A 144,179-nucleotide genomic window follows, 5' to 3' on the forward strand; every position below is an offset into this window, starting at 1 on the left:
ACAGGATACTTTCAAATCTTGAGGGAGGGAAGTTTTTGTGTGTGCTGTTAGATTTTGGTGGTTGTTCACTTTGGGGGCTCAGAGGGACCAGACGTGCAACCAGGTTTCTCTCCAATCTCTCTGATACAGGCTCTTATAAGTTCAGAATAGTGAGTACTAGGTAGATAAAGCGAGTTAGGCTTATGCTTGTTTTCTTTATTTGTAAATGTGTATTTGGCTGGAAGGAGTTCAAATTTGTATTTTGCTGAAAGGATTTTAATTTGTACTTGTATACTTAGGCTGGGATGGTATTCCCAGTGTCTATAGCTAAAAGAACCTGTACCTATTCCATCTTAAATTTACAAAGATAATTTTTACTGTTTTTTCTTTCTTGAATTAAAGCTTTTCTTGTTTAAGAACCTGATTGTTTGTTTTATTCTGGTGTGAGACCCCAGGAGACTGGGTCTGGATTCACCAGGGAATTGGTGGGGAAAAAGGAGGGAAGAGGGAGAGAGAGGTTAATTTTCTCTCTTTGTTGGGATTACTTTCTCTCTCAGGGAGAGTCTGGGAGGGAGAGAGAGAAGGAGGGGGGAAGGTGAATTGTCCTCTCTGTTTTAAGATTCAAGGAGTTTGAATCACAGTGATCTTCTAGGGTAACCCAGGGAGGGGAAGCCTGGGAGAGGCAACGGTGGGGGAAAGGGTTTACTTTCCTTGTGTTAAGATCCAGAGGGTCTGGGTCTTGGGGGTCCCCAGGCAAGGTTCTGGGGGGACCAGAGTGTACCAGGCACTGGAATTCCTGGTTGGTGGCAGCGCTACAAGTACTAAGCTTGTAATTGAGCTTAGAGGAATTCATTGTGGTACCCCATCTTTTGGACGGTAAGTTTCAGAGTGGGGAATTATACCATGACAGCAGCTATGCTATTATTGTGAGGGATGGTAGCTCAAAGGAAATACTTTCAAAAGGCGAGCCTGGGAGCAGAAATTCTGAACTTTGCTAGATACAAAAAAAATCATGGACTGAACAGCGACACTGGATATATGGCTTATTACAACAATCTATAACCCAGTAACAACCCCTCAGAAAACCTAGATTTCCATCCTCCCCACCTTCCTTTCCTCTGTATGTCTGGAGGGTTGTTAACTGGCCACTTCACCTTGAATGGTGCCTTCAAATATGTGTTAACTACTTATGCTTAATGATCTGTTCCATCTTGTATTTAGCTGTGACATTATGAGGCCAGGACTACACTACAGACCTATATCAGTGTAACTATCTTGTTCAGGGGTGTGAAACTTCCATATCTACCTAATCCTTATGTATACAGCACTATGTCAACAGGAGCGCATCTCTCACCAATATAGCTGCTGCCTTTTGGGGAGATGGATTGACTGTGCTGATGGGAGAGGCTCTCCTGTTGGCATAGTAGCATCTTTACTCAAGCACTACAGCAGCGCCGCTGCGACATTGTAGTGCTAAACGTGAAGACAAGCCCTAAGTTTCCCAGACCTGAAGAAGAACTTTGCATAAGCTCTCTCTCACCAGTAGTCCAATAAAACCTATCGCCTTACCACCTTGTCTCTTTGTAGAAGTTTAATACATCAAAAGATGAAGTTGGTTGCAAATATAGAGCAGGCTGTTTGTTGATTAGCTATGTGTTTGAGTTTGTTTTAACAGTAAGGATGTTAATGAGGCCATGATCTTGTCTTTTTTTTTTTTAGTGTAGATCACCATGTTAAGTAGGAAATGTCTTAGCATAAAATATCTCTCTGTAAAATTCTAACAGTTACGAAAGTAATCAAGGAAACATCCCATTTAACAATTTAACATATTTAACAATACAAAATGAGAGGAAAATAAAGACCTAGCAACATGTAAATAAAATGAAGGTCAGCTCAAGGATAAAATTGTTGAGGGAATGTTGGATTTTCAATATGGGTACAATTCTTCTGTCCTGGGGACCTTTGTTAGCTCCTGAATAGTTGCAGACCTCTGAACTTCAGTAACACTCAGGTTTCACCACATTCTTTAGTATCAAATTTATATTACATTTTTTTTCTAGGTTTGGATAACTTTAATTTTCATGCATTTCTGTAATTGTTAACTCTGGGTAGAACCGGAAGTGTAGAAATACAGTGAGAGGCTATTGCTGGCTTTCCTGGCACGACCAGAAGCAGGAGTATGGGAAAGTGTGTGAGAAGTTCAATCTACCTGAGATTTCCAGCCCAATTTTGCAAAGTCAAGAAATTCGTATTGGTCAGGTAAGACCCAGAAAGTATGTGGTCATTTTGAATATTTGTCCAAACATTTTGACTATCACATTTATAGACTAAGATCAGAAAGGACTATTATGAACATATAGTCTGATCTCCTGCATAAGTGAGGCCACAGGTTTTCAGGCCTTACATTAAGCCCATAACTTCTGTTTGAGCTATAGCATATTGTTCTGGGAATTTGATGAAACCACATTGAAACTGGTGTGCAAAACATCCACCGTTCAGTCAGGATCAATGTAATTAAGCTCCTTAATAGAATAGATAGCTGAAAGAATAGGAGCCACCACCAAAACATAGGCACATGCAAGGTCAGTTAGGAATCTGAGCTATCTGGGCAGAAGATATCAGGGACAGCCGTGTTAGTCTGGATCTGTAAAAGCAGCAAAGAGTCCTGTGACACCTTATAGACTAACAGACGTATTGGAGCATGCGCTTTCGCGGGCCATCAGGGTAATCTGCTGGTGGGCCAAGATACATTTTGTTTACATTGACCATCCACAGACACGGCCTCCCGCAGCTCCCAGTGGCCATGGTTCACCATTCCCAGCCAGTGGGAGGTGCAGTAAGCGTGCCTGCAGATGGTCAATGTAAACAAAATGTCTCAAGGCCCACCAGCGGATTACCCTGATGGGCCGTGTACCGAAGGCTGCTGATCAAGTTACTACTTAACCTCCTCTTGGGTAAACTTAATAGATTGAGCATCTTTCGTTTTTCTCTGGAAGACCAGTGTCCAGACCTCAAATCACTCCTGTAGCAATTCTGAATCTTTTCCAGTGTCTTTTTTTTCAAGTGTGAGCACCAGAACCAGTGGCAGCATTTAGGGGAGACTGTCTCCCCACGAGGTATTTGCACTTGCTCAAAGTTCCATAGATTTAGAAGCTAGGGGATGTTGGGGAGCTCTGTCTGACCACTTTTAAGCAGTGTTCCCATACTACGTCAATGTGGCTGTTGCCAGAGCAGTCTGGAGCATGGCTCTAGCTGCATGGTTTCAGTGCCATGGCCAGGACAAATTGATATTGCAGACTGGCACACGGGGTGGAGCTCAGGGGAGTCTGCCAAAAATTTGATCCTGGTGGCACTGGCACATGCACTGTGTGGGTAAGAGAGAGGGAAGACTCACCAGTCAAGGGAGACCTGGGATCCCTGGCTGAGGGGAAGAATGAGTGGGGACTGGAACAGGGTCCCTTATGTGGCCTGGGTTGGCTCAGAATTTGTCCTTCCTCCCCCCAAGAAATATTTTAATTGGCACCACTGATGAGAACCAGGCATAGTATACTGATGCTGTATACAGAGATACTACCACCTCTCTAATCTTTCTTGATCCTCCCTAGCTTATACGTCCAAAGATCATGTTAGAGCTTTAGCCACAGCACTGCACAGAGAGCTCATGTTTGGCTGGTTATCCTCCATGACTCCTACCTCATTTCCAGTCACTGATTTCTGAAATAGTGTCCCCATCTGTCAGTGTGACCTACATTTTTTTTGTTCCTATTGTGGTAGCTCTGAAAGGTCCTTGGTATAACTGGGCCCCCCATTATGCACTGTAGGAATAGCATAATTACTCGTAGGGGGATTCTGTGCATCAGCAGACGCGCAGAATTAATCTGTCTTGCATAATTTTGTATTTTCTCCACATAGGAAAGTGCTGCAATTCTGCCTTTTGCCCAGCAGAGACCGCTGTGGTGCCAGAACAGCCAGCTGCATTCATGCCCACTGTTCTAGCACCACAGCGTCCTCTTGTGGGACAAGGCGGAACTGCAGCACTTACCTGGGCAAAATGTACTTTATGCGGGAAAATACAAAATTCCCTGCCCACTGGAGCCAGGTTAGAACAGAGTGGGGCGCACAAGGCTGCTGGGGAGTCAGACTAGGGTTCAGAATGGCTAGTGAGGGGGACAGACTGGAGCATGGGTCAGGAGTTAGTGGGGTGACACTACTGAGCCTGGGGATGGGGGGCTGCAGAGGCCCATGGGGATGAGGGGTGTGGGGACGAGGTAGATGTGCGTGACTGAATGGGAGAGGCTTGGGGTCAGCCAGGGTCTGCATGGGGGAGGCTTCCAAACACCCTAACAATCCCCCTGTTCCCCCCCAAAAAAGAAAAACTTCCCACCCACACTCAACACCCTCCAGGTTCACTCTTAGTCTCCTTCTCTTTCCCTCAGCTCTTCTGTTACCCCTGACTCTCCCAACCCTTTGCACTACTTCTGACTGGTGCAGGAAATACAGATCTGTATTGTAATTTAAATGAATTACACAAAGTTCTATATTAATATGCCTCATAAGGAATCTATTTGTCAAAAAAAATACCAGAATCTTTTTTTTGTCTGTATTATTACAGGCATACTTGCTGAGAGATATTTTGAAATAAATTACAAAAATTGTAACTGGCATGATTATATTGTGTTATTTTGACAAATAAAATATGCAGAATTTTGCAGAATTTTCAAATATTGTGTGCAGAATTTTAAATTTTTGGTGCAGAATTCCCCCAGAAGTACATAATAATATAGTGGACAGATATGCATTGCAACACTTTTTTTCAACGGGGGACTGCAGTACTGTATGTCATTTCTTTCATTCAAGTGAAAAGCATGTGCACTCACTGGCTTTTCATCTTTACACTGATCACTGTGTAAGCTGCAGCTGAGAAGCCAACATGACACATACGTTTCACTGTATTAAGAAGCGTGCCATGAAATTCTCTCACCTGTTCCCCAAGCTTCCTTTCTGTAGAATTCTCCCAATGTGGTATTCTGAAACACTTTTAAAAGGTGACTGATTTTTTATCTGTCACAAACAGAAAAGCGACACTGACTGGATTAGCGTAATACATTTGTGGGCTTTATGCAGGGAGTGTCAAAAATCCAAATCTGTCTATGAATACTGGATATTGTCTTTGGCATGGTGGAAAGATAGTGAAACTCGAAGCCAGACAGCTCCCCCTTGATTATCATGTTGTAGAAGGATTAGGCCTATTTGATAGCACCCTCCTCTTGTTGGGCTAAACCGTGTCTTGCTAGGTCTGTTCACCCTCTCTGAGGTTAATTTGACTGAACTTTCCCAAGGAATCCAGGGAAGCTATTTCTCAGCTGAGGTAGTTTCCTTAATTGAGCCGCCTTAATAAAACATAATCAAACTCTTGCAGATTCTTACTTCCAAGTCTGTGCATACATAGCAGTCCTTTTCCCTCCAAATTAACCTCTCACACCAGTAATTCCACTAACCGGATTTCTTGACTCTTACCTAAGAGCCTCAGTAATACAGATCTCTCACCAATTTCCCTTTTTGACCATTTGGCATTTTTGAAGCAGTTCCTCTCAGCAATAACTCCAGTAGTGGGTCATCAGGGAACCACTTCTGGCCTCTCAGCTTCCTCCAGGATGTTGCAGTTCCTCTCTTCCCCGCTAAACCCCTTCTGGCCTCTTTATATGAGGGTCAGCTAATTAAATTCCAGTTCTTTCTTAGGTGCAGCAGGCTGGGCTAATGGGACAGTCAGGCCAGCTCTGGGCCACTGACCCAAAGAACGGTATCCTTTATTCCTTTACAAGTATTAGAGACAGAAAAGATTTAGTGGATCTTGTAGTTCAGGGGTTTTCAACCTTTTTTTCATTTGCAGACCCCTAAAAAATTTCAAATGGAGGTGCAGACCCCTTTGGAAATCTTACACATAGTCTGCAGACCCCTAGGGGTCTGTGGACCACAGGTTGAAAACCACTGTTCTAGTTCAACTCACTGTCAATACAAGGAAACGTATCTGAGGGGGTTCAAGTTATTCCTGCCAAAATCAATGAGACCTTAAACTTACTAAAGTGACTGCAGATAAACCAATTTTATACGGTAACAGCAATAAATAAAAAGGCAAACAACTAGCTGTAAGAGTGGGAATGTCTGAATGAGAGAGAGAGAGAGCGGTGTGTGCACTTTTAGGTTCTAGTTAAATACATGAGCATGTGCTTAAGTGCTATGCTGAATCAAAGCTGTAGATTTATGTGAAAAATGCAGAGAACATCCATAAATGAAGGTTCAGTTTTTAGAGGATGACAGATTACTGGTAGTGTGTAGAGGCTGCTGTCAGCTGTTCCAGTGATTAACTTGCTACATCTTTACAGATCCACAGTGCAGGTATGATCATTGAAATTGACCCCATAAACATAGGGTTAGAAGGGACCGCAAAGGTCATCTAGTCTAACCCCAGTGATTTTTAGCCCCTTCTGTTGTAATGTACCTATATTATACTCTCCTCTTATTTTTAAATGTTGGCAGAGACTGAGATGTTTATATTAATATGTATAAATAATTTATTGGACAATAACATATGCAAATGAATTAGATATGCTTCTCTATATAAAGACATTAATGACATTTTTTTTTTTTTTGCAATTTACTATACTAACTGTCCATTCCATTAAAATCTAGATATTGTGATGAGGGGCAGGAGAGAGTTCAGAAAGAATGTAATACAGTGGTCTCACTAATCGTACTGTGTAATATTTGGTCTCTATACAGAGTAGTCAATGTAACTCAAATCATTATCATGGGATATAATACAGTCATATGCAGTAATAGTTCATATACTATCAATACTAATGTTTTTTTAAAAATATAGCTTTAAAATAGATATTTCAAATGGGTACATAATCTTAAGTTAAAAAATGAAACAAAAAAACTCCTACAAAATCTTTGCACAACGTAGTAAAAGAATATTCCATCTTTAACTTCTGGTGGCACACTCAAGTTAGACTGTTTAATTCATGTCATCACCAGGACCACTGGATGGAATTATTTCTAGGTATTATATTGTTCATCTGGTGTTTTTAATATAATTTTGGTTTTAAAAGCATGATTACTTTCAGCAGTTAAATGGAACACTGTCAAAGCTAGTGGCCAGTAGGTATTCTTTTTTAAACCTATGCTACTGTGGTATATCCATTTCCCCCGCTGTGGCTGTCTGCTCTGTATTTGATTAGCTCTTATACTTAAGTGAAGAGAATCAATGATGTGAGTACTTGCAGAGAAAAGATGTAACATGTTTTGGCCTTTTTGTTACAAGGCTGCAACCAGAGCATTGTTTCAGAATAGTTGTGCCCCCAAATTCCAAGTGAAATCAACTGGAGTTTTCAGTATGGAAGAATTGGAGGACTTCCTTTTTGCCTCCTTTTTCTCTATATAGGAGACATTTTAAAATGATAATAAATTGGTCACAATTTGAGGATTAAGTTTTTTGGTTTTTTTTCACTTCTAAGGTAGATGATCCTTTTAGCCTTCCAGCTTTGGCTGTGACTGTTCATTAATCTTTGGAAAAGTAAATGTAAACTTAAAAAGGTTCTTATATATTTTGCTTTTACATTCCAATTTGATTTGATAAAGTTCTAAACTTCAAGATCAAACTGACCTACAAGAAAATATGCCAGGAACAATTTACACTTCTTCTCCTAAATATATTAACAATGAAATACAAAATAAATTTTAAAATACAGAAAAGCTAAGATACCTGGGTTATATTTATCACATGAATATGTGCCAAACAAAACTTGGTCTTTTGCTAACGTTATCTTACTATATTTGTAATACATGGTAAGCAAAGATCCTATTTCTGTAACAAGTACATTCTGACAATATATATTTTATGGAATAAATATACAGTATATTAAGTTATTGATTTCAGAATAATAGCTCTAATGGATACAAGCAATACCTATATTTAAAAATACGTTCTAAGATTCTCTAGCCTTGCTACTAATAAAATTAAAGTAGATCTAAAACTGCCTCACTCTATTGATGCATAATAAAATATATGGAAACATCAAGAGTAAAAAGCCAATTGCTTCTACAACTGAATATTTTATAAATATAGTAACTTGCTATTTTCAGGGAAAAAATTAAAATTATTATAAACCGGAAGTCAGATTAAAACAACTCTACAATATATAGTAGAAAGAGGTTATGGAGTGTGATGTGAGAGTTTTTGTTTTATGTTTGTGGCAACATTTTGAACAGATGCAGTTTGGTTGATGAACTACAAGTTGTTCATTTCTGGAAATAACTGCAGAGAAAGACTTCACCTTTACTAGCAGCTGATCTTCGCATCCTTAGATATAACCTTCACTGACCTCAGTGAACCAATAGGCCAGAGTTTTGTTAGAATAAGGAGTGCAAGATTGGACCTTACAATGATTTATAAAGAAACCCCAAACTTCTCTACATTTCATAGTGTTTACTTACCATACTGCTCATTAGGAATAAAGTTATAGAAATCTTGTATCTGAGACTGCACTGTACTGAAAAGCCTTATAAAGAAGGTACCAGGTGTGTTGTGGTTTTTACTAAATTATTCTTACACCACTTATTCATAACTTCTTGGTGAGTTCAGTTATTGTGTTCCCTCTGCTTCCTTGTAACTGTAGGTTGGAATATTGAAGCACAGCTCCAATTGCTTGGTTACTGAATTCTTGATCTGGATTTTATTCTTGAGAATAACCTAGAATTAAACAAACAAGAACACTTCTCAGAGCTAACAAAAAGAATTGAGGGATTGGGTCACTCATATTTTCCTTCCTTCCTTCCTTTCTCCCCAACAAAGAATAACTTTAACTATAAGCACTATAGTACATTTAAAGATTTAATTGGGGTGAGATTGTCTAAACTTTATTTGAAAACTTTGTGAGATTTTGCATTTTAATAGTTCCTGCAACAGTCCAGTTTAAGGTAGAAAAACACAATTTATTACACAAAACTTAACCATTTACATCTGTAACATTAAGAGTGGAAAACAGGAATTTTGACTAAGACTCGCAGAATAAGGGTCCACCAAGCAAAATTCTGATCTCACATGCAAAACCTCAGCAAAAGACTCTTGTCTAGGGGACCAAAGCAGGATACTAGCCTACAACTTGGAAGAGCTGGGTTCAAGTCCCTGCTTCACTAGAGACTTCCTGGATGACATTGGACAAATCACTTAGCCTCTCAGTTCTCCATCTGGAAAATGGGAGTGATCAGGAAGTGCCATCTCACAGGGGTGTTGTGAAGATACATTAAAGATTGTAAGGCACTCAGATACTATAGTAATTTTGGCCATATAAGTACCCATGCGGTGAATGGAATATCCCTACCACAGTGGAGGTAGGATATGCAACTAAGCACTTTTCCAACACATTATGCAATGGAACCACAGTGGCTCTGGTGCATTTTGGGCTTTTTGTAGCTGTGAAAGGGCTGGGAAAAATTCCCCTCATATGTGTAGATGCTCTGCAGCGTAGTAGTAAGGGACTGTTATATTAACCCTAAAGCTGGTAGCAAAAAATTTGTAATTTTTACAATAACTCTATTTTTTGGTTGATGGGAGTAAAATACAGTATGAGAGGGTGTGCAGAAAAAATACTAAGTTACTGCTCGGACTCTTCCTTGTATTGCATGCTAGACTTGTATGCCAGGTATTGATTTCTAGATTCAGACTTGGAAAAATAGCTCCACATTCTGATGTGGCAAATCCCCTACTTGCAAAGTGCATTTTTCTTCGGGTAGGGCACACTGAAGTCTACCAAGCGATAAGCACTCTCTGCTCCCATTGCGGTTGGTGCTCAGTAGCTGGTAAAAGATGCTCAACCCTTCACAGGTTTGAGCCAAAAGAATGACCATTGAATAATCTCACCTATGACATATGATTTTGCTGTGCATTCTGCTGCTGTTGCTGCTGCTGAATTAGCAGTTGCTGCTGTTGCCGGCGTCGTGCTGTCCTCAGTTTTTCAAAACGAGCCTCCATCTCTTCCAACACTTTGGGAGTGTAGCGCACGACCAACTTGACACTATCTTTAGCAGCCTTCAGGAGCTCCACTGCTTTTTCATGGTGCTCTCCTTCCACACTCTGCAAGCAAGGAGAACACAGAGTTCTAAAGATGCTGGTTTTATCCAGAGTGCTGTCCTCTTCTCGTACTTGCTGTCACAGAAAGGGTATCTGTGGTTTAAGCTGTTTCCCTATTTTAGACTTTTCAAATGGTCATTGGGGGAGAAATGTAAATGTAAATAAGATTTATGCAGGGTTGATTGATTATCTCTTTTTGCATTTTAAATATGATGCCTGAATCATTTTTAGGTTTCATCTGAAATGTGAAAATGAGCATAATTTCTGATTCATACAAAAACTGGGGGTGGGGAGAGTTTTGCAGATATATAAACCAAAATAATGCAAAACCAAATGAATTTAAGAAAAGCTTGTCAAACCTTTTCTATGGCTACCAGATAAGAAAGTGGAATACAGGAAGTGTGAAAGCTTAACATGGGTGAGAAGCGAGCAGGTTGGGTGTGGGAATGGCTCACTAGCCTTTCATTTCTAAGGCACTGATACTGCATGGAGCTCACTGCAATATGTAAGCACCTGCTTAACTTCAAATATGCGAGCAAGCCTACCAACTTAACAGATTACTTGTGTTTAGAAGTTAATGGGACTGCTCACATGCATTATCACATCCTTTGCTTAACAGGAGTTAGTATCACAAGTGCAGACCCCTTCTAGTAGTGACTGTTTAGTAGGGTGACCAGATAGCAAGTATGAAAAATCAGGACAGAGTGTGGGGGGTAATAGGTGCTTATATAAGAAAAAGCCCCAAATATTGGGACTAGCCCTATAAAATTGGGACATCTGGTCACCCTACTGTTTGGTAGCCTATGCGAAATGAGCTGGTGCTCTCCATCCAGTTAGTAGCAGACAGGCATATGTGCTGCAATGTCCACTTAACTGCATCTTCAAGAGCAAACCAGGAGGCCAAGGGGTGAGTGATGAACTAGGACCTTAGTTTCCATAATCTACACATGAACATGTACATAATCCTCCTCATGCAAGTAGACACCTTGAACTCTAAGTCTTGCTCATGTGAGTGCAGAGCGATGCGTATATTTAAATGTTTGCAAGATCATAAACTAGCCTATCACACCCAAGAGGTCACATCCTCCCGCCTCACAGGGTTTCAGAGCCCAGGCTCCAGCCCCAGCCTGAACAGCTGACCTGGGCTCTGACACTAGGTGCTTCAGGTTTTTTTATCAGTGTAGACATATCCGTGTGCTAAGCCACATTTATGCTGGACTTAACTGTGTCCGAAAACAGAATTTGAATTTAGTTTTAAAAATACCGCAGTTCTAGCTAAACTCTGCAGTACCAGACTGACTTTGAGTGTGGTGGTGTATGTGTGTTGATACTGAAAAAAATAAAAAGGTGTGTGGTCGTGGTAGAGTGGGGGTGGCACAAGTGTAGGTGAGACAAGTTCATGGTTTGTGAAATCCAAACATTTAAAATATATCATGCACGTGAAAGAGAAATGGTTTTCTGACTTTTTATGATGTATGAAGGTAGCTTTTTTGTTACTATTCTGTTTGGATTTTTACCCTGGTTTCCTGGAAGACCATAAGGGTAAGTGGAGAACTCTGATATGTATGATTTGAAACCTAACTGAGAAAAGTTGCAGGCTTTTTGTTTGTTTTTTGTAATTCAGACGATTTAAAACTATTGTTTTTGTTAACACCCATTTAACTCAAATACACAATAGACAATTCAGAAGAGAGCTCTTTTGCTAAAGATTGAAGACCTTCTTCAATTAAAAGCCAAGAAACCACATCTCTGGATTCTTCGGAAAAAAACAGGGGAGATGAGACAACATTACTGACATTTCTAAGCTTAAGAAAAGTATAAATTTTGTTGAAGTTTTTTCTATATACAATTACACACAAAAGGAGATTAACCCAATGTCCATCTCCTGACCCACCTACCATTGAAGTCAACTTTAAAAAGCAGCTTCCAGTGTCTCATTTCCCACTAGCTTCCTTGGAATGTAGGCTTGAGCACAGTAAATCCTCTTTATTGACTGCTTCTCAATACGTAGTATCTATTCTTTTTCAATTTCCTATAATTCCCTATCCCTCTTTCCCCAAACGCCCCCTTCCTTCTCTTTCTTTCAGTCCTGAATTCTAGATTTCCAGTCCTCACAAGAAGTGATATTCAGTCCTTGGAACAAGTGATTGATAATGTCTATTTGGGAGAGGAAGCAAGGTCTTCTGTCAATGAGGTTTGACATAGTCTCTAAAAAGTGGTACTTTATTTGTGGTAGAGTACAGAGGAAAAGAAAGGAACGAGAGAGAAAACATACATACTGAAGGATCTCAGGGCCCTGATTAAGGGCAAAATTCTCTTGTCAGATCAGTACATACCCTTTTTCTCAAAAATGGCTTGCATTAAGAGATATCTGCTGTGAAATGAAACATACTCCCAAATGTGCTTAATTTCTGATTTGTATGTTTACTTTGTTTTTAAATAGTAGGTCTTCAAAAGCAGAGGTGATTTCTCTGAAAGAGGTTTTTCATTTTTCCCCATTAAATTGCTTGACTGGAGTGCATTTCAGGAGTACAAATTGTTCCACACATTAGGTGGAATGGTGGAATTCTATAATGATAGATGATTGTCATATACGTTCCAACAAACAAAAGTGTCTCAGTGCAAAAACCCTACAACCAAGATCTTCATGTGGGTTGTAGACCATTTTTAAATGAATGTTGTTTTTTTCATAAAAGAAAAGAAATCAAAGCTTTGCCACACAATATATTGAGGCAATTGTGTATCAAGCTGTTTAAAAGGAAACTATGCCCATATGCCACAAATCTCCAAAGAGAAGAAGCAGCACTGATAAAAGTCTAATATTGCAAGAATACATTGGCATCATTTTAGGAACGTCAGAAATTAGAAAAAAATTTTGCTTATTTTTGTCACTTCTAATAAATTGTGAATACTGTGCGTAACAGATCAGAACAAATATGAATTACTTCTGCTGTGGCACACTGAGATAGAACTATCAAGGCAGAAGATGCCAAAAGCAGGCACATTACCTGACTTGACTTCAGTGAAATGTGTAATACAACCAATACTGTTTGTCCTCTAACCTCTTGCTGGCAGGAAACATAACTTGATATAGGGTCCAGCATAGGAGTTACATCAACAACATATTTGGAAAATACTGTCCCAAGCAAGGAATAAACTTTTAGATTAACTGATGGGACATAAGTATTTCAGAAATGTGAACATGCTTCAGAAAACATTATATTTATATTCAAAGTTGGGGAGATGGTAATTATCAATTCAGGTGCTAAAATGATGAGGTAGGCTCAGGGGTAAAAGTAACTTTAAATGACTTACCAGTATGCAGGGCAGCCGGGAGCCACGGGTCCTTTAAATTGTGAGTTAAAAGGGCCCTGGGGCAGCTGCCCCTTTTGCCCCTCTCCCGCCATCAGTGGCCTGCCAGTACAGACAGCACTTTCTTGCCGGTACACTGTACTGGACCGTACCGGCTTTCTTTCACCTCTGTAGGCCATTCTGTATTTGGCAGCCAGAGTGAGACGGAACCTTCAGCTAACTAACAAACTAGCTTCAGATGCATGACCATATGGTTTCTGAAGCACAGATTTTCTAAATCTCTTCCAAAACCCTCCCACTGCAAGATCTTAAAATAGTATTAAAGTTACGTGACAGAGTACACTTTTTTAATTGTTGTGATTACGATAATATAAATCTGCTGAACATCCAGAGCTAAATGAAAGTAATTTGCAAAAAATAGAATTCCACTATAAATACTTGAAAAATTATTAGGTGAGAATGTGTCTAATGCACAAAACGATCAGAGCTCAAATGGAAAACAATATATGAATAGGATATTTTAAAATTTACTTGAAAGATAATTTTTGCATGTACAAACTGAAAATTTGCTTAGGTGTTTTGTGGTTTGATTTTTCAAAAGCTATCTATTTATTAAACTCATGGTGTACTGAATTCTATCAGAGGAGAATGTACCCAGTGCTTATTGTGCTAGCTATATAATAAATCACTAATATGTGACATGGTCACATTGATCACTGTAAAGTGACTTCTGTTCTTGAAACTAACCACATGCAGCTCTGCATCCTTCAGCACGTCACTTTCTTCCTAACGAATTATGGTCAATATGAATCGGCATCAGCACTGGGCACCCATAGCAATTAACACTGTCTATATTTACTGAGCAGCATATTTTTACTTCACTGCTGTTATTTATAATAGGCAGTAAGCACATGTCAAGTAGCATATCTGAACTTGCATGTAATTATTTAAGTATAAAACATATATTTTGTTTTTAAAGGGGATGGATGGTTACAGATGGTGCAGTAAACAATTGTAATTGTGCCTGTGTAATGGACTCAACAAGATTGTGTATTTCCACTTCTCAAACCACTTACAAAACTTAACTGCAATCTAGTTAGTAATTAAGGGCTTCATCCTGCTCCCAGTCCAGTCAATGGGAAAACTCCCACTGACTTGAAAGATGCAGAATAAAGACTGAAGATCTCAAACAAAAAAAGGAAGGTGAAACTACAAAAGACAAAGTAAACGATTATGCTACTAAGTATGGAACTTGCTCCCATCAGAGACCTGAGTTCAGGTATTATCAACCAAAGCTAAATTAAAGGTGAGTTCGGTTGCATCCAACACCATTACTGTACTTGGTTTTAATGCATCTGTGCCTGCTGTCACTCTTAAATTCATAAGAGTTTGGCCAGAAGGGACCACTAGATCATCTAGTCTGACCTCCTGTATACCACAGGCAATTAAATATCACTCAGTGACCCCTGTGTCAAGCCCAATAACCTGTGTTTAACTAAAGCATAACATGTTTGTATGCCCAGTGTTATCTGAGGGACTGCTCATCAACATACCCTTTAATAAAGAACACCATATGCCAGTGCTGCTTGCTGAATAAAAGGCTGTGATACTATTTAACACCCAACTTGGCTTCCTCCCTCTTTGTTTAACAACCTAAGAACAGCAAAGAGAAGGATATTCAGAATACACTTTTAACTTTTTTTTTTTTTATCTTGCAGCATTGGCAGGTGCTATCAAGCAGAATAAAAGTAAAAGACCTACTGTAGAGATAACAATAGGAAAGGAATTGCAGATATTATACAGGAAAGCACTGTCATTACTATACCCAGGCGCATATAATTATAGTCAAAAATCCCCTACTCAATTGCAGACAAGGAAAAGGAATCTGATTACTAGGCAAGCAGGCAAAGTGAGAGTTGTATTCCTATTTGAGGTCTATAAGTACAGACATTGGATGAGAATCAGTTTTTGTATACTTATGCTGTATCCCCTGCAATATAAACTAACAGTGCCAGATATGTCTGGCTGAGCCATCTGCAGGGCTTATTGCATACAATGCCCTTTACTAGGGAAAAGAATACATTACTCCCCTGCACACTGATGAATATTTCTTTTAAAGTTCTGGTGAGACAATTTAAGCAACACCAACCAGTCATACTAGGATAAGTAATACAGGTTCTGAACACTCAGCCCTAGTTTTATGTTGATAATTATAAAGTTGGATAACCACCAACATATGAGCATAAGCAAGCTGCTGATATTTCATTTTCATCTCCACTGCTGATCCATCTGTTATATGGCACCTGCTGTATATTATTGCTTTATCTCAGATGCAGGTGACTTGTTCACAGCGAACAGTAGGTTAGCAAAACTTAGCTTCTTTGCTTCTGTTCTCAAATTGTCTGTGAAAAGATCACTACTTCTATATTATTTTATTGTTTTGAAATTATTCTAGAAATGTTTTGTGTGGGTATAATCAGCCGCTGGATGGCTTGTGAATCGTTAGCAACAGGTATTGTTTCAAGTTTTCAAGATTTATAATTCAAAATAGAAGGTTTTTTTCATTAGACATGGATCACAGATATGTTTGTTTCACCCATCCAGATGAGCATAACTCTTAGATTCAGGTTTCTGATGTGCATACTTGAAATGGTGAATTTGACATTTGTTTTCTGCAGTATTGGCTTAATATTTGTTCCAGTGCAAATTCCTGCAAGTAAACTTCTGTAGGCAGTTCACAAAGAGGTGAGAATATAGTCAAAGCAAATGCATTTTAAAATTTGACGGTTCACCTATTTTTACAGTATTTGTCCAGCTGTAATTTAAAAAAAAAATCTTTCCAATTAAGTCTGTTGGTCAATTAGAATACTACATTTCCTTTTACCTGTATTTTTCTCTTCATCAGTTGGCAGTGATGCTAAATATCAATGAGATTATTTGATTTACCTCCAACCAGCGAAGTTCAAGTAACTTATTTGGTTAAATATTATACTGGAACTTGTGAAGTTGATCGATCTCTGTATTAGCTTTTCTTTTATTTATGGAATCATATTTTTTCCCCCTAGTGCATAGGGATGGTTGGCAAAATTTTCAAAAATTTCCCATTCTGCCTGGGGACAAAACTGAGACCCAAAAACATGGAGAGAGAGAGAGACACTCACCTGGGATGTGGGAGATCAGGATTCAAGTTTCTGTTCCAAATCAGACAGAGCCAGGACTTGAACATGGGTTTCCCACATCCCACGTGATGTCATACCCCCAAGGCTACTGGCTAGTCTCTTGTCTGCTGTTCTTTTTAACTAGAAATTCCCATCCTTGACTTGAGAAACCTTCCTGACAAAAGTTTCATCACAACAACTATGTTTCTACAAAAAGGTTCAGTTTCAATGAATCGTCATTTTCCAATTGAAAAACATTTAATCAAGAAAATTCCCAACCCAGTTCTAGTTGAGGATGCTTTACTATTCTTTACAGTATTGCCATGAACAGAAAATTAAGCTGAACGTTCTTATATTTCAAGCTTATGATGAATAATTTTGGGGTGTGATCCTATTTCCCTTCATATGGAGGTGATGGTCAATGGGAGATTTGGATGGAAGTTTTGGGTGCACAAGGAATATAGGATTACAGTCTTTTGTACAGTGTTCTCAGGCAGAAGCATGCTATTGGAGTGTGCCGTACTATTTTAATATTTTACAAAATCTACTTACTGACATTTCACCTCTGCCTCATGGATTTTAATGGGGCTGTGCAAAGGGCAAGGAAGTAACAGAATACTTGGCTTTATGCCATGACTTCATGCTTTATGATGATTGACTCCTATTTTGAGGACAAAGATTATAACACAAAGAAAATACACTAATATTTACGAGGCAATTGTAAGAAGAAGAAATAGTGTAATCCTAACTCATCATTAAGTCTTCAGACTGTAGAAAATTCTTTTAAAAGGGATAAATTCTGCCCAGGGACTCAATGTTGTCACTTTGAAAAACTGCAGTGGAATAATTTTATTCATGTCCTGCTATACCACACATAGGAGAGGTGCAAAAAATATGTGATAATTTATGGGGAGATCTGAGGGCAGAACTGGCCCCAAAGACACTCAGGCCTGATTTTTCTTTTCTCTATTCCAGTTCCCCTATTTGGAGTCCAGAGTGAAACTACTGCAAATCAGTCAGTCTGAAGGTGACTGAAAAGGACAGTAACTATGTAAAATGACACCTTTTTACTTTACACATCTGCTCCCTGTATGAATTTACCAGGGTGAATTTGATTTAAATAAAATTCATTAGTCAGGAAGACTACATTTAATCATGGATTTCTACATAAAAGTGCATTCTTGTTGGTTGTTATAACCTTAATATACATTAATATATAATATAATATTCTTCACAACTCAGAGATTAGATATAGGTTTCATTTTTAGAAGGTACACAGTATTCATTTTTAAAGTGCTTTATTTTGAAAACTTTTCAGATTAGTTTTACAGCTACATCAAAAAATGAATGATTGTTTGGTTATTTCATTTACCAAAGGTAATTGAAGCAGATATTTATGAAGTCATTGGGAGTGAACTATCTTCAATTCAACAGGTTAATCATTAATATTTGGAGGATTTCTTGCCATGCTGTATTAGGAGAACATCACCAGACAGACATTTAAATTGTTTTATTTAACTAACACAACAATGTTATGTATTCTGGACTTTTTCTTCAACAGCAAACATATAATATTTTAACAAAACAAGCATATGAACTTTTGAATTTATTTAAACATTCAAGTTTTTTTAAAATCAGGTTTGTTTATAACTAAAAATTTAAATGAAATATTTAAAAAAAATTAAATTGACTATGTCAGCCAGGTCAACATGAGAAACTTAAAATATTGGCTTCTGCAGCTAACTCAGTCATCTTCACCTTCATTTTCCTTTTTGTTCATAATCTGGAACAGAAAAACAAGCTTTCCTGCTTTTTCAGGTCCCAAACTATTTCTCAATTTGGAATGAATTAGTCCAAAGGAAGAAAATATTCTTTCTACACTGGCAGAAGAAGTTACTGCTGTTAAAAGTGAGATTTATCTCTTCAACAGTCTCTGAATCCAAGTGCTTAAGTGACGACCACCAGTTCACTGCTGTGACTTTCTTTAAAACATCATCAGCAAACATATTTCTTGAATGGTTCACCCTTACCTCTGAAGTTTATTATATTTGGCATTATGGAGGGAGGATTGCTGGATGTCCATGTCATAGCCAACTCCTCTTCTTCAGCCATTAAGGTTTGACCCTGGTACTGAGAACTGAGAATATTTGCAAGAAAATGAGCTCGACATAGTGCTTGTCCCACTTGTTTTTTTTAAGCTTGTAATTTAACTGTGTCTTTGCATAGTTCTCTTTTTAAGGTCTCACTCAGTTCCTTCAAAATTTCAACAGTGTCAGCAATAAAACAGCTATTTCCCTGCATTTTGTTCAAGGCTACAGAAATAGGCTTCACGGTACTCAACATGTGTTCAACATTTCTCTTAAGCCCAGAGTTGAGAACTTTGGCTGTGACAGTGCCATCTATTTTTTCACGATCTTGTTCACAAGCTGTCATGAGATTAGGCCAGTTCTTGATATAGTGCTTAAAACAGTCCACTGCTGAGTTCCATTGCATGTCTTGTGGGAGAGTTAGCTTGGTTCCTCCCACTTTTTTCAGAGCAGCTGCTGCAAAGTGGTTGTTTCGGAAGTATTTTGCAATTTCAACAACATTAACCTTTATTTCTGGAACACTGAAGTCTTTGGCTAAGAGGTGCATCAAATGAGCACTGCAACCATATGTTATTAGCTTGGGACTCTTTCTAAATTTCTTCTCATCTTGGATAAATTTGCAGCATTGTCTGTGACCAAGTTGCATACTAGACATTTGAATTTTTTTTCAGTTTGTTATAGCTTTTACTTGTACTTCTTGTAAGCATTCTGCTGTCTTTGCATTTCCTGATGTATCAATTGTTTCTATAAGGAAGAGATTCTCTTTTTCTGTCACACAAGCACATACAACAGGATCATTGTGGCCATTGCTCCATCCATCAAGATTCAGGTTAACAATTTCACCGTCTAGACCTTTTTCACACTGCTCAATTTCTTTCGTACACTTTATCCAGTAATTTGCGTGCAACATCTGTTCTGTTGGGTGGGCTGTGTCCTGGTCTTAATGACTGAACCATGTTACTGAAACGTGGGTTCTCAATCATACAGAAAGGAGAGTTTGTTGCATAAACAAACCAGGCAATTTTTTCATATATTACCTCTTTTTGTAGTCTGCTGTTCTTATCACAAACTTATCTATGGTTGTTTCTGGATGATGGAGATTTTTTTTCTTTTTGCTACAGGTGATATACTGTGACTGTGTGATATACATGATGTGACTGAAACCTATCATTGGCAGATAACTCTGAAACTATAGAAAATGATGGTGATCTTGAAGGTGGATAGTCTTTAGAATCCTGTATGTTGAGGATGGATTCTCCTAAACAAAACAAGTCAATGCAGTTATTTAATTATTATTACCAGACTGCTCATTTAGTATTACTCACTGCATTCACTGACATGCAGTACTACTTTAAAGGTGAAATTATAAAAGGAAGATCTGCCTATTTCAGTTATTTATTTTTTATCACAATTGCATCTAAAGTGATAGTAACAGAGTAACAACTATATTTTTTGCTCAGACGTGAGAATTCAAGAATAGTCCAGAAGGAAGACAAGCAGTCCTTAAGAAAGAAGTATGAAATAAAAAAGTTTACCAACCTAAAAATCCTGCATGTTCAGACATGTTCCTTTCATCATCATCTTCAATGCAGATTCCTCCTGAGAGGGAACACTTCTCATGATGTTGTTTAATTCGGGCAACCAGGCATTGCATTTCTTTCTTGCACTGTTTGCATTTTGCACGCATGCCTGTCTTACCCACAGGCAGAGGAAATTCATTACAATATTTCCAAATTGGGTCTCTTTTATGGCCTGCTGCCATTATAGGTTTCCCCTTCTAGTGAGAGAATGGTATGGTAGATCTCAAATCAATGAAGGCTACACTCAGAAAGACCAAGATTTTTGGAATATGCTGCTCAAACAGTTTCAGTTTTGTTTCTACTGCCTGTCTTGCTCTTCTCACATCTATCTCCAGACTTTTTCTCCTTGTCCAGATCTATTCTGCCCCCAACAATCTTCTATTTATTTAACTTTTTGAAACTTTGCACTTTCAGAGAGGTAAGATATTGACTCCATGTACACAATTTGCAGAGGGACAATAGGGTTGAGGTCTGTTATTTCTCACCTCTATATATTATTTAATTATGTACTTAAAAACATTTTTGCTGTTGAAAAGCATATCATCTCTGAAGACACAAATCCACAGTTTGAGAACTGCAAAACTAAGCATCTCTGATGGTATCTTCTAGACTGAGCATTATGTCCCATTGGGTAGATAGAAAGATTAACCTGCATAATCTATACAGAAGCCCCTGGGACCCCATACGATTGGGTCCCTAATCCATGAACTATTGGAACTCATTTACAAAACTTCTCTTAAACATTACATGACTATATTGTCTTATACTATAGAATTAGAATTTATAAATCCCTATTCCATGATATATCTTTGAGCTATAATGTGTCTTAATTAAAAAAAAGCTTTTTATCAAAAAAATCTGATTTAAATAAAAAAATCCAATTTTTATTTATTTTTTTAATCAATGATTTTTATGCACCCTGGTATTTACTGAAATCAGCTGATTTTAGTGACAAAAATAACACTACAGAACAACACAAGTAAAACAGAATGAGCTGGATTTTATTCTTCATTGTGAATCATCAACATTGTTTACTTAGTTCCTTTTTAATTATAGTTGTACAAAGCCACTGAAGGCCACATGCCTGCACAAATTTCACAGAGGGCCTAATTTTGGCCTGCAGGACTGTTATTGGCTATGAAGTACAAGAAGAAAAAAAGCCCAGTTTGACTCTCCAATTGCAGCACAGGCAATAACAGAAGATATCTTTTTAACTTGTAAACTGCATGTATTTTATGCAGAAATCTAGACAATAAACAATGGAAATCCATAAGGATATTTTTAGAGTCACTTTTCCGAGCTGAGCCACATTGGAAGATGAAGCTCTAACAATCAATATTATAACAAAGATGTGGTGGCATAAAGTTGTTTAGTTCACTGCAAATGTACCATCTCGGGTGTCTTACTACTGAGCTAATTTTGTTTGTGGTGTTTTAAACATTTTAAGCATTTTAAACCTTCATTTGGAAAAATAAAAACTCTCATGAAAAAGGAAATCACTCTAAACTTTTCACATACCACTCCGTTAACAGAAAGCAGCTGGTCTCCTCGCTTGAGTCCTCCATGTCTTTCTGCCACCCCTCCAGGAATGATACGAGAAATGTATATAGGAGAGTTTTGTTCCTTTCCTCCCATCACGTTAAAGCCAAGACCTTCATCAGTCTTTGGCAGCTCCACCACTCGAGGGTGTGAATGGCCTTCACTTGCTGCAAAAGCAGCAACTGTTGCCTGGAAGAAAAGACAGTTATTTGGCCATGTAATGAGATCACTGTTAAGCCCTGTCGTTTGTTATGCAGAAAGAATTTGTTCACATGAAAATAATATTTTGAAATTCTATCAAAGATCTGAAAGCACTTTACAAATGTTAAGTCTCAAATCACTCCTTTGAAATACTTGGGGAAACAGGCACTGAGAGAAGCTGAGTGACTTGCCCAGTGTCACCCAGAAATAGATCCTAAAAGGCCAGATTGCTAGTCATCTGTTCTAACTCTGTAACACATTACTTCTCTTTTTAAAGCTGCTTTGTCACTCACTTTTTTCTTTACTGCTGTGCAAGACACTGATATAACCTTCTGCTGTATTTCTAATTTATGTAATTCAGATAAAGTTAATTGTTTCCCCACCCCAATATATGTAGGACTGATTATTTGGGTTATTCTTTGCCCCAAATAAATCCTGAAGGATATTTTCATTTAAACTGTTTTTTTAAATAGCCTCAATAAAATCTTCCTCTTGAAAAAAGTGCTGATAGATTAATAACTTTTACAACAGGAGCATGAGCTTTTATACTGTAACTAAACTTTATATAAATAGGTCTTGAAAAGTAATGCTACATAATCTTCAGATTATGAAAATATAAAATGAATTAAACTAAATGACTATTCTCACTATAGGAAAAATTACAGATATATAAGGTATTGTAAATCTTGTATGAAGAAAAGAAAAACATTTCTTTATTCAATCTTTCACTAGCAATTGTCTCCTTTTAATTGTAGACCCTGGTAAAGCATTAAGTAAACATTACAAAATAATTATTTTTACTTTTTAACATATCTTCAGTTTTAAAATTACTGCAGTAATTCTACATTATGTTAATACTTGTTCAGCATTCTAATGTTTATGCTTAATGGAAGTTAGTAGATGATGTGAATATAATGGATCATTCTCAGTTATATGTACTCGCTCATGCAAACCTTGTCATCATGCATACATTTAAATGTCAGACATGAATGCACTAGGAAAATGCAATGCAGACAGCCCAGAAATAACCAGGAAATATTGCGATATTCAAACATTGCTCTGTAACCCTGCTGTTCTATATGAATAAGAAATGAGAATGGCAAACACTATTCAGAATTTTTCACCCTTTATTATACCACGTAGCAATCATTTTTGTGTTTGCCTACAGTATAAACAAATCATATTCTAACATAATTTTCTACTTTCAGTAGTAGAACCTTTACAAATCTACATTGTTCATTTGACGTTTCAATTAGAAAAAAGTTAACTCATAAGAAAAAACCCTAACTCAATATAACAAAAATGAAATAAAAAATGTAGGAAAATATTTTGGTTACTGTACGGTAGGCTCATTATTTTAAACGTACTGGTTACCATAGGGAACATTTCTCTGAAATACTGTAGGTGTCTTTGATACATATTTTTGATCTTTGTGTGTTTTTACTATTGTCTTAGTGGTGTGGCTTTTTGTTTGTTGGTTTTTTGCTTCTTTTCCCCTAGTGTAGATTTACAAAGGTGTAATCACATTAAAACTAGGGATTTTGCCATTGACTTCTCTGGGGGAAGGATTGGGTCTTAATGAATTATTTTCTTGAAAAAATACCATGGCTTTCCTAGAATACGCTTACTGCACGATAACTACATAACCCGTTTACCAAGTGGTGGGTAATCTTCCTTTACCATTTGGTGCACAGAGAACTAATTCCATGATGAAGCCCTGTTGGAAGCAATTATTTTTGTTCATGCACTGAAAACACAAAGCATATTACATATGGGTACAACAGGGATTCTTCCATCGATACAGTGGAATTCACACATCGTTACCACTCACTTCTATCAGACTTACATACTTGGGCCCTGTCTTTCAGAAGTGATGGGCACCCACAGCTCCCATTGACTTCAGCTGGAGTCTTCTGTGCTCAGCACCTCTGAAAATCCTACATGCGTTGATTGGAGGCTAGACCACCTGCTACTTGGGATGAGCCCTATAGGAGAATTTGTCATAAAAATATTGGTATTCCAGGTTTAATTCTACAGAATGAACCAGTAGATTTGCTTTTGCAAACTGATTTTTCAATAAACCACCAAATCCCATGATATCATTCTCCTTTCTTAAGCTACAGAAGCAGCACAAAGGTTAAATTTGCCATTAGGATTGTTACCTGGGAAGTAGCACTGGTTCTAGACTCTGGGCTGCCACTGATGTCTAAATTTTCTTACAGAGCACACACGAATACCTGAAACACACACGCGCACAGTCAATTACTAGGTCACTTTGGTAACACGTACTTCAATAGTTGCACAGGTCTTACCTTTGCAGTGGCCCTCGCACGGAATTCTGGGCAGCCATTAACAGTTATGGTTTCATGCATATATTGATATACCTAAAATGTTCATGGAAATAAAGAGAAATTAATTATAGGAACAAAACCTTAATTTATTTTACCCTATCCAGGATACACTCTTTCTACCATAAGATGGTTTCATTAATGTTCCATTAGTACAGTTAGGGAATCCTGTGTTTGTTGCCCTAACTGTGCATTTAGTTCCCTTGAAGACATTATTTGCAATCCTCCATCTAAGCCTCCCAAAACTGCGCGCTCCCCATCTGTGGGCCCACAATTTTATAGAGCCAATCCCTATTCCACCAGTGGCCACCTTCTGGTCATGTCTGCCTTGGACTGTGTCAATTGTCTCTGACAGGAACTTGTTGAGTTTCTGTGACCTCTGAACCCCCTCATGAATTGGGAAGTCAGGAGGCGGAAGTTAAAAAAAAAAAAAGTGGGGGGGGAAACCCCAACCTTTCCTGGTAGGGTCTGCGGAGGGAAGTCCAAATTAAATCTCAGGGAATTTAATTGTAGAACGTGGGCATCATACTCAGCGCTACAGACCTTTGCCATCTAAGCCTGGTGGTGGTGTTGTATTTAATCTTTGCTGTAACCTATTGGCATTAGTCTGTCATGACAAATAGATTGCCATCCCTTATTCCCCACTGGGTGGTAAGTTAGCAATGGTTAACATTGGGGATGGTCCTTGATGGATTGGGACCTTGTGTAGTTATATAAAATGAAGTTACATCACATGTGCCACAATGGGGTTCACTGCAAAGAACGGCATGCATTGCAAGGACTTCCCTCCATCAGGGAATCCCAATAGCTGTAACTTCCTGCACAATGTTCTCTTCTTTGCTCCCCTTTCTCTTGCCCGTAACCCTCCCTTTTCATCCTTCCCACTTAGATCTTCTCTCAAAGAATAGGGAGATGGCATCTTCTCTTACGGTGTTATCCTGGGTCCCCGGGAATGAGTGCAGAGAGGAGGTGATGGAGTTCTGATACCCTGTCCTGGTGATGAACAACCTTTTTGTTTTGTTTTGTTTTTGTTTTTTAAATTAGTGAGTGGCTTATGGGAGTTATAGACAAGCAGAGGCAGAAAAGGCTCAGGCAGCAATACAAGAAATAGAGCCTGGGTGCCAGTTGCACTAACCCCTTCCCTTATCCGCCTGATAGCTCAAACCACATGCACAGCTCATCAGTGTGGGTTAGAGAGGATAGTCCGTTCTTTCTAGGTAGCTGCCATATTTAAGCAACAGATGTTGGACATCACAGGCAGCCTCACAGTACTTGGCAGAAACCCTGATGGAGGGAAGTCCTTGCAATGCATGCCGTTCTTTGCAGTGAACCCCATTGTGGCACAGGAGCTTTAGCTGGCATAGGGAAGTGTACATTATAATAAGAAGTACCTAGCTCTTACATAGTGCTTTGGATCAGTAGATCTCAAGGCATTTTACAAAGGAGGTCAGGATCATTATCCCTGGTTGACAGACAGGGAAACCAAGGCACAGTCAGTAGATGTGACTTTCCCAAGGTCCTCAGCAGGGCAATGGCAGACCAGGAATAGAACACAGGTAGCCCAGTCTCAGTCCAGTGCTCTGTCCACCAGGCCTCACAGCCTCCTGTTACTGGCCTGCTGAAGTCCTGGTGAAGCTGTGGGAAGACACTTGGGAAGTGTAATGCAGTCAACGCTCTGTTGCATGAGAGACACTACGAGAACTATTCTGTAAGAGCCTATGTGTGGCAGTGTGTTTACTGCTTGAGTTCTTGAAGTTACAGTTTAAATAGAGACTTCTCTCAGTTAACCCCTTTAAAAGGCTGGTGTTTCTTCCAGTAGTGAAATGTTACAGATGTGGATTCCACCCTATTCATAGCAATAACAGCACATTCAGAGGACTTTAGATTGCTTCAGCCTGAAAAATGAAGGCCAAAAAAAAAAAAAAAAGGCAAGAAACAGAAACAAAATTTCGGAGGGGAGAAAAAAAGATTTATTTATAGAATTAGAGGACAAACTAGGACAAATTATAAAGAAATTGAGAGTGGTAAGATACAGGACCAAATGAGCTTCTTAAGAATTCTAAAGAAAGCAGCAAGCTACTTAAAAAGACTTCTGTAAATATAAGAGTACTTGAGGACTGCTAATGGATGGTCACTTATTTCTATTGTATCCAAATCATGTTAGGTGCTTTACAAACAGAAACACAAGATCCTTGCTCCATGGAGATCACAAACCAAACAGAAATGAAGGATAGGGGATAAAATGCAACAAAAGCAAAGTGATTGAGCAGTGAGGTTTAGCACCTGTTTCATTACTGCCAGGACTTGGTTTAAGTTTTAGTAGACTTTGACTTTTAATGCTTCAGTGAAAGGAAGTCCAGGGAGTTTTAGAACTTTTGAAAAAAGGGTGTTTTAATGAGAGCAGGATAGGGACATGCTAGACAGTGCTGGGGAAGAATTTCAGATGTAGAGAGCACCAGGAGTTGAATGGGAGGAGGACAGAAATGAGGCAGTTAATTGTGTAGTTTTCACACATTCCCTCATGCCACAAAAACAGATGATGGCAGACCAGCAGGCAGAAGCTGAGCTGTACAGCAGAATCTCCGTAGACTTTTCTCTCTAGTGGCCATATACGCTGTAGACACACTTCGAGTTGACTCCACACCTTAAATTCTTTTATAGCGGCTTTTAATAGATTAGGCAGTTCTCAAGACCAACAATATTTGTGTAATACACAATTCAGTTTTTCCCTCTCTGGACTGAAGTGAATGAAAAACGTATCTCCAAGAAATGGAACAGATAGGCCCACAAGATTAATACCGTGTATACATGTCACTGCTCATATCCTGTGAAAATAATCTTTTCTACAGAGCTACACCAAAACAAACATTACAACACACAACAGCAAAATAGAGTATATACTTAACAACACTAACAGGTGAGCTAAGAAAGAAGGTGATCTTGTTTGCACTATTGAAATATTGATCCCAGTAAAACTGAATTGATTAGAACAGGATTCATAATATGGACCTTCCTGCTTGTTTGCAATTAAATAACATTCCTATGGCAACTACAGCAATTGCTTGGACAGAAGAAGAGTATTCATGTATTTTTATCTGACTAGTATAAGTTTTTTTTTTTCCTTTTTGGGGAAAAAAGTTAATGGCAACATCTCCTCCTCTTGCTCATCATTTTATCTCCTTGTGCTCTCTCTCTACCCACCCCCGCTTTCTACCATCTGTTCTTTAACCTCTTCACTTTCATATGCTTCCCTGCTGCTTAGTTCCCTATTTCATTTGCTCCAATATATATGTGCTATTTGGCTATATGATCCTCTGTCCCCAGACATAATTACCCTGCAGACTCCAGTCTCTGGGATGACGCTTGCGCCTTTCCTCCAGCTACTATGTAGCATCAGGCTCTTATGAAGGCAACTAAGCTGCTCTCCCTCTCCTTTCCCCATTATTATTTTTTTAGGCCTCCAGTCACCTCTCCACCTCTGCACATCTTTAGGGGCAATCAGAAACAAAGACAGTAAGTGCTGTGTGACCAGATAGCTCTCTCTGGAAAACCAACACGTGCTCCAAGGACTGTCATTGGTGGACCATGGACCACAGTTTGGGCATCGCTGAGCTAAGACTGTTAATTTTATCTTTTTTTTCTAGTCTTACAAGTCTGCTTGGGGACATGTTTTATGTTACTGGTTGTCTGATTGTCCTTGTGCCAGGCTTCTCTTCCCCAGGAATGTTTAGCCTCTGAACACTATCTTTTAATTTCTACTTTCAAGTAAGAAAAATAGGAATAGGTTACTGATTACAATTATTTCAGCACTTACACAAGAGTGCCAGTAAATGAGAATATGCCAAAGTAACAGCATCAGTTAAAGAAATAATTCAAGACAAAAAAAAAAAGAGTCCTTTACAGAAGTCACCAACTCAATGAGCATAAAAGGTTATCTCTGCCAATTATAAATATTTATGTAGATATTTTAGATCATATGGAAAAACTAAGGACTCCATGCCAAAACCAAATCAGAGACTAATCTATAAAGTCAGCAAGTGACAGATGATAAGTTATTTTTATTTAAAAAAAAAAAGGAAGGTGGGAAACTTATATGATGCCAAACACAACTGTGGGTGTATATATGTGGATTGATGCACGGGTGGATTCAGAGTTCTGTAGCTTTCTCCATACCCACTCATGTGATGTTTCCCTCCTCACTGTTCCTTCATCCCAACCTCGGGTTAGTCTAGCCTGGCACTTCCACCCTGCTAGTTAGGAAATGCTGTACTAGGTCACTGTGAGTAAAGAGACTTGCCACAGCTGGGCTAACTGTTGTGTCCCCCACTCTCACCACATGCAATTTCACATATTTCTGTTTTTCTTGTGTGCTAATTTTAGATGATCTCATGAGGTAAACAGGCTCAGGAGGGCTAAGAACTGGATAATAAAAGAATGGTAATATATTTTCCACCTCAGTAACAAGTTATAATTAAGATACCGTAACACATTACTTGAACACCTATGGTCCATAAACCAGTAGTATGGAGAGTTGTAGATCATGGGTTCTGGCTCTTCCTCTTCTTCCTTTACAGCTGTCAAATAGCATTAAAGTACAGCTATACAGATATTATTTTCCAAATTGCTTTCCCATAGTGATAGTTACCACAGGGATGTTTTGCTCTCGAGAACTGGGATGGGGGATATTTTGTATGACTCAGAATAGAAGAGGGAGTATTCAATGAGGCAGTCTCTCTAAATGGCAGTTCCCACCGTGGAAGACTTTAAGAACCTCTGCTGCTAACAAATATATGGCCATCTAAAAACATCATGGTTGTCACTATGTTGCATATCCTATCCTCTTGTAACTTCATGGTGTCAGTGGATGCTCCTTTTCCACAAGCACAATGCCCTATCACGTGAATAAATGGAGGACTGATGTTAGGATTGCATGGCATGCAATGCGCGGTCAAATAATTCTGGATAGAACCAGAATTAGGCACTGAGACTTTGTGTGGGTCTGTTTGTATACATATAATACACACACAGATGTACATACATTGTATATAAGATCAAAATTATTCTCAGTTTTGCAGTCTGAAGCACTCTGACAAAAGGCCTCTTTTTAAAATGGACAAAACAAACATGCACCTGGGAGCGCAATAAAGTGAAAACAACTGAAAAATGAAATCCCTGCGGAGAGACATTTGTGACATATTATGAGTTTACAAGAAATAAAAAAAAATCTATATTACAGAAGTTGTTTCCTGTAGCTACTGAACTTTGACAACTTACAGAAAAGCTGTGTTTTTTATTAGCTAGCACTGTAAGAAGCAGCTATTTGTATGTGATCAAATAAATATAAAGTGGTCATTTAGGCTGCAAGCATTTTGAACATTTTGGTATGGTAATCTTTCATTAGTCTGTAAGTAGTTTTGTGTTTGCATCAGGAAATTTGTTAGCAGCTACCCTCAGAGACAAACATCTGCATCATTATCACAGCTGTCAGAACAATCCCCTACAGTGCAGCCACACTGTGTCATTTTGCCTTATGCAGCACAGAGGATAACTCATTAAAAAGTCCAAACCTGCAAATGAACTAAATCTCATTTAACCTCCTGAGGTGATATGACAGTTTTAATTACAGAACATATGAAAGAAATATATGAAAATGTAAAAGTTAACATTTGTAATATGAGGATATTTTATTAAAACATTTCTTTCAGGGGAAGAAAAGAAACTTGGTCAGTTTTACCAAAGTGAAAAATGCTCTGAATCTTGATACTTTATTAAACTATCCTTAGGCAGTGAAAAAAATCTGCTTTGGGGTTGAAATATCTTCCAAAATAATTGAAGTTTAACCAATGTAAGGGGAAAAGTTTTTTAATTTAAGATGTCACACATTCTGTAGGATCCAGTTAGAGCCTAAACATTTGTTTTGACCCAAAAGATCTTTTTATCTTGTTTTCTGTTGCTTTTTTAAAAATACTTGATAGATACTTGGATACCATGCTGATGGGGCCATATAAATACTTAGCTTAGTCTTTGAGTTACCAGATGACCTTTCCCATTAATTTTTATCAATACTATCGGTTGCTACATTTCAGCTTTCATTTCAATCACCCTTTAGCTGCTAGTGCCCTTTTCCATCTGCCTTCACATCTCTCACTGTAATTACATATGCTTTGTAAAACTGGCAGCTGTAACAAACAGAATTGGTTGGATTAGTGTCTTGCTCTAGTTTTGGGACTAGGTTTTCTGCATGCTTGTAAGCGTGGGAAGGAAGGGACAAGGAGAGTCTTACTCCCTCTTTCTGGGCTTTTGTGCAAGGGCTGGACACAGTCTTGGTGCTTGAATTCCTGCAGTGTGAGGACTGTGACTGTTCTATGCTGAAAATCACAGTGAATGATCCCCAGGGCGTAGGATGAACTTGGGCCATGGTCTCACTCCCTTCTGTGTTGGCCACGAGAGCATAACAGATGCACGTAGCATGCATGCTGTCATGTCTTCCACAGTGTGTGCTCTGACATGTATTGGATGAGTCAGACAGAATGCTCCTGGTACTGCTGCTAGGGCATGATATCTCTACACGCCCTCCCTTCCCTCCTGCAATGTGATTTCTTACTGAAAAAGCCAGATATAGTAACTGAATTTAATTTACATTCTAATAAGATTATATACATTAGACACTGAAAATACCTATTAGGTCATTTGGCATATTTCCTTGTTCCTGAGACAGACTTCCAGAAGCACAGAGCTCTCCCCATTCCATTTGAAATAAATGGGAGTTGTTGCTGCTCAGCACCTCTATAGAAAAGGCTCAAGATTTCTCAAGTCTGGACACCCAAAATCAGTAGCCTTTTTTGAAAATACTGGCCTCGGTATATCTTTAGAGGCTTTTACAGAAATTTATAGCAGCTGGAAATGAGGAAGGGAGCAACCAGCTCCCAGCAGACCACTTATAATCCACAGACCATAATTTAGTAACCCCATCTCTCAACTCATTGCCTATTCTGGTTTGGAGAAGTATCTGAGCCTTCAATAACACACATTCCCTTCACTTTATCAGTGAAGGTACGGGCTGCAGACCACTACAGCTCTACACCAAACATAAACAGCTTTCTCGGTGCCTTGCCAAAAATCAGCAGCTGGCTAAAGCTGAGCACATCATCCTATTATCTGAGACCATTCCAAGTGTTTCTTCTCCCTGGCTGGAATGGAAGTAAGAGAGAGTGAAACTATATGTTTCTATTTTTAGACACTTGGGAGGCAAACAGATAACATGGGGTTCACAGAGGTAGACTTAGAATTAGACAAACTTTTTTTCCCCCTCTGAGGGAGTAACCCAGAATTATAGATTGAAAGACACTTCTCAAGAATTTCCTAAAAGACTTTGGTGGATGGGAGTAGGGAACCACTGGGGGCTGTAACAAGGCAGGAATGCAAGTCTGTAGTAAAACTGCACTGGTCCACGCCAGTGGACTGCCAGAATAAATATTTTTCTCATCAGTTCACCTGGCTGCAGATTTCTCTGCTAATGAAGAAGCAGGCTTGAGATGAACTGCAGTAAAGGCTATTGTTATTCTCCAGAGTTTTATATAATCAAATATGATACTGCGACTCTAAACAAAAATGATAATGTGGGGAAAGCAAATAGGTTGCTGATTTGCATATCCAATGTTGTATTAGAACAATCTTCCATGAAATAAGTAACTGCAGCAAGCTCTGTACAGAATTAGCTAAATCAAATTAGGACAGTTTAGAATTCTAGCAATTATGCAGCACCAACCTAGCCAAACATTGACATGAGAGAAAAACAGTGTTATTGTACTATTGGGTGTTTGCAGGCTTTTTTGGAATATTGGTTTTTTTCCCCCTGGGGCACAGCTAAGCAAGCCAAGCACAAATGCAAGTAGTTATATAGCCAGCAGCCATCCTCAACAACTGATCTTTAATCAGTACTTCTCATTGGTTTCAATCAGAACTCTCCATTGAAGCCAATGGGGAATACTCTGTAAAGATCAATGGTTTGATATGGCCCTAGATTCTGGAATATAACATCTGTGATATCAATGTATTTAGCTCTAAGCTGCTTTTAAAAAAGTGACAACGGCAGCTGCTTTAAATCTCTAGTGAAGTCATGGGGATCTTGTAATTGCATAGAGGCTTAATAACGTCTCCTCTCAGATAGTGCTTGGTCTGCCTGGTATACTCATATATAATTGCCATTAATGAGGGCCATCTGCCTAGTGACAAGGTAATCATTCCAAAAATTCATTCAGGCAATCCAGTGCATTCAAGAAACAAAGTAAGGATACATCACTTATGTTAGTAAGATGGTGACAAAGACAGAAGATAGTTATACATACAGAGAACATGAAAAGGTGGAAATACGCATACCAACTGAAGAACCTTTTCATGTTCTCTGTATGTATAACTATCTTCTGTCTGTGTGTTCCATTCTATGCATCCGAAGAAGTGAGCAGTAGCCCACAAAAGCTTATGCTGAAATAAATTTGTTAGTCTCTAAGGTGCCACAAGTACTCCTGTTCTTTTTGAGGATACAGACTAACATGGCTGCTACTCTGAAGCCTGGTAACTACAGGAAATGGAATGCATCTAAGAAGGTGAACTTATACAAGAAATATGATCTCTGCTTATTTAAACCTCAAGTTATTCTAGTTTCTGAACTTTCTAAATACTTTATACTCTATGGTGGGAATAGGGAAAGAGGCAGGTTGTTTAGTGAGATTTGACCAGTCATTGCCTGTCCTAATTTCTAAACATGCTCCCGACAAATACTGCAAAGTAACCAAGGGAGGGAGGATAAAATTCACAGCAGAGCAGAGGTGGGCAAACTACGGCCCGCAGGAACCTCCTCTGAGCTCCTGTCCCAGGAGGCTAGCCCCCGGCCCCTCCCCTGCTGTTCCCCCTTCCCCGCAGCCTCAGCACGCCGTGCTGCTGGCGCAGTGCTCTGGGTGGCTGGGCAGCACAGCTGCAGAGCACAACCTGACTTGGTGCTCTGTGCTGTGCTGTGACATGGCTGGCTCCAGTTGGGCAGCGCGGCTGTAGCGCTGCCAGCCACCAGTGCTCCAGGCAGCGTGGTAAGCTGGAAGGGAGTGGGGGGGGTTGGATAGAGGGCAGGGAAGTTCGGGGTGTGGATAGGGGTTGGGGTGGTCAGAGGCAGGGAACAGGGAGGTTGAATGGGGACAGTGGTCCTGGGGGGCAGTCAGGGAGCAGGGGGGGTTGGATAGAGGGCAGGGGAGTTCGAGGTGGTAGGGGGCAGGGGTGTGGACAGGGGTCGGGGTGGTCAGAGGGCAGGGAATGTGGGGGGTTGAATGGGTACAGGGGTCCCGGGGGGCAGTCAGGAGGGAGGGGGAGTTGGATGGGGTGGCAGGGGGCAGTCAGGGGTGGAGGTGGTCAGGGGACAGGGAATGGGAGGGGGAGGCAGATGAGGCAGGGGTCCCCGGGGGGCATCAAGGAATGGAGGTGTTGGATGGGGCAGGGGTCTTGGGGGGACCATTGGGGGAGAGAAGCAGGGGGGATAGGGGGCGGGGGCAGGGGCAGGGGCAGGGGCCAGGACACGCCTGGCTGTTTGGGGAGGCACAGCCTCCCCTAACTGGCCCTCCATACAATTTCCAAAACCTGATGCAGCCCTCAGGCCAAAACGTTTGCCCGCCCCTGCACTAGAGTCTCATTACACTAATCCTTAGTCATTCAGAAGTCACCACTGAACAAAATTAAATAACTCCCTTTCCCTATAAGTACGAATATGATGTCTTGGTAGAATTATTACTATTTTATCACTTATTTCTGCATAGTATTTTACTGAAAATCTTAACACCAAACATCTCATGTCTACAAAGTATCATGCTCCCCACAGAACTATATATATAAATACGGTCAGACAACTCTGAGTTTCACCCTTTATAGCTCTTATTATTATAAGATACAACCATAAAAAGCTAGAGAGGTTAAAAAGGGTAAAATTTTGCTCTTGCTAGAGGCCTGATCCTGAACCCACTGAAGTCCAGGGGGTTGTTATCATGGACTCCAATGGGAATAGGATCATACCTTTTTAAATTGGTGCAACTTCACAGAAATCAGGAGAATTGTACGAGTTTAACTGAGAATATGGCCAGGATCTGACTCAATATTTCAAAACCAAAGATTGAAATTGCAGATTTAACATCCAATAAAAGCAACTGTAACACAAAGATGCAAATGCAGCTCTAGTGTAAGCATGACAAAAAAATCTCACTGAACTTGGCCCAAAGTCCAGCTTTAAACTGTTTCCAAAATCTGTTAGTTTGGAATGAAAACTACATTACTAGTTTTAAACTATTACAGCCCTCTCTTTACCTGTTAAGCATATGAACTGAAATTACAATATGAACTGCCAAGAACAAAACTTCACAAAGAATTTTGCAACCATAAAGATTTCTTTAAGAAATTTGAAAGCTGCTTTATACAAGATTTAAAAGTCAATTATGTTCTGGGGGACAAGGTGGATGAGTTAATATCTTTTGTTGGACCAACTTATGCTGGTGAGAGAGACAAGCTTCTCCACTTACACAGAGCTCTTCTTCAGTAATAGCTCTGTGTAAGCTCAAAAGCTTGTCTCTCTCACCAGCAAAAGTTGGTCCAATAATAGATATTACCTCACCCCATCTTGTCTCTCTAATGTTCTGGGACCAATAGAGCTAAACAACACTGCATACGATTATGTTCTGCAAAGCAGCATACTATATCTGGGACAATTCCATATGCAGTGCTGTAAGATTGTTCCTGCTAAATTAACAAGAATGTGTTCTGAAACTATTTTTAATCTATAGTTTTACTTGGTATATTTTATATAACCTGTAATTTAAATGGTAAATCTTGTTTGCCTTATTCAGATGAGTAGCCTCCTTGGCCACCAGTTAACTTACGAAAGGTCCAGTTCTTCCACTTTTACTCATGTTGAGTAGTGTAGTACCTTAATTTCAAAGGGTAAAAAGAGCAGAACTGGACCTTAAATTTGGGGTTTCATATTGAAGTTAAAGGACAATTCTATCCTGAAAATTCTATCATCTTCAGCCATGGGTCTTCTCCCTGTGCGTATTCAAAGTAATATTTTAGTATGTTTGCACACATGTTGGCTCTGTAGGTTTACATAGAGAGAACAGGATTCTATTTCTGCTCCTCTACCAGCTACAAAATTATCTAAAATTCTGCCTTCGGTGATGGGGGGACAAAAAAGCAGTTAAACCAGTGTAACGGAGAGCAGAATCTGAACACTGGGGTTGCTCAGCTGTTACAGACTGTAGAATTTGGCCTGCAGAATTTTTTTTTTTTTTTTTAAACAGGTAGGGTGAGTGATTCAGCAGGCAGAAAGAGTGCAGCTTAACTGTCAAAATCTAGGGCTGGCAGTGAGAGAGAAATAATATTGTACTTGTAAACTGAGCAAAAGTTGATCTTGGAACCCCTGAAACACAGAAAAACCTGGGACTGTCTGATGATTTCTAGAACAACACTTAAAATTTCTAAATAAAGAACTTTCTTATAAGAAAGTTAAGGTGGAGGGAGTGTGAGCTGAGTCTAACAAACACCCCAAAAACATTGCACTGTGTACAGCTTTTTAAAAAGAAATCCCAAATGTTAGAATGACAAACCCTGAATGCTAGAACTAAGGTGAATAGTTGAAGGAATCTAGCCAGATTCCTGCTGTCAGGTAATTCTTCATTGTTCAATATCACCGTACCCAACTTATACTACCCACCCAACTTTGGTGTTTCTCCCTAATGTTTGCAAAAATATATGAAGTATGAAAGTAACTTATTAAGGGACTATAAACCAGCTGAAGAAAATAATATAGTCACATGTAGCAGTGTGGGATTCTAGTGCTTAAAATCACTGAGGCATGAAAATTATCATCCATTATTAATAAAGCAAAATCACTCACATGTACCATATCCAGGAATAGTGACAGAATATGGGCTTGTAAAAAACCTTTTAAAGGTGGGAATAAATGTTTCTCACTGAATTCTAACCTAACATTTTGGTAACGAACCCCAGTTTTGATATGATATAATATAACCAAAAGTATTTCAAAAGCACCAGGGGCGAAATCCTGGCCCATTAAAGTCAATGGGAGTTTTGCCACTGACTTCAACTTAGCCAGGATCTCGCTTCACTAGTTTTATTACGTTTTCTCCGGAAAGTACTCTAATCCACAGAGAAAAAGCGTATTTTAAATCAATAAAGTCTTTATAATGACGCTTCCTCAAAACAAATTCTGTTCCTTCAGATAATCCCATACAAAGTACTCAGCAGCTATACAGTGACTTTTCGTAAACCATGTCTGCTGCTCTCTTTTAAAAACTGTTGACAGTCTTGGAAAAATAGCATCAGATGATGACCAGATATTTGGGTAGAAATGTTAAAATAATAAAGCAATAAGACAATGCATATTTTAGCTTCCCTGGTTTATAAACTAGACAGACTTTATTTAGCCTTCCCAATCCTATTGTACATGAGATTAATTTATGTAATAAATTATCCATTTAACTGATAGAGGACATTACAAATCAAATTTTATTTTAAATAACATTCACAGAGAAAACTGGTCCCAGTGGTGCTGAATTTTATTATTATATATTTAGTTATTTGGTATGGTGGTAGTGAGGCACTGATATCTTAATAAATATAGTTGTTTAACCTACAGGTGAACAAAACTCTTCATTTCCAGAACCTTTTAATATGCAACTTCTTAAAGGGCAACCTCATACTCCAGGAGAAATAAGGGTCTGTTCATATGTATTACCTTCCACTGTTGATTACCAAAAGGCAAAAGCAATGTAAGTGAATTTTATTTATTAATTTGTGCCACATCTTTTGCTGATGATTTGTTATTCTTTTGGTTCAGCAATGTATTCTAACACTTTCTGTATATAGCTATTTAAGATGTATTGCTAATAAAGCTCTGCAAATGGCTGGGTTTTTTTTGGTTCACTAGCCATTCCAAAAAATCCCCCCTCCCCCCAAAAAATAGTTTTAGTGAGAAAATTCCAGCTTCTAGTCAATTGAAGTCAAAAAATATTTTCACATGAAACTAAATATTATTTTGTCTCACCCAAAACAAAATACTTCATTTTGTTTCTGAGCTTTCTTAAACATTTTATTTTTTTGATGAGATTGAAATAAATTTCAAAAGAAAACATTATTTTGAATCATAATTGAAATGTTGTGTTTAAAAATGTCAAAATAAAACTCTGATTTGTTTTCTGATTTTTTTTTAACTGAAACAATTTGGCAAATATGACACAACTTCTCAAAATATTTCAGTTGACCCAAACCCACATTTTCCAATAGGAAAGAAATATCAACTGAAATATTTTGCCTTGCTCTAATAGCCAGACTAAAAGTTAATTTCATTTACAATTCTACATAATTTCATTTCTTTATTTTGCCTTACCCCAAGTATAATCAAACCATAAATTTACATTGTCTTATATTTCTGTATCTGAGTTCATATTTTCAGCAAATGAACTATGTCATTCAGCCTTGCAGTCTAACACCTCACTTATACTTGATTTAAAGTAATAATAGGAAAGGTGCATGCCTTAAGAATTGGGTTGTTGTATGATGGCCAGGACTGGAGAAGAACCTAACTTTTTCCAGGCAACAAGGTAGTAACCCTTTACCTTTCCCTGTATCTAGAGAACTTGAACTGTCTTAACTCTTACGTGGAATTTTTAATATGATTAGGACAAAATGGGTTTGTATGGCCATTATAAAAAATTATGTTCTAGACTTCACGGTAGGCCTCAGGGAGCTTAGTTGTGGAAACCATATACCATGCCAATGGACTGAAAATTGGTGCTTCCATTTTCAAAAGGAATTATAACATAATTATATATTTCAAATAGCCATTCATTATTTCCAGGGCCAATAAAAATGTCTTGCCAATTTGGGACAAATACCTCCAAGTGATACTAATATTCAGCTAAGTGAGCACGCCAGTTAATTATTTTGTTAGCTCTTTTTACATTAATTGCCAATTCTTGACATGGCATCTTAAAACCACCTTGTGATTTAAATCAAATTTATAATTATTAACTACAATAAGGGTCCCTTTTAAAAGAAAACGATTGTTCCTAACAAAGATTAATTTTTTTGCCAGTTTGGGGGTTCCATTAATACAATGTGTTACAGCCATTTTAATAGGTTGCTACATATTGGATTTCATATTGTTATATCATCATCTAGCCTAACATTTAATGCCCTAAAGGGTAATTCCATTATACATTAATCTGCTGCATGTATAGTTAATTATAGATGAAATATGGCTTATCCCATCTATCATGCATTTATTCATTTTACAAATTAGATTTATCACACATCTTTGACCACCTATGCATTCTTCCCAATAATCCATTTCCCCGGTACATGTTTTAATATCCCAACCCCTGAGCAGTTTCAATTGGCCACTGTTTTTCAAGATCTGCTTTCCAGAGAAATGTTTTCTTCTCCAACCTCAACCCCAAAGTGGAACTTTCTCCACTAAGATACATAATGATTTTTTTCTGGCTGGGGCTGCACTGGGTCTCTGCAGGTATCCTGAGCCTCCGCCTGGGGGAGAGAAGACAGTGCCTGGTGCATCTGTAGTCAGGTCCACACCTTCTGCCTTCAGGCCCTGCAGACTCCTTTATAGTGCAGGTAGCCTGGCATGGAGTGTGCTGGCACATGCCTTCCTCCACCACCTCTGAAGGCCACGATACAAATGACAGTTCTTATCTCTACCTGAGAGGTCTCTCCTGAGACCTCTGAGTTACCAGTCTTTTATGAGAACCTTCTCAGGACCTGGACTCTAGCTTCAGCGACCAGATCTATAGCAGCATCCGAGGAGAAGGGATCCCCTCCTTATATATAACCCCCATCTATGTGCATAGATTGTGGAGTCCCCTGTGGTGCACTGGAGGTTGATCCTGGCTTGCACCATCGGAATCTGAGATCTCCTGGCCTATGGTCGGAGGGACTGGTGGACCCTGCGGTGTTCGGCCAGTTCATGAGGCTGCCCAACCTGCATGACCCCATTGTGTGCTCAGTCTCCCTGCCAGTTCCCTTTGTCGTCTCTCTTTGACTTCATTCCCATCACTGTTTTTGCATTTGTTGTCACCAGTATTTACTTGAGGCTTGGGTTCAATTGCCCCTTCCCGTCAGTTGAAGGGGAGGGCCCTTTAGCTTTGGGCAGGCTTAGGCCCACTGTCTCCCAGTAATCACAACAGGACCACACCTTCCAACTTTGGCAACAAATGAGGCAGGGGGTCTAATGGACAACAGTCTCCTTCACTATACATCTGTGATTCATCCCCAGAGCAGGTCCAGCCTGTGCACTGGGTTCCTGTTAAAAATGTGATTGTGCAAAGACTGTATCATAATGCATATGCAACGGGATGCCCAAATAAGATTTCACAGGGAACCTTAACTCTGGCAGTTCACAACTTCTTCTTAATACTTGGATTTACTACCTCCTCCACACTGCTTTGATGTCAAGTAACAGGGGGAGCATTGAAAGCACAAGAGAGACTGACTCCCTGCTCTGTGCCTGGGTCCACAGCAGCCCCCAGCAACCAGGAGGAGCAACTGAGGGAAAGTCCTGCCTTGCCTTGCCTCACCTCTGCAGTCCCAACCTTGAGCATGTAGATGGAATGATTCTGGGAATTTAGCTGTCAAACTCTAAGAAGTCTCTGCTGAGCATTGTGTGAACTGAGATTTTTCAAGGGCTTGTAAAATGGACAAATTTGGGCATTTTTTTTTCATGGAAATAGGAAAAGGCACATCCCTGACAAAAAGGCAACTCCTCCTGCTAAATTTCAAGCCATTGCTCCAATGCATGAAGATGCTAGAGTTTCTCTACAAAATAGTTGCAAGAATTTAGCAAGAGCAAAACAACATATTTTCCCCTAATATAATTCTCAGAAATGGTGGAAACATTTTTGCTGAAACTTTCTGAAAATCTTCAGCCTGCCACAGACACCCAGAATGGAAAAGTTTAGCCCTAACAGTTAATTTGGCACAGTATAAGCAACTGAAACAGGGTCTTATAATAAGATATGTCGCGCAACCTTATTTATTGGGTGAGCTACCACCTTCACCTATAACAGATGAATAGATTTGTGTTAATTTAATATAGCTGAAAGTTTTCACAAGAAAATCAGGACTGACATGAATAAAAACACTTTTTTTAATTAAATTTCCTTTTTTTCCACACTGATATTTAAAAAAAGAAAGAGAAAATAAATATCATTTATGATAGTTGGCACAATTTACCTGACCACTCATGTGGAGTCGGTCAACTGTAAATAAATAATTATAAATATCCTAAAGTGAATATTATGTATTTACTAGTGTAAAACAGTAAAAGAAAAATCAGTTTAGTACAGGATGGTTTTACCCAATAGCCCATAAAAGCACTTACTATGCCTTATAGATGATCCTGTCAAATTCTCCTTAAATATTTTTAGTTCACTGAACTGATAGTGCATTACAATCTAGGCCATTTCCTAGCTTCCTATGCCCCAAACCTCTTCAAAAAGCTACATGTTTGTTGCTGTTGAGAATATTTTCTGCTGATGAATATAAATGTGCTAGGATTTCATTGGTAGTATTGTAGAGATAGCAAAGCTCCCCTTTATAACTTGAGTGCCAAGCTGTGCTCGCTCTCTCTCTCTCTCTCTCTCTCTCTCCTCTCTCTCTCTCTCTCTCTCTATAAAACGTTCTGTGCTTCCTGCTGTCAATGAAGGAAACATTTAGCTAGTTAAATGAAAAGACTAGCCAGGATATCAGCATCTTAGAATAGAAAATGCCATTATGTACAGTCTTGGAACCGTATTTCCCTAAAAAGTCTTTAAAACTGTGGGCTATTTAAGTGGAAACCTCTCTGTTTCTTGCAATGCAGAATATATTCAGTAAAATAAAGGTATGTTGCACGTTGCCGATAAACTAATGTACCTTCCCTTTTTTCTTCCTTCCAGCCATTAATGAAAAAAAAAATCACAATCAATGCACTTCTGCTGCCTCAATACCAAAGACTGCAATCCTGCTATCACTGAAGTAAACGATAGAACTCCCATTGATGTCACTGAAGGAAGATTAGTGTTAGGCATTAAATAGATAAGCACAAAGGAGAACCGAGAGGCTTGCAGGTTGCAAGCTGTAAACTGTTGTCTCCATAAGAATGTTTCCAATCACTTCAGTCTGGCATACAAATAATGTTTAGTTTAGTAGGGAAATAATCCTAAACATTTAGGAATCCTATTGAACTGATTAGCTTCATTTGTATCTTCTGTCCAAGAAATTGTAAAGTGAAAGATAAAGCATTATCATTTACATATATGAAATTTGGTTCACATTCCCCATGGTATGCTTACAAAAGAGGGTTCCAAAAAGGAACCAACTCTGTAAAACAAAAAATCGGAAGCAGCCTTAACTATTGTCTCACTACTGTGAGCCCAGAACATGTTTTACTGCTTTAGAGACATCCTAGCTGAGTTTGTATGGATATGTTGGAGGGCAAGGAGAGATGAGAGCACAAGGAGCTCCTTCTCCCTCTGTGTACCTGTGTGGGAGGCAGCCACAATTTATCACCAACTGCCGGAGAGTGCAAGGAGGGCCTTTGCGCACAGATGGCAGGGTAATGTTCCCAGTCCTCAGCACTGGCCAGTGGCTACAACTTTCTAACACATACAGCATGACCTCACTTCTCTGTACAGGCCTGATCCAATGCCCGCTGAGGTCCCCTGAAGGAGTCCCCTTAACATCAGTGGATTTTGGATTAGCCCCACATTGTCTCTGCATAATGACTTAGAATCACATATCCTTTACTGTGGTGGACAGTGTGCTCCTGCTCCCTCAATGTTTACAGGAATAAGGCTATGCTAAGAAATGACTTTCATTTCCATACCTCTCTGATAGCTGTACAAAACTCACTCTGCAGTACTTTCTTTAGGGACTGTAGCTTGTGAACTGGTACTTCTCCGGACTTCTGTAGTTTCTCCAGTAATTCAATTGCTCTTGCAACATCTGAATGGGTAAAAATAGGAATAAAGTCAGAAAAGCAGAGATTTGACATGTAAGAATGATTAATGTTACAAATAAGTGGTACAGTGGTGATGAGCAATATTTTCAATGCACAATCAGCTTTGTCAATGCTTAATTTATTTGTTTTTGTGTTTATAACTCTAACAGACAAGAAAAAGTTCATTTCTGCAGGTAAACCCCTTGAAATGTATACATTACCTTAAACTAATATATGTGTAGGCACTGCTGTTCAGAAATCTGAATCCTTCAGTACTGACATTACATGCATATTTATCAATTACAAGTACTCTTTTCTAGAAACAGATACCAGTGTAAGCAGATAATATACAGTAGTATGTTTAAAACAGTTAGAAATACATAATTGCTTCCTTCTGCATTAAAGAGAACAGCACCAAAAGGTACAGGGGCATGCTTTCAAAGAGTCTGAGTTAAAAATAGTCCTTATATATAAGTCCATCTGGTATGATAATGGATAAGGAAATAATTTAATCTTTTCTTTGTACGAACTTGGAACTATATACTAATATTTTCTTCAAGAATTGTTTTGCCTGTTGTTATAAGGCGGCTTCTCTAGTGATTAGAGCACTTGCCCAGGGCTCTGAAGAGCCAAGTTCAATTCCCTGCTCTGCCATGTAGTTCCTGGATGACTGTGGGAAAATCACTCAGTATCTCTGCCTTGGTTCCTCATCTGTAAAATAGGGATAAAAGCACTTTCCTACCTCACAAGGATGTTGTGAGGATAAATATATTAAAGATTGTGAGATGTTCAAATAAGGTGGTGATGGGGACCATATAAGCATGCTGGGTAGTTATTTGTTCCATGTATTACTTGATGGAGGCTATCCACTGATCAAGTGAGGGAGCTGAGTCAGTCCACCTAGTTAAAATACATTTCTTTGCAAGAATTAACTGAAACAAGCAACTGAGCTGTAAGGGGTGGATTCTAACCAGTGGTAGCAATTGCGGAAGCTGCAGCATAGGCAGGGCTCAGACATTTTTGCTACCATGTCATAGAAGCCTATGTTACAACTTCTGCTGCAGGAGATGCACTGGAGGTGAATTACAGCCACAAAATTTGCGGAGGTGGATGAAGTCTGGCAACACTGTAATGATGTCTTGATTGTTTGGTCATTCCCATTGCCTCTAATGTAGACTTATTTTCATTTCTACCCGTGACATCACTAGCCAATTATACCAAAATACTAAAAATATCATAGTGTAGTCATATAGTGACTAAGGGAATATACAATGCTACATGCATGCAAAATATTTGAGGCATTTTAAATGTGATTTAGCTGTGTTTAAAAATAAAATCTTTATAATGAATGGAAATTACCTTAAATAACCCTCCTTCCCCATGATAAAAATTGTAGTGTTTGTTACTGGGAGATTACACTAATTGAAACAATTCTTAGAATCCTCGTCTTGCAGTTTAGCTCTTCTGAGCAGATGTCCTATCTGGCACAGACATGAGAAGCTATTTAGAAGTGGGGAAAGGATGGCTTCAGATGAGTGGTTTAAAGTATATTTTTTAATATTCATAATAATAGTTAGTTTTGTTCTTTGCATTTTTATCTTTCTCACAATGAAATACCTCCAAAATGGCTCTTTACCAGATTCATAATTTTGACATTTCCCATTCAAACTGAGGTTCACAGTTAGTTAATTTTTAGACTTCCAGTCTTTAGTCCTTGGCCCCAGCTTCAGCTGCTCTGCTCTGTGCAGACAGTACAAAGCAGATGAAGGACTGCATCTGAGAATTGCCCAATACTCTTGCTGGCATAGCAGTTCTGATTGGACCTCTGCAGTTGCCATAGCTTAGAAAAGCCCTTCGGCTGCTCTAAATTTTTTTGGTTTTGTTCTGTTTTTACCCTTGTTAGCCCAGTTTAGAGCTTCCTTCCTAGCCCTCCTTCCAAAATATACTGAGCAGAAGCATAGTGCAGCTGCTGGGTGATCCCCCCACTATTTTATTCCCACGTAGCTGTTCTACCTCTAGTTCTGTGGATTCTCTGCTTCTCCCCAAGTTCACTATGGTCCTGATCCAAAACCTATTAAATTCAGTGGAAAGACTCCCACTGACATGAGTATTCTTTTGGCACCACTTTGGGAAAGTTACCCTATTCTTAAAGCAAATGCTTAATTAACTCTAGGCATGTCATTGTCCTATTGAAATCAATGGGTTTTAAGTATATGCTTAAAGATAAACATGTGCTTAAGTCCCTTCCTGAATTGGTGCCTGGATCATTCACAGTATGATTAATTGCATTTAGAAGTAGGACAAGCTTGCATTTAGTATTGCGATATATTGCAAAGAGGGGAGCATGGTAGTACAAATGATAAATTCATGCTCTCTGATGTGAAATCAACAGGAGGTGAGTATGTCCATTCCTAGGCAAAACTGAGTGCCAAGTTGTCATTTGCTGAAGTAGGCATCTCCCATTTTCTGATAGAGTAGTTGCACATGAATAAACACAAATTCAGGCAGCACTCCATGAAAATGCTAAGAACATAAGAATGGCCGTACCGGGTCAGACCAAAGGTCCATCTAGCCCAGTATCCTGTTTACCAACAGTGGCCAATGCCAGGTGCCCCAGAGGGAGTGAAGCTAACAGGCAATGATCAAGTGATCTCTCTCCTGCCATCCATCTCCATCCTCTGACAAACAGAGGCTAGGGACACCATTCCTTACCCATCCTGGCTAATAGCCATTTATGGACTTAACCACCATGAATTTATCCAGTTCCCTTTTAAAGGCTGTTATAGTCCTAGCCTTCACAACCTCCTCAGGTAAGGAGTTCCACAAGTTGACTGTGCGCTGTGTGAAGAAGAATTTCCTTTTATTTGTTTTAAACCCGCTGCCCATTAATTTCATTTGGTGCACCCTAGTTCTTGTATTATGGGAATAGGTAAATAACTTTTTCTTATCCACTTTCTCCACATCACTCGTGATTTTATATACCTCTATCATATCCCCCCTTAGTTTCCTCTTTTCCAAGCTGAAGAGTCCTAGCCTCTTTAATCTTTCCTCATATGGGGCCCTCTCCAAATCCTTAATCATTGTAGTTGCCCTTTTCTGAACCTTTTCTAGTGCCAGTATGTCTTTTTTGAGATGAGGAGACCACATCCGTATGCAGTATTTGAGATGTGGGAGTACCATCGATTCATATAATGGCAATAAGATATTCTCAGTCTTATTCTCTGTCCCCTTTTTAATGATTCCTAACATCCTGTTTGCTTTTTTGACCGCCTCTGCACACTGCGTGGACATCTTCAGAGAACTATCCACGATGACGCCAAGATCTTTTTCCTGACTCGTTGTAGCTAAATTAGCCCCCATCATATTCTATGTATAGTTGGGGTTATTTTTTCCAATGTGCATTACTTTACATTTATCCACATTAAATTTCATTTGCCATTTTGTTGCCCAATCACTTAGTTTTGTGAGATCTTTTTGAAGTTCTTCACAGTCTGCTTTGGTCTTAACTATCTTGAGCAGTTTAGTATCATCTGCAAACTTTGCCACCTCACTGTTTACCCTTTTCTCCAGATCATTTATGAATAAGTTGAATAGGATTGGTCCGAGGACTGACCCTTGGGGAACACCACTAGTTACCCCTCTCCATTCTGAGAATTTACCATTAATTCCTACCCTTTGTTCCCTGCCTTAACCAGTTCTCAATCCATGGAAGGACCTTCCCTTTTACCCCATGACAGCTTAATTTACGTAAGAGCCTTTGGTGAGAGACCTTGTCAAAGGCTTTCTGGAAATCTAAGTACACTACATCCACTGGATCTCCCTTGTCCACGTTTGTTGATCTCTTCAAAGAACTCCAATAGATTAGTAAGACACGATTTCCCTTTACAGAAACCATGTTGACTATTGCTCAACAGTTTGTTTTTCTATATGTCTGACAATTTTATTCTTAACTATTGTTTTGACTAATTCGTCTGGTACCGATGTTAGACTTACCGGTCTGTAATTTCCGGGATCACCTCTAGAGCCCTTTTTAAATATTGGCGTTACATTAGCTAACTTCCAGTCATTGGGTACAGAAGCCGATTTAAAGGAAAGGTTACAAACCTTAGTTAATAGTTCCGCAACTTCACATTTGAGTTCTTTCAGAACTCTTGGGTGAATGCCATCTGGTCCCGGTGACTTGTTAATATTGAGTTTATCAATTAATTCCAAAACCACCTCTAGTGACACTTCAGTCTGTGACAGTTCCTCAGATTTGTCACCTACAAAAGCCAGCTCAGGTTTGCGAATCTCCCTAACATCCTCAGCCATGAAGACTGAAGCAAAGAATCCATTTAGTTTCTCCGCAATGACTTTATCGTCTTTAAGCGCTCCTTTTGTATCTCAATCGTCAAGGGGCCCCACTGGTTGTTTAGCTGGCTTTCTGCTTCTGATGTACTTAAAAAACATTTTGTTATTACCTTTGGAGTTTTTGGCTAGCCGTTCTTCAAACTCCTCTTTGGCTTTTCTTATTACACTCTTCCACTTAATTTGGCAGGGTTTATGCTCCTTTCTATTTGCCTCACTAGGATTTGACTTCCACTTTTTAAAGGAAGTCTTTTTATCTCTCACTGCTTCTTTTACATGGTTGCTAAGCCACGGTGGCTCTTTTTTAGTTCTTTTACTGTGTTTCTTAATTTGGGGTATACATTGAAGTTGGGCCTCTATTATGGTGTCTTTAAAAAGCACCATGCAGCTTGCAAGGATTTCACTTTAGTCACTGTACCTTTTAACTTTTGTTTAACTAACCTCCTCATTTTTGCATAGTTCCCCCTTTTGAAATTAAATGCCACAGTGTTGGGCTGTTGAGACGTTCTTCCCACTACAGGGATGTTGAATGCTATTGCATTATGGTCACTATTTCCAAGCGGTCCTGTTACAGTTACCTCTTGGACCAGCTCCTGCGCTCCACTCAGGATTAAATCTAGAGTTGCCTCTCCCCTTGTGGGTTCCCGTACCAGCTGGCCATAAGGCAGTCATTTAAAGTATCGAGAAAAAAAGCAAAGCTTGTGATTGTTCTTAAACTAAATAATGAAAACTACCAATGGTAGTAACTTTACCAGTTGATGATATGCTGCCTATTAGTTGTATTATCATAACACCTAGGAGTCCTAGTCATGGGTCAGGACTCCATTATGCAAACTGTGGGAGGCATTACTTTTCACTATCTTGCTTACCATAACAAAAGTCATGAGTACTTTACTTTTTCCATGCATTACTAGGTGAGTATAATACAGTATGTGTATGTAGATGGTGCTCCTGTGTGGGTTTTCAAACCATAGCCACTATACCTGGTTTTCTTGAGTCAGACCTTCACCATGCGAGTACTTACAGTTGTCTTTGTAGTAATAAAGAATCCAGATGCAAATTAGAAAGACAATATAAGCTTTATTAAGAAATGTAATTCAACTGCAGGATCAGGAGAGCTAGGGTTTTATTCTCCCACTGTGAGATAGGCTTGGAATATTGCTTACAAGGTATTGACTTTGCTGGGAGTTACACAGGCTCTGCGGTAAGAGAATAGGGCCCCAGACTCTAATCTAAGCTGCAGAGAACAAGTTGAGAGTGATCTTCACAGACAGTCATTCATATAACGATCTCTATCAAGGATATTAAATTCTAAGCATTACTTTATCAGGACAAAATTGTCCATCGCTGATCAGTGATCATGAAGGCAGGATACTTCCTGCCTAACAGTTTCTCAGAACTGTAAATCCTGCCACTGAAACCCAAAGTAAACCTTTCTGCTGATAACACATATACTTTATTTCAATATTTTATTTCTCATACTTTAAAACTCAAGATGTTCACTAGTTGAGCAAATGCAATTTTTAACTATATAAGTAGTATTGCACACCATTTTTTTTCTAAAATGAAAGTCTAAGAAATACATATATATACTTATTTCAAAAGATGAAACTCAAAATCTTAGATGCTGTTGTACGCTACAGTAAAAGTTGAAGCATGACTGGGGTTTTGGATGCTGAAAACAGTAAATTGTTTACCCTTTGGCCCCAGGAGTTGGAAGATTTCCCAAGAATAGCAGCAAGTAAATAAATGATACCATTTAATTTATTGTTTCTGACACCAGCAAGTAATATAGCACTGGGAGTTTCCATTTGCAGGTAACATAAGGAAATCCCAGTGCTCAGAAAATATAGTGAGAGACTATCAATGTCCCTATTACAAAGACATTTTTTAAACAAATATATAACTTTCCATGTTCCCAAATTCATCCAATGCTGTAAAATAGATGTAGTGATCCAAGCTGTTGCTCTGATGTATTATCTCTCTATCATATTTCTTAACAATGTGCTGTGTCCCTTCCCTTATCACTGCTGGGCCCTGTGCTCTGACTCCATTTGGTAGTGACTTTAGGGATAATGTTCATGGCAGAAGAATATATGAAGCAATAAACAGCTTTGGAGGAGGATTAAATCCCAAAGTGAAAATGAGGAATGTGCTCATGGTCATATCTGTTTGTTCCAAGCAGACACCTTTGTCATGAGCATTATTCTTGTTTCATAAGACAAAACAAGATTCAACACAGACTATAAAAATATAGGCATGAAGGTAAAATATTACCTCATGCGGGTTTGAAACATTGTACTGCTTTCCAGTGATACGCCTGTTGAGGTTAGGCTTGGGTTAGGCTTAGGCTCTAAGGCAGGTTCAACAAGCGTGAAGTTCATCCCTGCATAAGGGCTCAAGTGGAGCATAGGCTTTGTGCTGGTCCTCTGGACAGGGAGAATTTCACCCAACATGGAATATCTGCTTGAGGGCAGAGTTAAAATGTGAATAATAGTTCCAAGGAGTAAGGAAAAAGAAGTGATGTAACTGGCATCTGTGAAGATTTCAAAGTCAGTTGTGAGAAGTTAACATATGGGGTGAAATCCTGCCCCTATTGAACTTAATGGGAACACTTCTCTTGCTTTCAATAGGGCCAGAATTTCCCTTTGGGATTCTTTTCTTGACCAAATCCTCCTTTTGCTGTGTAATTATTCTAAGGAATTAGTTCTGTTTGTTATGAAGAATGGGCAACAAAGTGTTCTCATAATATTTTCTCACGTATTTGTAGAAAGTGTAAATTAATTAATTAAAAATCCATTGAAATTGTGAAACTGTTTTTAAATCACTTTAAAGCTACATTTATATTATATAATAAAGGAAATTAAACTCAGTCTTCTCTCTTTACTATTTCTAATTCACCCCTTTCATCAGTCAGGGAACCAGAGTATTTTTTTTAAACAGAAGCCTTCCAATAATAATCCCTTTGATCACAATTTCATTTGATTGAAATCTAAATTTCAAATGAATTTGTCTTCATTCCACTCACTGATCTTCCATTGAGATCAATGAGAGTTTTGTTTGAAGACTAGGGGTGAATGATTAACTGATATTTTATGTTGAATATATCATAAAAGGAACATCTGTTTATTCTTTCCCTTTTGGATCTAATGCTCCTCCTACATTTTTATTTTTACCAACACCACTTTATACTTCTCTCTTCTAAGCAATGATCTCTACTCTCCCCCCATTCTATTTAATATTCTGTTCACTTCTCCTCTCTTCTCATCATTGAACTCACACGCAGCACTTGAGGAAATAATGTTTCAGCATGGTGGGTCACATTATCAGTGAAATACAGATAATGGTGAGGTGGCTGCAGATGGAACACATTATATCAACGGTGTGCATCAAAAAGGAACATTGTTTTCAGAAAAATTCTCATCTAGTGTAATATTTTTATATTTTTTCATTTGAATGCAGTTTCGTTTGCATTCGTTGGGGACCATAAGCAGGCTATTATAATGTTACTGTACAGACGTAAAGAAAGAGGTAGAAATCACTAGAACATGGAGCTAGTATGATTTCATACTGTGATTAAAAACTGGAACATTACCATGCAGTATTAAATGAAGTAGAATTGTGTAGACATAGCCATGTAGCATAATACAATTGTAAAGGCAGGTCATCTTGCTTGTTTATCACTGTCCTTCGGTCCCTATGTTTAGTCTCACTTCTTTCTAATAGTGTAATTATATATCATTCTCCCCTGCTATCTCTTTATTCAAAACTAATGTCATTAAATACAATTTAGGTAGATCTGCCTGAAATTAATCTGTTGACCATTTTAAACATAAATATTATTTCCAGTATTTTGCATTTCAGATAACTGTAGCCCCAAAACAACCACCAAACCTGGATGCTATGAGAAATAAGGATCCTATATACTCCAACACTGATAGACGTGTCACAGTTCTGTTAGCAGTTTGTAATGTAAATTCTAGCTTTTGTTGGAGTTTGTATAATAGCTGTAACTGATAGCAGAATTTGGCAAGGTTTGTCTTAATTCTAACTCAGGAGATCCAGGAAATTCAGCAATTCATAGAAATTCCAGGATACTTGATTTTAGCATTCTGAATCATTTTGTGTTCAACAGTGACTTGTTTAGTGTTTTCAGTAACTCTTGGAATGCAAGATACTTAGATCCACTATCTACACAAGAGGTAAGAGCTGTACTACATTAATTAATGTATAGTCTTCTATTCCTGTGCTTATCTAGAGATTGCGCTGTTATAATCTGCAGCCCCCTGAACAATTTTTACCCATTGGCATAACAGAGTCTTTTTGACTAGTAATGACAGTGTTCTGTGAAGTTAGTTTTGGTTCAAGCAGTAATTGCTTACATAAGCAATATATGGCTGTTTGTTTTTTTCATCAGCTGGTCTGGAATCATCTTGCTGGACTGCTCACAATAAGGAAATATAAAAATTTCTTGTAGACTAACAAGGTTTTAGATAGTAGACTCCCCACCTTTCTGAGACACATTTTGTCTTTCTACTGCCACACTCACTTTAGGTAAGAAAAAGTTCATTGAAGGTGAAACTGTATTATTTATCAGAAAGAGGAAATATTTAAAATAAACACAAAATGCCATTAGGGATGTCACTGCAATTAATAGTAAGAATACACAGTTTGCCTCTGACATTTCAAAAAACAGCTATTTAAAAAGCTCACCAAGGCAGAGTAGAAATACACCCAGGGCAGTAAAAAAGGGAGAGTTTCAGCTAATATGTTGTTTGAAAATCTGAGGAGACTTGGGCATTTCATTCTCCCTCATTCAAGTGTGTCTGAAGATTTTATCTAGTTAGAAGGTAAAGCGTTTCAATCAAATAAATCCTTGTATAACTTCACAGTTCATCTTGATCTCCTACTATTTTAATTAAGTGTAGTTATTTCTGTAATATTCAGTTTTGGATGAATTTCAGTGTATACTTCCGAAACTCCTCAGTATTGGTAGAACCCTGCTGTCACTTGCTACTTTGTATTGCATTACACTTCCTTCTATGATGTCATACACCAGACAGCCCAATTTGCTTTCATTCTTGTGTGCAGTTCCTTACTTGCTCACAGACTAGTGTTCTCTCGTGTTCCAGTAATTCTCTTTACTGATTAAAATGGAGAGTTTAGAAGAATGGAGAAAGTGAGGAGTCTTTTTATGCCATTTTTGTTTGTTTTTAAGTTGTACAAAATTTCATGCTAACTAGTCATCTTAGAGGGCATAATGGTGTGCAGGGAGCAACAATTTAATCAGTTAAAATCCAGTAATGTTATCCAGGCCTTTATGGTATGTTTTTATACTGCATCTATAATATTTAAGTATATCTTTGAAGTCTACTCAAAATCATTATAGTTAAAACCAATGTTATGTTCTATTATTTTGGTTTAAATAAATGATCTGGTAATCATTACAGGTCTAATGCAAGGGCACTTTTACATTCCAACAACTGAATATTGCTACAGCTACTCAAACATAAGAAAGAATGAACCATATAAAACCTCTACTGATAAGAACCAAATCACTCATGACTAGGTAAATGGCCACCGGCCCTACCATATTTACCAAACCCACATGTGACAAGAACTTCATTATTAGCAGATAGGACATCACTTTTAAAAATTAAAGGCACATCTACACTGCATGCTCCTTTTGGCAGTGCATAGAGTACATACACTGCATGCTCCGCTAGTATGGGTATAAACAGCAGTGTAGACCGTGTGGCACTGCTTAGGTGAGTAGAGCAACCCTGAACCCTCTGGGTATCTGTGACACTTTTGGTATCATCCAGATCAATAAGGGGTTCTGTCGCTGCCTTCTTGTAGCTTTGGGTGTCTTAATTCTATGCTGCTATGGCTCAGAGTCCTGACACCAGCCCACAAGTCTCACCTTCGCTTCCACCAGCCTAGTTATTCCTTTCAGGGTTATTCCAACATAAAAACATAAGAATTCCCATACTGGGTCAGACCAATGGTTCATCTAGCCCAGTATCCAGTCTTCCAGCAGGTGCCAATGCCAGATGTTTCAAAGGGAATGAACAGAACATGGCATGATATATATCAAGTGTATCTCATCATCTAGTCCCAGCATCTGTCAATCAGAGGCTTAGAGAGACAGAGCGTGGGGTTGCATCCCTGACCATCTTGGCTAATACCACTGATGGACCTATTCTCCATGAACTTTCCTAATTCTTTTTTGAACCCTACTATAATTTTGGCCTTCAAAACATCTCCTAGCAGCGAGTTTCACAGGTTGACCGTGCATTGTGTGAAGTACTTCCTTTTGTTTGTTTTAAACCAGCTGCCTATTAATTTTCACTGGTTCTTGTGTTAACAGATGGGGTAAATAACACTTCCTTATTCACTTTCTCCACACCATTCGTGATTTTATAGACCTCTATTATACCCCCCCTTTAGCTGTCTCTTTTCCAAGCTGAACACTCCTAGTATTTTTACTCTTTCCTCATATGGAAGCTGTTCCATATCCTTAATCATTTTTGTTGCCCTTCTTTGTACTTTTTCCGTTTCAAATATATCTTTTTTTGAAAGGGAGAGTGGGGAAACTGCATGCAGTATTCAAGCTGTGGGTGTACCATGGCTTTATATACCAGCATTACAATATTTACTGTCTTCTTATCTATCCCTTTCCTAATGGTTCCTAACATTGTTAGCTTTTTTTGACTGCTGCTGCTACAGTTGCCAACCCCCCAGGATTGTCCTAGAGTCTCCAGGAATTAAAGATTGTCATGTGATGAAACCTCCAGGAAAATGTCCACCCAAAACTGGCAAACCCTAGCTGCTACACACTGAGCAGATATTTTCAGAGAACTATCTACAACGACTCCAAGATCTCTTTCTTGAGTGGTAACAGCTAATTTAGACCCTATCATTTTATATGTATAGTTTTCTATATGAATCTCCCCAAATTCTTAAGTACAAGACACTCAGACCTTTCCTCTCTGGTTCGTCACTCCAAACATAAGAAAATTGCCCCCAGTTATCAGTTTCACTTTGGCGCACATACCATAAAGCTTGCACACTGGAGATGTGCTTTGGATAAAAATAAACAAAAAGTTTGTTTAAAAGAAAAATCACAAATTCAGAGAAGAAATAGTAAGAAAAAGCAAACACATGCAAGTCAGACAGAAAATAAATATAAAGATGCAATTTCAGGCTTTACACTTCTATATTGGGTAAATTCTCTTTCCTTATACAAGTTAACTATTGTGTTTGAACAGTTTTCCAGCGTGCCCCATCATAGATGGGATCCAGCATTTCAGGGACAGTTTCCTGTTCAGAGACTGCCCATCACTTTCTAGAAAGCCTTCACTTCAAATCCCTTCTCTTTGAAGGGTTTGACTTGTTTGTGTTGGTTTTTTTTTCCCCCATTCTGTCAGAGTATGCTGATTCATTGTTACTCACAAGGGGAAAATTCCATCTTGACTTGGTAGCTGGGGTGTCTCAGTGGCTTCCTATTAACTGTAATGGTCAATCATTTGTCTTTTCCTGGGTTGAAACATGGATCATTACTTGCATCTGGCTTTGTGTAAACACCTAGTTTGGAATGCACTTCTCCCTGCTGTGAGGTATATTTGAAATTGTAGCTTAGGTCATAGACATAATATTCTATATAGATAAACACATAACCACAGTTTGTATACATATCTCGTAATGGCCATCAAGTTCAAAACATTACATGCTTTCATAAAAGACCTTACTGCACATATCTTTATACACAACATTGCATACCATCAGCTGATTCAAATGCTTACTCTTTGGGGTTAAGAGCCCCTATTCTCCCTTGGTAGGGTCTGGACCCTGATTGTCACAGTATGTACCCTACACCAGTAGTTATCCACCAGGAGTCTGGTGCCCCCTAGTGGGCCTTGAGCAGCTTTCGGGGGGCCTCCAAGCAGAGCCAGCATTAGACTCACTGAGGCCCACGGCAGAAAGCTGAAGCCCCACAGCATGGGGCTGAAGCTCAAGTCCCTGAGCCCTGCCACCCACGGCTGAAGCTTGAGCAATGTAGCTACATGGTGGCTCCTGCTTGCTACTGCCTAATGCCTGCTCTGGCTTTTATATGCAGAAAACCAGTTATTGTGGGTCAGGTGGGCCATGGAATTTTTATAGCATGTTGCAGGGGGGACCTCAGAAAGAAAAAGGTTGAGAACCTCTGCCCTACATGGCTCTCTACACGCCCAAGAAGTGCCTCCTTCCATGTCCCACTGCTGGAGTCTTTCCCTGCTGCAGGGGGAAGCTCTAGCAATGGGGAAAGATTCTGCCAATGGGGGAACAGCAGGGAAGAGTTCCGGCCAGTCCCTGAAATGCAGAAAGGCTTTTCTGTGCTATAGGTAACTGCCGTAGTCTTTCACTGACACGTTTAGCAATGCACTGTGGTGTGGGAGCAGCCTGCTTTTCATTACAGCGTGTAGCTACACACCTTATACCCCGTGGCAAGTGATGTGCATTGTAGACATACCCTGAAGCCGCTTAAAATAAATCATTTTAAGCAAGCGGTTTAGCAAATGTTTGTCGGTCTTTTCTTAATGTGTGACAAAATTCAACCACGCAATAGAGTTGGATGTGCTGTATCTGTCTCACTTAGCCCATTATAGTGGTATATGAATCCCTAAGTGTGTTGGTGGACTTCCTATGTGCTTTCTATTACGGGGGGGTCAAGCTCCTTCTGCTGGATGCTCACCAGGCTGCTGTGTTTGGAGCCGTACACTGGATCCTACAGGTTTCAAGGCCAGTAATTTAAGCACACCCTCCCCAGAGCTGCAGCCTCATGTTTGTTGTTTTACAGTTTAACCTTTTGGGGTCATGTGACAGTTACAGTATTGCCAATCTCAAGAGATCAGCAATCATGAGCTGAACCCCAAATATCATGACATTTTTTAAAAAGCCTATATTGTGGATTTTGGTGTGTCTTTTGATTTTGAATCCCCCCTGCCCGTGCCCAGCATGTGACAATTAATGTTGCTCACTCTCCCAGATGTGTCAATGATTGTGGGCTCCCACTGCAGCAGCTCTCACCCTAACATCTGCCCCTTCCCAGGCTGGGTGCTGCATTGTTTTATTTGCAAAGAGTAAAGCTGAATGAAGGTTAAGTTGAAACAAGTGAAATTTTGTTAAACCATGTGCTCTGCTCTGCCTGTGTGGTTGAGTTGCTTCTAGTCTCTCTCCACATTCTCTGTTTTCCTGGTGTCTCATCAATAACAGTCCCTCCAGGGAAGAAACATGGGCCTCTGACTCCAGTTCAACTGATCATGATACCTCTTAATTTTTTACAAACATTTTAACATACAATGTTGATATAAACAAATAATTGACACCCAAACTCCTGCTCTGTGTCCCTTCTGCCAGAGGTTGCTAACACAGAGAAAAGTTGGAGTCTCATTTTAACCACAGATTCAGCTAGTTACATATTTCTTTGAGACAGTTTGGTCTCATCAACAGATGACCATACCAGGCGTAACTGATCTCTGTCTCCCTGTCACCATAATCTAGTAAACTCTATCCGCGGAGTTGCCTCCCTCCCTGTGGGGTTGGCCTCTGGATGGTTCTCCATTTCCATTCTGTGATGATCTCTAGTTTCTGGCTGGGTGTTGTCTGCTGGCTCATGTCTCCTGTTCCTTGGGGTCACTTGTCCCTCTTGTGTAATCACCTTCTATGATCTGCTTGCCACTGCACCCCTCCTTTAGTGTCTCTCTAATGGCTGGATCTTCACAGAAGTACCCTTCTCCAGGGCTGACAGATCCTTGGCTGACCTTTCATACTCCAATGCCTGCTTTCTCTGATTGCTGGCCATCTCCTTTGCAGTATTTCCATCCTTCTGGCTGCAACAGGTCGCCCCTCATTGCTGAAATGGTTTTGATCCTTTGTACCATCACTGCCTGCACTGGACAGTTTTGGCACCCTGTAACAAAGGGTCTGAACTAGAGGTCTGCTTGGACCTAATTTTAAAGCCTGGCCCAACCCCCTGGATAGATACATTGAGGGCACTGATGTACATTTCTGCCCCTGTACTTCATGAGCAGGGGTGCGTAGGCAAGAGTGTGACCTGGAAGAGCTGGAGCAGCCGTTCTGGCATCTGGGATTGGGCTGTGGAGTAGGAACTGAGCCAGCGGGGCCTCTTTCCCTCCTGACTGCAGAGCATCCTCTGAGCCAGCAGGTGCCAATATCAGGTCCGGTTGGGGGACGCTTAGCAGCAGATCAGCACAGAGGGAACCGGGAATATTGCACCCATGACTGGGCAGGGAAGTGTGGGGATCAGAGCTGCTGGGAGCCTGGGGCACAGCCAAAGATAGGAGATGTCAAGAGCTGGGAAGCGGGGCTGTCTGGACCATGGAGCCCCCTGCAGAGAATAGGAACCAGGCACAGGTAGGAGAACATGGGGACCAGTGACAGGCTCTGTGGGGAGTCTGCCCCTATCTTCTTCCCATCTCCCTCCGCGCTCCCCTTCCATCTAGGGCTTCCCACTGCCATCCCAGTGTACACCTCAGCCACTTCCCATTCAAAGTTACCTTTCACTGCCTCTGAATAACAGTTGGCACACTCAGTGATAAAAGACTATTCAACCCGAGCCAAGCCCCGATGTGTGCTATACAAATTACACCTGACCCAAACCCATCACTGGTTCAGATTGGGGTGTATGGTATTATCAAAGAGGGGGGATGTGGATTGGGGCTAACGAATAAGAGGCATCCATGGGGAACACGCATCATTCTCCCACTGGTCCTATGAAGACTTCCCAGGAACAGCAATGGGCCTAAGGCTTTTACCCCTATTTTGCAGGAAATAGGCCCCATAAGTTATCTTTTTTCTCATTTGACCTCTAAGACCATGAGATGAGTGGGGCAGGGAACTTAAAGCAGAGCTGTATAAACCTGAGAAACTCAAGTGAATAAACTGACTTTATATTTAAATGTAGTTTTATCATTTGGATCTCACAAAACTGAGGAAATTGTAAACTGCTGTGCCAATTTCCCTGCAGTCTTTGTAATTCAGTTGGCTTCTGACCTGCAGCGCCATTTGCTACTGTAGTTTAGGGTCTGTCTTAAGCAGAGTCTGCACTGGAAACTGGACAAAACCATCCTTGAGACTAGGCTGAAGTCAGTAAATGCAGCCACTTTCATGTGTTAGCTGAGCAGGATTTGAACCCTGATAAAAGGCTGGTGCATTAACTCACCCATAAATCTTTGCTTACTTGACAAAAAAAAAATTGCCTTATGAAATTTGAACCTATGGTGAAACCCATTAAAACCTGTGGAGGAATTAAAGAAAACTAGAACAGGGGGGCGGGGAGGGGCGGGAAGGAACATGTCTGTACCAAGACAAGCAGTAAGAAGAAAAGCATTATTTCTAACTGCGATGTATCTTTCTTTCAGCTGAATTCCACTCCATTACCCACCTAACCTGCTAAGTAAAGGACATAACAAGTGATACGTCCCACATCTAGATCACAAAAAAGTAGCACATACTGTATAACTGTGCATGTTGCCGCACTGGTATTCAATAGTGTGTGTTTTAGCTATTGTCAGGCAGATTTTTCTTGGGGAATGGGGGGAAAAGAAGGAAATGAACCACCAACAGGTGTTTCACAAAGGGTGGTGTGGTTAGTTCACAGATACTAATTCTCTTTCACAACAGGCTTTGTGTCTGAGCTAGAGCCACTACTCTCGGTTTCTTCTCTGCTGGTGTGTCATTATTAGAGTCTCCTGCTGTCTGCTCCTTAGTTCTTATCTCTTCAACTAATCTTGATCGTAAAGCTCTTTCATTGTTCATACCAGAAAAGGGAGGAAGAGATGGCGGTGGGCCAACAGTGGAGATAAACAGCTTCACGTTATTTCTGGCATTGCAATTTTAATTTCTTCACTGGCTGTTCCATAAGCCTCCTCCCCATAGAGGCAGCAGAGATCAGATGACTTTATTATGTATGACAAACGATGCAGTAAGTCATTATGCATGAATACATAATAGCTCTGTTTCTCTGCTGGAACAAGTAATGAGAAGTTTAATTTTCTGTCTTTCTGAATTCACCTTTTTTCATTTTAGTTGACTCCAGCACTGAACTTTGTAGACTAATTCCCTGTGGCAGCTGACTGGGGAGATACAACTTCAGAAAGCATATCTGAGAAATATTGTAACGGCAAGATTAGCGTAATGGAAGCAACATCCCTTGTTAATATACCCCAGTGTAAATAGACATCGCAGGCAATGCTAGTGTACTGCAACAATTGACATGGTCAAATATACCACTTTTTTACTTCTAATTTCCAAGCCAATGACTTTCCAAACAACAAAATAAATTTAAATTAGGGTTCTTTGTGCATTATTGTGGTCAGAGGATGGGACAGTGACTTTCCGGATATGCTGCTGCAAGCTGAAAACAAACTTTGAAATGCAAAGCTCCCTTCCTGTTGTACAGAGAATATAGGTAATGTCAGTACAAACTACCGCTGTGTGGTTTGCTTAATTCTGATCGATTTTGGAAGTGTGGGGGGGGGGGTGAGGGGAGGGTACAATTTATTTCAAATTGTAGCCTGATTTAACAGAACATCATTTATAAGATGTGAAACAAACAAAACCTGAGATATTGTGGCATGGTTTCATTGTTAGGAAGCAAAAGGTATGTATACATTAGTATGAGCTCCACAGCCATTGCTATTATGATACAAAACTGGCAGCATGGCAGGAAATGGTGATGGGGCAGGGATGCACAACTGACTCTCTTCCCAACTACTATTCTTTGTAAGATCATAGAGTTTTAGGGCCAGCTCACCTAGTCTGACCTCCTGCAAATCACAGGCCATAGAATTCCATCCAGATACTCCTGTATTCCTCCAAATAACTTGTTCAACTACAGCACATTTTCAATTTGTTTTGAAAGCATGAATAGATGATGGATTTCAGAAGGTTACGACAGTTTTCAAAGGAATAATATAGGCCCCAATCAGCTATCTGGTTTGTGCATGTGGACCTCTGTGCCGGTGCTGGAGCTCTTTGGCCTGTATGGAGTCCTTTGTAATCAATGTGCAGGACCGATACCTTAAAATATAAATAATGTTTTGTGTTTTTTTGGACATGATATGGTTGAGGAAGATAACGAAAGAGCCAGGGTCCTGAAGGATAAATGCTTACCCTAAAGGATTTATCAGAAGAAGCTTCCACAGTAAAGTTGAGGCAACTTTGATTCAGTAGAAATAAAGTGTGCCCATTTGAGAAATGCTGCTCCATGTACTTAAATCCATCCCTGTTTAGGACAGTACTTAAGTATGTGCTTAATTTAAAGCACATGCTTGGGATTTCAGTACATGCTTGAAGTGCTTTTCTGAATAAGTATTCTTTCCTGAATTGCTTCTTATGATCTTCATGTATAATGAACTGCTAAAGAGACTGAAGTTAGACCTTCTTATCCAGAGTCTGAATCTCAGTCTAGGTAAAAGAAGATTAAATCAGCTCAGATTACCTTTGTTTATAAATGTTTGTGTATTTTAAAGTATATTAGTATTTTAAAAGTGCCAAATATGTGTGAGTCTCATGAAACACTAATTATCTGTACTTTAGAGAAGATAGATAGATAAATTTAGGAACTGCCACTTAGGTGGGGTCAAAGCACTATCTGCTTTCACTTGTTTTTCTCTTGACTTTTCATCTTACAATTAATGATGGTTCTATGAAATGACTTAAATTGGTGGCTTCACATTTTATTAATATTTCAAATCATATTGCCTTTTTATCTGCCAAGAGCTTTCTTTACATTTGACTAGCATAGCTCAACTAAAAGTGTGTATCTTTGTATGCTTGCATAAATATCATAACTGTTAAAGAGAGGTATGCATGTATGTATTTTTGTGATGGTTAATTAAAAGAACATATCTGCACAAAGCCAAGGACTTTATCATCTGTCACATTTCTTATTTCCTCTGATAATTTCATTAGAGGAGTGCCCAGCCCAGTAGCACACGTAAGCTGAAAAGAGAAGACATATATATTCAAACAAATCATTTACTTGATATTTCATTAAATACCTGATCCTGCCCTCTTTACTCAGGCAAAAGACCCACTAACTTCAGTGTGAATGAGGCTTGTAGGATACTAGGATTGGGCTTAGGGCTTTGTTTACAAAACACATTGTCAGAAGGGATGGACTATATAATATAGCATGCCTGGTGTTTCCTAAGCATGACCATAACATACCAATCCTGTAACTTGTTGCATGTGATGGACTCCTGCACCTGCTCAGAGCCCCACTGGGGATTAGGGATGAAAATAATGTTTTAAAAAAGTGAATGTTTAAACTATTAAAATTTTACTGGTTAAACATTTAACTGTTAGGCACTACTGCTGCCCTGCGCACCTGGGGTCCCGACTGCCAGTGGCCCCCCGTGCCTGGGGTCCCAACTGCCACTGCACGCTTGGGGCTTTGCTGCCACCCCGTGCAAAGCCCTGGGCATGGGGGCTGCCAGCAGCCGGGGCGAGGGGCGGGGGGATCAGCAGCTAGGATCTCCAGGGCGGACAGCAGCTGGGAATGGGGGGGATGGAGGGACATGGCAGCCAGGACTTGTGATGCGGGCTGGCAGTAGGGTCCCGCAGCAGAGTTTAAATGATAACCAGAATACCTTACCAATAAGACTGATGCTTATTAGTTAATCGGTTAACCGGTTAACATTTTACATCCTTATTGGGATCAACAAGTTTCAGGATCCAGGCCAGTGTAATAAATGAGGAGTAGAATACGTTATTGGTAGCCTAAATTCTGTTCTGATTCAGGATCTTCCAGCATAAATTCAAATAAGCTAAAATTATGTCTAGGCATTATTATTGAATTGCTACAGTACCAACACTATGCTCGGTGTTTACAGACCAGGAGTAAGGCAAGATCCTTGCAGTAATAAGTGTTTGCTGTGAACATGTCCATCTTGTTTTGGCATTCGTATGCCTAACATGCTCAACAAACATTTCCTTAACATGAACAAAGCCACTGCAGAACAATGTGGCATGACTAGTCTTGTGTTCAAAAATTACACTTGATTGGGGATTTAAGATATCCCTTTCCAAGTCACAGAAGAGATTTACACCAAATTCCACCAAAACTCTGTATGTTCGTGGAGTGTTACATATAGTCACGCATTTATATTTAAGGCCAGATTGTGCCTGATGCACAGGGAAGAAGTGGAGAGAAGGAGCTTGTTACTCCTTTCTGGTCACTGTACAGGTGCCAGGCCCATTTACAACTCCTGAGGTGTCAAGGATTGCTCTCTCCTAGAGACTTCAGGGCAGAAGCCACCTCAGCGAGGACGGGAAAGAGTGAGAAGGAAGCAGGACCATGATCCAGTGAAACTGGCGGACTGCAGATTGGAACACAGACTCCTCAGGCAGATACAGTCAGTCTCAGAGCTCCCCTGGGGAAGAAGATCTCCATACCTACTTACAATTCAGGGCTGTGCCTGACAGATGCAGTTGAGTTCCTCATGTGCATTTAATTTTTTTAAATAGTACCATTATTTTGACATGTCTTATAAAAATCCAAGCTCCCATATTAAAGGTATAAATATAGGAGCTATAAGACTTAAGGAAACATTACTAAACTATGTGCAGAATTAAAGAAATTTGTTATCAATGCTGCATGAATGCTTCAGATGCATAAATCTGTAGAAAGCATACTCATTCATAATCCAAAATGCACTAAACCAAGCGGCTTACCCTAAATCCATCTCTTCAGAAAAACATCCAGTAAAAAAAAAAATCAAACACAGTGACATAAAACAAATTATTTCAGTCTGTGACTACATGTCTTTCTGTTCCAATACTACATAATCAAATACAGACCAAACGCTCTGATTTTTATCTTAATGGAATGAGTGATTTTTATTTTTAATATATCATTATTTTGTACATCATCATCATAAAGGATATCCAACTGCAAATTTGTGGCACTTGAAAAGTATTTTCGTTGCTCTCAGATGCTACAATGACGGGTGGTATAAAATCTCTTAGATGGACAGATATTAGATAGATATTAGGTGATATTCATGCCTGTGCAGAGGGACAGCACAACCACTCTAACCCTATTTTGATGACTTAAGTGGGATTTAACTGATGCTTGGCCTTATGCTGAGTCTCTGTAGTAGGGTCAAGCTCCGACCTTATTAATTAGACTTTGTATTAATTATATTTTTTTCAGAACAAATATAAATTATATTAAGACTTACAGTCCAGAATAATGGCATATTGCCAATTTCCATGAAAATTATATCAATGATGTGTACTTACCACACACACATCGGGGAACCAAACCCACTTAAGTAGACTAACAAAGGATGAACAGGAAAATAATATAGAGAATGATGTACACAGACCTATAAAAGAATGGTGTTTTATCTGGCTGGAATGGAGGTTTATTTTATAACTATCAACAGAGCATTGCCATAGCTGCTTATATTAGAAGCTCTAATGCTAATTTCAGATCTTTTCTTATTCCTCTGTATCTCTTCTATATAGAGTACCGTATAGGACAACTTTTCCAATGTGTTTTGGCACATCCATTTCATTTGAAAGTTATTTGTTTGAATTAATAGAGAACAAATGGAGTTTAGTTATGCAGTGTAGTTTAACAGCACGAGGTCTTTCCAGTTTCCTAGCATAGATTTGAGAGCAGTAGAAAATAGGTTGTCAGTAAGTTTGGGTTATTTTAAGGTTATGTTCATATATATTAATGCCTGAATGATTTTAAATTAAATCCATCTCAGATTGTTCCCCATTGACCTACTGCACAGCCAGCAGTTACGACCTTGGGTGAAGCTTCATAAACAACTGTGGTATCAGTTCTATATGTGCAAAAAATTCAGCAGTCTTTCCTTCAGTCTGCAAGCACTTAAGAAAGTGTTCACCTCAAGGATGTGAATACTAACAATATGCAAATAAGAAAGTAATCAGGATATGGAGTGGAAAGATAGATGAAGGCATAGGCTAGTGGGACCCTCTCCCTGGAAATATACGTTCCATGACAATCTAGCTCATAACCATGAGTCAGTTCAAAATTTAAATATTTAATTGACTAGAAATCAAGATGGTCTCTTGAAAAGTGATCTTTCATAACTTGCAATTTGCTTGGTCCTGTACAAAACCCACAATGAAAAAGATCAGGAAACATGATGGTGCAATGTTCTGAGTAAATAGTGGCCACAGCAGATTAAGTTCAGCTTCAGAGTGAAGAGTGCAAATAAAATTTCAAATAAGTTAAGCTTTTTGAAAAATAGTATTTTAAAATGTTCAGTGAAGTATAACGATTCAGATAAAGTGAAAGATGAAAATCCTTCTTCTATTATTGACAGATACAATGATGTCTGCCTGTAAGTGAGGGACCCCAGGTGCAGACTTGTGAGCTTGGTACATGAGAAACATAGGAATTGAAATCTCAGATAATACAATGAATGGCCCTGACAAGAAATATTTGAAAGAAAGTGAGTAATAAAATGCCCACACATTTTAGCTTAAAATTAAGGTTGTTTAAATGCATTTTCTCTCAATGCAATCAAAAACATTAACCTTCAGACCAATGTCTTTTTACATCTCTTGAAAATTTCCCTGGGATAGAAAAATGGTTTCCAGCTCACCTCTATGGCCAATTAGGATGATTGATAGCGACATAAGTGGTACTGAGCAGGGGATGTAAGGTTGGTGGGGTGGGCAAAGGGGAGGTGTTTAGTCTGAGCGGCATATGGTTTGGGCATATGGGGGGGGCATATGGTTGGGTAATTGGTAGGAAAGTATGGTGGGGAGAGTGACATGAGGATGCTGAGATGTCTGGGTCTCAGAAAACCCATCCTCTGATAAGCGGGATTTCTCTATGTCAGGAATTCCTTGCATACGTTCTGTGAGGAGACTCTACCAAAGGGAAAACCCTGCCTGTAACAGATAGTCCCGGACACTCAGGCTGGCCACAGTTTGATAGTGGCAGAAAGGCAGTAGTCCTCCTTCTGCAGATTTTGGGGACCATCCATTGACTTGGGGAGGGCAAAAATACTTCTTGATGTCCCCCCAAAGAAGGAAGATGGGAGTGGGGAGAGACATCAGTCTGATCCTCCCCCACCAGCAGACAACTGGGGAAAAAGAGATGAATGTCACCCTAAAGACTCTAAGGGTACATGAGGAATCCTAAGTATAGGTTTATTGGGAAGGTATGACTGGCTTATGGGGATCCAAGGGCATGTATTTTAGAGACAAGCCTTAGGGATCCCTAGCAAAGATGGCTTTTCTGGTGAGCTGAGTGGAAGTCTGGTGGAAGCATAGGGAGGGGGCATTGAGTGGATCTGCACTGTAGCAGGAGGCACGATGCAGCAGAAAAGAACCATGGAGGCAGCAGGTCTCTGGTAGAAGAGGTCATGGGAAAATAGTGTTCTGTTTGGAAGGCCTGGGTTTGAGGTGATCATGATGGGGAGTGGAGGCAGGTAAGGAGTAGGGCTCTGCAAGTAAGGGACATTAGACCATAGTGTAACAGGGCTGTAGCAGTGAGGCACTGGGGAGTGAGTCTGCTCCCCAACACCACAGCTCAGTAGCACATTCTTACAGTCCAGATTAAACAAAGATTGCAGAACAATCAAACTTTAAAAGATTAAATTTAAACTGTTAATCTAAGCCTCTTTCATGGTTATCTCCAAACAGTGCTTCTCCCATGTTCTCTGTTTCTCCCAACTCTCAATCTCTGGCTTGCCGCAAGTCACTATAGAATCACAGGGCTAGAAGGGACTGCCAAGGTCATCTAGTCTAACCCCGTGCCAAGACTCATGATTTGTTGCATCTAAACTATTCAAGACAGATGGCTATCTGGTCTCTTTTTGAAAACCGCCAGTGAAGGACCTTCTACTACTTCCCTAGGCAGTTTGTTTTATTGTCCTACTGTTCTTACAGTTAGGAAGATATTCCTGAGATTTAATCTGAATCAGTGATGCTATAGTTTGAACCCATTGCTTCTTCTCCTGCACTCTCTGGCAAAAGAGAACAATTTTTCTCCATCTTTTTTATGGCAGGCTTTCAGGCATCTGAAGATGGCTATCATGTCCCCCCCTTAATTTCCTCTTTTCCAAACTAAACATATCCAGTTTCTTCAGCCTTTACTCATATGGCTTTCATTCTATCCCTTTGATCATGTTTGTTGCTCACCTCTGGATCCTTTCTAGTTTCTTTACATTCTTTCTATACAGTGTGACCGAAACTGGACACAGTACTCTAGCTGAGGCCTAACCAGCGCCAAGTAGAGTGGTACTATCACCTCTTGTGACTTGCATGCTAGGCCTCTGTAAATGCAATCCAAACCTGCATTTGCTTTTTTTGCAGGAGCATCGCATGGTTGACTCATGTTGAGGTTGTGATCCACCACAACTCTCAGATCCTTCTGTGCAATGATGCTGCCAAGCTAGTTTTCCCCCATTCTGTATTTGTGTGTTTGGATTTTCTTCCCTAAATCTAGCACCGTACATTTGTCTTTGTTTAATTTCATTTTGTCTATAACCCAGTTCTCCAATTTATCAAGGTACTTTTGCATTTAGTTCTATCCTCCAAAGAGTTTTCAACCTCCTATAGCTTCATGTCATTTGCAAATTTCATCGGTATGCTCTCCATTCCTACATCCAGGTCATTAATAAAGATGTTAAATAACACCAAACCCTGAACAGATCCCTATGGACCCCACTTGAGACCTCCTTCTAATCTGACATCATTCCATTAATATTACTCTTTGTTTGTGGCTGTTTAACCAATTATATATCCACTTAAGGGTAGTTCTACTGAGTCTGCATTTCTCCAGTTTACTTATGAGAATGTCACGTGGGACTGTGCCAAAAGCATTGCAAATTCCAGGTATATGATGTCCACCGCATTCCACTATACATCACGGGCTTTTTCCCCTCTCAAATCTCTTGAACACTTGTAACCCTGCCCCCAACCTCAGCCTCCCCAATAGCAGCGGTTCCTATCCTTTCCAGACTACCATACCCCTTTCAGGAGTCTGATTTGTCTTATGTACGCCCAAGCTTCACCTCATTTAAAAACTACTTGCTTACAAAATCAGACATAAAAATACAAAACTGTCCCTGCACACTATTACTGAAAAATTTCTTATGTTCTCATTTTTATATAATTATAAAATAAATGGCCTGAAACATAAATATTGTACTTACATTTCAGTGTATAGTATATAGAGCAGTATAAACAAGTCATTGTATGAAATTTTAGTTTGTACTGACTTCATTAGTGCTTTTTATGTAGCCTGTTGTAAAACTAGGCAAATATCTAGATGAGTTGATGTACCCCTGGAAGACCTCTGAGTATCCACGGGGGTATGCATACCCCTGGTTGAGAACCACTGTTCTGTAGAAATCCCCACTGCTGCACCTGCCTTAGTAGCTGCGTCACATCACATTCCCACCCCAGGATATATGCTTTCTCCCTCCCAGCCCATACAGTGCTCAGACTAAAGAGAGATGTCTGTGAGATGAAACTGTGATTAAAATTTCCATTATATTGGAAAGTTGCTCTACATATTAAAGTGCTGCAGACACAGACAGTTGTGCAGGTACAGAGAGACATGCTGACAGGAATTAAGGAAGCTAATTCTTGTCCTGTAGACAGAAGTAATCTTCCAGAATTAAATCGGCTTCCAATCATTCACATAAAAATTACAGTCACCTTTAAATGTTGTTTTATTTTAACTTATGTATTTCTCATTTATCTGTAATGGGATTTGAAAAATAAAACTGTCATATAAAGTGTGTGTGTGTGATATGACACATTCCAGGACAGTAATGAAGATTTTACATCTGTATATTATCTACAAACGGCTAGATTTCACCATTTAGCCACTGCCCAGAGGAGGGGGCAGTGCAAAGGCACACTGCCCCCATGGGCCCCACCACGCTCACTTGAACTACTACACGCTTTCAAGGAATGCACTTTACGCTCCTTGCTGTACTGACTTCTCTACGGGAAAGCACGGAGCCGGTGCAGGTCTATGGTATTTTCCAGAGTGGACTGTGTTGTGATCTTAGCTGGGCTGAGGCAGACTCAGGAGGAGCCCAGCTCCTTCTATTTTGATAAAAGCAAAGGGGGAGCTTCTCTTCCTTGATTTGAGAAATTCTGCTGCCCAGAGATGCCCCTCTTCCCTGGCTGGTAAGGGGAGGTCTCAAGTGAAAAAATCTGGAGGCACTGGGCCTAAGTGAGATGTTTCTGGGGCTCTCAGCCTTCTTGACAATTGGAGCAGCAGCAGTAGCCCCTAAAAGGTGACTGTGTCCCCACTGAAGAAGTGACCTTCTTTGGGACAGGAACACTTTGGATATATTTCTTTTCCTTGTTGCATGCAATCACCTTGTGCTGATGCAACTCTGCATCCCAACCAAATTAACAGTGAGTCCTCCTATTTTCATCTACTTTAGTAACCAGGTGAGAGGAGGGCATTTTGGCCCTCAACTTGCACCTCTATGAAAGTGCCAGGCACACCCTAGCCCATATCTAGCGGAATCTTAATTATGACTAATGGGGAGAGTAAGAGAGTGTTTAAAAAAAACCACATAATTTTAATAATGAACAGGAGTACAATTGGATCATAATATTGAAATACTAATAATTCTCTTTGAAAAGCCACGCATTTTAATGGATTGCCATTTGTTCAACCCTTTTACTAAGAAATAGATTTCTCCTGCTTAATGCAAACATTATTGGTATGAAAGTGTACATTACACAGTAGATTTCTAAACACTTTGGAGAAACATGTATTCTCCTTAACTTACTGCATGCCAGTACTTTATTTTAGTAATAACTTCATTTTGTTCTTTCTTTTGTCTGAATATCTTATTAAAACAATCCACCTAATGCCCAGTAAAGTTGTGATGGGCACCATAAGAGCTGCTATGCTCTCAATTAGGGTTGTCCTCTAAATTAAAATCTCAAACTGAGTTCATCAGGTTTCTTTTCCATTGAATTTACAGCAGGAAGCTATGTGCCTCATGTTTCGAGTCCATCTTAATCTTCCAGAAAGAGTATTTTTAAAACTAAGGCACTGGCCTAAATCATTCTGTACAAAGTAAAGGATTTACAAATTGCTCAGAGGCTAAAATACACAGGATGCAGATAAGACAATTTTTTTTAAACACTTAAGAGTCCTATCCAGGGAGCTTGTTTGAGCTCTTAAACAAGAACTCATAGAGAAGAAAAAGCCAAACAAATAATAAATCAAGTTATTTTCCCCCTCTGTAATAACCAAGTATTCCTCCGGTACCTTATTAGGATTACAAATGTACTTTCAGTGGTATCAATTTAGAAAGAGTTTCTTATTGTCGCCTAATCAGGTTGGGTGGGAGATCTAATTTTACAGCCTTGTGGCAGAAGTTTAAATTTAGCATACCCTCAAGCTTTCTGCATCCCCTCTTTATCTCTTTTGTAATGGACTGTACAAAGAGAAGGATAAAAAGGTTCTGCTGTCATAGTCTCAAGAGTAGAAAAAAATTATCAGTGTTAACATCAATGCCAGGGGCAACTAGCTGTCTTCAGGAATGGGACCAAGCTGCTCTATATGAAAGCAGTATTAATAATAGTAAATATGGCAAATTGCAGCTCCCTCCCAATCTCTTCCCCCACCCCCAGTTCAGATTTTTCACACGGCTGAGAAGATTCTTTTGGCTTAGGTCGGAGCCCTATTCTTAGAGGTGTTAGCTACGAGGAAAGTGAAGCCACCACAAAGCTAGTAACTAGAAATGCATCTATATGCCAAACAGCAACTCTGTCACTATACTTGAGATGTCAGTATAGGGACCTACTTCGCTTGAGCTTAGCTCACAGAGAGCCGAGAAGCGATGCACTAGAGATGCTAGTATAGCGAGCTGCTGTACCAGAGAGCAAGTCAGCAGAGCAAAGCTAGTGAAGGAAAGATGCAAAGCAAGACCCTAGAGCTCCACAGACAGATTCTGGTGTTGCAACACACTCGCCCGGACTCCCCTAGATTTGTAACATACCAATCCCCTTCCCCCCGGTACCGCGGTGATCCCTGCCCCGGCTGTCCCCTCAGGATGCCAGCCCTACCCCAGTCTCCAAAACGCCTCTCCCCCTCGGAGAAAGTTTGGTCTCTTTGCTTTCCTCCCTCCCCTTTCACCTTACAGCCACCTGCCGTCCGAACTGCCATGGGAGGCGGCGTCCCCCCTTATCCCGCAGCCTGCCCAGTTCTCCAAGCATGCGGCACAGGTCTGGCCAGCGGCCTCCCGCGGCTTTGGGGGCGCCTCCCCGGGACCAGGGTGGGATCCGGGCAGGGGCTACTCCGCGGCAGGCTGTGCCGGCGATGGGTCTCCAGCAGACACCAGCCCCTTCTCTGCAGCCGGCTGTGGTGACTCCCCGCACCCCGGGCGCCTGAAACCCGCGCCTGAGCAGCGGCCCCGAAGCGGGCTAGGGGCGGCAGCAGCTGCGCTTACCTCTGTCCAATGTGAGCGGCTGGACCACTGTCAGCGTCGCCATGTCTGCGGCTGCAGCCGGAGTGACGCTCGGCTCCAGGGGCGGCGTGCCGGGAGCCGAGGCGGAGGAGGCTAAGGCGGGGAAGGGAAGGGAGGTCGCTCTGTGGCGAGGAGGCGCGCTAGCCGCATGTAGGCAGGCGGGCGGGGCTGGCTCCGCGCTGGCCGGGCGCCAGGGATGTGCGTGTGCCGCCGCTGGCTCCCCGGGCGCCCTGCCTGTGGAGTCCAGATGTGCGCAGCAGCCGCCCGGCTTGGGCCGGGTTCGCCGGGGGCTCCCCCGCAAGGGCCGGTGCCAGGGGCGAACCCACCGGCACCTTCCGCAGCCTTGGCGTTAGGAAACTTAGTATTGCACAGCCTGGGCAGGGGGAGCCGGGCGGAGCCCCTGGGGGGAGACACCGACTAGCTGGAGATGCGGCAATGGCGGGGGAGTGGGAGCCAGGTTCGAGGCACGGGGAGGGAAGAGACGCCAGCTGCAGCCAGGGGGTGGGGGAGGAGGCAGCATCCAGCTGCTGCCCGAAATTTAGCTTTCCCCTACTGCTACCCTCTGACGTCAGCAGCGAAGTGTGGGCTCTGAGAGAGGGCGGGGGTGGCTGTTGGGCAAGGACTCTGCAGCTGGGTGCCCTGTGTCTGGGGGGGGAGGCCAAGGGGTGTGGTGCTGATGGCCAGAGTGTGACTGGGTGTGAACTTCGTGTGTCTGGTTTGTTTAAAAAAGTTGATCTCCTACCCTCTGTCCCTCAGAGAAAGAGGAGGTAGGTTGCTACAGAGGCAGGGATGGGGTGTATTGTTTTTAAACAGGTACTTGTGTGGCTCCAGCACCGTCCTTATCTGTAAAACGGGGAACTAAGGCACAGCGAGATTAAATAACGTGCTGAAGGTCACATGGAGGCTGTTCACAAAGCCAAGCAATTAGGCAACGTCTACTGAGTCCCTGTCCAGTGCTCTGTACACAAGCCTAGCCTTAGTTTGGCTGCCCAGGCATTTTCATTCTCAGTGGTCACTTTCAGCAGGTTATCCTTTTCCAGTTTTTACCCACTGGACTGAAGTTTGCCAGGTTAGATATTAGTCCTGGAGTACACACTTTCATAATCTTTGAATAAAAATGTTCCAGCCATTCTTGAAAAAGGAAAACATTTTCCAATATAAAAAAAGTTTGGCAACTCTTTTTTTTTTAATTAAATCAGCTTTCATGCCTCAATGGCTTGAGGTAGATGTTGGGCATTTGGCAGAAAGCGTGTCCTTTTGGTCATCTGAGGCTGTTTGGTTGTGATTTGTGAAAGTTGAAAAGATTTGTAAAGAGGACAGTGCAGGCTCATGAATATTTCTGTTGTGATCTCTTAATGGCTTCCTAACAGCTCTGTGCATGCATAAACTAGGTAAACCAAAGGGAGTCCAGCCACCTTCCTTCTGAGGAGTGGAGGAGTATATGGATGATGACAGAGAGCCAAAGTACTGCTACAGCCTGTCTTATGAAATATGAGGTGGTAGAGAAAGGTTTGCATTAAATAAGGCCAGGCCTGCATCCTCACTGATTTCTCTGCTGTGCAGTATGTGCATTTTGCTGTTGTCTGGTACATACTTAAACATGGTGGAATATCTGTTCCTAGATTTTTCCCTTTAAAATATATAGGAAATGCTGTACAAAAGAAATTGCATTATAGCAGAGTTACAATTGCAAAGTGAAGTTTTGTGAGCTGAAGCATGAAAAATTGAATCCACAATTGGAGCACTAGAGGAACTATTACTTGACTATTTTGACCACAAATCTGGTGTGTTTTATAATTAGGTGAGTGTAAGAGAAGAAATTTAAGACACATTTTCTCCTCAGAAAGATGAGTTAAAAACTAAAAGTCCTCTTCTGAGTAGTAAACACAGTAGTCAAATCAGTTTGGCTGTGTTGACAAGTAAATGTTTTAATTGGCTAAAATGCTGAAATTTAAAAATCAGTTACTGGCAGGCAGTCAATTATCTTAACCTAAATTAACATAAGGATTTTTATTATGTAGATTGTACGTATTTGCACAGCAGCTGGATTGACATAAAGTGTAACAGTTCCTTTTAAGAAGTCACATTATTATATATGGGATTCGTAGTCTTAAAATGAAAAGAATGTACACATTTGGAGCTATAACAGCCTAATGTGACAACTCTCAAACTGTTATGACACTTTTAAAAAACCTATTATGGGAATTATGCTTAAATAATATTAAAAGCACACTGCCAAGCTAATTAAGCAATCAAGTTGTTTTTCTTGTAGGTTTTCAAAATTCTTCAGACTCTTTTTTAAAATGACAAATTAAAAACAGACATTTTTGAAACAAAATACAAATATAACATATGTGGCCTGTTAATAAATATGTAATAGACATGCCACATGGATAAGTTATGAAGATCCAGCTCTCTCTCAAAAAAAAACATAGTCCTCAGATTTAAGAGCAACAATATTAGGGAGAGATGCTTTCTATGGGAAAAATCAGTAGGCCAACTTTGCGCCTTTTTGAGTTCCCTTTTATGTCTGTTGCTGGATGAACAGGTCAGATGTCCCATGCCATGCAGGGTTAAGCCTGATCAGTACTTGAATGGAGACTTCCACAGATCTTGGCTTTCCCTTAGGGAGTGTTGTTGCTGAGGCACTAGATGACATCCTTACCTTTAGATTCAGTGTCCTATTTCTGACCAAACTTTGGGCTGTTACATTCTGCCAGCCTAAATTCCCTGTGTAGTTTCAGTTGGCTATTGTACTCTTCATTTCATGCCACATTCTGTAATATTACCATGTGTTCCATCCCAGGAATTTCAACTATGGATAAATTGATTGTTTCACAATATAACACAGGCTTTAATCTTCTCCTCTTTTTATAAAACAAAGAAAATGTTATATGTGCTTCCAGTGCTCTCAAACGGTAACAACTTGACAGCTCTGGAGACTGAAATCCCCTGTTTATTCTCAGGAAAAGCTACAGCATGGTCAGCTGTAACGATGGCTTCTCTTCATTGGAGCCTTGTCATGCTAGCCCCCAAGCCCTAGGCTCTGCGTGGAACTCCTATTCACTTCAGTGGAAGTTCCGTGCACACTGCAGTTTGCAAGATCATGTGTAGAGTTCATAAAGTGGATCCTTTGGGATTAAAAGCGCATTATCAGCCTTCATTTACATTTTCTTGCCGATATTGGTTTCAGTCACAACCTACCATAGTATTTCAATGAAAATATAAGCAAAGATGCTAGCATTATTATAATGCAGGGCCTGTTAATTTCTTTCTTCTTTATAACCTGGTCATTAAAATTTGTTTTGGAACGAATTCTGGCATATAGTGTGAGTAGAGGAATGGGCCCTCTTTCTCTTTATTTAATCAGACCAGTTCCATGGTGTTTCTATAAAGGACATGGAATTTGGATATCTGATGGTTTACGGCACACTTTGCTTATTAGGCAGAGAATTGCATCCTTCTTCCAGCGGGATTTTTTTAGGATTCTAAAATAACAAGTTGCGACTCGATGCTTTTGGTAATAATTATACACGATACCAGCATGTGCTGCACATTCTGCTCCAGGACAACCATCCACTGGTAAGCAATATTTCAGATGGATTGGGAACTAGGGAGGTAGTGCTCAACAGCTGCGCCTGGTGCTACAATAGTTACAACCTGGTGCCACTTTTATGTTCTAATATTGCAAAACATAAGACATAGTTTCAAAAAACTATGCATCTGACGAAGTGGGTATTCACCCACGAAAGCTTATGCTCCAATACGTCTGTTAGTCTGTAAGGTGCCACAGGACTCTTTGCTGCTTTTTCAAAAAACTGTTCTAAAAGCTCCAAACCAGCTTCATCTTAACAGATAGTACTTTTTTAATGCTAAATTCCCATTGGCTACAGTGAAAACAGGACTGAGCTCTTGTGCTCTGGGAGCTTTACTGTTGACTTCAGTTCAGGTGTGGGAGCAGGCCCTTAATCCATAATGTAAATTGTCAACTTTGGATATATTTTATAGCATCTGAAATACTGACATTCTTTAAAGTAGTTATGCTGAGTTAGTTATTTTTATGACTGTTTTGAGCACAGGTGTACAATTAGTGCACACAGTCTATAGTGCCTTACTTTTTAAAATATTAAAACTACAATTGACTCAAGCTTTAAAACTACATCTCTCACACATCAGCATAATGAGCTATCCACCCTGTTTACTTGGCCAGTCTGTTAACATATATTTTGCCTATAATAATGCTTTGCTAATGATCACCACAACAATAAACAACTTTAGCCATTTTTTGACTATGTTTATTGATTATTTTTGGCTATGCTTGTTGCTTGCATCAATACAGAGTTACACAAAGAAGTGAGGACAAACAAACTGTGGTTAAAACATTTAAAATCTTGTCACTAAACGATGTTAACCTAGCAGACTATATTCTATAAAATTATTGCAAAAAAATCAATGATGAACAAATATTGGTGAATACAGACAGGTCTCTAGTCAGGCATTTAGACTTACAAAACCAAAAGAAATACAAGTTTTTAAAGTAAGGGCTGGGGGAAAGCCAATAGATGCAGAGAAGCACATGGTTTGGACAGAGACATCCTTTAGGGGAGGTTTTATTAATGGCGATATTCTATAGCCTAGTGAAGGGGAGAGGATAGAAGTTAATAAAGAACAGGTATGAACTGAAGAGAAACAGTCAAATGAAAAAGAGTCCCATTCAATTACAACACATGACGGCAGACAAATAAATACTGACAGATTTTATAAGTGCTTATATACCAGTGCAAGAAATCTAAATACTAAGATGAGTGAACTTGAGTGCCTGGTATTAAGTGAAGATCTTGATATAATAGGCATCACAGAAACTTGGTGGAATGATGATAATCGATGGAACATGGTAATAGCAGCATACAAAATATATAGGAATGACAAAGTACTGTATATACTTATTCATAAGCCGAATTTTTTTAGTAAAAAAGAGAAGTATCAGAGAAGGGGGTCGACTTATGAATGGGTATAGAGAAGGAGAGGTGGGACGCAAGGGAGCAAAGGAGAAGCAGCACAGGCAGCAGAGCCAGAAGGGAAGAGGTAGGACCAGAGTCTCTCTGCTTCTGGCCACGCTGCTCTCCCCCCAGCCTCCAAAGCAGCTGCAGCTCTGGGGCTGGCAGGCTGCAGCCATGCCGCTCAGCCTCACCTCCAGAGCAGGCTGTGGCCATGCCTCCTGGCATGCCAGAGCACACTGTGGCTGTGCTGCCTGGCCCAGCCCGCTGGAACATGCTGCAGCCGTGCTGCCTGGTTTCGCCTGCCGGAGCAGGCTGCAGCCGCGCTACCCAGCCTGCCGGAGCAGCTCCAGCCAGGTCAGAGACATCCTCCCCTGGCCCTCCCCAGGTAAGGTGGGAAGGGATGGGTTGGGGAGAGTGTGGGGGTCCTGGGCCTAGGGTTGGGGTCATGTGAGGGGTGGTCACAGGGGTTACTCCCCTGACTCCCAGCTTCTCCCCCCCAAAAAATTTCCCCACCAGTTGCTGTCGCAGCCTGTCAGGGTAAGCAGCTGGCAGGCCGGGACACTTTGTTTACTTAGGTTTACCTCCATGCCTGTAGACGCTCAAGGTAAACAAACCATCTCAGCCCACCAACGGTTTATCCTAATGGCCCGGGAGCTAAAGTTTGCTGACCCCTGAATTATAGGGTCAGCTTATGAACGGATTATAAAAATTTTCCATTTTTACTTATCCATCCTGGGGAGCAGGGTCGTGGATCGGCTTATAAACGAACCGGCTTATGATCGAGTATATATGGTAGGAGGTTGTGCTAGTGAGGGAGTGGCACTATTTGTGAAAGAAAGCACAGAGACAAATACAGTAAAAATCTTGAATGACTCAAACTGTACCATAGAATCTTTATGAATAGAAATTTCATGCTTCAATAATAAGTGGATAGCAATTGAATTATACTACCAACCACCTCACTAGGATGGTTGATGGTGATTGTGAAATGCTCAGGGAGATTAGAGAGGCTACAAAAACAGAAAACCCAATAATAATGGCGGGATCTCAGCTATGCCCATATTGACTGTATATGTATAAGGACGGGATGCAGAGATAAAATTTCTAGAAACCATAAATGATTGCTTCTTGGATCAGTTAGTCCTGGAACTCACAAGGGGAGAGGCAATTCTTGATTTTGTCCCAAGTGGAACACAGGATCTGGTCCAATAGGTGAATATAGCTGAACCTCTCAGTAATAGCAACCATAATGTAATTAAATTTAACATCCTTATGGGAGAAAATGCCAAAGAAACCCACCCCGGTAGCATTTAACTTCAAAAAGGGGAACTATACAAAAATGAGGAAGCTAGTTAAACAGAAATTAAAAGGAATGGTCACAAGAATGAAATACCTGCAAGCTGCATAGAAACTATTTAGAACACCATAATAGAGGCTCAAACTAAACATATATCCCAAATGAAATAAAAACAGTAAGAAGAGCAAAAAAATTCCACCATGACTAAACAACACAGTAAAAGAAGTTGTTTAGAGGCAAAAAGGCATTCTTTATAAATTAGAAGTCAAATCCCAGTGAGGAAAATAGAAAGGAGCATAAACTCTGGCAAGTCAAGTGTAAAAGTATCATTAGGCAGGCCAAAAAAGAATTTGAAGAGTAACTAGCAACAGACACAAAAACTAACAACAATTTTTTTTGAGTACATCAGAAGCCTGCCAAACAATCAGCGAGGCCACTGGACAATCGAGGTGCTAAAGGAGCACTCAAGGAAGCCATTGACATTGAATTCTTTGCATTGGTCTTCACAGCAGATGATGTGAGGGAAATGTCCACACATGAGCCACTCTTTTTATGTGACAAATCTGATGCACTGTGCCAGATTGAGGTGTTAGTAGGGGAGGTTTTGGAACAAATTGATAAATTAAGGTACCAGGACCAGATATTCGCTCAAGAGTTCTGAAGTAACTCAGATATGATATTGCAGAACTGCTAACTCTGATATGTAACCTGTCACTTAAATCAGCCTCTGTACCAGATGACCGGAGGATACTTAATGTAATGCTGATTTTTTTAAAAAGATCCAGAGGCGATCCTGGAAACTACAGCTGATAAGCCTAACTTCACTACTATGCAAATTGGTTTAAACTATAATAAAAAACAAAATTATGAGACACATAGATGAATATGCTACTTCGAGGAAGAATCAATATGACTTTTGTAAGGGGAAATCATGCTTCATCAATCTATTAGAATTCTTTAAGGATGTCAACAAGCATGTGGGTGAGAGTGATCCAGTTGATGTTGTGTACTTGGACTTTCAGAAAGCATTTAAGGTCTCTCACCAAAGGTTCTTAAACAAAGTATGCAGTCATGGGATAAGAGGGAAGGTCCTCTCATGGATCAGTAACTGGTTAACAGATAGGAAACACAGCGTAGGAATAAATAGTTTTCAGAATAGAAAGAAGTAAAGAGTAGAGTCCTCAAGGATCTGTATTGAGACCAGTGCTGTTAGAATTATAGAATCATAGAATATCAGGGTTGGAAGGGACCTCAGGAGGTCATCTAGTCCAATCCCCTGCTCAAAGCAGGACCAATTCCCAACTAACTCATCCCAGCCAGGGCTTCAACATATTTATAAATGATCTGGAATAGGAAGTTAATAAGGAGGTGGCAAAGTTTGCAAATGATACGGAATTACTCAAGATAGTTAAATCCAAAGAAGATGGTGAATAATGACAAGGGAATCTTACAAAACTGGGTGATTGGGCAACAAAATGGCAGATGAAATTCAATGTTGATAAGGGCAAAATAATACACATTGGAAAAAAATTCAACTATACATACAAATGATGCATCTAAATTAGCTGTTACCACTCAAGAAAGAGATTTTGGAGTGATTGTGGATAGTTCTCTGAAAACACCTGATCAATCAGTCAAAAAAAGAATGTTAGGAATCATTAATAAAGGGATAGATAGTAAAACAGTAGATATCATAATGCCACTACATAAATTCACGGTATACCGACACCTTGAATACTGCAAGCAGCTATGGACATCCCATCTCAACAAAGATATATTAGAATTGGAAAAGGTACAGAGAAAGGCAACAAAAATGATTAGGAGTATGGAAGAACTTCCACATGAGGAGTGATTAAAAAGACTGGTTTGGAAAAGAGACGACTATAGGGGGGATATGATAGAGGTCTATAAAATTGTGGATGGTGTGGAGAAAGTGAATAAGGAAGTGTTATTGACTCCTTCATATAACATAAGAACCAAGGTTACCCAATAAAATTAACAGCAAGTTTAAAACAAACATAAGGAAGTACTTCAAACAAACTATTTGTCAAGATTAGGGTGACCAGATAGCAACTGTGAAAAAACAGGACGGTTGGTGGAAGTAATAGGCGCCTACATAAGAAAAAGTCCCCCAAAATGGGACTGTCCCTACAAAAATGGGACATCTGGTCACCCTAGCCAAGATGATCAGGGATTCAGCTGCTTGCTATGGGTGACCCTAAACCTCTGACTGCTAGAAGTTGGGACTTGACACCAGGATGGTCACTCAAAAAATTTCCCTGGTCTGTTCATTCCCGCTGAAGCATCTGGCTCTGGCCACTGTCAGAAGACCAAATACTGGGCTAGATGGACCATTGGTCTGCCCAGTATGGCCACTCTTGTGCTACCATTCATTAAATTGCTATATCATAATTTGTGAGCTGCAAATGGTGCAAAAGACATTGTTCACTACTGGCCTTGTATTTACTGCATCTATATGCGGATGGGACGGGCAGAGGGGATGGGGGAGGGAAAGCAGGTTATGTGGCCATTACTAACTTGCAGGGTGCCTGCCCAAATGGGTAGAAACCTAATTTCAAGACATTACTGTAGTTGATTCTTATTATAGTGTATGCTATGAATACTTTTTTTTCTGATCAGTAAAAATGAGAATATGATCAAATTGCTATTGTAATCTTGAATGCTTTTGTAGTTTTTGATTGGAATGTGAGTAAAGGCAAGCAGTTTGCAGAGCCTGATTTGATTACAGACCCAGATGTAGAAGTACGCTGTCAGTATTATCTGAAATCATCAAATACATTAATGAATTCACACAAATAACCTAGTTTCCTACTTTGAGTTTTAAAAAAACAGCAACAAAGCAATGATGTGATTGAACTCAAATTTAGCAGTGTATTTGTCCTAGCCATAATTTCTATAAATTAAGAAAAAAGACTATTTTAGTTTTCAAAATATGGCTTGTGATGGTACTGAGGCTGTTCTGTGTTTTCCAGCCATATGCTCACAAAGATCACAATATTTAAAGCCCTGCAGGTGATCAGAATGTCAGATCTACATCATCTACTAATGAGGTTTGTTCTGAGTAATACTTTGTCTTCACAGGGAAAGAGAACCAAGAGGGAAGGTATTTGAGTTATCTTGTTCTGAGAAACAGTTTAATGGTCACTGCTATACTACAGGTTTACATCATTTAAGTGCTAACCTGTGTGCCAGTGTGAGCAATTGAATGACATCTGGCCACTACATCGCAGATTAGGTTCCTTATTTGCCATGGTATTCTATTTCCTCATGTGTCCTAATGGCAAGACCTTTCTTAAGAGTATCCCAGAAAAAGTGTATATATGAGTTCCAGATCTGTAAGGATACTCATAGGTGCAATCATTTGGGGAACTCATTTGTCTGGAGGCAGAGTTTGGAGTTAGGCCAGGTCTACACCGAATTTAGCAGTGTTAAACTGATTTAACCCTGCACCCATCCACACAACGAAGCCCTTTATATCGATATAAAGGGCTCTTAAAACCGATTTCCATACTCCTCCCCGACGAGGGGAGTAGCACTGAAATTGGTATTGCCATTTCGGATTAGGGTTAGTGTGGCCGCAATTCGACATTATTGGCCTCTGGGCGGTATCCCACAGTGCACCATTGTGACCACTCTGGAAAGCAATCTGAACTCGAATGCACTGGCCAGGTAGACAGGAAAAGCCCTGTGAACTTTTGAATTTCATTTCCTGCTTGCCCAGTGTGGAGCACTGATCAGCATGGGTGGCCATGCAGTCCTAAATCCAAAAAGAACTCCAGCATGGACCGTACAGGAGATACTGGATCTGATCGCTGTATGGAGAGACAAATCTGTTCTATCAGAGCTCCATTCCAGAAGATGAAATGCCAAAGCATTTGAAAAAATCTCCAGGCTATGATAGACAGAGGCCACAGCAAGGACTCAACACAGTGCTATGTGACAACCGTAACGGAAAGCCAAAGAATCAAATGGACGCTCATGGAGGGAGGGAGGGGGGACTGAGGACTTGAGCTATCCCACAGTTCCTGCAGTCTCCGAAAAGCATTTGCATTCTTGATTGAGCTCCCAATGCCTGAAGGGTCAAAAACATTGTCGCTTGTGGTTCAGGGAATATGTCGTCAATTTACACCCTCCCATCCCCCCTCAAAGAAAAGGGGAAAAAATCGTTTCTTGCCTCTTTTCAATGTCACCATATGTCTACTGGATGCTGCTAGTAGAAGAGGTGCTGCAGCGCTAAACAGCAGCATCCTTGCCCCTCCCCTACCCGGTGGCAGACGGTACGGTACAATATGACTGATAGCCGCCCTCGTCATCATCCTGTGAGTGCTCCTGGCTGGCCTCAGTGAGGTCGGCTGGGGGCGCCTGGGCAAAAATGGGAATGACTCCCGGTCATTCCCTTCTTTAAGCTTTGTGTCCTGGAGATTCAGTCCTGGCAGATGGTGCATTAGGGCTGGTAACTGTCCTCATCATAGCAGCTGAAGGCTGATCTCCTATCCCCCCACCCTTTCATGTCTAATGGAGATTCTGGACTATCATAGCAGCGGGAGACTGTGCTCCTCTCCCCCCGGTTTAATGAGTAATGGAGATGTCCTGCCTGGAATATCATAGCAGCTGGAGGCTGCTTCCACCTCATTTTATCTCACTAAAAGCTCAGTGTTTCTTATTCCTGCATTCTTTATTACTTCATCACACAAATGGGGGGAAAATTGCCATGGTAGCCCAGGAGGGGTGTGGGAGGAGGGAAGCAATGGGTGAGGTTGTTGCAGGGGCACACCCTAGAATGGCATGCAGCTCATAATTTCTGTGGGATATCTGGGGCTCTCACCCGGAGCGGCTGTGCTCTCTGGTTCTCTAGTAGACTTGCCTCATATTCTAGGCAGGACTGACTCTATTTTTAGACAAAACATAAAGAAGAGAATGACCTGGGAAGTCATTCCCATTTTTGTCCATGCGCCCCCGGCCAACCTCAGCGAGGCCAGCCAGGAGCACTCATGACAGCAGCAGACGGTACAATATGACTGGTAACTGTCATCGCCAATTTCCAAAGCAGCAGACAGTGCAATAGGGCTGGTAACTGTCTCTGCTACCTTGCAAAGGCAAATGGATGCTGCTGTGTAGCACTGCAGTACCATGTCTGTCAGCAGCATCCAGTACACATACGGTGACAGTGAAAAAAGGCTAAACGGGCGCCATGGTTACCATGCTATGGCGTTTGCCAGGGCAATCCAGGGAAAAAGGGCGCAAAATGATTGTCTGCCGTTGCTTTCACAGAGGAAGGATTGAGTGATGACATTTACCAAAATCACCCGGGACTCTGTTTTTGCTCCCTCATGCATTGTGATCTCAACCCAGAATTCCAATGGGTGGAGCAGACTGCGGGAACTATGGGATAACTATGGGATAGCTACCCACAGTGCAACGCTCTGGAAATTGATGCTAGCCTCGGTACATGGATGCACACCGCAGGATTAATGTGCTCAGTGTGGCCGCATGCACTCGACTTTATACAGTCTGTTTTAAAAAACCGGTTTATGTAAAATTGGAATAATCCCGTAGTGTAGACATACCTATGGGCCTGAGAGTCTTTTAGACTCCGATCCTGCAAACACCTAGGCACATACTAACTTTATTAACATGGTATTCCCTCTGACCTCCATGGAGCTACTCATGTGAGCAAAGGGCACCGACATGCGTGTTTTCAGGATTAATGTCTGAGTTAGTTCATTATCTAATTACAATTATATTAAAAGACTAGGGCTGTCAAACAATTTAAAAAATAATCCTGATGAATCTAAAGATTAAAAAAATCATGATTAATCAGAGTTTTAATCACACTGTTAAACAATAATAGAATACCATTTATTTAAATATTTTTGGATGTTTTCTAAATTTTCAAATATATTGATTTAAATTACAATACAGAATACAAAGTGTACAGTGCTCAATTTATATTATTATTTTTGATTACAAATATTTACACTTCAAAAAGATAAACAAAAGAAATAGTATTTTTCAATTCACCTCATACAAATATTGTAGTGTAATCTCTTTATTGTGAAAGTGAAATTTATATTTATGGGAGACAATGCTGCCCGCTTCTTATTTACAATGTCACATGAAAGTGAGAACCGCTTGGAACTGTTGTAACCGATGTTGAAAGGTACTTATGTGCCAGATATGCTAAACATATGCCCCTACATGCTTCGACCACCATTCCAGAGGACATGCTTCCATTCTGCTGACCAGGGCCGGCTTTAGGAAGTGCAGGGCCCAATTCGAACACTTTCAGCGGGGCCCTGGCAGGAATGACTTAAAAAGAAAAAAGTGTAAAAAAAAGCCTTCAATTTCTTCCATGTATTATTTACTTTCCATAAATATATAAATAATAAAATTGTATATTATGTACATTGCATCATATATGCTGTTGATTGGTTATTAATGACTGCCGTTTCACATGTGTAGGTCCACGCCACTCCCTGGGGGTGTGCACATGTGTGGGTCCCCGCTGCTTCCTGCCCCCCTCATTGAAGCAGATGTGCAGGTTACTGGCCTGGGAACTGCAGCAGTGGACATGGGGCTGGTTCCAGGCAGGGCAGGGGCTGACTGGAAGTAGGGTCTGGCTGCAGGCAGGGCAAGGGGCGTGGGGCTGGCTGGAGACTGGGGAGTGTGGGGCGGGCTGGCTTCGGGCAGGGCCACAGGGGGGTGCAGCAGGGGTTGGCAGGGCTGGAGACAGGAGTATGGGACTGGCTGGCTTCAGGCAGGGGGGGTGCAGCAGTGGTTGGCTGGAGACAAGGCAGGGCGGGCAGTGCAGGGCTGGTGCAGGCAGGGGTGTGTGACAGGGGTTGGCTGGAGACAGAGCAGGGGGTTTGGTAGGGGCTGGCTGTGGGCAGGGGGTGCAGAGCTGGCTGCAGGCAGCGGGGGGCGGGGCTGGTGTGGGCAGGGCAGAGGGTGCAGCAGAGGCAGCTGGAGCCCCGGCCCTTTAAATAGCCCCCAAGCCCCCCGCTATCCCAGGGCTCTGAGGGCTATTTAAAGGGCCCGGGGCTCCCCTGCTTCTACCCCGCCCTGGACCTTTTAAATAGCCATGGGAGCCCTGGGGAATGCATGGGGGCGGCTGGGCTCCGGCGGGTATTTAAAGGACCGGGGTGGCAAAGGCAGCTGGAGTCCTGGCCCTTTAAATAGCCCCCAGAGCCCCCTGCTACTCCAGGGCTCTAGGGGCTATTCAAAGGGCCCGGAGCCCCAGCCGGGGGCATGGGCTTGCCGCACTCCAGCCGGAGCTCCAGCCAGGAGAGCGGGGCCGCAGGGCTTGCAGTGCTCCGGCCGGACTTCCAGCCGGGGCCATGGGGCTTACCGCGCTCCAGCCAAAGCTCCAGCCGGGGCCGCGGGGCTTGTCGCGCTCCAGCCAGAGCTCCAGTTGGGGCCGCGGGGCTTGTCGCGCTCCGGCCAGAGCTCCAGCTGGGGCCGCGGGGCTTGTCGCGCTCCGGCCAGAGCACCAGCCGGGTTCGCAGGGCTTGTCGCGCTCAGGCCAGAGCACCAGCCGGGGCCGCGGGGCTTGTCGGGCTCCGGCCAGAGCTCCAGCCGGGGCCGCGGGGCTTGTCGCGCTCCGGCCAGAGCTCCAGCCGGGGCCTCGGGGCTTGTCGCGCTCCGGCCAGAGCACCAGCCAGGGCCGCGGGGCTTGTTGCGCTCCGGCCAGAGCACCAGCCGTGGCCTCGGGGCTTGTCGCGCTCCAGCCAGAGCTCCAGCCAGGAGAGCGGGGCTGTGGGGCTTGCGGCGCTCCAGTCAGAGCTCCAGCTGAAAGAGTGGGGCTGTGGGGCAGCCGCGCTCCCGCCGGCGCTTTGGTCAGGGGAGCAGGGCCATGGAAGACCCCGGAGCAGACCGCAGCAGCCGGGGTAAGTAAAAAAAATTTAAAAGGCGCCTAAAGCGCGGGGCCCTCTTAGGCGCGGGGTCCGATTCCCAGGAATCGGGCGAATCGGCCTAAAGCCGGCCCTGCTGCTGACGGGTTCTGCTCAATAACAATCCAAAGCAGTGCAGCCGACGCATGTTCATTTTCATCATCTGAGTCAGATGCCACCAACAGATGGTTGGTTGATTTATTTATTTATTTGGTGGTTCAGGTTCTGTAGTTTCTGAATCAGACGATTGCACTTTTAAGACTTCTGATAACATGTTCCACATCTCATCCCTCTCTGATGTTGGAAGGCACTTCAGATTCTTAAACATGGAGTTGAGTGCTGTATCTATTTTTAGAAATCACATATTGGTATCTTCTTTGCGTTTTGTCAAATCTGCAATGAAAGGGTTCTTAAATCGAACAACATATGCTAGGTCAGCATCTGAGACTGCCATAATATGAAATATATGGTAGAATATGGATAAAATCATGGAGTAGGAGACATACAATTCTCCCCCAAGGAGTTCAGTCACAAATTTAATTAACACTTTTTTTTAAAATAAGCATCATCAGCATCGCCTATTCTCACTTTCAGGTGACATTGTAAATAAGAACCAGGCAGCATTATCTCTCGTAAATGCAAACTGTAAAAATGGTTGTTTTAGCAATTGTCTGAACAAGAAGTAGGCCTGAATGGACTTGTAGGCTCTAAAGTTTTACATTGTTTTGTTTTAAAGTGCAGTTATGTAACAGCAAAAAAATCTACATTTGTAAGTTGCACTTTCACGATAAAGAGATTGCATTACAGTACTTGGAGGAGGTGAACTGAAAAACACTATTTCTTTTATTTATCTTTTTTACAGTGCAAATATTTGTAATAAAAAATAATAATATAAATTGAGCACTGTACACTTTGTATTTTGTATTGTAATTGAAATCAATATATTTGAAAATATAGAAAAACATTCAAAAATATTTATAATAAATTTAAATTGGTATTCTATTATTAACAGTTCAATTAAAACTGCAATTAATCATGACTAATTTTTGTAATGGAGTTAATTTGTATTGAGTTAATCACATGAGTTAACTGCGATTAATTGTCAGTCCTGGAAAAAACATAATATTCTCATTGTCTAGGCCTCCTAGGAAGCCTGCAATGACCAGCTTTACAAGTGATTTTTCTGATAACTTATTTTTAAATTTTAAAAGAACATTTTCTCTTGGCATTAAATTAACAACACTCTCCAGCATCTGCTGTCATCCATCTGCTCAGGGCCCTCAGATGACACCATTCTGGTAAATCTGCTCTACGCTCATATTCAAAGCCATCAAATTTGCCTTCAAGTTGACCCACATTCTGTTTCAGGGTAGAGAACAAATTCTCAATTTTCTTTCTGCTTTAATGACTGCAGCACTGTCAACAGTTTTTCTCTGTTGAAGGCTTTTCCTAAATAGATCTAAACATTGCTGGGATTCAGACTCATTCACAGGGCTCTTCTGAAGGTGTTTGATTCTCACCTGCCATTGTTGGGGTTGATGATGAGCTGGGCTCACTGACACAGCAGTCTGAATACATTAACAACTGTAATCAAACTCTGAGCCTCCAAACTCTGAGCCTCTCTGCTGCTGTTGTAGATGAAAATACCCCTATTTGTTAACTATTGAAATGGACCTTGAATATGCAGAGACTTCCCTCTCCATAGGTTAACACATTATATTAAACTGTACTCCACTCTGTTTGAGTGTGCAAGGGGGACAGGGTGGGAGAAGTCTCCTTCCTGTGTACCTCTCTATGGGACAAAACCCCCTAGGGAGGTGCAGCCTCTGCTTCCTGCTAGCAGCCTCTGTGGGTGCTCCTTTCCTGGCGGGTCATGATGAGGAGTATATGTCATTTATTATCTCATGTTGGGTGAAGCTGCCAGTGCAGTGTGGGCTGCCCCGGAATCGTCAGGGGGAGTAATGGCTGTGTGGTACCTTTTCCAGCAGAAGGCACAGTTCTAAATGCATAAGCAGGCCCTCATTCTTACATTTTCCAAGTGATTTCTATGATATTTTAGTGCAGCTTCTATTGATGTTGAATCAGTTGCTTAAACTTTCCGCCACATTTAACTCTTTCTAAGTTTCCTTCAAATACACAGGAGACTCCCACAGATCTATTTGCATTTAAGTTTTGCCGATTCAGTTACTGTCATTTGCTTCCCTTAGCTTCTTGCTGTGCTGTTTTGCTGCATTCTCCAATTATCAAGTGAATTCCCATGCACAAGAAAAATCTTTTGAAAAGAAACAGCCGTCTGGCCAAATGTACCCAACCTTTTTCATATAACCTACCTTCATCTTCTTAATTTTCATGCTATATACTTCAGTCCCATTGGAAAGCTAAATGCTCTCTGTGCTCACCTGAATTAAATGGAGTAAAGCTCAGGCCTTCATTTACAATATATCTATATATTTTTGTCTATCAGGCTGAAGAATGTCTTTATATCATTCATATGATATATACATATGTAACCCTTCTGCCCCTCTGAATTGGCAGCAACAAGGGCCGGGTTCAGTATCCAGGGGTTCCATTTCAATAACACAATGCATAACTGGCTCGAGCCCCCACCCAGTGACCTGGGAAAATCTTACACACACCCCTAGGTGCCTCAAAGAGGCAATGCTTCCCCTCTCGCAAGCACAGAGTCTCAGTGTAGCAGATAAACAACAAGCACTAAATTGGGAAAACACCTCAACTAGAGTTCCTAGACCAAACCATGAGCAAAGACCCACCCCAGGGAATTGGGCTGTGTCCTTTCCCCTGGGCTCTTGAGTCCAGCAACCCCCAAATCACCCACAGTCCCAAGTATCAGAGGGGTAGCCGTGTTAGTCTGGATCTGTAAAAGCAGCAAAGAATCCTGTGGCACCTTATAGACTAACAGACGTTTTGGAGCATGAGCTTTCGTGGGTGAATACCCACTTCTTCAGATGCATGTGGTGGAAATATCCAGGGGCAGGTATATATATGCTAGCAAGCAAGCTAGAGATAACGAGGTCAGTTCAATCAGGGAGGATGAGGCCCTGTTCTAGCAGTTGAGGTGTGAAAACCAAGAGAGGAGAAACTGGTTCTGTAGTTGGCAAGCCATTCACAGTCTTTGTTCAATCCTGAGCTGATGGTGTCAAATTTGCAGATGAACTGAAGCTCAGCAGTTTCTCTTTGAAGTCTGGTCCTGAATTTTTTTTGCTGCAGGATGGCCACCTTAAGGACTGCTATAGTGTGGCCAAGGAGGTTGAAGTGCTCTCCTACAGGTTTTTGTATATTGCCATTCCTAATGTCTGATTTGTGTCCATTTATCCTTTTCCGTAGAGACTGTCCAGTTTGGCCGATGTACATAGCAGAGGGGCATTGCTGGCATATGATGGTGTATATTACATTGGTGGATGTGCAGGTGAATGAACCAGTGATGGTGTGGCTAATCTGGTTAGGTCCTGTGATAGTGTCGCTGGTGTAGATATGTGGGCAGAGTTGGCATCGAGGTTTGTTGCATGGATTGGTTCCTGAGCTAGAGTTATTATGGTGCGGTGTGCAGTTACTGGTGAGAATATGTTTCAGGTTGGCAGGTTGTCTGTGGGCAAGGACTGGCCTGCCACCCAAGGCCTGTGAAAGTGTGGGATCATAGTCCAGGATGGGTTGTAGATCCTTGATGATGCGTTGGAGGGGTTTTAGCTGGGGGCTATATGTGATGGCCAGTGGAGTCCTGTTGGTTTCTTTCTTGGGTTTGTCTTGCAGTAGGAGGCTTCTGGGTACACGTCTGGCTCTGTTGATCTGTTTCCTTATTTCCTCTTGCGTGTATTGTAGTTTTGAGAATGCTTGGTGGAGATTTTGTAGGTGTTGGTCTCTGTCTGAGGGGTTAGAGCAGATGCGGTTGTACCTCAGTGCTTGGCTGTAGACAATGGATCGTGTGATGTGTCCGGGATGGAAGCTGGAGGCATGAAGGTAGGCATAGCGGTCGGTAGGTTTTCGATATAGGGTGGTGTTAATGTGACCATCACTTATTTGCACTGTGGTGTCAGTTCATCTGCAAATTTGACACCAACAGCTCAGGATTGAACAAAGACTGTGAATGGCTTGCCAACTACAGAACCAGTTTCTCCTCTCTTGGTTTTCACACCTCAGCTGCTAGAACAGGGCCTCATCCTCCCTGATTATACTGACCTCGTTATCTCTAGCTTGCTTGCTAGCATATATATACCTGCCCCTGGATATTTCCACCACATGCATCTGAAGAAGTGGGTATTCACCCACGGATGCTCATGCTCCAAAACGTTTGTTAGTCTATAAGGTGCCATAGTCCCAAAAGTCCCATAATCCAAAAGTCTCTGTCCTGGGTCAGTGCAGCCCCGAAGTTCGAGAGTCTATCTGCAGAGGTCCCTCCCCCCAGCCTGGGTAGAAAGGGGCACCTTACGTGGTCCAGGGCCAACTGCCCTGCCTCTCCGTGGGTTCTGCTTCCACCTTCTCCACGAACTGCTCCGCTTTACCGGCCGCTTCACTCTGCTCCTCCAGCCATCCTCACAAACTGCTCCGCTCCACCAGCTGCTCTGCTCCACCAGCTGTCCCGTGAGCTGCTCCAGTTGTCCCTGCAAACTGCTCGGCTCCGATCGCTCTGTGGGCCGCTCCACCTGTCCCACAGCTACTCCGCTCTGCTCCACCAGCTGTCCCATGATCTGCTCCAGCCGTCCCCACAAACTGCTCCATTCCGCCAGCTGCTCTGTTCCGTAGTATAGCTTCAGGCTCCCCCACTAGTTAGCACAATACTTAGTGCTCTCAGCTCAGTAATTTCAGCTCTTTAGTGATTTCAACTCTTAGTGATCTCAGCTCATAGTAGGGGAGCCCCAGTGCTAGTGCACCATTAGCCCAAAGTGAGTTCAGCTCAGTAACCTGTACCTAGATTCTTAAGGGAATAAAAAATCAACTCTGACATTCCACACTGGAAAGAGGAGGGGGGGGAACTGGTGCTTCTGGTTCCACAAGGAGATTGCACCACCAGACACAGATACCTGTCCCCAGCTTCTCTCAATTCACTGGGTTGTGGAACCCATGTCCCTTGTCTAGCAAGTACTACCCAACTGAGGTTGAGTCAAATCTGTCACAAAGCAGTCCCACAGCTCGGCAGCCTGGGATTGGGGTAGGCGTGCCTATGCAAATACACTCTCTGAAATTCTTTCCACCAGATGTCAGGGTAGAGCTCATCCTGACTCTGCTTACACATGAACAGGACATGTCCTAAAACCAAAATGGGGATGTAATCCGTTTCCAACTTTCCATCAGCAGTTAGCCTTTTCCATCATTTCCATTGGCAGTTTCCATCAGCAGTTAACATTTCTTTCCTAATATTAGACGTTTGGGTATCACACATCATATCTGATGGGCAAAACACAGTTGCCCCAATAAATTTGCAGGACACTTTCACACTGCCCAGCTGCATACCAGCCAATGTACGTTGCGAATATATAGTGTCCATTCCAAGCGGCCCCAGAAGCAATCTGCATATGCTCAGAATTGCTGACTTCCCAGTTATGTTAATTACTACGTTAGTGAGGCTACTTAGTTCTACTTCAGCACAAAAGGGTTAAAATCAACTTTTTAACTACAGAATAGCACCAGCTCTGTGCTGGAGGAATGAAATTCTAATGGAACTGCTTTGTGACAAAAGCAGAAATGTTTCTGCTGCTTAAACAAGATAAATACTAAATAAGTATATTATGTTTCATTTCAAATGGTGATTTTAGCAAAGATGGCTAAACTGCATTACATTGTAACACTGCTCATTTCACAGAAGATTGCCATGATAAAATATCTAGCTTTGAACCGACACTATTCATCAGATATATTTTCCTGTCTTATATAGTACTTTGTTTCACTTTTTAAGGGTCTAAACTTGGATATGTAAGATATTTATCTTTGAAAGAGTCTACTACCTTTTGGGGATTTGGAACAGACAAAAGCCTGGCTAAGTTAAAGGCACGGGTCTCTAGGGTGGGAGAAAAAAGGGTTAAGGGGCAGTGCTCAGAATAGAGGCTCCTTAGCTTCTCAGGGTATGTCTATGGAGCAAAATAAAACCCACAGCTGGCCTGTATCAGCCAATTGGGGCTTCTGGGGCTTGGGCTACGGGGCTGTTTCATTGCTGTGTAAACTTCAGGGCTCGGGCTGGGTCCCATCCTGCAGGGTCCTAGAGCCCAGGCTCCAGCATGAGCCTGAATTTCTACACAGCAATGAAACAGCCCTGCAGCCCAAGTCCCATGAGCCCAAGTCAGCTAGCGCAGGCCAGCTGCGAGTGTCTAGTTGCTAAGTAGACATTCCCTTAGAAATGCAGCCTGGAGGGTGAAGAGGCAGGATGTTCTAATTAAAATCTAGATTAGTCTAGATTGGAAATGAAGACTTCTAATAAAACAACTCATTTTTGTAATTAATGTATTTATTTGTGACAAAATTAATGTTCTTTGCCTCACGGTATTAAGTCTGATTGTTTACCATTATAACACTTTATCTGCTACTGCTAACTGTATAATTCTGTGATTTTTTTCCGCCCAATTTCCTTGGTGGCCATTACATTATTTCTCAAGGAACATAAGTGAAGCAAGTACAAATAAAATTCTGCATTCCATGCACCTATTCGGCGAGATACTCTAGCCCTTTTTGCTTATATGCACAATCCTATTGCTACTTACTGCTGTCTCTTCTACAGGTTTCATTGGACTATTTGTAAGAGAGCTGCAAGCTTGGTCTATACAGAGGATTTTTGTTAATAATTACTAAGGGAAAAATGCTATTTAGCAATGTATGTGTGGCATTTAGCATTCAAATCCCAAGAAAATAGGCCTAGAAACACTTTTATAACTATCAGGATTCAAATAGCAAAACTGCTGTGCAATTTGAACAGAAATATTGACATTAAGTGAACTGCACATGCACTTTCCAAGTGAATTATGTTGAGAAGTGTTAGGAGGTGAAAAGTAAGAATCCAGTTCTGCAGGATGCTGAGCACTTCCAACTCCTTCTGAAGTTGAGTGGGCATTGAGAATGCTCAGCATTTTATAGGACTGAATCCCAGAGTCTTGAACCAACATCATATAAAGTCACATTTCTTTTCTGGGGGAAATACAGATTGGATGCAATGTGCTTAAAGTAAACACTAAATCAATTATTTTACAGCCTAGCTAGATGGAATATTATTTGTCAAGAAATTAATGGGAAGAGTTATCTTTTACATCCTAACATTGAAGGTACTCTCTAGGAACTGAGGGCATATTTTATTTATTTATTATTACCTTCAACAGATTATAGAGCTGATGTTGCCCCTGTTATTACTAGTGCATTAGGCTGTTAAAGTCTCAGGAATGGTAGAAGAACTCAGGAAATACAAAAGAAATGGGGAAAAGAGGATGTGTTTGTAATACCAATGGTTTGGTAAATATTTGAATATAGAAACTATTGTGACTAGCTGTTCAAAACTGCATGGCTTTTTAGCAGTCTCCCAGCTTGATCCTGGGAGTGGCTGAGCATAGTTGCAGGTGTTCAAAATCTCCCTGGGTGAGGCCCTAATCACCAGCTGTGAAGCATTCTAAAGACACTGCTTCATTTTTCACCAGCACAAAAGCAAAGTATCCCTGGTACTAATAGGCACTTTTAGTTTTGCCTCATTGAGAGTTAGAAACGTTATGAAAAGAATAATTCTTTCTTTCATACCTAAGTCAATAAAAATTCTATTATGGCAATAACTGGGGCCATTTGAGTCAAGCGTCAATTGATCTTAAAATGGGAATCTAAATATTTCCCACCAATGGAGTTTGTGATTTCAGGATGCAGCTGTCACTAAACTGTATTCACTGGTGGCTTATTTTAAAGCATAAAGAACAGCATAACAAAGGGTGAACAAATTTTTAGAAGGTTAACACTTAGAAAGGGAAAGGCTTTTCTGCTTGGTTTTATTTATTTTTACTATAAAAGCATTTCATAATATGAATGAGGCCATTTCAGGGAGTGGGATTATCTGACATACAAAGCTGGCCTTGTGATTTAGACCATGTACAGAATATAAATATCATAAAGCCACAGAGAGCAGGTGGCCAAAGATTTGAGTAATGATGAACATCAGCCTTCTGCTTTGGATTGGTCAGAGGGCGACTTTACAGTTGTCTGTGCTTTTCTGCAATATTGGGTTTAATACAACTCTTGAGATTCATAAAAAAACCAATAAAAGTATGACTTCAAAAATTCACAGGAGGGTAAGGAAATAGCCTTCCTATATAACAGTGTAAACAGAGCAGTTTTTAAAACATTACATCACCGGCAAATCTGGAAGGGGAGGAAAAATCCCAATTTTTTTAGGACTCTGAGACTTAAACTGGCTCTCTTGGATGTCATCTTCATTTATGACCAACCAGGACTACCTGTCTTCTTATTCCAACACCACAGTACTAGAGTGTGTCCCTATGACGTAGGCCCGTTTGTGCCAACTGGCAAAGCATTCACTGTTCATTACAAGCAACTCCTATCTCAGACCTGACAAACTCACTACACCCAATAAACCAGTGTCGTGGTATTTATCCAGAAAGGATAGCATGTGAGGTCTCTACTGAAAGCTTGAAACTTATCAGTACTTCTTGTGAGTATTCATACTCTACTCTGTTTTTTTTCCTTGTCAAAATATTATCTGCAATTAGTTGAATTTTAAAGATTAAGGAACCCATAGCCGATAGCTTCTGGATGATGCATCTGCTCAAACTTGAATCCAGCCCTATCCTTACATTTTCCTAACATATTTAATTCTACTGCTAAAAAATTAGGGCTTTTTATAAGAAATATTATCAAAACAAAACCCCGAACATATGTAGATACTTTTCTGATTGATTACAGGCAATTAAGAGGACAAAAACAAAAGTAACCTTACATATTCTAAAAATCAATATAACTAAATTGACAAGTAAATTATCATAGTCAAACATATTAATTCTTTATTCCTATAAACAAATCTCAGCAAAAGAAACAAAATAACAGCTGAAAACCACAGACAGCAAGACACAAGATATAATTATACATACAATATTTGCATAGTTCTAAGCTGAAATACATGCAACTTTTTCATCTTCAGTTCTAAAAATATTTGCCTTAGGAAACTGGACAGTGGAGTGGGCTAATAATGGAATATAACCTCTCACCTCTGTGCCACCAGTTTGGACAGGTTGGCAGCGTCCAGAAGTTGTTAGCAACTCATGATTGGTCAGAAGTTTGTAGCTCCTGAGCAATGAAGATGATAGAACTAGCATGTCATCCTTTGCTAGCCCTTCCCAGAAAAGGTTACCGCTTTCTGTGTACTCAAGAGGAAAACATGTTGTACTCCTTTGTTTACACCTTGAATCTCCAACTCCTGCCTTGGTGCACAGCAAGGAATGAAACATTGTTTCATGGAGTAGTGCATGTATGAGAAGAGGCTATAGGTAGACTCAAGTACAGTTATGTATTAGGCATGGTCCTCTGTACTGAATGGAAAAAAGTCCCATGCCTCTTGCATGCCTGCTTCCCTACTCTCAAGAACACCAGGCAAAAAAGGAGAAAGGTGTGTCTGGAGAATGGACATGTTTAAGGAGACTCTGTCACCAGGAGGATGAATAAAACCCTTTATGAAATTTTGAAATCCAGTAAGAAAAATGTCATGAGAAAATAGAAATAAAGAAAAAAAGGAGAGTCAGGAAAAGTGGTGTGTGTGTGTTTGTGTGTCTTGCAAGATCAAAGGATAGAAACATAAAGTTACTTTTCAGGATAAGAAAGTTGTTGCAAGGACCATAGACACCTGTCAGGTGACTTCACAGTGGCAGTGTAAAGGTGACTGACTACACTAAAAAATATAATGATGAATTATTCAGCAAAGACTTTAAAAGAATTTTCCAAGGGTAACAAAGAACAGAGAAAATAACCAATTCAGCACAACTGAGGAAAGTAATAAGTATATGTATAAACATCAGACATATGATTGTGCAGCATATTGCTTCTTAAGAAAATAAGTCCTTCTGCTGATAATTGCCCTGATACTGGAAAATTTGTATTAATCATGTAGCATACATTTATTACAAGAGTTCTGAAGGACCTCAAATATGAAATTGCAGAACTACTAACTTGTATGTAACCTATCATTTAAATCAGCTTCTGTAAAAGATGACTGGAGGATAGTTAATGTGATACCAATTTTTTAAAAAGGCTCCAGAGGTGGTCCTGGCAATTACAGGCGGGTAAACCTAACTTCAGTACCAGGTAAACTAGTTGAAACTATAGTAAAGAACAGAATTATCAGACATATAGATAACACAATTTGTTGCACAGGAGTCAATGTGGCTTTTGTAAAGGGAAATCATGCCTCAACAATCTATTAAAATTATTTGAAGGGGTCAACAAACGTGGACAAGGGTGATCCAGTGGATATAGTGTACTTGGACTTTCAGAAACTCTTTGACAAGGTCCCTCACCAGAGACTCTTAATCAAAGTAAGCAGTCGTGGGATAAGAGTGAAGATCCTCTCATGGATCAGTAACTGGTTAAAAGACAGAAAAAAAAGGGTAGGGATAAATGATTAGTTTTCAGAATGGAGAGAGGTAAATAGTGGTGTCCCTCAGGAATCTGTGCTGGGACCAGTGCTATTCAACATATTAATAAATGACCTGGAAAAAGAGGTAAGCAGTGGAATGGCAAAATTTGCAGACAATACAGAATTACTCAAGATAGTTAAGTCCAAAGAAGACAGCAAATAGTTACAAAGAGATTCCATAAAACTGGGTAACTTGGCTACAAAATGGCAGATGACATTCTATGTTGATAAATGCAAATAAATGAACATTGGAAAAAATCATCTCAACTATACATACAAATGATGCATCTAAATTAGCTGTTACCACTCAAGAAAGATATCTTGGAGTCATTGGGAATAGTTCTCTGAAAACATCCAATCAAAAATGTGGAGTGGCAGTAAAAAAAAGCTGCAAGAATGTTAGGAATGATTAGGAAAGGGATCAGAATACAGAAAATATCATAATGCCACTATACAAATCCATGGTACATCCACACCTTGAATACTGCATGCAATTCTGGTCATCTCATCTCAAAAAAGATATATTAGAATTGGAAAAGATATGGAGAAGGACAACAAAAATGATTAGGGGTATGGAACAGCTTCCATATGAGGAGATTTTCAAAGAACTGGGACTTTTCAGCTTGGAAAAAAGATGACTAAGGGGGGATATGATAGAGATCTATAAAATCATGACTAGTGTGGAGAAAGTGAATAAGGAAATGTTATTTACTCCTTCATATAACATAAGAACCAAAGTTACCCAATGAAATTAATAGTCAGCAGGTTTAAAACAAACCAAAGGAAGTACTTCTTCGCCAAGTGTGCAGTCAACCTGTGGAACTCGTTGACAGGGAGTATTGTGAATCCCAAAACTGTGACAGAGTTCAAAAAAGAACTAGCTGGGTTCATGGAGGATAGGTTCGTCAGTGGCTATTAGCAAAGATGGTCAGGGATACAATCCCATGCTCTGGCTGTCCCTAGCCTCTGACTGCCAGAAGCTGGGGATGGACAACGGTGGATGTATCGCTTGGTGATTGCCAGTTCTGTTCATTCCTTCTGAAGCATGTGGCATTTGCCCCTGTCAGAAGACAGGATACTGTGCTAGATGGACCATTGGTCTGATCCTATACAGCCATTCTTATGTTCAGTTCTTGTGTTTCTATTAATGAGTGATGGGAAGGAACCTTTGAACTGTATTGGTGGATCCCTGCACCTGTGCAGAACCCACAGAGAGTTAACAGGACCTGTGTGATTGCAGGAGTGAACTTGTATGCTGATCTGGGTTTTAGGGCCTAATCAGTTCTCACTGAAATTGAAACTTCTGTGGGAATTGGTTGGGTCCTTAGGTGAAGTTCACACCCAGGCAGAGTACAGTGGGACCATACAAAACCCTATTACCTGGAGTTTAAGGAGGGCAGAGGGTTTTGCACAGATGATCTATACCACATAAATATCATGTTTAAAGCATCCAGCTGTTTCACAAACTGTTTTTGTACCTAATTAAACAAAATTTTCTTGTAGTTTTGCATTTTGTATGTTTGCTTCACAAATTTTAAATGAGGCATTTTCCTTGCAAAGATCTAGTCATAGGAGCAGATGCAGGTCGATGGGGAAAAGTTCAGCACCCTTTGGCTCCTTTCATCTCCTTGAGTGAGTCCTGGAGTGCTGAGCATATTTGAAAGTCTGGCCCATAATTCCTAGGCAGCAGGCAACCTGTAATGTGCAGATTCACTAGAAAATTACAATTAGCAGGGATCAATGGTCTGCAGTTTCTCTCTCTGCTTAAAGTATCTTCCAACCTAAGCAACCAAATGGAGTTCTCAGCAGTAGAGCTTGTGCTGGCCAAAATAAGATTAAAATGTTGCAATCCTGATTTTAGAATACATGAGGCAACTGCTCTCACACCAACAGGGAGTCTTTAACAGGCCTTGTGGCATCAGGCACTCTAGGAAGAGTATTGATTTTTTTGCCAAACACTGCAAAAAATCAAAAAGTGATATACTGAAGACTTTTTAGAGGAAAAGGTCAATCTGAACAAGGTCTACAGTCAATAACAGTAGCTAAAAATTAACTGCTTAAGTGCCTTTGGATTTAACAAGCAGAGCAACGGTTCTCAAACTGTGGGTCGAGACCCCAAAGTGGGTCGCAACCTTGTTTTAATGGGTTTGCCAGGGCTGGCTTAGACTTGCTGGGGGCCGGGGCCAAAGCCCGAGCCCCACCACCTGAGGCCCAAGTCTGAGGGCTTCAGCCCTGGTTAGCGGGGCTCAGGATTTGGCTTCAGCTCTGGGCGGCAGGGCTCAGGTTACAGGCCCTCTGTCTGGGGCTGAAGCCCTCAGGCTTCAGCTTTGCACCCCCTGCCCGGGGCAGTGGAGCTTGGGCTTTGGCTTCGGCCCCTCCACCAGGGTGGTGGGCTTGGGCGGGCTCAGGCTTCATTCCCCTCTCCTGGGGTCGCGTAGTAATTTTTGTTGTCAGAAGGGGTCACAGTGCAATGATGTTTGAGAACCCCTGAGTAACAGAGAGTTTCAAAGGGCATTTATATGTCATTTACATAGGAGAATAACAGTAGGGGAGAAATACATGATGTCTGGTGCAGTATTACTTCCTTTTGAACCAAGGTAACACCAGAAATAAAGTCAGGAGAGGACGATGAACTTGTCAGATCATAATATTTATATATATTCTTCACACAGCCATCTAATTAACTGATTTGTCATCTAACCTTTAGCTATAACTAGAAGATGGTGTATTGCGCTCAATTATCATGGTGCCTAGCAGTCAGTGACACACCAAGCAGTCATTGTGAGATAATTTTGCTGCACTGTGCATTCTGAATGAGACACCTACCAATCTTTGTTATTACGGAGATTTACATCTCTAGTCCATCATGCATGATGCTAAATTTCACTCCTTTGTGCAGAGGAAATGTAAATCTCATCAAACCTTTTCTGAACAATTTTTTCAAGGCTCTTGCTTAGCTCTGTTTCTCTGGACTGCTGTATAAGAAGCTCAGTTTGATCCCAGAGTCTGCCTTTCACTCCCTTGATTAGCAGTGCCTGAGAGCACTATCAAGCTGGCACATTTAGACCAAGTCCTGCCCTTTAACTGACAATCTCCGTTTTTAATGGCATTTTTTAAATACGCAAAATGTAAAGAGCAAGACATTTGACAGGTTATACAATGTTTGTCCATGTAGATGATTTCAGTCCAAATGAAAAATTTGTCATGACATTGTAGATTTTTTAGTTGAGTTCACCATAAAGGTCCCTCTTCCATGTTTCATTTCTCATTTCATAAAGTGAGGTAAACTGCAAAACTGCAGGGTGGGAGGATCCCAGAGCTTGGGCTCCAGCATGACAACAGATGTCTACACAGCAGTGAAACAGCCCAGCAGCCTGAGTCAGCTAGCATGGTCCAGCCACAGGTTTTTCTTTGCTGTGTAGATATATCCTATGAGCACAGGGGGGCTGCGTCACAAGCACCGTAGTACATAGCCTATACTAAATTTAGAACCCTAATACTACCCAACATTAAACCTGCCTCCCTTAAATACAAGGTGAATATGAAGGATGGTCTTAGTGAGTGCTGCATGATCGACAGATTAGTTCAAAGAAATAGGGAGCCTTTGAAAATGGTAATCCATTTGTATTAGACTAGAAATACAAAATAATACTAAGCAAATTTTCAGACAGACCAGTTTGTCAGAAGTGGTCTTCATGCCTAGTGTGGGCTTTGGTACTGCTTTACTGAATGAGCACGACACTCAGTAGTTAATAGCAGTGACACTGATCAGCACCAGCCCCTGCAATATCCTGAGAGTGAGATTGGCATGGGAAGAAAAATAAAAAGTTTTTTACTCATCTTGTGCTCTTTCAAAGACGTTCATTGATGGGTCATAATTTAATAACCCAGATTCCTGAGCTGTGTCAATATGTACAATATATCTGTTAAACACTATGAATAAATGGAACCCTGCATAAATATATTCCTTTTCATTGCAGATCCAACGATAATTTGGTGAATCCTGGATAATGTAAAATGGAGCATTTCTGAGCCAAAGATCATAGTTAATATTTACTTAAGAGAGCAACACTGAGCAGTAAAAGGAAAAAATATAACCATGAAAGAAAAGCTGCTCTTTTGTTCTGGAGTGACAGATTCCATGACTTCCAAGTCATGATTTTGATTCATAATTATGATTTTTGATATTTTGAGATTTTCCTGCTTGGGTGAGTAGCTGGCTGGGAAGGTGAACAACTGAATTAATTTAATTGAGAACACAGAGCCATCAATTTAAAATATAAGCAGTACAGGAGGCTAACAGCCAGCAGGAGCTCATCAAAAACACTGCTTTGTCACCATTGCACCCCTCTTCTCCCCAAACAATACAAACCACCACATTAAATTTCTCTGGAATGATGAGGGTTTTTTCCTTCACCAAGTTTAAAAACAACAAAATCATGTGGAGAGTATGATTGGCTACACAATAACTGCCTATAACAGGGATCAGCAACCTTTGGCCTGGGGCCTGCCAGGGTATTGGGAAGCAGCAGCCAGCATATCCCTCAGCTCCACGCTGCTTCCTGCAGCCCCCACTGGTCTGGAGCGGTGAACCGCGGCTAGTGGGAGCTGCGATTGGTCAAACTTGTGGACGTGGCAGGTAAACCATCCAACCCGGCCCGGCCCACCAGGGAGCTTACCCTGGTGGGCCGCGTGCCAAAGGTTGCTGATCCCTGGCCTATAACAATGTAATTACTCATGTATGGCTCTTTGTTATTCTCTTGCTCAGGTTATTCTTACTGAATGCTAGATTCTGCCACCCTTACTCAGGTTGAATAGTACCTTCCTCCCTGATTTCCGTGAATGCCATGATAAAATCACAGCCATAATCCTAGGCTATGTAAAAACAATAGGGAAACAAACACACACAGGCAAAAAGAACAATGTGAGTTTTACCTGGAGAGTTTCCTTATCCTTCCATCTTGGGAGCATGGTGTTTGCTCCCTGTGACACACTGCACTTCAGAATCATCATCATCATGTTCCCATTATGCCTCTGGCATTTAGGGCAGTGACTGTCTGTTTCCACTCCTGTCTGTTTCTGGCAAGTCTTTCAATGGTTCCCTACCTGTGCCCCAGGTTTTTCAGCTCGGCTTCCACAGCTCTTCCCCATGTTGTTTGCGGGCGGCCTTGTTTTCACTTGCCTTGAGGTGTCCATCTTATTGCTACTCTGGTGATGGAATCAATTTCCATCCGAAGCACCTGGCCAATCCATCTCCAATGCCTCCTGGCTAAGATGGTGCTCAGATCCTCTTGGCTGCACTGTTTCAATAGATCTTGGTTTGAGATTGTTCTGGACCAAAAGATACAGAGGATTTTTCTGAGGCAGGTTGTATGGAAGATACATAGTTTGGACATGTCATACTTTCTCATTCCCCAGCATTCTGCACTATAAAGTAGTGTTGAAAGTACATAGCTCGGATAAATCTTGAGTTTGGTTTTGGTTTTGTATGTTGATGATTTCCAGACTGTATTTACGTTCCTGAAGGTGTTCCTGGCTTTATTCTGGATGTCCTGGCCTGTTCTACCATCCTGGCTGATGGTGCTGCCCAAGTATGTGAATGTTTCTACACTGGTAAGAACATAATCCTCTACCCGTACTGGTGATGGTGAGGCAATATTACAGGTCATGATATCTGTCTTATTGCTGTTGATTTGCAGTCCAATTTGCTGGCTGAATGCAGTGAGTAAAGTTATTTTTTCTTGTATATGGTGTTGGATATGTGATAGGAGAGCAAGATCATCTATGAAGCCCAGGTCTTCAAGAGATGAGAAGGGTGTCCATTTAATGCTTTTTGGCATGTTGTATGCTGCATTACACAGTTGATGGCAATGCTGACGAGGATTGCAGACATGACACATCCCTGACATATTCCTATTTTGACTTCAAAACTGAGCTCACTGTGATCAACCCTGCATGTAAAGTTGAAATAAAAGCTTTTGATGATGTTGATTATACGGAAAAGGATTCCATATGCCTGCAGAATGCACCATAGGCTGGTCCTGTGAATGCTATCAAAAGCCTTCTCAAAGTCTATGAAATGTATGTAGAATTGCCATTACCATTCTCAGCATTCTTCTATTATGTTTCATAGAGTGAAGATCTGGTCTGTGCATCCACGCCATTTCCGAAAACCAGCTTGCTCTTTTCTGAGAATGCTATCGACTGCCTCTGATATAAGCTGGAGTATGATCTTACACAATACTTTGCTTGGCACAGATAAAGTGTGATACCATGCCAGTTATTACAATTACTGACAGTTACTTTCTTTGGTATCTTCACTATAATCCCAGTGGTTCACTTATCTGGCCCTTTTTGCCCTTTCCCAGACTAATGTAAATAGAGGGGCCAGGATAGATGTTGCTAACTCAAGATTTACCTTGAACAATTCTTCATTCAAGTTATCCTTGCCAGAAGCTTTCCCATATTTTAAGGATTTGATGGCTTGAATGATCTCTTCCTTAGTTGGGGTGTCTATGTTGATATCAATAACTTCTTCTGTCTCCTGAATGCTTGTTTCCTGTTTAGGCGGCTCCCTGTTTAGCAATTCTTTGAAATGCCCTGTCCAGCGCATTTCTTGTTCTTTTCTGGTTGTTAGTAGGTGGCTTTGTTCGTCCCTGATGAGAGTGTTTGTTGGTGTCTGCCATTTACTTCTGATAGGCCATGTCATTTTGTAGATAGTTCCTTGTTAACCATGAGCTGCTGCATCCTCTGCTTGTGTTGCCAGATTATCAGTATGATGCTGTTTGTCCTCTCTCACAAGGTGTTTGAGCTCCTGGTGTGCCTTGCTATACTGCTCCTGATATTTGTCCTTTAGCTTCTGGGCAAGACAGTATAGCTCTGGGGTGTAAGGCTGGGAATCTGGGGGGAATTGGCTGGAGCCTCCCTATTGTTAGTTCATGAGTGGCTGAGAGAAGCATTCGTGTCGCTCAGTTGGGTGTGTCCCTACCTGTGGATGTCTGTGTAAATGCAGTACCTGCCAGAGGTTGGCAGCTTGTCACATCATCCATGTGAGAGGGAGCCCAGGTTGGTGGAACAGAGGGTTCAGCAGTACCCCAGTTCCAGGCTGCACACTAAGGACTTCATCGCACTCCCCTCTCTCTGCCCCCTCTTCCATCCTGTGCAAATGAGAAGGCATTTGCGCGCGCACACACACACACACACACACACACACACACACACACACACACACACACACACACACACACACACACACACACACACACACACACCCCAGCTCAATCCCATTGATCTCCCTAGATAAGACTTCAGTGCCCTTGATGTGTTTGGCCAAATGCCACAATAAGGTTCCTGTCCACCTAGTCCCCATGCAAACATGCAGCTGTGCTGCTCTATCACAGCTAGTCTCATATCCCCCTGTGTGTGGGGTGAGCCTCCTTGCCTAGCAGTCAGAGTCTGTGGCAGGAGCCCTATCTGTTGGTTAGAGTCTGTGGCGGAAGCCCTGCCTGGAGGTATGGAGGTAGGGGAATCTGGGTTCTTCCACTACCAGGTTCTGACCCAACGGTCCTCTTGAACACCATAAGGCAGGCATCCACTACTTCCGATTAGGCTAATGTTCTTCTTCGGGTCTCTTTCTGCCGCTTTGCCTCCCTTTAGGAAGCATTATGGTTTGTAGTTGTCCAACACAATCTGGTCCACACGTCTCAGCAGACTAGGGAGTCCTGGTTCTGTGCAGCAGACCTCACCCTGAGAATGTCTTCCTGGAATAGTCCCTCTGTAGCCATGAGCACAGTTATTCCTCTCTCCACTCACTGCCCTCCTGTCCTGTAGAGACTCCCTTTTAAGTCCCTCCTCCAACTGAAGCATGCCCAGCAGGTCTCTGGGGACAGGACTTCCTGGGCCAGAGTTGTGTCTGCATCCTTATCTCCCCAGTATGAGGTTCATCCACACCATCTCATACTTACACAAATACCCTAAAGTCTGGTGCTGGTGTGTCCAAATCCAAGTCTTGCCGCCCCCATCCCAGGAAAAGAAATCAGCATTCTGGTGTTTGTTCCTTGGCCTGTGGTTTACCTGGAAGGCATATGACTATAAGACCAAATACCACCTCATAATCTGGAGGTTGGTCCATGACATCAAGAAAGTGGAGGGGTGCATGATCAGTTATCAAGAGGAAGGCAGTTCCCACAGTACTGCAATGCTTCTACTGCCCCTTTCACCAACAAGGTCTCTTGTCCTATAGTGAAGTAGGCCTTCTCCCAGGGAAACAGTTTCCAAATGATGTAGAGTATCACACATTTTTACCCCTTCAGAGTCTTGGGACACTACTGCCCCCCAGCCACACATCTGAAGTATCGATGTGGAGTATAAACCATTGTCTGAAGTCTGGATGGAAGAGGACTGATTCACTGCTCAGAAGGTCTTTCAAGGCACTAGAGGCTCTGTCACAGACCTGAAACCAAGTAACCTTCTTGGGGCTAGAGTTCTTCACCAAGTCAGTGAGGGGTGTGGCTATCATGGTGAAGCTGGGTATGAGCCATCCATACTAGCTGTCCAGACCCAGAAATTGTCTAATTTTTTTCTTTGTTGATGGAATAGAACAGTCCTTAGAGGCCTGGACCTTGCCTACTAAAGGTGTAAGTTTGTTCCTTCCAAGGGTGTATCCTAGATATGTCACCTCACAAAAACTCAACCAGTACATGGCTCAATTCACCATGAGTCTAGCTTCCTCAAGAATCTGAAGCACCACTGATATATGCTTGAGGTGTTTCTCCCAATTGCAACTGTAAATGACAGATTGTCTATGTAGGCCTCTGTATGCTGGCCATATGGTAGCAGAAAGATGGCTGCGGCCCCAAGAAGGCCAAAGAGCACAGTCTTGAAGTGATATATGCTGAAAGATGTAGCAAATGCCATTTTTTCTTGAGACCCGCTTGTCAGAAGGATCTTCCAGTAGCCCTTGGTCATATCTAGGGTTGAGATGTATTTTGTGTCCGCAACTTATCAATTTGCGGTATGCAATATGTGTCAAATGGGGATATCTCATTCCCCTTCCTAAAGTGGATACAAAACCAAGTCATCCCATCCATCTTGAGCACCAGGACAATGGAACTCCACCACCTGCTGTGAGATTCCTTTACCACCCCCAACCTGTAGTTACTTATGTATGATGTATTGCCAGGGCAGAGGATAGTGGCTTTCATGGAACTTGCTCCAGGGCTCTCTTGTAGTGAAAATCAGGCATGTTTTTGCAGATCATGATGAGAACACGAAAGGAAAAGACTGAATTTCCTGGAGCATGTGACCCAACAGGGTCAGATGCAGACTTTCCCCCAGGGGTATCGTGTCTCAGTCCTGGGATAATCGTGTCTGAGTCCTGGGAGCCTGGGGAATTGGAGGAGCGAGGAAGGGTGTTATGAACAAACTGTCACAGCCCCACCAGGCTTAAGAAAGTTTATGTGATAAATCTGGGTCTCCTACCTCTTCCTGGGTTGTCAAATCTCATAATCCACTGCTCTGACCCAGCATATCTCAAAGGGCCCTTGACATCTAGCCACTAATTTTGACTCCGAGCGAGGCAGTAGCCGCAGTACTCTGTCATTGGATTAGCATTCACATAGATGCGCACCCTTGTCAAATGCTTGGATGAGACATTCTTGGGTCCTTAAGAAGTTTTCCTTTGCAAAAGCTCCTATTATCTTTAGGTCCTCTGATAGCTGGACAACATACTGTACTACCTTGGTGCCTCTGGGCTCTTGCTCCTCTAGGTTTCCCACATTAGGTCTAGCATGCACTGGAGTTGCTTCCAATACAACAACTTGTAGGTGAGAACCCTGTCGAGGCCTGGGGAACCCTGCACACCACAGATAGGAGGGTTAGTAACAAGCGATTCCAGTGGTGAGGGTCTTCAGCCAGGAACTTTCTTAGCATCCCCTTAGGATTCCATTGAAGGGTTTGAATAGCTCTGGTTGGGGTGGTAGCCAGAGGCCAATCCTCCTCCACCCAGTGCCAGAGGAGGAAACACTGAGCCTGATGACGTGAAGGAGGTGCCTTGCACATAGTTTAGTTCTCATTAGTAAAATTCCGGCTACAGAATTCTGCAGAAGCTAGAGGCAATTTAGCGAGAACATGAAAGACCAGTCAACAATGAATTATAATAACTTAGTGTAGCAGAGACCAAACATGGACAAGAATGAGTCTGCATATTAAGCGTTGGTTGCAGTCTGATCCAAAGATTCCAAAGGTCACAGCAGGAAGCTTTACTGGTAGCAACACAATTTTGAAATTGCCACACCTTTTAACCATCCCTCATTGAGGACATCCCTCATTTTAATGCATTACACACACATTTGGTGTCCCAAAATGAAAAGTCATGAAACTGAAGTGTATAGAATGTTATTCACCCTAAAGGAATGAGTCCCATAACATTTTAAGTTTCCTGTATAAATAATTTTGTTGTGGCCCTCATTCTGGGCCTTTGTCACATATTAGTATGTCTACACAGCAGAGAAAAACCCATGGCTGGCCTGTACCAGCAGGCTCAGTCTGTGTGGACTATTTCATTGCATCTGAGGGTCTGAGACCTGAAGTTTAAACAGCAATGAAACAGCCCTGCAGGCTGAACCCTGTGAGCCTGGGTCAGTTGGCACGGGCCAGCCATGCATTTTTTTGCTGCGTTAGACATACCCATTGTGTCCCACATTTGGGCTTTGACAAGCCAAAAAGTACAGAAGTGGCATCTTTGAATAAAAAATAACTCCAAGATTCTAGGGTTGTAAGTAAGAGGGCTGTTCTAATTGGACTTTGCTCAGAAATCCTTTATGGGGTGTGAACGTAGTTCTTGTGAAAAATGCCAGACTGACAGCCCTTGAAACTAAAGCCCTCTGTAGCCCATATTGTGAGTGGTGCCTGCCCAGTTGTAGAGGAAGAAGCTTCCATTGCTTGTGTTGCAGTGTGGGAGCTCTCCCTGAACTCTATGCACTCCATGTGCCCTGCTCACACCTCCTCCTCCTCAAAAGGAGATTAGGAGTGTAGGGAGGAGGTGGGCCCGTTGGGTCAGCAACCTGCGGCCTACTTAATGGGTGGACAAATCTGAGTGGGTGGAACAGTTTGTTTTTTGTTGCTAGTGGATGAATAGTCTTGGATCTCTCTACTGTGCCACCAAGGATGGTGTAGCTCCCTGCTCTTCACCAGGTCCAAGGCTTAAAAGCTACAATATGTTCCCTACACCTGCAAAACTCACACAGGCATCAATACTGCAATCTTCTTAAAGGCCCAGTTATCAGCCCCAGCGCCAGGGCCACCCCCACCCCTGCGGCAGAGACAGAATTGTGCTCCTAACTAGACTTGGAGGGATCATCTCTATTGATGAGGTTCAGTATCCACATTTTCATCTAATTCTTGGCCTCTTATCCACAGTGAAGCTTCTTTGTGGTGTGGTCCCCTAGGAATTGGAGTGAAACCAGAAAACAGATTATAACAGCAATCAAGGTTATGACAATTTTCAGGCTCTGGGCTGGATTCAAACTAGTATCCTAATTCATGCAGCCCCTGGGAGCAGCTAGGTTGTGGAAATCTGACTCACATTATTGAACACTTAATTCATAAGAAAATTGCAGTAGAAGTCAGTGAGATTATTTGCAGGAGTGAGTGCTCAGCAACTGGAGTAAGGGTTCCATAATGGAAGTCTTAGGAAGCCACAGAGAGTGTGCACTCTCCCCAGCTGTCTTTTGACTGCCTATATTTCCCCCTTTTCTTTTTGCCTCAACTGCATTACCAATTTTCCTTTCTTGACAGAACAGAAGGGCTCTAATAGAGTTATAAAATCTTGTAGCTTTACATCATGAGAATCAGACTTTGAGTACTTTAAAAGAAGATTTTATGGTAATCGCAGATGCTTGAAATAGAAATACTGATCTTTGGGAAGAAAGGGTTTCATTATCTTTTAATTTCAAGATGAATGAATGTCATTTTGTAGTCAATGTCTTTTTTCAGCACTCTTGATAACATTACCACAGCATATTGCCTTCTGGGAAAGGACTGAGATTCTCTTTCACAGATATTATTCTGTTTGAAATTTCTGTTTTAAGAGAATTAATATGAATTTAAGCGTGTTTTTAACATAAACTTGGTCTCCTTAGCAGTCTGCTAGCATAACCTCCTAGCAGTTTGATACTATAAAAATCTGAGCCTTTAAAATGGTCTTTATCATTGCATACAATATTTAAGAAATTCAAATATTTGAATTATTAGTTGGCTAATCTGACAGAATATTCAAATATGAGAATATTCATGTAACACAGCACTTACTGTGTTTTTGATGGAAAGAACCCTAATGTCTGAAGAACCAGAACATTATTATGGACTGAAGAGAACGTTTTGGTCTGTACAAATCCCACTCACCCTGCATCTTATACAAATAGTCCCTCCACCTTGTGCTTGAATCACATGTAAATGAGGTTAATAGAATACTCTAGATTCTTAGAGCAATGAGTAGATTTGGAAGGTCAATACAGGAGAGGATTCAAAGATTATGACTTTTACATTTTGTGAAATAGAGTTCCAATCCTTGTTTTTGCAAACAATGTTATGGCAAATCTAACAACTGAAAAGTGAAAAACTTGTAGTTGAAATAGTAATCATTTATATTCTGGCATTGATTTGCAGAAGAATAATGCCACCTTTAAATAGTATCTCTTTCCCTAGCAGACATGACTATATTGATTTCTAAGACAAAACTGGGTCCTTCTTTTACACAATGTGAAAATACTATTCAATATTTTTAGCCAAATCCAGATAGTATACTTTGACAATATTCAAAGGACTTTGAAAGCCCTCTGTAGTGACACTAATGAGGGGAAACTAGGATCTCAAAGCTATTACAGGTTGTTCAGAAGAGTGATGTGTGCATGCTTTTTAAAATCACCTACATTAATAAAGGTGAGAATTAGATATATTCTTAATGATTGAGTCTGGTTGATAATAATCTTGTAATTCTATGGTATTCAAAGTCATAAACATTAAAAAGAGACACATAACCATTGTGTACATTGCAATATTTCCAAAATATTTACAATATAGAAGATATATAGATTTGAGTATTTTTGTTTGAAAAGTGTCACAGATGTAAATGGCATTTTTATACAACAGATGAAGATGTTGTCTCTGTCCTGAAGAACTCACAGTGATAGATATATCACCTGGAAAGATTCAGATATCCTGCCCCCAGTTCTGTTCCTGTGACATCAAACAGGCTCCTCAACTGTCAATCTGCAAAATTCACCCAAACTGTTTTCCTTTCCATGATGTTCCATCAGTCCCATGAGTTCCTTCACCCATTCTCATGACTTCTTCCCACAATTTCCTTTTCACTGAAAAAACTATGATCGTATTTTATTTGAGGATCATTGCTTTCTAATTGGCTACAATACATCATCTTCCCTGGTCAGAGGTACTTCAGTCCAGAACATATTCCATACTAAATTGCATGAAATTTCAATGCAGTAGTTTCCATGGCAGTGCTGCTGTACTTCCTGGACTCCACAGAAACATATCCAGGAGGGGGGTGGAGGAAAGCTATGGGCTGATCACAGAGAGGGAGTTGTGAGCTGTTGAGGGATGCTATAGAACAGCCTAAACCAGGGTCATGGGAAAAGAAGGAAGCTTCAATAATGGAAACAATGAAGGAGGTTTTCTTATCTCAGCTAAATCTTATGAGCCAAACTTTCTAAGGGGAGCCTCTAGATTTCTGCCTGTAACTTTTCACCTATAGTTTTCTGAGCACAAAGAGCTTAGCTGAACATACAGGTCAGATATCATGACCAGGGACCTCTTGGTGCTAACTGGCAGACAGCTTTGCAGGGGTTCACAGGGTCTGATATATGCATAATAGTTCCCTGAAAGGTGGCATGTATGGACTCTACTGAGAGCCAATAGCCTGCTGTTCATCATAATCATTGTGAAATGTATGTACAAATAAATATTTAAGAAGTTATATAGCTATACTGAAAATTCAAGACTTGGGATTAGGGTGGGTCAGCAGGAGGAATGTTTTAGGGATGTTCCTTTCAGGCAGGTGATAACAGATGCTTATGTCCCTGTCTGGTCATATGTGTACTGTATATTGTCTGTTTCACAATAGAGGTCTATTTGCATACTGATCTTGATACTAATTAAAAGGTTGCAAAATCAACAAGATAGGGAAGGCACCGGGGAAAAAAAAACAATCAGCAAAGAGTGTCCTGGTTATGGAAAAAAAAAACCCAAAGGATTGTTCTGATATATCTAAGGGTACCAAGAAATACCCGGGATCTTTCACAGAGGAAGCAAGCTGACATGACTTGTCTTATGAATGGAAGATTGTGGCTAAGTCTGGCTGTAAAGTGCTAGAAGAATTTTGGGTGAACATTGCTCTATAAGACATGAAAGTATCTAGATAAGTAATCCTATGTTCTAGAATGTGTGTTACGATTTGATTTTATATGTAACCATTTCTTTTCAATACTTCTGCTTGGTAGCTCTTAATTCTCTACACTTTGATAAATAAACTTTTACTTGTTTTCATTGTACACACATCTAAGAGCTGTGTGTCAAGCAGAGCGGTGATCCAAGGTGTAACTGGTAAGCTGGTGTGTAGTGCTTCTGTCAGAGCAAAGAAATCTGTGAGTGTCAAGCAGAGGCTGAACGCTCCAAGGACACATTCGGGGATGGAGTGTGGTCAGAAGTACTGACTTTCTAATGTGTTGGGGGGTGCTTGACCTGCCCCCCCCCAGCCTCAAGCCCTGCCCCCAATCCATCCCTTTCCCTAAAACCCCACCCCAGCCCTGTCTCTTCCTGCCTCCACCACAGCCCCGCACCATCCCTGCTCTGCCTCCATCCCGCCTTTTCCCACCTCATTCTGTCCCCTCCCCCCAGCACACCGCACCCTCACTCCTGCTCCCCCCAGCACCTACTGCATGCCATGGAACAGCTGATCTGCAGTGGGCAGGAGGCACTGTGAGGGAGGGGAGGAACTGATTGGGGGGCTGTTGGTGGGTGCTGAGCATCCACCATTTTTTTCCCATGGGTGCCCCAGCCATGTGCCAGTCTGTGCCTCTGAGTGTGGCTATCGTTAACCTGTAGAAAGAAAATGGTGCCTGCATGGGTCTAGAAGGAAGTGCTTGTGTTGCCCTTGGCCACAGGAGTTGAGAAGCTGACCCACCCATGGCAGGCACAAAGAAGGCTTCCTAATACTAAGGGCAAGTTGTAACAATTCTTAGTACCCCCAGGCAGCATCACAGGTACATTTGTGAAAACCAATACTGTTCACATGCTGAAGTGAGTAGCTTTGCTTGTGCAAAATTGTGGACCCACTTTTTAAAGGTTGCTTTTGGAAGTTTGGCTGCAAAATGTTCACATTGTGTAACAAGCCTAGTTTTTCTCTCCTTATTACACATCTGCCCATGCTCATCACATGATGCTGTGTGCAACAAGCTGTGCTGTGTCTTCCATTATGTACATATCAGTGCCAGCTTTGACAGCTGTAGTGTTTCTCGGAGAGACAATCTTCTCTGTTTCACTGTTAGCTTCTCCCACAGGAAGCTGTGTGTCTTGTGAATTCTAGTGCAGGTTTAATTCCCTAATGCTCAGCCCAGACTTTGAACAAAATTGTTATATAAACTTAAGACAGTCCAGTGAGTGGATTTTATCATATTCCTTGATTTACACCTACTCTAGCACATTGTAGTAGCTGTCAAGTTCAGGGATGGAGAATAAAGCCACACTGTTTGTCAGGTGCAAAAGTGGACAGTTAAGACTTTTGTCAGAGAGGGTGGGAGAAAATCAAGACTTCAGTCACTGCTGGCAGTGGGTTGGCAGTTGCAATTGATTCCTGAGATTGGTGGAGGCTGAGTGGCAATCAGGGTGCACACTGTATGGTTAGTAGTATGAGAGACTCTTGCACCGGGGAGCAGAGCAAGAGGCATGTACTGAGGAAATTTGAGACTTGCAGAATGAGAGAGACCCTGCTCACAGGTGAGTGAGTAGTTTTCATTCATGAATCATCTGTGAGCTGGCAAGTTCATATCAAAGGCAGTGTTGTCTAGTGAGCAGAGTCTTGGATTGAGACTAGGTTCTGTTCCCTGTTCTGCCACTGGCTCACTGTGTGATCTTGGGCAAGTTTCCCTGTCATAGGTTTCACCCCCACTCTGAACCTTAGAGTATAGATGTGGGGACTTGCATGTGATCCCCTAAGCTAAATTACCAGCTTAGATCTGGTCTGGCTGCCACCACCCAAATATTTGAGTCATTTGGGAAACTGTCTTCCCCTGCAAAATCTTCCCCTCCCTGAGAGACTCTTCCACCAATTTCCTGGTGAACACCGATCCAAATCCTTTGGATCTTAAAACAAGGAAAAATTACTCATCCCCCCCTTCTTTTCCCCCACCAATCCCTGGTGAGTCCAGATCCAATCCGCTTGGGTCTAAAAACAAGGAAAAATCAATCAGGTTCTTAAAAGGAAGGCTTTAATTAAAGAAAAGAAAGGTAAAAGAAAAACCTCTGGGAGATAGCATACAAGCTGATCTCACAGACAACAGATTCAAAACACAAGATGTTACCCTGGGCAAAAACCTTAGTACACACAAAAATACCCAATTCGATTATCCCCCTAATGCCAGGACAAGTTACAAAAAGAAAATAAACATAAATCTATTTATTTCCTTCCTTAATACTCACTACTCTGATAAGAGGCTGATTCCTTGATCTTCTCCACTCCAGCCAAAACTGAGACTGACTCTAAACAAAGGAAACTTCCCTCCTTCCTTTTGAAATATCTTGTTCCCCCATTGGTTCCTCTGGCCAGGTGTCAGCTAGGCTAGATGAACTTCTTAACCCTTTACAGGTTAAAGAGGCATTAACGCTTAACTATCTTTTTATGAATGATATTCTCTTTCACAGATATTATTCTGTTTGAAATTTCTGTTTTAAGAGAATTAATATGAATTTAAGCTTGTGTCAGTCACTATCTGCTTGAACTGGTTCCACTTTTCGATTACAGTACCGATCAGTTGTCCGTGGGATGTCGGTTTGTCATCGGGGTGTATGGGGTGCCCACGGAGGGGTAGTAAAGCCATTGCAGTCAGTAAGGTTGACAGATGTAAGTGATTAGAATTAAGTAAACTTTTGTGTTGATGATGCACAAGATGGAATACAAACTCACTGCCTTATGGCTACATTGGCTCTGCAGCACACATGGGAATAAAAAATGTATTTTTGTAACTGATGCAAGAAGATGTGAATCTGAATATTCGCAGAGAGCAGAGTTCAGCATTTGCGTGTAGAAGCCTTTCTGGAGTCAACACGAATGTTGCCAGCCTCCTTTGTGCTAAAATAGCTTTTCAATATGGCTAGTAATGAACAACAGCAGAACCTTGCATGTATCAGTGCTCCACAGGCCTCTGCCCAGCCTCACCTCCATAATGCAGCAGAAACACTGGGCTGACTGTCCTGCTGTCCCAGTACTGTAATTACTTCATAATAAGCACTCTTATTGTATTGTAATTACAATATTATTCTAATACTGTATTTCCTGGTTCTACAGTCTACCTGTTTGGTATATTTAAATATACTGAAAGGCTTACCTATATAACCATGACCTGTAAATCATTCAGTACTCATGGAATTCTGAAAATCGAAGAATCCTGGAAATCTGCAGCTGGATTGCAGGTGCTGAGACTGACATACAGGTGCAATAGGAACATAGGAATAGGCTATCTAGTCTGGTATCCTTTTTCTGACAGTGGACAATACCAGATGGTCAGAGGAAGATAGGAAAGTCCATAGTGTATGATTATGAAATGATCTGTCTCTCGCAGGGTGGGATGTTCTTTAACGGCATTGGGTTTGGCCCGACTTGTGAAAATAAAAGGTCTGCCATGCCCCAAAGAGCTTACAATTAATTACTTCATTTAAAATTTATAAAAGGTTCCTCCTTTTGATTTCATCACTGTCTCGTTGTTCTTGTATTGCGAGAGGATAAATAGGAGTTCCTGGATTTACCTTCTCCATATCTTTCATTTTTATATTTTTAAAATGTCCCCTCTTATTTTTCATCAGTCTATACTACACAGTCTTATTCTTTTCAGTCTTTCATAACTTGGAAGTCTTTCTACACCTCTTATCATGTTTATTGAGTGTTTCTTAATCCATCCCAGTATTCCAGATGAGGAAGTATTCATAGGTTTATATAATAGCATTGTATTTTCTGTCTTTTTAAAAAATATATCCTAACATTTTGTTTGCTTTGCTCAGGTGTCTCTTCTAAGTGATTACCGATCAATTAGAACCCCACAGTTTACGAATAGGTCAGATTTTTTTCCATACAGGCTACATTACCTTGCATCCTACAACACTGAATTTCATCTGTCATTGTACTACCAGGTTATCTAGTTAAGTGTTCCTCTGTTTTCTTTCATCTTGACTAACCAAAATAACTCAGTATCTATAATGTTTACCACTTCAAGAGTACCACATAAGTCACTGAAAAAGAATAATCTTCCAAAAACTTTTCCACTTGCTGACATAAAAAATAGTGCTTGTGTTGTGCAGAATTGAAAGGATTCAGTGCCCCATTAATGTATTTGCTAAAGTGTCTAGTGCCAAGCCAAATAAGGAAACTATAGGAAAAAACAAAATCAAACAACTTTTGCACCTCAACTGCTCACTTGAAGACAAATTAACATAAGAACATAAGAATGGCTGTACTATATGTACCAACGGTCCATATAGCCAGGGGCACCATTTCAGATTTTGGTCGGGGGGGGGGGGGCACTTTATCTGTGATTCCAAGGGCTACTTAGGCACCTGAAAACTCCAGGATTTTTTTGCAGATAACTTAGAAATTAGCTGATAGGAGCACTGTATCTAATTTCTATATAAAAAAAGAGGATTTAATAAATATTAGACCCACTCAGCTCTAATACTAACATGTTCTCACATCTTGTGTCAAGTCACTTAAGTAACACTGGTTAGGTTTAAGATTTTAATGTATTCTTTGTTACTAACTCTTGAATACAACAATTGAAACAACTGTAGAAAAACCTAGGTTACTTTCTATCACTTTTTTGCAATTCACCAAGCTTGGAATAGATCATTTAACTTTGGAAACATCCTATTAGGGCAAGGCCCCATGAGTTTATACTGCACCTGCCTGGGGTCTAGAGGTGTTACCTCACTACAAGTAATAGACTAGAAACTAACCTTGAACAGGAGTGAAACTGACACTTTCAAGTCACTTTCACAATATTGCCAATCCCAAATGTTCAAAAATCATGAATCAGGCTCACCAAAAATCATGAGATTGGCTTTAAAATCATGATATTACCCTTCTGCTTTTTGAACCTTCATGGTGCACTGGAGTCACATTTTGAAACTTTCTCCACAGCCACAAGGACTAGAAACTTCATTTTTCTTTAAGAATGAAGGCTGAAATAATCACATATCCACTTGACTCCAGGAGCTTACAGGAGAATATTTTAAACCAAACACCAAGAAAATTCTATATTTTAAAATTGAGAAAAAACCTGAGACTTCTGAGGTATTTCAGGGCCACGGCAGGCAGGAAAGGAAAATAAACAGACACAGGAGCTTGGGATAGCTCTTCCTTAAGAAAGAAAGTTGGAGGGTCAAATCTTCTATTCCTTAATCAACTAAAACTTCTGTTGCCATCAGTGATAGATATAAACATCATGATGACCATGTGATAACGTGTGGTCAATAACTATACACTTTGTACTTAAATATCTGAACCATCTCATCCAGAGTTATACATCTTATATGCATTGGCTCAGGGACTGGATTTTCTGGCATATTCTGAACAGCGCTGAACACACATGGTGCCCAGTGAATAATGCAAATCATGACAATAATCGTCAACTTTATGGACTCTGTGGATGCAGTTTCTGTTCTTTGTTCTGAAATTGGCCTGAATACAACTGAAACCCTGAGAATTTGCACAATAAACACATCTGATACTTCTGTAACACTTTCTCATTCCTTCCTTTTCTCAAACTCAGAACAAAAAAATGACTGAACAAAATGGTTTTCAGTTAAAATGTTAAATTTCACAGCAGTCATTGCTGTACAACATAGCACGGGGCAGAACCTGCCACCCCTTGGGAGTTAAGTGATCTCCTCTCCTCTGACTCTCATTCTCCATCCTTCTTAACTTCTGTTCTGTTTTTCATGCTGTCAGCTATGACATCCATCCTGGGACCATTTGCTGGAGTCTCAGAGAACTGGCCAACTTGGTTTTGCTCCATCTACCAGAGTCCTCTTTCAGAGTCCCCCACCCCACCCTCCGCCCAGGCATGCAGTAGAGAGAGAATGGCTGGTCTGCTGGTTAGGGAGTTAGCTCTGAAAGACCTGGGTTCTATCCTGCCCCCCATGGACTTCCTGCCTGACCCTAGGCCAGTGCTTTAAGGGCAGAATTTCAAAGGTTTTTAGGCACCCAAAGATGCAGCTAGATATCTAGTGGGTTTTACAAAGCACCAAACCTTTTAAGTGCATTTGAAAATCTCATTAGGTGCCTAAATACCTTTGAAAATCTGGCCCTTAGTCTGTGTGCGCCTCAGTGCCCCATCTGTAGAATGGCAATAACAGCATTGTTCTACCTCATCGAGGGGCTGGGAGGAGAAATAGCTTAGACATTGTGAGGCACAGGCTCAGATACCTTGGTGATAGGCCCACATAATTACCACAGGTAGAGTGGGAACTTCTCTGTACACTGCTAGCCCTTCCCTGGGTTTAAGGTGACCAGAGAGCAAATGTGAAAAATCGGGATGAGGGTGGGAGGTAATAGGAGCTTATATAAGAAAAAGACCCCAGAATTGAGACTGTCCCTATAAAATCAGGACATCTGGTCACCCTACCTGGATTTGACCCCTTCTTTTCACCTATGCCCCCAAATCTCCCTTGTTTCTGAATGTAACTTAGGCTCAGTGATTTGCTGTATTTTTTCTGAGCTGCCTCTCCTCCACTTCTCTCTAAAACAACCCCGCCTCCCTCTCCCCCCATCCACAGAGGGATTCCTCTTTTACAGGCTAAACATCCATATCCTTAATTTAACCACCAGCCCTTCCTTATCTTAATCACCTTGCCTCTGTTTGTAAACAAAATACTGACTCTCAGCCCCAGGGGCATCTGTCCTCTGCAGAACTTAGGCCATGGCTACACTTACAGTTGTACAGCGCTGGGAGTTACAGCTGTCTTCGTACAGCTGTGTAGGGAAAGCGCTACAGTGTGGCCACACTGACAGCTACTAGCGCTGCAGTGTGGCCACATTTGCAGCATTTGCAGCGCTGTTGGGAGTGGTGCATTATGGGCAGCTATCCCAGCGTTCAAGTGGCTGCAACGTGCTTTTCAAAAGAGGAGGGTGGGGTGGAGTGTGACAGGGAGCGTGGGGGAGACAAAGAGAGTGGATTTTTGGAGGTGACACTGTGTCAGCTCCCTGCCTTGCAAGTTCTAAGTAGTGGAAGATACGCAGCACCAACCTTCAATCATTTTAAAAGTTTCGACCCCTTCCCCCATCCCTCTCTTATTCACTAAATGCAAATAGCCTTCAGACTAGATAAGCAGCTGCTCCAAAACGGACTCCCCCACTCCCCCACCCGCCGCCGTGTTGCTTCTCTCCTCAAGCAAACACTATCAAGCTGTGAACATTCCAAAGAAATTCCCCTGCCTGCCTCTGCTCCAGCAAACGAGCTGTGTTTGTTTTTTAGATAAGCAGCTCTGGGAGCCGGGAGTTCACAACAAAACAGCAGAGTGGCTGAACAGGCATTCTGGGATACCTCCTAATACCCTAATTATAGCGCTTTTGGTGGCCACATTTGCGGAGCAGCGCTACATCACCAGCGCTGCAATCCTTATACCCGAGGCAGAGCAGGAGTACAGCCAGCGCTGCAGCCAGGGAGATGCAGCGCTGTATGTGACTCGCAAGTTTGGACGGTGAATAAGTTGCAGCACTGTAAACCCACCACCAGCGCTGCAACTCTCCAGTGTAGCCAAGGCCTTATATTTCACACTAATGCTGTGCTGTAGTTAAGAGCTCCACCTGGAGCTTTCACACCTCCTGTATTAAATTTGGGGGGCGGGGAGGAGAGTTCTGCCCTCCCCTGCCCCCACCAATTGGTGCCCTTGCATTTAGCCCCGTATCCTGTCTTCCAGCAGTGGCTAGTGACATATGCTTCTGAGGGAATGAACAGAACAGGGTGGTTTATCAAGTGATCCATCCCCTGTCTTCCAGTCCCAGCTTCTGGCCCTCAGAGTTAATAAACACCTAGAGCATGGGGTTGCATCCCTGACCATCTTGGCTAATAACTACTGATGGATCTATCCTCCAGGTACTTATCTAATTCTTTTTTAACCCAATTATACTTTTGGCCTACACAACATCCCCTGGCTATGAATCCCACAAGGATAGTGCATAGGGTGAAAAAGCACTTCCTTATATTTGTTTAAAACCCGCTGCCTATTAATTTTATTGGGTGACTCCTGGTTCTTGTGTTATGTGAAGGAGTAAATAACTTTCACTTTCTCCACATCATCTGTCATAACTATAATGGGAAGGGAACAGCCCTCCTGTGAACAATACTATAAAATCCCTCATGGCCAGAGACACCAAAATCCTTTTACCTGTAAAGGGTTAAGAAGATCAGGAAACCTGGCTGACACCTGACCCAAAGGACCAATAAGGGGACAAGATACTTTCAGATCTGGGTGGGGGGAAGTCTTTTGTTTGTGCTCTTTGTTTTGGGGGTTGTTCGCTCTTGGGATTAAGAGGGACCAGACATCAATCCAGGCTCTCCAAATCTTTCTGAACCAGTTTCTCATGTTTTAAACTTGTAAGTAACAGCCAGGCAAAGCATGTTAGTCTTATTTTTGTTTTCTCAACTTGTAAATGTTCCTTTTTGCTGAGAGGATTTTACCTCTGTTTGCTGTAACTTTACTTAAGGCTAGAGGGGGTTCCTCTGGGCTATATGAATCTGATTACCCTATAAAGTATTTTCCATCCTGATTTTACAGAGATATTTTTACCTTTCTTTCTTTAATTAAAAGCTTTCTTTTTAAGAACCTGATTGATTTTTCCTTGTTTTAAGATCCAAGGGGATTGGCTCTGGACTCACCAGGAACTGGTGGGGGAAAGGAGGGGGGATGGTTAAATTCTCCTTGTGTTAAGATCCATGGGGTTGGATTGCTGTTCACCAGGAACTTGGTGAAAAAGCCTCTCAAGGCTACCCAGGGAGGGGAAGGTTTTGGGGGAAAAGAGGTGTTCCAGACACGGAGGAATCTGGATGGTGGCAGCGAACCCAGATCTAAGCTGGTAGTTAAGCTTAGAAGTGTTTATGCAGGTCCCCACATCTGTACTCTAAAGTTCAGAGTGGGGGAGGAACCTTGACATCACAAAGAGCTATTTCCCAAAGCAGCCAGCAGGAGGCACCACCTGTGGTGAGTGAGAACTAGGGTGACCAGATCGCAAGAGTGAAATATCAGGATACATTGGGCGAGCGAGGGGGTAGGGGGAGGGAAGAGAGACGATGACGACACAGGTGCACAGAGCCATGAGAGGGAGCCCTAGGAAGCTGCGAGAGGGGTTGTATGGCCCCTCCTGCAGCCCGCACCACAAGCCACAGAGCAAGGACTCATGGTCCCAGCTCCAGCCCCCAGTAGAAGCCACAGGGCTAGGGGCACAGGGCTCTGACTCCAGCCCCCGGCTGAAGCTGCAGGACGGGCGCAGGATTCTGGTTGCAAAGTCAAATCCTGTTGCAGGGCAGGGGAGTAAAGGGTCCTGGTTCTAGCTCTGGCTCCAGCTGCAGTCACAGCGGGGAGGTCCCCAGTCCTGCCTTCAGCCCCAGCTTCAGCCACTGACAGCTGAAGCAAACTACATCACAAAGGTCTGGAATCAGTGAGTCTAAATTATAGACTTAGTCGTAATACATATTTAAACATACAGATTTATTTGTACACTAAACATGGGTAAAGGGCTGGGTTTTTTATTCAGTCAAGAAATCAACTTCCCAATTTGCATATCTCTCAGATATGCCAGAACTTTAGTACTTTTTGGCTCACTTTGCCATAGCCATAACTTACTTCTGGATAATGAAAAAACTGTAGAATTCCTTGCAACTCACCCAGAAATTCATTTTGACAAAGGTTTCACTCCGCACCAAGCCTATGTTGCTTCAATTCTGGACATCAGTCCATGCACCTTTCATGATTGAAAATACATGTTCTGAGTATGTGTGACACCAGCTTTGCCATGTTCAGGAATTCAGTGCTACTGTCCTTGTTTCTCAGCACTTGAGACCAGAATTCCCCAACTGAACAGTTTCCAGGTTCCAACTTGGAGTTGATGTCTTTGATGATACAGTACTCATCATAGAGCTGATCAAGATCCACTGTTTTCTGAAGGTTTACAGCTGTCATGGCTGCAGACAGATCCTTGAATTCGAATACCCTATTCACTTTGATGTTCATGCACTGGATATTGAACAAGTAGCCAGCTGTTGAAAAATCAAACCATTTCTCCAAATATAGGATCGACACATCGTAAAATTTCATGAAGCCTTTCTGGAGACATGAAGCAGTGACAGGCAGCATCTCAGTTAATGCACTTTCAACTTTGGCGCCAAAGAATAGGTCATTTTTCCCTTGCTGAAGTTTAATTCACAGAGTATTCATTATGGCATACACTTTACATGCTGTCATACTCTCATTTTCCAAACAGAGCACAGTATCATTGAAAATTTTCAGGACATTCTGGAGGAAAAACAGATGAACCTCAACTTTGCTAGGCCCTTCACCTTGTTCACCATTTTCCCTGTCCAAGAACAGCATCCATAGAAATGTTGGACACTTCTCACTGCCCAGAGAAATGAAGTAGAACTTAACAGCCTGCCATATATTTACAAGCCTGTTTACAGCTGGGAAAAGACTCAACCAGCGCGTTGGAACATGGCGCAGTAAAGTGGCATACTCCATATCGACAAAGTCAAACTGTCATAAACAGAATGTTAAGGGTTAATGTCTCTTATACCTGTAAAGGGTTACAAGCAGGAAACTGGACACCTGACCAGAAGACCAATCAGAAGACAAGATACTTTTAAATTCGGGTGGAGGGAAGTTTGGGTGTGAGTTCTTTGTTCTTCTCTCGGAGGGTCTGAGAGAGACCAGACATTACTACAGGCTCTCTAAGTCTCTTTTCAAGTAATGAGTAAAAACCAGGCGGTTTAGGCTTTTTAATTGTTTTATTCTATTTGCATTTGTGGATCTGGCTGGTTAACTTTTATATGTGTAGTTGCTGGGAATATTTTGATTTGTATTGGTACTGGGGGGAAAGTCTCTTTCTGGTGTCTGTAAGCTATAGGACCCTATATATTGACATCTTGAAGTTACAGAGATAATTCTTTACTTTTTCCTTTCTTTTATTAAAAGATATCTTTTTAGAGAACCTGATTGATTGTTTTTTCTCTGTTTCCCTTGTTTTGTCCCAGGGGATTGGGATAACTCACCAGGACGGGTGAGGAGACGGGAGGGGGAGAGATAAAATCTCTCTCTGTTTTCCTTGAATCTGTTTGCCTCTTTGTGGAAGGGAAGGGAGATGCTTCTCTGTATGGTGATTTAAGAGGTCAGATCAGTATCTCAGGATAGCTCAGGGAGGGAAGTTCTGAGAGGGGGAAGGTGGGGGAATGGTTTATTTCTCCTTGTTTTAAGAACCCAAGGGGTCTGGGTTCTTGGAGTCCCCAGGGAAAGTTGGGGAGGTCAGAGTGCCCCAAAACACTATATTTTTGGGTGGTGGCAGCCTATCAGATCTAAGCTGGTAATTAAGCTTAGGGAAATTCATGCTAGTATCTCGTTTCCTGAACTCTAAGGTTCAGATCTGAGAAAGAATGCTATGACATGGTGGCAGGGGTGGGATAGATAAGAATCCAAAAGCCAGTAAGATTATTAGTTTGCTTCTCTGCTAGCTGGTTATAAGCAGAGGGAAAGGGTTGTTGTTTTTTTTTAAACTGCAGCTAGAGAATTTTTTTTCTTGCTCCGTCTAGCTGTGCATAGGGAGGGCTATTAAGGTTTAATGACGGTTGTTTGTTAAACAAAGCAGCCTTAAGTGGTCAGGCACTCCAGCCAGAACACATTTGTAAATGAAAGACAGTTTCTTTTGCTTTTTAACTCTTTTGGGAGAGGCTAGGAAGTTAAAAGGACTCTGTTACTAAGCAACCCCAGGAAGCCAACAAAGAACCTGCATTTCAGGCAGTAAACACCAGAGGGTGCCTCAGCACAAGAAAACAGGAACCATGACTACCAAGGACCTGAAACAGGAACTGGCAAGACTGGAGGCAGAGGAACAAATCAGAAACGCAGACCACAAGCAACACATGGAAAAGAAACTACAAGAACTAGAAATAAAACAAAAAGAGATGGAGCTGAGAAAAAGAAAAGAAAAAATCAGAGAGGAAACCTACAAAAAAGAGCAAGCAGCCAAAGAGGAAACCTACAAAAGAGAGCAAGCAGCCAAAAAGGAAACCTACAAAAGAGAGCAAGCAGCCAAAGATGCAGCCCACCAACAAGAGAGGGAGAAACACCAACAAGAAATGGAAAAACAACAAAAACAGAGTGAAGAGAGGGAAAAAGAGAGAAAGCATGAAATGGACTTGGCGCGGGCCAGGCAGGATGCTCCCGCCAGTCCTAACAACCCTGTGCCAATGATTGTTCCACATCACAAGAAATTTCCCACCTACAAGGCAGGTGATGACGCTGAGGCCTTCTTAGAAAATTTTGAAAGGGCCTGCCTTGGGTACAGCATCTCTGAAGACCAGTACATGGTAGAACTGAGGCCACAGCTCAGTGGACCCTTAGCAGAAGTGACGGCTGAAATGCTTAAGGAGAACATGAACGATTATAAACTTTTTCAAACCAAGGCCAGATACAGAATGGGGATAACACCTGAACATGCCCATCGGCGGTTCAGAGCCCTAAAATGGAAACCAGATGTGTCATTCCCCCGACACGCCTACCACATTGCAAAGAATTATGAAGCCTGGATATCAGGAACAAAGGTTAACAATCTGGACGAGTTGCATCTCCTGATACAAATGGAGCAGTTCTTAGATGGTATTCCTGAAGAAATAAAGAAGTACATCCTAGATGGGAAACCCAAAACGGTAATCGAGGTGGGGGAGATTGGAGCCAAATGGATGGAAGTGGCAGAAAAGAAAAAAGCTACTGTCAAGGGGAACGAATACCCCAGAGGGCACACAGACAATAAACCTTACAACCGAGGGCAGCCAAAGACCCCACCTACAACCCAAGGAAAGCTACAGACGCCCTATTCTTCCACCTCATCAGTCTCCAGTAACCCACCTCGACCCACTGACCAGTCAGCTGGAAAATGCTTTAAGTGTAATGAACTGGGACATATAAAGGCCAACTGCCCAAAGAACCACAACGGAGTGCAGTTCATTACACCACCATCACACCAAAGATCCCCAGGCCCAGATGCCTCTCAAATACCCTTGGAGTGAAAGGAAATTTTGAGAGTGAGCGGAAAGAAGGTTACCGCGTGGAGAGACACGGGGGCACAAGTGTCAGCTATCCACCAATCCTTCGTAGACCCCAAATTCATCAACCCAAAGGCCCAAGTGACCATTTACCCCTTCATGTCACAAACTGTAGACTTACCTACAGCTGAACTGCCTGTCCAGTACAAAGGCTGGTCAGGAATGTGGACTTTTGCAGTCTATGACAATTATTCCATCCCCATGCTACTGGGGGAAGATTTGGCCAACCAGGTGAAGCCGGCCAAGAGAGTGGGAATGGTTACACATAGCCAAACCAGGCAAGCTTCCAGACCCATTCCTGTTCCTGAGCTGTCCACTGAGGCCCCGTCTGTGTTACAAGAGACCCAGACAGAGGTAGTGGACCCGGATCCCATGCCAACAACGGAAACAGCCACAGTGCTTCCAGTCCCAGACCAGGAACTGGAAAAGCAGCGAGCACCAGAAACGTTGCCAGCACTGACAATAGTGCTTGCAAATCCATCTTCAACCCCAATGCCAGAGGGCACCAGTGAGCCTGAACTGGCAGAAGCAGCAGACAACCACACCCAAGAGGCTCAGCCAGAGCCTGAAATAACCCCTGGTGCACCAGCGAAAAGCGGCTCACCAGCAACGGAAACAACCCCATCACCTACATTGCTTCCAGAGGGACCAAGCCCAAGTCCCCGGTCTAAGGAAGAACTGGTGTCTCCAGCTTCAAAGGAACAGTTCCAGACTGAGCAGGAAGCAGATGACAGCCTTCAGAAAGCTTGGGCGGCGGCACAGAGCACCCCACCGCCTCTCAGCTCTTCTAATCGATCCCGGTTTGTTGTAGAACAAGGACTTTTATACAAGGAGACTCTTTCTGGTGGACACCAGGAAGACTGGCATCCACAAAAACAGTTGGTGGTTCCAACTATGTACCGGGGGAAGCTCTTAAGCTTAGCCCATGATCATCCCAGTGGCCATGCTGGGGTGAACAGAACCAAGGACCGGTTGGGGAAGTCCTTCCACTGGGAGGGGATGGGCAAGGACGTTGCCAAGTATGTCCGGTCTTGTGAGGTATGCCAAAGGTGGGAAAGCCCCAAGACCAGGTCAAGGCCCCTCTCCAGCCACTCCCCATAATTGAGGTCCCATTTCAGCGAGTAGCTGTGGATATTCTGGGTCCTTTCCCAAAAAAGACACCCAGAGGAAAGCAGTACATACTGACTTTCGTGGACTTTGCTACCCGATGGCCGGAAGCAGCAGCTCTAGGCAACACCAGGGCTAACACTGCGTGCCAGGCCCTAACAGACATTTTTGCCAGGGTAGGTTGGCCCTCCGACATCCTTATAGGTTCAGGATCTAATTTCCTGGCAGGGACCATGAAAGAACTGTGGGAAACTCATGGGGTGAACCAGTTGGTTGCTACCCCGTACCACCATCAAACCAATGGCCTGGTGGAAAGGTTTAATGGAACTTTGGGGGCCATGATACGTAAATTCGTCAATGAACACTCCAATAACTGGGACCTAGTGTTGCAACAGTTGCTTTTCGCCTACAGGGCTGTACCACATCCCAGTTTAGGGTTTTCACCGATTGAACTTGTGTATGGTCATGAGGTTAAGTGGCCATTACAGTTGGTGAAGCAGCAATGGGAGGGGTTTACACCCTCTCCAGGAAGTAACATTCTGGACTTTGTAAGCAACCTACAAAACACCCTCCGACATTCTTTAGCCCTTGCTAAAGAAAACCTAAAGGATGCTCAAAAAGAGCAAAAGGCATGGTATAATAAACACCAGAGAGCGTTCCTTCAAGGTAGGAGACCAGGTTATGGTCTTGAAGGCGCAACAGGCCCATAAAATGGAAACATCATGGGAAGGGCCATTCACGGTCCAAGAGCGCCTGGGAGCTGTTAACTACCTCATAGCATTTCCCAATTCCTCCCTAAAGCCCAGAGTTAACCATGTTAATTTTCTCAAGCCCTTTTATTCCAGAGACTTACAGGTTTGTCAGTTTACAGTCCAGGGAGGAGATGACGCTGAGTAGCCTGACAGTATCTACTACGAAGGGAAAAAAGACGGTGGCGTGGAAGAGGTGAACCTCTCAACCACCCTGGAATGTCTGCAGCGGCAACAAATCAAGGAGCTGTGCACTAGCTTCGCCCCATTGTTCTCAGCCACCCCAGGACGGACTGAACGGGCATACCACTCCATTGACACAGGTAATGCTCATCCTATTAGAACCCCACCATACCGGGTGTCTCCTCATGCCCAAGCTGCTATAGAACGGGAGATCCAGAACATGCTACAGATGGGTATAATCCGCCCATCTACCAGTGCATGGGCATCTCCAGTGTTTCTGGTACCCAAATCAGATGGGCAAATACGCTTTTGCGTGGACTACCGTAAGCTAAATGCGGTAACTCATCCAGACAACTATCCAATGTCATGCACCAATGAGCTATTGGAAAAGTTGGGACATGCCCAGTTCATCTCTACAATAGACTTAACCAAGGGGTACTGGCAAGTACCGCTAGATGAACCTGCCAAAGAGAGGTCAGCATTCATCACCCATGCAGGGGTGTATGAATTTAATGTGCTTCCTTTCGGGCTGCGAAATGTACCCGCCACCTTCCAGAGGCTGGTAGATGGTCTACTAGCAGGACTGGGCAAATATGCAGTTGCCTACCTCGATGATGTGGCCAACTTTTCTGACTCCTGGCCCGAACACCTAGAACACCTGGAAAAGGTCTTTGAGCGCATCAGACAGGCCGGACTAACTGTTAAGGCCAAAAAGTGTCAAATAGGCCAAAACAGAGTAACTCACCTGGGACACCAGGTGAGTCGAGAAACCATAAACCCCCTGTCCCAAAGTCCAAGAAACAGGTCCAATCCTTCTTAGGCTTGGCCGGGTACTACAGGTGATTTGTACCACACTACAGCCAAATCGCTGCCCCACTGACCGACCTGACCAAAAAGACCCAGCCGAATGCAGTCAAGTGGACTAATGAGTGTCAGAAGGCCTTTATCCAGCTTAAGGCGACACTCATATCTGACCCTGTGCTCAGAGCCCCGGACTTTGACAAGCCATTCCTAGTAACCACAGATGCATCTGAGCGTGGTATAGGAGCAGTTCTCATGCAGGAGGGACCGGATCTCAACTTCCATCCTGTCGTGTTTCTCAGCAAGAAACTGTCTGACAGAAAAAGCCGCTGGTCAGTCAGTGAAAAGGAATGCTACGCCATTGTGTATGCCCTGGAAAAGCTACGCCCATACGTTTGGGGACAGCGGTTCCAGCTACAGACTGACCATGCTGCGCTAAAGTGGCTTCATACTGCCAAGGGGAACAACAAAAACCTTCTTTGATGGAGTTTAGCTCTCCAAGATTTTGATTTTAAAATTCAACACATTTCAGGAGCTTCTAACAAAGTACCTGATGCACTCTCTCGTAAAAGTTTCCCAGAATCCAGTAGTTAAAAAGTGTTCTTAAAATGTAGAAGTCTGTTAGTTATATACTTAGTAGTATATGTAAAGGTGCATGTGTTGTATTAATCTGGTTATTTTTGAGTTCTAGGAAGAAATCGCCGCCAGTGAGATTCCCCACTGTCTGCAATTTGGGGGGCGTGTAATAAACAGAGTGTTAAGGGTTAATGTCTCTTATACCTGTAAAGGGTTACAAGCAGGAAACTGGACACCTGACCAGAAGACCAATCAGAAAACAAGATACTTTTAAATTCGGGTGGAGGGAAGTTTGGGTGTGAGTTCTTTGTTCTTTGTTCTTCTCTCGGAGGGTCTGAGAGAGACCAGACATTACTACAGGCTCTCTAAGTCTCTTTTCAAGTAGTGAGTAAAAAACAGGCGGTTTAGGCTTTTTAATTGTTTTATTCTATTTTCATATGTGGATCTGGCTGGTTAACTTTTATATGTGTAGTTGCTGGGAATATTTTGATTTGTATTGGTACTGGGGGGAAGGTCTCTTTCTGGTGTCTGTAAGCTATAGGACCCTATATATTGACATCTTGAAGTTACAGAGATAATTCTTTACTTTTTCCTTTCTTTTATTAAAAGATTTCTTTTTAGAGAACCTGATTGATTGTTTTTTCTCTGTTTCCCTTGTTTTATCCCAGGGGATTGGGATAACTCACCAGGACGGGTGAGGAGACGGGAGGGGGAGAGATAAAATCTCTCTCTGTTTTCCTTGAATCTGTTTGCCTCTTTGTGGAAGGGAAGGGAGATGCTTCTCTGTATGGTGATTTAAGAGGTCAGATCAGTATCTCAGGATAGCTCAGGGAGGGAAGTTCTGAGAGGGGGAAGGTGGGGGAATGGTTTATTTCTCCTTGTTTTAAGAACCCAAGGGGTCTGGGTTCTTGGAGTCCCCAGGGAGAGTTGGGGAGGTCAGAGTGCCCCAAAACACTATATTTTTGGGTGGTGGCGGCCTATCAGATCTAAGCTGGTAATTAAGCTTAGGGAAATTCATGCTAGCATCTCGTTTTCTGAACTCTAAGGTTCAGATCTGAGAAAGAATGCTATGACACAAACATATCCTTCAGTGGTGCTACTGTCTTAGCAGAACTGCTGAAATGATTGAACATCTTATCACCAGAGTCTCAATCTCAATTTGTAGTGTATTGCTACCATGTTTGATGGCGTTGTGCACAACATGGGCAGGGCAGTTTGCTGGCAAGATATTTTTATTTTGTTTTTTTAAATTCTGGCACACTGATTGTTGCTTTCCATAATTCACATTTGCATTATCAGCACAGTAGGAAGGCACTTTGTTTAGGTCTAGTTTGTGTGTTGCAAGTTTTTCAAGTAATGTGTTGCTTATTGCCTCTGTGGTCTCTTCACTTTGCTCATAGAAGTCTAACAGTTTATCTTGGACCCCATGTTCAGGTGTCCAGTATCTCAGTGATAAGGGGAAAGTTTTCACATTGCCCTTGTTAGAGGCATCTGTGGCAACTGAGAAATAGGGACCATCTGGCTTGCTGAGGTCTTTTAAAAATTCTGTTGAGAGTGGTGACAGCACATTTTAGATCAGTGCCTCTGCTTTAGTCCGGCCACAGCTGACATGCTTTGCAATTGTTGAATCTGGGTACAAGCTAGGTGCCAGTTTAAGTTCACAGTCACATGAGTGATAGGAGTGTTGATGGACTACTGTGTGGTAAACTTGAGTTAGCTCAGTAACGATAACCTCGTTATTGAAGGATTCATCTGGCTTGCTGAAAAAATGTGAGACCAAGGTATTGCTCTTGTGAGTCTGGGTGTTTTGTCCATGATTTTTTGATTCAGCATGATGCTTAACATCAGACTCACTGGCATGGCAAATGGTAAATTCCTTCCTGCATGCTTTACAAAAAGCTTTTGAATCATACTCATAGGATTTCCAAATCCAGGTGTTAGTGGCTTCCCATTCTGTCCTGTATCTGCACTGTCTTTTTTGTTTTTTTGGTAGTTGACTCCTCCCTTGCCGTTGTCATTTCAGGTGGGGTTTTCAGCTGAAGACTGTTAGCTAGATAGCTAGCCACTGAAAACAACTGTGCAGTCTCTGTGCTTCTTACATGCTATTACATGCCCACTGTAGTTTGTCCTACAGTATGCAATGTGCTTCAGAACTGTAAACTGCCATAAATTTGCGTTACACCGGAAAACAATCTGAAAAAACAAAAATGCCAGTAGATAATCGATCACAGTTGAGTTTAATGGGACATTCCCAATCAACTAATTTTTTATTTCACTACGAAATGCAAAATTTTACCTGAATAGCAGGACAATGGTGTCCTGATTGTATATTAAGCAGATGTACGCTGCCAGGTGCAATCTCTGCTTGCTAATGTGGGTAAGTGAACAGGGCAGCAGCCTAGCAGTGCTCAGTCCCCGTCTGCCCAGTGTAGAATCAGCATGTGCAGAGGCAGGTGCCTCCTTTCCTTGAGAATTGGTTCATTTTGTTTTCATAAGCTCTAAGTGAAAGCATAAGGCACATCCTCACCCTCAATAGTGGCTGTTGTGGTTAGAAAAGGGAAATTTGAATCAGGGCTCCTCAAATCCATTTCTGGCTCTGCCATTGATTTATTGGGTCTTGGAGAAATTACTTTACCTTTCCCCATCTATATAATTATGATTTATTCTTTGTAATACAGCAATAATACAGAGTCTCTACCTACCTACCCTTTGTGCTTGGGATACTGGATCTAATAATGCTTAGCTACTTCTCAGGTGTATTGTGAGGATATAAACCTTGTAAAATGTTTTGAGATTCTTTGAAGAAAAATGCTATACATGTTTAAAGATATAGTGATGAGTGTGATGTAACCATCTGGACATATAGTGGTGCAAACCATTATTACTGTTCCAATACATAAGGGAAATATTTTGGAAATTAAGGTTTAATCAAAGAGAACTGGGTGAGGGATTTTATTCTCTCTTTTATAATCCAAGTGTTTTAAAATATATTTATAAAGCTAAATATGTATGAGAAGGGAGATTCTCTACCTAGGAAAGCCAAAATGGTAAGTATTGCATTAAAACGGTTAGGTGATCTTAAAAATACTTAAATACAATTTGATGAATTTTATGCCATTTAACTTTTTATACATATTTTAAAAAATATCTATGTGAAATCTTTTACAAAACGTTTACTGTAAAAATCTGATGTATTTTTGTACTTTATTTCTGAGGTGAAACAAAAATATTGCTAGAATCCAGAGACTGCATCAACATACTACTACTTGGGTGACTTTTTTGGCCATAGTGTATTTGAGAGGATTCCTGAAACCTGGAAGAATCCGCCTAGCCACAAAGTGACAAACATTTTGCATTCAGAATTCTTCAAAACCAGTCAGGAAGAAAAGTTTTATTCAATCTTTTTAGGTGTCATTAATATCAGAGCTATAAAGTCAAGGAAAGAATGGTAGTTATTTCAGAAGAAAAGTAATTTTTTATATATTCTTGTCTAATAAATATTTATATAGCTATCCAAGGTGTTGGAACTAATCACTCTAGTTTTCCTTTAAAAGGGAAAATTTATCATGGTTTTATTTCAAGCTCAGAAATGTAGCATACACAGTAGTGTGATATTTCAGTTCAAGAGACAGATTCAAATAGACATTTTCATAAGGTCACAGTAAAACTTCATAGCATAGTACTACTCCAAGAAGTGATGATATAAAATTTTTCATGTTCTTACTCAGGAGTTGTGCTCACAGCAGACTGAGTTGGACTCAGTGTGACTCGCTCCTTAATATAAAGATAAACCCAAATCTGTTGCAGACAGGGAGAAAGGCAAGTGGCTTGGTGTGCTGGTCTACCTGCCCCTCCCCACCCCAAGCCGCCCTGCTGCCTTCTCCTCCCCTGAACCCTCCCCCTGGGGAGTCCCTTCCTTTGGCCCCCAGGTTTCACACCTGCTTGGCCAGGAGCCCCCCCAGAGGGATCTGCCAGAGGGGGCCGGCCGGGTGAGTCCCAGCAGTGCTTACCTGGAACGGCTCATAGGAAGCACAGGTCCCTCTGGCTACTAGGGTCACATGGGTCGGGTTGGGTTGAAGGGGGGGTTGGGGGACTCTTTCCCTCTGGCGCCTACTGCCCGCGTCTACAAGCCCCGCCCTGCTGTAGAACGCAGCAGATTGGAGACCTCCTGCCCCCTCTGTGTGCCTGGGGCAGGGTTGCACTCTGCAGACTCCTGCTGGCTGACGGGCTGGTGATGTTGTGCCAGGAGTTCAGCTGCGCTGTCCCAGGGCCCCCCAGGAGGAGAGGTGAGTGGCGCCAATGGCACTGGCTTGCCGCAGTCCCCCCGATATCAGGACAAAGTGCGTCCCGACCAAGGTAAGGTCGGGACTTGGGACAAATCCCCTAAAATCGGGACTGTCCCAATAATATGGGGACGTCTGGTCACCCTAGTGAGAACCCCTTGACAGATCCCTTTGTAACTCTTCGCAGTCAGCTTTGGACTTTATTATCTTGCGTAATTATGTAATTGTGTCTGCAAACTTGGTCACCTCACTGTTTACCCCCTTTTCCAGGTTATTTATGAATATGTTGAAAAGCGCTGGTCCCAGTACGGATCCTTGGGGGACCCCACTGTTTACCTCTCTCCACTGTGGAAACTGACCCTTTTATTTAATTTGAGCCTCTATTATGGTGTTTTAACAAAATTTCCATGCAGCTTGCAGGTATTTCACCCCTGTGATTGTTCCTTTTAATATTTGTTTAACTAGCCTCCTCATTTTTGTATAGTTCCCCTTTTTGAAGTTAAATGCTACTGTGGTGAGTTTCTTTGGTATTTTCCATTCTACAAATTTAATTAAGTATAGTCGCTATTACCAATTGGTTCAGCTATATTCCCTTTTTGGACCAGATCCTGTGCGCCACTTAGGACTAAATCAAGAATTGCCTCTCCTTGTGAGTTCCAGAACTAGCTGTTCTAAGAAGTAGTCAAAAATGCTGTCTAGAAATTTCATCTCTGCATTCCATCCTGAGGTGACATGTTCCCAGTCAATATGGGGATAGTTGAAATCCCCCTTTATTATTTGATTTTCTATTTTTGTAGCCTCTCTAATTTCTCTGAGCATTTCACAATCACTGTCATTGTCTTGGTCAGGTGGTAGGGTAGTATATTCCTACTGCTATACTCTTATTATTCAAGCATGGCATTGCTACCCGTAGCGATTCTATGGTACAGTTTGAGCCATTCAATATTTTTACTATATTTGATACTATACTTTCTTTCACATATTGTGCAGCTCCCCCACCAACATGACCAACTCCATCATTCCTCTATATTTTGTACCCTGATATTACCATGTCTGAATGATTATCATCATTCCACCAAGTTTCTGTGATATCAATATCTTCATATAATACCATATAATACTCAAGTTCACACATCTTAGTATTTAGCCTTCTTGAATTTATATACAAGCACTTATAAAATTAGTCAATATTTAGGTTGTCTTCAGGTGATGTAATTGAATGGAACTCTTTTGCATTTGACTGTTTCTCTTCAGTTCCTACCTACACTTTATCAACTTCTATCCTCTTCTCTCTACTAGGATATAGAGAATCTCCTTTAATAAATCATCCCCTAAGGGATGTGTCTGTCTGAACCATGTGTTCCTCTGCACCTGTCAGCTTTTCCCCAACCTTTATTTTAAAAACTCCTCTATGACTTTTTAATTTTACATGCCAACAATTTGGTTCCATTTTGGTTTAGGTGGAGCCCATCCTTCCTGCATAGGGTCTTCCTTTCCCAAAAGGTTCCCCAGTTCCTAATAAACCTAAATCCCTCTTCCAAATATCATTGACTCATCCGTGCATTGAGACCCTGCATTTCTGCCTGTCTCCTTGAAAGTGGAACCACTGGGAGGCATTCCTAGACAAGGGATTGTTCTCATGGGATGGACTCCACTTGAATAGGGAGGGAAATAGACTTTTGGTATGGAGGTTGGCACAACTGATTAAAAGAGCTTTAAACTAGGAATTCAGGGTAGGTGGGTGGGAGATGCATATGTAGTCTCCATGCCTGATTTTAATATTGAGCTGGAGGGGGAGGGATAGCTATGTGGTTTGAGCATTGGCCTGCTAAACCCAGAGTTGTGAGTTCAATCCTTGAGGGGGCCACTTGGGGCAAAAATCTGTCTGGAGATTGGTCCTGTTTTGAGCAGTGGGTTGGACTAAATGACCTTCTATGAAAATAAAGTGAGAGAGAGTATATAGCAATGGAGAAAGGAACAACAGAGGGTAGAAGAATGCACATCAAGAGGAAAGATAATGTGGGTACTAATTACAGTCAGGTAGGCAATACTGGCAGTAGAATGACTGTATCTAATCAGGCAAGAATCTGGATGAAAACAAGCAGAATCAACTAAGCTAGGAGAAGGAGGGATAGCTCAGTGGTTTGAGCATTAGCCTGCTAAACCCAGGGTTGTGAGTTCAATCCTTGAGGGGGCCATTTGGTGATTGGCCCTGCTTTGAGCAGGGGGTTGGACTAGATGATCTCCTGAGGTCCCTTCCAACCCTAATAATCTATGATTCTGTCTGTACCCCAGTGCAAGGAGCATGGGTAACAAAATGGAAGAACTAGAATTACTGGTGCAGGAAGTGACACCAAATATCATAGAGATAACAGAAACATGGTGGCATAGTTAATCATGACTAGGCCACAGGTATGTGCTGTTTAGGAAAGACAGAAATAAAGGAAAAGGTGGTGGAGTAGACTTGTATATTAACAATGAGGTAGACTGTAAAGAAATAAGAAGTGATGAAATGGATAAACAGAATCTGAGTCAAAATCACTTTGGGGAAGAAAGGTAACAGGCTTCACTGGGATAGTGCTTGGGAATCTGCTACCAGGATCCAGTTTTGATATGAATAGAGACCACTTTGTTTATTTCATTGAAAATAACACTACTGGGAATTGTGTGATTATGGAATACTGTGGAAGACAGCCAGCAGGAGACACTGCTAGCAGTGACTGAACCCCATGAAAATTAATGCAGAGCACAGGCACATGGTTGCTTTGAAGCCAGGGGAGTTTAAGAAATTGTTGCAGACTATAAAGGATAGCATAAGTTGGTCACCCTTATACAGGGGGAGTGCAAAGGGCCACAGCAAGGCAGAAAAAAACAGTACAGAGACAGTATGCGGAAGCTTTATTTGCAGAGGGCACTTACATCCTCCCAAGCTGTTCTCCAGAGTTTGCACCCCTGCAGACGGGGACTGACAAACAGCAGGAATGGATCCAGGTCCTGCTGAGGCAGGTGCTGGAGAACCAGCAGAGACAAGGGGATGCCAAGGTGCACCTGCAACATTCTTTGATACAGCTGGCTGAACAGCAATAGTATTTATTTAAGCTCCTACAGGAGGAAATTGGCAGAGGCTGCAAAGAATAAAAGGGGAAAAGAGGTACTGGGGGTCAGAGACCCCACAAAGGGAGTGCTGTGCCTGCAGGTGACAGGCACTCCTAAAAAGAGAGAGTCCCCTGTACAGGGACAAGAAGCCTCACCCAGAAGGCAGGAAAAGAAGGAAGCCCAAAAGAGCCCATCCTGTGGGGAGAACAGGAGAGGTAGTGTTTTACTTGCAGTCAGAGGTGAAAGTAAGCTGGTACAGGCCGGTATGGAGGACTGGTAAGAAAAGGAGACTGCCTGAGTGAGGGACAAGCCTGCCCCCTGCATAAGAATAGTTTAAACTCAGCTGTTCCCTGAATGATTCAGCCTAAGGTTAGGAGCAGTTTCTGGCATCCTTGTTAATTTCACTCACAGTAGCTGGGGAAGGGTGTGTTTGACCATGGCAGGGGCAGTCTTTGTCTGCCCCTGGGATGAGGGGATCTTGTCTCCAATACTAATATACACAACAAATACAAGCATTTGGCTGCACAGCTTAAATCCAAAGCTAATAAAAACAGGTGGAAGGGGAAAACTCACTGTCACAGTGGTTTCTCATCTTCTCCCTCCCCCTCCTCCAGCCAGGCTGCAGAGGAGGCTCTGCATTCCTCCCTCCCCCAGCAGAGGTTCTCCTCTAAGCTCTAGCTTGCAGGGTTAAGAACTGTTTCTGGCATCCTTGTTAATTTCACTCCCAGTTGTTGTTGCGGGGGGGGGGGGGGGGGGAGTGTGTGACAATGGCAGGGACAGTTCTTTTCCGCCCCTGAGATGAGGGGATCTCCTATACCCAAAAAAACACAATCAAAATCAGGAACCATTTCCAAGTTCAAATCTATCCCATTCCTTCCCCAGCAGAGGATCACGGTTGTGATGTCCAAACTGCTTGCAGATCCTCTTTGAAATGTTACTGAACCATGCAGGGAACAGCTGCGTTTAAACTGCTCTTATGCAGGAGGCAGGCTTCTCCCTCCCTCACCCAGTCTCCCTGCTGCAAGCTAGAGGGTAGCCCCTGCAGCTGCTGCTCAGTGCCAGGCAGGAAGAAAGCATGGAGCCTCATGTCGCAGCCTGGCTGGAGGAGGAGGGAAGACACAGAGAAAAATATGACAGTGAGCTTTCACTTTTTCAGGCTTATTCCAATAGTAAAGTTTTATTACAGACAGTACTGGTAGTTTCTCTATGTATGTTATGCAGTGGGGGGGATCCATGAAGCACATAGGAGAGGTGGATTGCTTGCGATTGGACCATATGGGTAAGATATGTAAATTACTTTCACCCCTGCCCAAACCCCAGGGCTCCCAGCTGCCTCTGCAGCTGTTAGCTCCAGGGGTGATGTAAAGGGCCTGGCTCCTAGCTTCAGCTGAATCCCTGAGCCCTTTAAATCCTGATTTAAAAGCCCAGGGATTTAAAGGCCCCATATCTTCCGATAGAGGCCACGCCTCTTCCGGTTGAGCCCCTCCCCCTCCGCAGGACTCTGGACTACCGGCAAGTCCTTTAAGTTACTTTCACCCCTGCCTGCAGTGACCCAAGACACCTAAAATGCCCATATATGAGCTGCAGAGTGAAGGCTAACCCAGGAGGGGTGACCAGAGTAGAGAAAGCTGAAGTGCAGCCTACTGAAATAAGAAGACAATGGGTTTGTTTCAGGTGCTGTGAAAGAAAGAGCAGGGTAGCAAAGGGGAAGGCACTGGACTCAGAGAGGTAGGAAAAAAGGAGAGGGTGACTGTTTGGGGCAGTGGCAGCTCCAGGCACCAGCACTCCAAGCGCATGCCTGGGGCAGCAAGCTGCAGGGAGTGCCCTGCGAGGGTGGCAGTCAGGCAGCCTTTGATGGCAAGCCTGCGGGAGGTCCGCTGGTCCCGCGGATTCGGCAGCAATTCGGTGGTGGGTATGCTGAAGCCGCGGGACTGGCGGACCTCCCACAGGTATGCCACCGAAGGCAGCCTGCCTGCCGTTTTTGGGATGGCAAAAAAGCTAGAGCCGCCCCTGGTCTGGGGACCAGAATATGACAGAGACCACCAGGATAGGTCTGGCAGTGATGACCACGGACCTGGCAGGGGATTAACACATGCACTCAGCAGTGGCTAGCAAACAAAACAACTGGGACAGAGAATGTCCAGTGAGACTGAAGTACGAACACTAAAGTGAATTGGACAGTGGTGGGAACTCACCCTGTGGGAAAGGGAGATGGGAGATCCTGTTGGGCAAGTGAAGGAGCACCAGGGGAAGCTAGTAGTAGCAGAGCAAGCCCTGAAAATAGCTGAAGAAGACCTGGAGTTCCAAAAGGAAAAGCTTAGGGATGCCATGGCATAATTTGCATTTCCTGGTAGAGAATAGGAGAGGGATGACCTGAGGGCCCAATTATGGCAAATATAGGGCATGAGACATCCACTCCCCAAGGGTTATAGACTTGGGGGGGGGTATGTGATGGGGCATCAACCCCCTTCAACTTTGTGTGGGGTGAAGGTGGCCAGACAGGCCAGTTAACTCCACCAGGTACACCTGGAGGAGGAGCCAGGGAAAATGCCCCTCATTAGAAGTAGACTCAGCTGGGCAGGAACAGGAAGCCCAAGAGCACTGAGCAGCAAGAGGACTGCAGGAAGGTAGGGAAGTAGGCTGTAGTTACTCCCTGGCAAGCCCAGAGCAGGGGGAGCCAGATGAGTAGTAAGTAGCCCAGGAAAACAGTAGCAAGGGGGACAGACTGAGCAGAGACCTTGGCTGCTTGTTATAGGGTCCCTGAGCTGGAACCCAGTGTAGATGGTGGGCCTGGGCTCCCCTACCAGCCACTGGGAACAGTCACACAGCAGGTCTGGAAGGACTTTGAATTCCCCAGAAGAGGAGGACCTTAGTGACCTGGCAAGTAGGTCAACCCACATAGAAAAGACTGCAGATCCAAGAGTGACCAGGGCTGCAGAGAAAGACAGGACAGGTGAAGAAACCACTAGAAAGGGAGTGCAAGCCCAACAGAGCTAATTTCTAGGACGGCAAGCAAGAGGTGCTCTTAGTGGTGAGTGAATCCCGTGACAAAGACTTTAATTTCCCAGACTTTAATTGGTGGACAAATGCTACTGATAATGGTAGATAGATATTCCTGATTGTTATAGCTGACACATTTCTTCACCAAACCAACAAAAGGTGATGCCATTTTAGATTTAGTATTAGTAAGTAGTGAGGACCTCACAGAATAACTGTTTGTAGAGGACAGCCTTGGTTCGAGTGATCATGAGCTAATTCAGTTTCAACTAAGGGGAAGGATAAATAAAAATAGGTTTACAACTAGGGTCCTTGATTTCAAAAGGGCAAACTTAAAAAAAAAATTAGAGGAATTAGTTAGGGAAGTGGACTGGGCTGAAGAACTCAAAGATCTGAATGTAGAGGAGGTTTGGAATTACTTTAAGTGAAAGATGCAGAAGCTATCCAAAGCCTGCAACCCAAGCAAGAGAAAAATTTGTAGGGAAAGGTTGCAAACCAAACTGGATGAGCAAGCATTTCAAACAGGTTATTAAGAGAAAGCAGAAAGCCTACAAGGAATGGAAGAAGGGATGGATCAGCAAGGAAAGCTACCTCTTGGATGTCAGAAAGTATAGGGGAAAAAGTGAGAACCACCAATGGTGAAGCAAAGTTGGACCTTGCAATAGTAAAAGGTTCTCTAGCCATATAAATAAAACAAGGAGGGAAGTGGGACCACTAAGCACTGAGGATGGGATGGAGATAAAAAATGTACGCAGGGCCCAACACCTAAATAAATAATTTGACTCAGTTATAAGAAATTATAAGACCAACAGCAAGGATTTTTAATGAATCCATACATTTGGGGGTCATGCCTTATGACTGAAGAATTGCTAATATGGTACCTATTTTTAAGAAAGGAAACTACCTTTTAGGCTTATTAATTTAACTCAATTGTATGCGAGATCTTGGAACACATTTTGAAAGAGAAAAGAGTTGAGAATGTAGAGCTAAACAGTAATTGGAATAAAATGCAAAATGGTTTTACAAAAGTAGATAGTGTCAGACCAATCTGATCTCTTTCTTTGAGGAGAGAAACTGCATTTCCTTTGTCTAAAAAATAGGTTATCTCATCTACCTGGATTTCAATAAGGCATTTGATGCAGTTCCATATGGGAAATTATTAGTTAAATTGGAGAAGATGGGGGATTAATATGAGAATTGACAAGTGGACAAGGAACTGATTAAGGGGGAAACTACAGCAGCTCATACTGAAGGGTAAACTTTCAGGCTGAAGGGAGGTTATGAATGGAGTTCCTCAGGGATCAGTCTTGGGACCAATCTTATTTAACATTTTCATTCATGATCTTAGCACAAAAAGTGGGAGTGTGCTAATAAAATGTGTGGATGACACAAAATTGAGAGGTATTGCCAATGTGGAGGAGGACTGGAATATCATACCAAAAAATCTGGAGGGCCTTGAATACTTGAAAAATAGAAATGGGGTGAAATTTAATAGTGCAAATTGCAAGGTGGTGCACTTAAGGATTAACAAGAATTTTTGCTGTAAGTGCAGACTTATCATTTGGAAGCAAAAGAGGAAGAGAAAGACCTGAGTGTATTAGTTGATCACAGAATGATGATGAGCTGCCAGTGTGATGCAGCCCTGAAACAGGCTTATGCAATCCTAGGATGCATCAGGTGAGGTATTTCCAGTAGAGACAGGGAAGTGTTAGTGCCATTATATAAGGTACTGATGAGACCTCCTTTTGAATAGTGTGTGCAATGCTCGTCTCCCGTGATTAAGAAAGATTAATTCAAACTGGAACAAGTGCAGAGAAGTGCTATTAGGAATGGAAAATCTAATTTGCAAGAGGCGACTCAAGAAGTTTTGCTGGTTTAGTCTAAACCAGGAGTTGGCAACCTTTCAGAAGTGCTGTGCCGAGTCTTCATTTATTCACTCTAATTTAAGGTTTTGCGTGCCAGTAATACATTTAAACCTTTCTATAAGTCTATATTATATAACTAAACTATTGTATGTAAAGTAAACAAGGTTTCCAAAATGTTTAAGAAGCGTCATTTAAAATTAAATTAAAATGCTGATCCTACACCGCCAGCCTGTTCAGCTCGCTGCCAGCCTGGGGTTCTGTTCACCTAGGCCAGCTGCGGGCTGAGCAGAGCCTGCAGCCGGGACCCCAGACCTGGGGGAGGTTCAGGGATCAGGGCAGAGGGCTTGGGGGTGTGGGGGGTGCAGGGCAGAAGGCTGCAGGTGTGGGGGGGGTTCAAGGGTCAGGGCAGAGGGCTGGGGGGTATGGGAGGTGAAGGGCAGAATGCTCTGTGTGTGTGAGGGGTCAGAGCAGAGGGTATGGGGGTACAGAGCAGAATGCTAAGTATATGGGGGGGGTCAGGGCAGATGGCTGGGGTGCTCAGCTCGTGGGGGTGCTCCCAGCCCCCTGCCCTGAGCGGTTCATGGCAGGGGGCTGGAAGGGAGGTGCCCTGTTCCACCCTCTTCCCCCAGGCTCCATCCCTACTTCTCTCTGTGTCTTCTACGGAACTGCCTGCACGCTGCCGCTCTTTCTCCCCCGCCCCCCACAAGGGCCATCAACTGATTGGCTCAGGGACGGAGAGGGGATGGGGCAGGAAAGCACCATGCTGGGGGAAGAAACAGGGGAGGGGGGAAGCTTGGCTGCTGGAGAACCAAGCTTCTGCCTTCTGTCCCCACAGGGGAGAGCAGTGGGCATAGGGTCTGAGTGGGGCTGGGAGTGTGTCAGGCAGCTGCGTGCCGCTCAGAATCGGCTCGTGTGCCATAGGTTGCCGACCCCTGGCCTAAACAAAGACCAAAGGGAAATATGATTGCTGTTAATAAATATATCAGAGATAAATACCCAGGAGGGAGAAGAGTTATTTACGTTAAGCACCAATGTTGGCATAAGAAGAAAAGAACATAAACTGTCTATCAAGTTTACATTTTAAATTAGACAAAGGTACCTAACAATCAGAGGAGTGAAGTTCTGGAACAGCCTTCTAAAGGGAGCAGTCGGGGCAAAAACCTAACTGATTTCAAGGCTGAACTTGTTGAGTTTATGGGAGGGATGGAATGATGAGACTGCCTACAATGGCATGTAGCCCATCTACGACTGCTAGTAGCAAAAACAACAAGGAGTCCGGTGGCACCTTAAAGACTAACAGATTTATTTGGGTGGGTAAAAAACCCACTTCTTCTGTTGCATGGAGTCAAAGTTACAGATGCAGGCATTATATACTGACATATGAAGAGAAGGGAATTACCTCACAAGTGGAGAACCGTGTTGACAGGGCCAATTCAATCAGGGTGGATATCATCCACTCCCAATAATAGATGAGGAGGTGTCAATTCCAGGAGAGGCAAAGCTGCTTCTGTAATGAGCCAGCCACTCCCAGTCCCTATTCAAGCCCAAATTAATGGTGTTAAATTTGCAAATGAATTTTAGTTCTGCTGTTTCTCTTTGAAGTCTGTTTCTGAAGTTTTTTTGTTCAAGAATAGTGACTTTTAAATCTGCTATAGAATGTTCAGGGAGATTGAAGTGTTCACCTACTGGCTTTTGTATGTTACCATTCCTGATGTCCGATTTGTGTCCATTTATTCTTTTACGTAGGGACTATCCAGTTTGGCCAATGAACATGGCAGAGGTTAGTTGCTGGCACATGGTGGCATGTATCACATTAGTAGACGTTATCTAGTAGCAGATATTCCCAACAGCTTGAAATGGGGAACTTGATGGGAAGGACTCTGAGCTAGTACAAAGAATTCTTCCACCAGTCAGAACACCTGGGAGCCTTGGCAACATGCTCAGGGTCCAACACCATATTAGGGGTTGGGAAGGAATTTTTCCCCAGATCAGATTGGCAGAGACCTGGGGTGTTTTTTCCATGTTCCCCTGCAGCAAGGGGTCTGGGTCGCTTGCTCGTTTAAACTAGAACAAATGGTGGATTCTCTGTAACTCGAAGCCTTTAAACTATGATTTGAGGATTTCAGTAACTCAGTCAGAGGTTACGGGTCTATTACAAGAGTGGGGTAGGTGAGGTTCTGAGGCCTGCAGTGTACAGGAAGTCAGACTAGATGAACATGATGGTCCCTTTTAGCCTTAACGTCTAGGAATCATTTCTGAGAATGTTACCATAGAGGTCCTGGACTTTAATCTTTTCCCTAGCAACCTATATTTGACCTCCAGAACTCCTGTCTGTCTTTTCCCTATGTAATTGCTACCTACATGTATGACGACCACTGGCTCCTCGCCACCAATGGACATAAGTCTATTTAGTTGTCTCATGAGGTCTGCAACTTTTGCACTCAGTAGGCAATTCACTTATGCATCTCCTGGTCAGCACAATCCCAAAATTAATCTTGTCTGAGCCTGTGGGCATAACTTAAATAAACTCAGGAAGGGTAGAAACTTAGCTCAAGATTCAGAGAGAATGAGAATTCTTTCCTTCTTCAATTGAGTATTTTAATTTTACTTGTGTGTCATTAAAGGAAAAGGAAAAAAACAGACAGTACAAAGCTTTGCAGTTTTCAGTCTAATACAGTAGAAGCATTGGTCATAAGTATCATATAATAAAGTGGACTGAGATCATTGCCCTCAGATCCACATTCTCCCGCCACGGATTTTACCACATGGAAGAGAGTGGGAGTCAGACACTATTGAGGCAATATTCTTTCCCCTTTTTGGAAGAGCAGAGAGAGCCTTCTGTAATGCTGAGATCCATGCAGGTGGAATGGATGATCCCATGGGTTGATAGTGGGCTATGGACCTGTGGTATTTCCCAAGGAAAGGTAATACAGTATCCTCCTGTGCTTGGAATACTCCCTACCCATCTGAGGAGATGTGGCAAGCCAAGGCCCTGATTGATAGCCCAGTGCCATTGTACCCATCCTACCAGGGCGCAGAAGGGAGCACTAGGATCTCCAAATTGACACAACAGCACAGGTCTTCTGGAAGGATTGTCCTGACCTTCTGCGGAACTCATCAGATTAATGGATTATGCAGGTCATTCTGCAGAGTTGCAAATCCGTCCTGCCAGAATGTTCTTGGGGAAATTCTTGCGGCATCTTCCCTTTCCCAACTCTCCCCTGATACTGACACAGCGGGGGACAATTTATATGTTAAGCAGATTCCTTGTAAAATCAGCAAATTAATAAACAGGATCCAAACTAGAATTACATATAAATTTTGTTTGGCGTAAGTGATAAGGTTTAGCTGCTTGTATGTTAAAATCTGCATATTTAATAGAGAAGACAAATAGCAAAATATTGATTACTTTTCCCATGTTTTGTTTTAATAGTTTTTTTTCCATCATAAAAATCACATATTTTTGCCAAAACAGCTATTCAGATTCAGTGCGTAGAGTTACACAACTGGAAACTGAGTCTAGTAGCAATCAGGTGAGTCAACTTTTTGTTGTTGGATGCTTACATATCCCAAACAGTGGCTATAAAGGGATGTTGGATGCTTACTTATCCCAAACAGTGGCTATAAAGGGATGTTATCAGATGGGATTCTGGGCTAGGTGGTAACGGGTGAGCATCTGGGCTGTTAGGTTCTCCTCCTCTGTTCTTGGTGGTGGTTAGGCTAATTTCAAGTCTGATCAAACACGTTCCCTCTACTTGATGCCTTCTCATATCTGATTAGCATGTCACCTCAAGGATCAGCAACTGCCCCTTCTTCCTTTTGGGGGGTTCTGATGCTTCCTGGGATACCCACGGCTGTGATGCACTACTCTGCCACCTGCCCTTGGCATGAGGAAGCCCTTGTCCATGCCTGCCAGAAATCAGCTCCCAGACTCCTCTGGCCAAGGGCAATACAAATACTCACCTCTCAGCCTACACAGACTCCACTGTGTAGTAATAGGCACACTCTAACTACTGAGGCCTCCAAGCTTCTCCCGGCAGTGTCTAGCCCCTATTCTTCTGGGCAGTCCCTGAATTCAGAGGCCTACCGTTCTGAAAGGACCAGGACACCTCTGCTCATCAGTTTCGCCTCAGATCACCACTTCGCTCAACTCACAACACTTATACTTGTTGTCACTATCAACAAATCTAAGTTTATTTTCCCAAGAACAGAGATTCAAATAATAGCAAGTTGGCAGAAGAGTGGGAAACAATTGGTTACATCTAAAATAAAATCATAATACACTTCCGAGGCCTAGGCTTAGTTAACAAGACACTCCGGTCTCAAAGTTAGTTCACCCAAAGTCTTTCTCCCAGTGGTTGATGGCCAAGCTGGCCATGACTCCTCATAAGACAAGCACGGTGGGTGCTTGTCCTTGAAGTGAAGGACACAGGATGTCTCTCGACGGTCTCCTGATATACCAGATAAATTGTTTGATCTTAGTCATAAACAGGACTGTGTTCTGTCCTGTAGATGTTTTGATCTTTTGTTGACTTCGCAACTTTGATTAGCTGGTGGCTCTGTATGCAATTAGACTTATATGGTAAGACACATGATACATAACAGTCAGCCAGGGAAAGATAAGCATCTCCTATCCCCTTCCCAAAGAGAACTTCTTTATCAGTTTTAAGGAAATCTGTCTTAATTTACATATCATAAGAACATAAGTTTTCAGTATAGATACAGAACTCCTTGTATATCATCCATACATATACCTTGCAAGGCCAGTGTGCTACAGGTTGTTGGTAGATACCTCACATGCCACCCATTGGTGCACTATTATGTAGACATTGGACACAGGGGATCCCTGTGAACACGTATGCACCCCTTAAGCCCTCTGCCAGTTGGCATCAAGGGATCTCTGGGCCACAGGTGTTATTTACAAATCTTCAAACTTGAGGATGGCCTCCCTTGTTCTGTTAATCTGTTCACTTGCTCTTTCCCTAAATTATTGAATGTTCAGACTCAGCCACCTAGAGAAAATATTGCAGTTCCTTACTTCAGCATCTATCGGCTACTTCCTTTTCTTCCTCTGTTAAAATTAGCAGTGTATAACTTACCTCTGCAACTGACTTTTCCACTATTAAAATTCCTCCTCCCCCAAAAGATATTAATAATGTGGTTGCTATTAAATTCTCTATTTACTCATAGCCTGTTGCTATAAAGGCTGCATAGTATTAGCAAGCATGAGAATAGTGAATGATCTGTTTATATTGGGGAAGAAATCTCTTATTTATTCTCAAGTTCCTTTTATAGTGCTCCTACATTAGTATTTAAATAAGGTAATATTTATTCTTTGTTTTACATGAATTGAAAAAGGAACAATAGAAAACACTACAAATAGAGAGGAAATGGTCTTGCCATTCACATTCAAAAATAGGATTAGTAGCTTCTATGTCTCTTGTCTATTATTAGAAAAGACATTCAGAAAACAACTTGGTTTTAGTACATTTAACTCCTTAAATTATATCTTCAGTGCTCCTATCTCCACCTGGAACATTGTGCCCAGCCCCTGCACCAGTCTGGCCAGTTATGTGCTTAACAATGGCTCTTGAACATTATATCCATTCTTTTATGAAGAGGAAATACTGAGTAGGACATCAGGAGTCTCCTTTCCTTTTTGAAAACTGCCACAGTAGCTTTAACTGCCACTCTTGGGAGGAACAAAAGGAATGCACTTTAGTATTTCACCCAAAGAAATGGTATCTTTGTTTAAAAACCTCCTTCAGACTTGTATTAGCAAATAGGGGTCCTTATCAAACTTTCAGAACTGTGTGTGCTGTGATATAAAATTAAGAAATGAGTGATGACATAGGTAGAGCAAATCTCTAAAAT

The 144,179-nt window shown here is 41.8% G+C and overlaps 1 protein-coding gene and 1 long non-coding RNA gene across 4 annotated transcripts; one reads left to right on the forward strand and one right to left on the reverse strand.

The window, feature by feature from the left end:
- Window positions 1-7,367: 7,367 nt before the first annotated feature.
- Window positions 7,368-70,320, reverse strand: LIN7A (lin-7 homolog A, crumbs cell polarity complex component). Of its 3 annotated transcripts, XM_050935862.1 has the most exons (7): window positions 70,216-70,277; window positions 43,736-43,876; window positions 42,263-42,381; window positions 24,301-24,372; window positions 21,767-21,976; window positions 20,208-20,445; window positions 18,278-19,926 (listed from the first exon to the last, which is right to left on the reverse strand). In XM_050935862.1, exons 4-7 carry the CDS (start codon window positions 24,358-24,360, stop codon window positions 19,784-19,786), a joined length of 651 nt encoding a protein of 216 aa, XP_050791819.1. In that variant the 5' UTR covers window positions 24,361-24,372; window positions 42,263-42,381; window positions 43,736-43,876; window positions 70,216-70,277; the 3' UTR covers window positions 18,278-19,783. The 3 variants fall into 3 exon arrangements, with proteins under 3 accessions (XP_050791811.1, XP_050791819.1, XP_050791810.1); XM_050935854.1 differs by lacking the exons at window positions 18,278-19,926; window positions 20,208-20,445; window positions 43,736-43,876 and adding exons at window positions 7,368-8,731; window positions 9,902-10,114 and having other exon boundaries at window positions 70,216-70,320; XM_050935853.1 differs by lacking the exon at window positions 43,736-43,876 and having other exon boundaries at window positions 70,216-70,320.
- Window positions 10,126-18,144, forward strand: LOC127042735 (uncharacterized). Its single transcript, XR_007772036.1, has 3 exons — window positions 10,126-12,305; window positions 14,403-14,729; window positions 17,557-18,144. It is a non-coding gene; the product is annotated as an uncharacterized LOC127042735 (long non-coding RNA).
- Window positions 70,321-144,179: the final 73,859 nt, after the last annotated feature.

This window comes from Gopherus flavomarginatus, chromosome 1, assembly GCF_025201925.1.
Source record: "Gopherus flavomarginatus isolate rGopFla2 chromosome 1, rGopFla2.mat.asm, whole genome shotgun sequence".
Taxonomy (NCBI): Eukaryota; Metazoa; Chordata; order Testudines; family Testudinidae; genus Gopherus; species Gopherus flavomarginatus.

Bases quoted from the DNA above. Each gene is read 5' to 3' on its own strand.
- LIN7A (XM_050935853.1), bottom strand. From the start codon at position 70,258: ATGGCGACGCTGACAGTGGTCCAGCCGCTCACATTGGACAGAG. The intron at 24,373-42,262 runs GTATGGAAATGA...TGAACATTTTAG, and splicing joins TTTGTACAGCTATCAGAGAG to GTATATCAATATATGCATGA. The intron at 20,446-21,766 runs GTATGTGAAAAG...TTCTCTCACTAG, and splicing joins TGCTTTCTGTTAACGGAGTG to AAGGGGAAACCTATAATGGC.